Below are 144,179 nucleotides of genomic sequence, written 5' to 3' on the forward strand. Positions count from 1 at the left end.
CTCCTGTATCATGTCCGCAGCCTCTGTCCCCCTCATGTGTCATGTTCGCAGCCTTTGTCCCTCTCCTGTGTCATGTCCGCAGCCTCTGTCTCCCTCCTGTGTCATGTCCGCAGCCTCTATCCACCTCCTGTATCATGTCTGCAGCCTCTGACCATCTCCTGTCTTTTATCATGTCTGCAGTCTCTAAGGGGATCCTAGAAATGAGTCAAGAGTGGGAGCGCCGGGATGGGGGATATAGGAAGAAACAGATGTGTGGACTGGTCCACTTTATACTCCTACATACATGAATAGAGCTATAACAGGTCTTTTTTATATTCCTATACATGTAAACAACCATAACAGGTCCTCTTTATACTCCTATATACATGTATAGAGCCATGACAGGTCCACTTTAGTTATCATGATATAAAATAATGGATGTAGGGGCATTTTGGTGGGCGTGATTTTTTTTGGGGGGGGGCAGCATTTCATTCTTGGTACCAGGCAGCACAATGTCTTGGGCCGGCACTGCTGAAAGTCCAAAGAAACACTGACAGATCTGCTGGAACAGGCCCCAATAGGGAAATTAACCGATTCCTTGAGGGAGTAAGCCTGAACAACCTAGAAATAGCAGAAAAGGAAGCAAGATTGTCCCTTCAAGGGATGGGGAAAAAAGGTAATTTTTTTCAAAGGTAGGAGGAAGATAATCTGGCTAGTTAGTCCCTAATCCAAAATATTCTCAGCGAGGTGAAAGGAGGAGACTACCTTGGAGAGGAAGGAGGGCCTTGTTCCAATGCAAAAAAAAAGGCTTATTATCAGAAAGAGCTGCCAACTTGGAGACATGCCTGCTATAATGGCCACCTTACTTGTGAGATCTCCCAATGGGATAGCCAAAATAAGTTCAAGGACAAAATCTTGAAGAACCAGAAGTGGCAGATTCACATCCCAGTGAGACATAGGAAGTCAGAGTGGTGGCTTAACATGAGCAACTTCTTGTATAAAGGTCTTGAGGAGTGCAAAGTCAAAGGTTTCTAGAATATATTAGATAAGGCAGAAACCTGTCTCTTTAGGCCTTGTACTCACGAGCAGACATGTCCGATGAAACCGGTCCGCGGACCGTTTTTATCGGACATGTCTGCCCGGGGACTTCTGTTCGATGGCTGTACACACCATCGAACAGAGGTCCGCGCGTAAACAATACGCGGGGCGTGTCCGCAGTGTCGCTGCGTCGATGACGTGGTGTCGTGGGCAGCCTGCCTTTAAAATGCTTCCACGCATGCGTCGAAGTCATTCGACGCATGCGAGGGATGGCGGGCGGCCGGACATGTACGGTAGGTCTGTACAGACGACCGTACATGTCGGGGGGACAGGTTTCCAGCGGACTGTTTTAAAGCAAGTCCAGGAAACAGTTGTCCGCTGGAAACCTGTCCGATCCGCCAGAAAATGGTCCGCTCGGGCCTACACACGGCCAAACATGTCTGCTGAAACTGGTCTGCGGACCAGTTTCAGCAGACATGTTTGGTCGTGAGTACGGGGCCTTAGAGTACTTTAGAAACAAAACCAGGTGCTGGTCCAACCCAGACTAGAAGAAGAGCAAGATGTGAGGAATAGAACATTCCTGGGGCCTCCAGCAAACATAGGACCTACAGGTGTGATGGTAGATCCTAGGAGAGGTAGATTTTCTCAACTAAAGCAATTTGGGAAAAAGTCAGCAATGCCGCTTTCATAGAGGCGTATCTAGTGAAAATGACGCCTATGGCAAGCACTGAAACTGTGCCCCTTTGAAAACATTTAAAACCCATCTTTCAGATACTGTGTACAGGACATGGTTAGAGGCTGTGCACATGGTAGTTTCCTCCACTGTCCCCCTTCATATTACCATACCTTTCCACATCAGTCAGTGTCCGCCTTCTGTTCTGTGACTGTGTCCCGTTCACCTCTCCAGTCAGGCACTGTGCAAATCAGTGTACTATCCTCCTCTGGCTTCACCCCCCCAGTAATGTCCTCCTGTGGCCTGTGCCTCCTACAGATAGTATGGCTGAAATCGCAATTGCATTCGGACTAAATTCAAACAGGACTCTTTTTTTGGTCCGCACCAGAATCAGGATTGCATGAGTGTTCACACATATGTGATCCGATTCATGTCCGAACTAACAGTTCGCAGTGTGATATGCGAGCTGAAATTAGGGTGTCATTAACATTGTATTGACACTCCCCAGCAGTTCGTATATGGCAGTGTGAACTGCCATGCGAGTCGGGCGCAGGGTTCCCGCATCGCACCAATGTGAATCCAGCCAGTAAGTGAAAGTGGTGATCTGTAAATGCAGGGCTACACGAGGCTGAAAAAAAACCTGGGGAGGGGAACAGTCAACTGATCCTGACACTATATGTTTGTCCCAGTCAGCGATGTATGTCAACTTCTGGCTGAATAGAACCTGTGTGAACATCCAGGGATTGGCGAGCAAGTTCACCTGTCAGATCCAAGCTGTGATGTCGGGTATGGGCGGAACTGCTACCCAGACCCACCCCTCTGTCAAACAACCAGTGTAATCAAAGAGCCGGCCAGAGCTGTCAGTTTTTTTTCATTCAGCCTGCTGGTTGAATGAGGAAAAATGAATAGTGTGTACCCAATTTGATTTTCAGTTAAATGTCAGCTTTAATGTCTCCCCACACCAGGGATAGGGCCTTGGCAAAGCATTCACCAGATACTTTGATCTGAATGGACGATGACAGGTTCTCTTTACTGCCAGACACCCCTAGGTGCTTGATCCTCTCAGATCACCTGTAGAAGGCCCTGGAGCCCACACACTGGACAGATCCAATCTTCAGAGAGACAGAATATCTGTAATGAGAGATCCCACCAATACATACAGAGAGCTGAGGAAGCCAACCAGCCTAACACATCATCCCCCCACCCCCACCAGCACAGCATGTAGTACTGTTTGACGACAGTTTGAAACCAAAAGCCTGAGATGTTTCGGATTCAGACTGGTGGCAAATGTCTCCAGGTTCCCATGCCCCTCTCCTCGTTGTGAAGAGGGCTTCTGGGTATGCTTGGATAGTTTTATCATCCAAGGCTTGATACAAAAGCAAACACCTGCATTTGACTTGGAGAAGGAAGCCTGGGTGGAACAAAAAGACCTATTTTAAGCAAGATGTAGCAGCAGGCTTAGGCTCTTTTGTGGGCTAAAAGTAACTGCCAAAACAAATTTATCAAGGAAGAACAGTGCCATTGTAGAGAGTGCACTTCATCAGGGCATGAACATAAGATAACAGTGCCAAAGGCACGAATTACAATTGTTCCAGCAAAGTTCTGGGTCCTCAGGGACAGAATCATGTTCACCATTAATTTATCCAGCCAAATTAGCAACAGTCTGACGAACAGACAGAGCCACAATGACTGGTTGCAAGGCAGGACCAATGAGAATAAAAGGTAGTCTTTGATAGGGTTTCCATCAACAGAATCCTCAACAAGAACAGGGAGATGGTTATTGAGAACAGAAATGACAAGATACACCACTGGGACCGACCCTTTTTTTTCATAAATGTTATTTTCCAGACGATATCACTCAGCAAAGCATTTTAGTGGAATTAATACATTTTCAGGATCTGGGCAATCTTATTCAAAACACAGTTAATTTGAGAGTGCAACACAGGAGCTGGTTTAAAGGATCACTAAAGGAAAACATTTTTTTTGCTGAAATGACTGTTTACAGGGTATAGAGACATAATAGTTAACTGATTCCTTTTAAAAACGATTAAAAATCAATCATATAATGTGCCTCTAGATGCAAAAACGAAACTGAAACTAGTTTAATCTTTGCATGTTATTTCATGCCTCTGTGCTGGACAGTGCCATAGAGAGTCATGGCTAGGAAAATGAAACTAAAATCTCCCATGACTTTTTTCATAAGGAGCCAGACAACCAGGAAGTGTCCAGAACAGAGCAGTATTACAGCAACATCAGAGCAAAAATGAGCAATGAGGACATGAAACCAGTAAGGTAAAGGAAGCTATTTAGCTAAAAAAAAAAAAATTCCTTTAGTGATCCTTTAAGCTTAGGCGCTTCCAATGCTGCTAAGCAAGGCTAATATCAACAGCATCAATAAGTACACAGTAGAAAGCACATGGTGTGAGGCCTTCGCTTTCTTCATAAAATGCAAAAGGTAAACATTCCGCTACAGCAGGGGTCTCCAAACATTCGAAACAAAGGGCCAGTTTATTGTCCTTCAGACTCTTGAAGGGCCGGACTTTGGCAAGCAGGAGGTGAAAATTTTCCTTGCATCAGTGGGACTTAACATATGGTAATAGGTAGAGAAATAGTGCCCCATCGTTTGTATTAAAGGGAGGAACAGTGCCCCATTAGTGGTGTCGGTGGGAGAAATGGTGCTCCACTGTCAGTGTCAGAATAGTGTCTTGTATCAGTGGGAGGGATACTGCCCCAAGGGCCGGATAAAGGCAACAAAGGGCCGCATCCGGCCCTCGGGCTGCAGTTTAGAGACCGCTGCGCTACAGGATCCTATACTGTGTCCACCTCTCCTTCCTCAATTTATTTCAATGAAGGGGTTAAGGCTCATACTACACAATTAAAAAATTGTATATGAATTATCAGAGTTTAAATGATTTCTAGCCTACTCCTATTAATCTGAATGATCTTGGCAGGGCACAGGAAACATACCATATCATCACTATTTGCATTGTTGCGTAGTTTTTAGAATTTGAAAGTAAACCAAAAAGGAATGAGTAGAGGAGAAGCTGTAAAGCATATAGGGGAATCCAGGAAGTTGTCGAAAGAGCTGGGCAACAGACCAGCAGCAATCATTAAATTAAAAAATTTCAATTAAGCTTATACTGGATTGTCATAGATAACTATTATTTATATTTGTAATACAATGCAGATGTTACAAAATTAAAGTGTATGCTGTGGCTATAGATCTAGTTTAAAGCCACATTTTGGGCTAAAATATACACAGGACAGTTTCAGGTAAGTGAAAAAAGGCATTTAGCTATTTTTTACAAAATGATCAGTTATAGAAAGGGTAAGAAAAGTGACAAACAATATCCCTTTTATCTAAAAGTAATCCATATACATCCACTACTTAATAGACATATAACATATTTTACATGAAATAGTTAGTGTTTTTCTGCCCTGTTGGAATGTCCTTTATAAGCTCCCCGAACTCCTCCTTCCATTCACTTGCTTTTGTTTGGAATGAGCAGTGCACATTAGTTGCAGTCATGTGCAATGCTCTATGCACACTACAAATCACATACCCCATAGTCACACGGTGATCTTGGGAGCAAGTAAGAGGGTGGCTAAAATAAATAAAATTTAAAGGGGCCGAGTGCTTTGAGGGGGGGGGGGGACACACACACACACACACACACGTAAACTGCCCTGGTTTGTTTGTACCTATAGGCAAGCCTATAAAAAGGCTTACCTATCGGTACTGTAAATATCTCCTAAACTTTCACCATTTAGGAGATATTTACTGAATACTGCGCTGATTAAGTCATCGGCGCATGTGCGTTGAACGACCACCCGTACCGTTTCTTCAGGGCCTAACGCTGTGACCAGCAGCTTTCGCATGCATTGGGTGGGCTTGATGTCATCGCTGCTCGAGCCAATCACAGCACCTGAGCCCCCAAATCCAGAAGAAACACAGAGGAAGAGATCAGCTGTCTCAGCAGTGTGCGGGCGCTGCTGCACCAGCTTTGTTCTAAGGTAAGTATTTCATAATGAGCTAGTACAGTGTTTCTCAACTCCAGTCTCAAGGCGCCCCAAGAGGTCATGTTTTCAGGATTTCCCTCAGATGAAACGTCTGTGGTAATTACTAAGGCAAATCACCTGTGCAAATTCATGGAAAGCCTGAAAACATGACCTGTTGGGGTGCCTTAAGGACTGGAGTTGAGAAACACTGAGCTAGTATGTGATGCACTAGCTCATTATGCCTTTGTCTTGCAGACTTTTTTTGGGGGGGGGGGGGGGGGCGAGACGATGACCTTGTACACAAAAACAAAAATGTATGTCACCCCCCCCCCTCCCCACAAATAGAGAATTATTTTCTTTTGGTGGTATTTGATCACCTCTGGGGTTTTTATTTTTTGTGCCATGAACAAATTAAGAACACCAACTTAAAAAAAAAAAAAAAAAAAAAATACCCCCCCGCCCCCCCAAAAAAAAAAAAAATCAAACCAAAAAACATTAGTTTAGGTCAATATGTATTTTATATATATATATATATATATATATATATATATATATATATATATATATATATATATATATAAATATAAAAAAAAAAACCACACAATAACAGCTTACCTGTAATATCCTTTTCTTGGAGTGCACAACAGGACACAGAGCCTCTATTTGTTACATAGTGGGCTGTATGGTCACCAGAGATGATTGGACACTGGCACAACCAATGAAGACAAGTTGCCCTCCATATAACCCCTCCCCTAAGGGAAGTACCTCAGTGTTTTTTCACCAGTGTCTAAGGTGTTGGACGCTATTAGGATGTGCTAAAGGAAGCTCCGCCAAAGAAACCCTTGGGGGGTAAAAGAGCAATTTTGTAGCAAAGCAGTAAGGTTCCCATAGAAGGGGGGAAGCTCTGTGTCCCATGGTGTACTCCAAGAAAAGGATTTTTACAGGTAAGCTGTTATTAAAAATCCTATTTTCTTTATCGTACACCACGGGACACAGAGCATCTATTCATTACATAGTAAGACGTCCCAGAGCAATGCTCAATGAAGGTTGGGAGACACAGATCCAAGCAGGCCGCTAACAGACAAGAAGCCCTATACTGCTGCCTGCAGCACACTACGCCCAAAGTCAGAATACTCATGTCCTCTTACATCTATTTGATAGAATTTGGTAAATGTATGGACTGAAGACCAAATTGCATCTTTGCAGATCTGAGCCATCGAAGCCTGGTGATGCACTGCCCATGAAGCACTTATTGCCCTGGTAGAGTGCGCCTTAACAGAAAAAGGAGGAATCTTGTTCCTTAAACCATAAGCTTGAATAATTACTTGTCGAATCCACCTAGAAATGGATTTTGATGCCGCTTGGCCCTTCCTGGGACCATCTGGCACAATAAACAAAACATCTGTTTTACGTATCAGGGCAGTTGCCTGCAGATAAACTTTTATTGCTCTCACTATATCTAGAGAGTGCAATAACTTTTCCTCCCGCTGACCGCGGCTCAGGAAAAAGGGAAGGCAAAACAATTTAAATGAAAAGCCGATACCACCTTTGGAAGAAAGGTAAGATGGTGACGTAGTACAATTTTGTCCTTGTGACAAGCTAAATAAGGCTCTTTATAAGAAAGAGCTGCTAACTCTGATACTCTTCTAGCAGAAGAGATAGCAATCAAAAAGGCCAATTTCCTGCTCAAAAGAATCAAAGAAATATGGTGGATAGGTTCAAAAGGTTGCTTTTGCAAGACTGACAATACTAAGTTCAAATCCCAGGGACATAAGGGAGACTTTACTGGCAGATTTATCCGCAGTACTTCCTGAATGAATGCCCAGGCTAGGGAATGAGATGCCAGCGGTCTCTGAAAAAAAGACTGATAGAGCCGATATTTGACCCTTGATTGTACTCAGGGCTAATTTCATATCCACTCCTAATTGGCAAAAGGCGAGAAAAAACTTAAGGTAATACTTTTGAGGATTCCACCCTCTGAATTCACACCAGGAAACATACGCCTTACAGACTCTGTAGTAGATAAGCCTGGAGGCTGGCTTTCTAGCGTTAATGAGTGTAGTAAGAACTGGACCCCTAGAGGCCTAGTTTCTTCAAGATGTATGTCTCAGTAGCCAGACCGTCAAATTTAGCTTCTGTAAGGAAGGGTGGAACACTGGACCCTGTGACAGCAGGTCGTGACGTAGTGGAAGCACCCAAGGTCTTCCTACCGCCATCTTTATGATCTTGACGTACCAGGGCCTCCTGGGCCAATTTGGGGACACTAGGAGTACTGGTATTCCCTCCTTGATCTTGCACAGCAATCTCTGTAAGAGAGGGATCGGGGGAAATGCATAGATCAGTGAAAACTGATTCCAAGTATTTATCAGAGCATCCGTTCCGTAGGCCAACGGATCGCTCTCCCTGGACACAAAGTTGTCCAACTTCCTGTTGATCCTGGAAGCTAGCAGGTCTACATCCACAGCTCTGGCATATTGCCTGGAAGACATCGGGGTGAAGAGACCACTCTCCTGGTGACAGCTGCTGGCGACTTAGATAGTGTGCACTTGCCAGTTAGGCCATCACCGCTATGCCATGGGCCTCAGTTTTGCCAACAGAGGGGCCAGAACCTTTGTAAATACACTGGGTGTGGTTATCAAACCGAAGGGCAGAGCCACAAACTGGAAGTGCGATGTTCTACCGCAAACCTTAGGAACTTCTGGCGAGCAGGAAGGATAGGCACATGTAAATATGCGTCTTTGATGTCTATAGATGCCAAGAATTCTCCGCCTTGTAGGGTGGCGATCATGGATCGAATCGTTTCCATTCGGAAATGGCCAATGTTCAGGAACGGATTCAGAGATCTTAGATCCAGGATGGGTCTGACATCTCCATTTGGTTTTGAAACCGCAAAGAGGTTTGAGTAAAAACCTAAACCTTGCTCTTTAAAGGGCACTTCCATGATTACCCCTTGAGACATTAAGTGATCCAATCCTTTGAAGAAGGATTTTCTTTTTAATGGATCTTTGGAGAGCCTTGAACTTCGGAATCGGCAAGGTGGGATCTCTCGAAATTCCAGCTTGTAACCTAGGGATACTGCGGAAACTACCCACTTGTCCGGGATCTCTGTCTGTCATGCCGCTGAAAACTGCCACTCGGCCGAGCGGGGGCGCCTATTCATAAAGAGGCTTTGGGGTTTTGCTTGCCTTTTGAACCCCACGGCTTCTTCTTCATCTGGGCCTGGTTTTCTTTAGCCTTTGTGGCTGGCTGAAAAGGCCGTCGCCACTGGCTGGAGGCAGATCTCCCAGGAGACGGGGAGAGAGAACGTTTAAAACAAGGACGCTTGTTTTTCTTCTTTTCTGGCAAAAGAGTGGTCTTACCGCTCAATATCTTTGAATATACTTTTCCAAATCATCCCCGAAGAGGCGTTCGCCATGAAAGGGGAAACCGGCCAAGCGCTTTTTGCATGGGGCTTCTGCTGACCAATGCTTTAGCCAAAGAATTCTGCCATATGCACCAGCTGGAGCGTAAGGTGAGATGCCTGTTGAATTGAATCTCTAATGGCATCCACTGTGAAACATAGGGCCCTAGGCATATTCTCCCACAATTTGACCTGCTCCAAAAACAGGCAGATCTTTCAGCCCCTGCTTCACCTGATCCTTTAAGACCTAACACATACCAACTGCCACCACAGCAGGTTGTGTTATTGCGCCAGCCAGGAGAAAAGAAGACCATAGTAAAGATTCCATCTTCTTCTCAGAAGGATCTTTAAATACTTGGGCATTGTCCATCGGACAAGTTAAGCTTTTATTTACACAAGAGATAGCTGCATCCACAGAAGGCAGACTCCACTTCTTTGTAAACTTCTCCTCCATAAAATAAAGAACTTCAAACTTTCTAGGAGGAGAAAAACACTTCTCTGGATGTTTCCAGTTTGGGTAAATCATATTCTCCAGTAAAGGATGGATCGGAAAGGCACAAGCAGCCTGTGGGGATTTTAATGAACCAAGGCAGGAGACAGGTGATCCAGTTAATTCTGAAGAGGGCAATTTGAATGTAGAACATACAGCTTCAACATAACATTGCACCTGCAACTTCAGAACCTGGGAAGCTGGAAAATGTTCTTCTGTTATCCCTGATTGGATTGGATTAAAAATTCTTATAGAGCCCCGAATGCGAGTTGTAAAACTCACGTCTAAGCGCTTACCAGCAAGCTGGGGGTATCCAGTTCCCAGGAGCAATGAGAAGAGGCTAGGACATCTAAAGTAAAAGAGGGGAACAAGCAAGAAGTAAACAGAAATATAAAAAGAAGGGAGGGGAGGGGGCAGGATACAAGGAGCCTATCTCTACTCCCTGACCATGGACTACAGCCTAGGATTAAGGCAGCGTCCTGCTGGATGACCAAGTGTCTATCCGTAGGCTTGTGAAAAAAGCAGTGTTTTCAAGCCTTTACGGAAGGCCATCAAGGAGGAGGATGCTCAGAGCTGATTCCAAAGAGAATTCCCCAGTGTTTGGAACCGGCAGCCACCCTTTGAAGCTAAGCGACTAGGTTGAATAATCGCCAACAGCGTGTCAGTTGAACGAAGCTCTCTGGGTGGACCTCCAAGTCTGAAAGGAGCTCTAAAACAGGCGATCCACTTTGCTTTTTGCCCTTTTGTGAGGACTTTGTAATTAACACAGCAATTCTCCCTTCTAAGTTGTTCGGGGCTGTTGCCAGAGAGTCCTCCATGACATAGAAAGACCACAGGCAAAACTGGCAACTAGTCATTTTCTCTGTACTTGCTAATATTTGAAACATCCTCTACAGTTGAGGTCAGCTTTAAATCAAGAATATCCTTCATCACACCCTTGATAGAGATCAGATCACATTTTTTACACCATGAAGAAACTCAGATTTCTATGACTTTACAATGTTTTCCTCACTATATTTGACCATAGTTTGATGGTTTCCTACTAGAATGTTTATAAAGACCATTTTGGATTCTTTGCTAGCACATGATGTTTAAATACTCCTTATAATAAGAACATGGAAATAAATTTCATTCAAGGGGATAAATTGAACAAAAAAATGTTTTACACACAAGCTGATACTCTGATGTAAAATATCTTGACAGCCTTTGTAATTACGCTTGGACATTGTGCACTGCTTTATAGTATCAAGTCAGCAATTATTCTATTTCCAATTGTCTTATAAAAACAAAATATCATGAAAAACCACACGTTTTAGTAATGTTTTAATTATGCACTTTAATTTTTAGTGGAATAAACTATTGTTTTGCTTAAAGAACATCTTCACATTTGATGCAAACATGAAAGATCAGTTGATCAGTTACAAAAGTCAGTGGCACAGCAGCAACCTTTCATCATTAGAGGGCACAAGAACAAATTGCTCTGCAAGATGTTTTTGACCCGATGTGAAGAAAATAAACAACTCAAAATAAAACAAACAAGATTGTGTAGCTTCTGTAAAGCTCCTAACTGCATTGCAGTTAAGAAGGAAAAAAACAAAAAAAAAAAAAAAAAACAAAAAAAAAAAAAAAACACAACAAAATATGCTGTGCCACAAAAAAAAGGCAAGCTGAACACAAGTTAGAGCACATTGCATGACAATATCTTTTGCTGCAATTCTTTTCAGATACTTTTAAGCATCAGTTTAAAATACTCAACTAATGCCATAAACTAAACACGGCTTATAAATATTCTAGTCTCCTATAAACTAATACAGATCAGATTTTTTATTACTGTGTACAGATGTATGGTTACACTTTTGTTTTCTTACATATATGTTACAAGGAAAACAAGCAACTGGAATCGCCATTGAAATTTTATCTGGTCCCTGCTGCATTGTGAATAGATGGAGGGCTGTCATGGTCAGACAGAAAGGAAGTGGCTGCTACAGTTTCAGGAAGCACAGATGTGAGGACATGACGGCACACAGGACATGTTCCGGACTGGAAAGAAGAAAGGAAAATATACAATTTCAGTATAAAGGAACACTTTTTTTTTTGCATTATTTTTGCATTTGACTGTATTGCTTTATTTCAACACCATGCAGTACACTTCTATTGAAGTTCTCCTTGCTTTTTTTAATGCTGTATTAAAAGCCAAGTTCACCTTTAAAATAAATGAATGCACAGATATGTGAAAAAAAATAAAATAAAAGAATTGTGGGTGTAATGTCAGGTCCTGCAGACACTGGATGATTTACTGAAGGCAAATGTAAAGAACACCCAATCCAATGTAAAGGGGGGGGGGGGGGGGTTGGGTTAAAAAGAAAAATCTTTGTGGAAAAGAAGTGTAACTGCACAGTCTATTTAGTAAACCAACCCCATTGCCTCCAATTACCACCCTTGCAGGCCACTGGCAACTGGAATTCATCTGTCACGGTGGCAGAAGAATCTTGTAGTTTAAACCACTTGCCCACCGCGCCATAGACATTTTACTGCTACAGCGCGGTGGAGTTATTCTGGGAGGACGTCCTCCCAGAATCCTTCACTCGCGCGCCCCCTGGGGCGCGCTCCTGGAATCATCCGTGAGCGCCGGGTCTAGAAAACCCGGCGCATCACGGATCGCGGTAAATTGCCGCCGATAGCGGCCGTTTACCACGTGATCGCTCTGTCAAATGACGGAGCGATCACTTGTAAACAAACCGGCGTCATTTAATGACGCGGGTTCCTCCCTCCCCTCTCTGTACCGTTCGGTACAGTGTGAGAGGAGGCGGGGGGGAGCGGGTGTCAGCAGCAGCACTGAGGGCTGGATCTGTGACAATTGCAGTCACAGATCCAGCCATCCAGCTCAGCTATCCCTGCGCGATACTCTGCAATACCCCCCCCCCCCATACTCTGCAATACCCATTTTTTTAAAGCGCCCCTGTCCCCGTGTGCTCGCATGCAGAAGCGAACGCATACGCAAGTCCCGCCCACATATGAAAACGGTGTTCAAGCTACACATGTGAGGTATCTCTGCGAATGTTAGAGCGAGAGCAATCATTTTGGCCCTAGACCTCCTAACTAAAAACATGTAACCAATAAAAGTAATTAAAGCGTCGCCTATGGGGATTTTTAAGTAGCGAAGTTTGGCGCCATTCCATGAGTGTGCGCAATTTTGAAGTGTGACATGTTAGGTATCTATTTACTCAGCGTAACTTCATCTTCTTTTATAGCGCAAAAAATAAAAAACCCAGAGGTGATCAAATACCACCAAAAGAAAACTCTATTTGTGTGAAAAAAAAAAAAAAGACAAAAATTTCAAATGGGTACAATGTTGTATGACTGAGTAATTGTCATTCAAATTGTGAGAGCACCGAAAGCTGAAAATTGGTCTGGTGAGGAAGGGGGTTTAAGTGTCCAGTGGTCAAGAGGTTAAGTCACAGATTCCTGTAAATAAAGTGGCTGGGAAGGCGGAGTGCCACACATTTTAAAATGTGACAGCTGCTATGCTGTCACAGGAAAGGGGGTGTTAGGAGGGGGGAACCTATCCTTAAGATTTTTTTCACCAGTGTCACAATACAGACTCCAGGTTGGATATGAGAGCACATTCCTCTGCACAGTATATTTTGGTGGGTAAACAGTAACATAATGTGAACCACATAGCACTTTAAATTTCAATGCTCTTTAGGAAGGAGTGTCCTGCTTTTTCTTGTATACAGTATTAAATGAGTATACGGTATACATACATTTTTAAAGCTACAAGCTGGAATTGGAAGACGGGAAAAAAAAAAAAAAAAAAAACACTGGATTATCTTGATTCACAAACATCAAAAAGGTGGGATTTATAAAAAGGTCACATCCTAGCTGAACGAATACAGTAAGAAGAGGTACCGTATTTGTCGCTCCATAAGACGCACTTCCCCCATCCAAAGAATGGGGGGAAATGTGCATGCGTCTTATGGAGCGAATGCTGACCAGGAGAGCCGCTGAAAGGGGATCGTTTCAGCGGCAGAACAATGCCCTATGCACCACATTGCCCCAGCTAAATCCTGTTTCTCCCCTGCCTTCAGCTGCTACAGGTAGAGAAACAAAAAGGGTATTGTTGTTTAACCCCCACAGGATCGGCATCGATATGCAAATCGTGCGGGCATTGTTATGTTCATGAGGTCGACCACCTCGATTCATATGCAAATTACGGTCACACCTCTGCATGCCGCTCACCTAGAAGGTGAGAGAGAGAGAGAGAGAGAGAGAGAGAGAGAGAGAGAGAGAGAGAGAGAGAGAGAGAGAGAGAGAGAGAGAGAGAGAGAGAGAGAGAGAGAGAGAGAGAGAGAGAGAGAGAGAGAGAGAGAGAGAGAGAGAGAGAGAGAGAGAGAGAGAGAGAGAGAGAGAGAGAGAGAGAGAGAGAGAGAGAGAGAGAGAGAGGACATAAACCATGAAAAAACTGTTTTGGGCACCAAGCTGTAATATTCCTCTGGAGGAAACATGGACATCGTTTACAGATATGACAACACCTTTATTCATTTAAAAAGACACTTACTTTTTGTAGCCAAAGTGCAACACAAGACTTATGGAAGATGTGGTGACAAGGAAGTTCTGTTAATATTTCCTCTTTTATATACTCACTACAGCATATGGCACAGCATTGCTCTTGACCTGCAACTATATATAAAAAAAAAAGTTAGGGCAAGGCATGTCCATGACAGGACTGTAATACAAATTCCCCCTCTCCAAAACAGAGTGGAAAGGTTTTTTGTAGTATACAGAGATCATTTGGAACAATGGAACTGGCAAAAGTGCAGCACTGGAAGAAGATTTCTGGGAAGATAAAACGAATATTTTATATATTTACAAACGCTTTAACAGCTCAAAAGAGGGAGCAAATAAAACATTTAGGCTGGGTTCACACATATGCAGCCGTGGGTTTGTGTCTGGTGCATGTGTGTTCACGGGTTGAAACCAGATTTGAATTTTTGCCTGAATTTGCACCTGAATCAGACCCAAAATAGCGCAGGACCCTTTTTGAATGTGGACCAATAGGGTAGGTCTAAGAATTCAGCTACAAAAACAGGTCATGCAGCATATGGCTTGCCTAATGCAAAGAAACCATTTTAAACTCAATAGCTTACTTATGTGGTCATCTGTAAGAATGATCTGAGGAAGACAGTCAATGTTTTCTTTGGTAGCTGGAGGGTGAGCCTGTTCCACATCTACAGCCAATGATTCCAAGTGAGCCAAAGCAGTCTGTTTAAAAGTAAAAGATTTACAAATCAATTAAAACAAAATACCACTTGATTAGATCACAGTCTACATCCAGTGCATAGGATGAATAGTTCCCTGATTAACCACTTCCCACAGACTTTATATGCGCCCTCATTGAAGTTAGTTCTGTAATTATACATGAATAGTTAGTCATACATGTATTTGTGCTGGGAGCACGCTGCATAGAGACTGGGATCTCACAGAGAGCACCAGGTCTCAATCTAACCATTGGGAACTGGGAAGTCTGGTTCCTGATCACCTGGTAGTGTGTGTTTTTCCCTCTTGAATGAAAAATGTAAACAAACAAAAAAAAAAAAAAGTATACCTAGTAAAATGGAAGAGAAAAAAAAAAAAAAAAAAAAAAAAAAAAAAAAAGGGGGCATTCAATTTTGTTTTTCCTTGTGGTAATAGCAAGAAACACAACTACATTTTTAAAAAAAGTGTTTATTTTTTTACCATTATTGGCTGCTGTGATTTACTAATAAACATTCCTCTTGAATGACACACACACTTTTTATATATACCAAGCTACTGAAATATTTATACAACATTTTCAGAACCACATCAGTATATCTATGCATATTCCATAAAGTTTGTAAGTACTTGATTACAATAAAAAACAAAAAAGTAAACAAAAAACAACACTACCTCCATTGCCTGTGCAAGACGCTCTTCAAGAGCCATATATGTAAGAAGGTGAGGATCCATGAAGGACATGGCTTGTGCTACACCAATACCTTCACCAAAGTCATCCAGCAATCTGTTTAAGAGGGCGAAAAAAAAAAAAAATATTTCATATCTTGGAGTACAGTACAGGAAGACCCTGAATTCTAGGCTTGTACCTTCAGGTGATTGGACACTGGCAAGCTTTTTAAACAGCTATAACCCTACCCCACTCTGAGTTCTCAGGTTTTTTTTTAGCAAAAAGGTATGAACAGAGGACCATACAAAGCTGGGCTACAAAGACCTGGTGCCGGAATGCCAAGGATACTCCCACTGATCTGGTGGAGTGGGAACATAAAAAATGGCAGAGGAGATTTATCCTTCAGAATGTAAAGCTCCAGCAAGACATTCTGTCCATTGAATGATGGTAGACCTGGAGGCAGGATGTCCCTTGCGAGGTCCTAAGGATAGAAAAATAGAGAATCTGTCTTTCAGATCAAAGCTGTTGCTTTGGAGGTAGATTCTGATGGCTTTGACTACATCCAGCCAATGCAAAGCCATTTACATTAAGTGCTTTGGAGCAGTGCATAAGGATGGTAGGACCAAGTCTTCACTAAAGAAGACGACCGACATCAGTGTGGGAAGAAAGGAGGGTCTTGGGTTTAAGTTTATCTTGTCAAGAATGGCTCCTTTACAAGAGATGCTAGACCAGTGTTCTTTAGTATGACACTGAAATTGCAGCAAGAGCTGGCTGCATAATTGGGACTTTAAGTGTAAAGAGCCTTTTACAGCCAAAACCCAGGTTTTTTTCACTTTAAAAATAAATAGTTGTTTGGACCAAGCAATTAATTTTGCAAACAGATGTGTCTGCTGTGAGTTCTGTATGAACTGCATGTAGCATCAGCCACTTACAGTATACAGTAAAGTTGAGCTGAGTGCGATAAGCCATTTCACAGAAAGCCCAGTATTTTCTGAATGAGTATAAAGCTTTCTCTGATTTGCTGAGGTAGAGATTGCGACATCATTCACCCACCCCCACCTCAGCCAGAGAAAGCATTTTACTCGTTCAGAAAACACAAAGCTTTCTGTGATTACTTACGCTGTATAAAAATTGTGTCATCAGCTAAATGCAGTATAAAGCCCTGTATTCCATGAGCAGTACAGGGGCTTTCCAGAAGCAGAAAGCCCCTGTACTGCTCATGGAATACAGCATTTCGTTGACGATTCATACAATTTATACAGGACTGATAATATGCACATTGGTTAGTGAAGGTAATGGTTAATTTGGACCAGCTTGGGGTTGTAAAGGTACGATTTTTTTCCCTAAATAGCTTCCTTTACCTTAGTGCAGTCCTCCTTCACTTACCTCATCCTTCCATTTTGCTTTTAAATGTTCTTATTTCTTCGGAGAAATCCTCACTTCCTGTTCTTCTGTCTGTAGCTCCACAGAGTAATGCAAGGCTTTCTCCCTGGTGTGGAGTGTCATGCTCGCCCCCTCCCTTGGACTACAGGGGAGAGTCAGGACACCCACTAACACAGCTCATTTCTCTATCTGCAACGTAGAGAGAGCCCTGACTCTCCTGTAGTCCAAGGGAGGGGGTGAGCACGAAACTCCACATCAGGGAGAAAGCCTTGCATTACTGTGTGCAGTTACAGACAGAAGAACAGGAAGTGAGGATTTCTCAGAAGAAAGGACATTTAAAAGCAAAATCGAAGGATGAGGTTAGTGAAGGAGGACTGCACTAAAAGGTAAAAGGAAGCTATTTAGGGGGAAAAAAAAAAAAAAAAAAAAAAAAGTGTACCTTTAACTATTTTAAAGTGATAGAAAGCAAGAGTTAGAAAGTTTGAGATGCCCAATAGTTGATATTTGGATTTGTAAAGATAGTTCTCTAAATGTATCTGCCATTAGGACCCACAGAACATTTGTTCTGTGTAGTTTTTAGTCCAATATACTTCCACCCTTTCCTGTAGCCCATTCTATAATCTCATGTATGTGCGATGGGTTCTTTGCAAAGCCTGTATGCTGTGCCCGATTGCCTCTACAGTATGCTGTCCTAAGTCGATGTTTACACCCCCTCTGAGGTTTATGGTCAAATGGTGTGCTGCAGGGAACGGCTATTACATACACAGCATATTTCGATGGACCGATTGCACAAAGAGCGTGCCGTGAATCGCAGGAGAGATGCGCATGCACCGGAGATGTTAATACAAAGAACGGGACAGGTTACAAGGCAACACAGCAAGTAAGGTGACATCTAAAATACAGCAATGAGTAGTGTTTTTTATAATTTATTTGTGTAAAATTTAAGGAGGGGAGTTTAGTACCACTTTAATGAATATAGAGCTACATTTATGGGTCTTTTAAAGCTGCCTAGAGGTCAGATGTATAAAAAGGTCATGTATAAAGAGACTGAAAATACCAAAACATTCATGTTTGAAGTCCAGAGGATCTGGGTATACCATTTTCAGTCCCCACTGACAAATAGACAGTATTAGGTGTACCTCAAATTGTGCATGCTTGTTGGTATGGTACACATTGCATGCATGTACTAAACAGGAACAATCCTGCTTTGACTGAAAAGACCTACTCAACAGGACACACAGCGTTTTCCTTCTGTATGCCAGTTGTGCAGGTTTCGGCAGTCGCTAATAATCGATAGCCGACATTATAAAGCTAGTTTGTGGATATAAACCATATTAAGCACTCTGTGGAATGGATACAATATAAATTTTAGGATTTAAATGCTGATCCAATTTTTATAGTTTGAGGCATTGCTGCTGTTGTGGATTAGTCCACTGCAATGGCATCTATACATTTATTGATTGATGAGGTTCTTTGATTTATGACTGTGGAAAACAGAAAGGGGTTGAATATAGCCATGTGGACAAATTTAAGATGTAATAGATAAAGACTGACAAACAGAAGGATCTTAGATTAACCCATATCTGCCGACACTGAGAAATACGGTATAGGCTGGCAGCTTTTCATCCATCAATGTGATCAAACACTGTTACGTGCTTTTGAATGTGCAATATTTATACCAAGTGAATTGAACTATATTGGATACCGGTTTCGGCATTGGATTACACAAAAAAAAAAGGATTTTTGTACTCACCGTAAAATCCATTTCTCTGAGTTCATAGACGGACACAGCCTTCATTGACCTTAGGGACGTCCCCAAGCAGTGTCAAAAAATTCGAGGGGTGGGAAAAATAACACAGCAAAAACAGGTTACACCCCAAACAAAAACCGGAGTTACTCAACGGAGGAACTCCAACCTTAAACAGCCGCCTGTAACACCCTGCGGCCGAAGGAGGCATCAGAAGATGCACTCACATCCACCTTATAAAACTTTGAAAAAGTGTGGACCGACGACCAGGTCGCAGCCTTACACACCTGTAACACAGAGGCTTGGTTTCGGAAAGCCCAAGAGGCCCAGATCGCCCTGGTCGAATGCGCCGTGACCCGTCGGAAACCACCTAGGAACTGTGGCCGACGAGACTGCCAGGCCCTCTTGTAGGGCCAGCCACCGACACGAACAGTGAGCCCGACTTCTGGAACGGAACCGTAACATATAAGTACACTCGTAGGGCCCGAACCACATCCAGAGGATGCAAAGTGGCCTCCTCTTGGCATTTCGGCTGAGGACATAAGGATGGAAGAACAATGTCCACATCCAAGTGAAAAGCCGAAACGACCTTAGGGAGAAAAAACGTCTGCGGCCGCAGCACCACCTCATCCTTACAGATGACCAAGCAGGGAGCCTTGCAAGACAAGGCCGCCAGAACAGACAGACACCCGTCTGATTGAGGTAATTGCTACCAGAAATAAAATCACCTTTTGTGACAATAAACAAAAAACCTCCCGAATGTCCTCAAAGGGAGCATCCCGAAGCACTGAAAGGACTAAAGTCAAGTCCCATGGGGGTAATAGAGGGCGCACCGGAGGGGCCACCTGCCAGACCCCCTGACCCAACGTACGCACCCAGGAGTGCGATGCCAAGGGTCGCTGCAAGTAAAAACAGCCAGAGCAGAAATCTGGCTCCTAACCGTACGTAAGGCGAGAGCCTGAACCACTCCCCTGCTGCAAAGACAGCAGAATCCTGTACACAACGCATGTACGAGAGTGCCAGTTCCATCTCCCCACACAGAGAAGTAGGCCTTCCATGTATGAGGAAAAAACCCACGTGAGGTAGACTTCCGTGCAGGCAGCACGGTAGAGACCACCGAGCCCAATAGGCCTCGGTCCTTAAGCCCCTGGCTCTCAACAGCCACGCCGCTAAGGCCGGTGGCTGTGAAACAGGGTGGAAGATCGGACCCTGTAACAGAAAATCAATTCCCAGGGGAAGACGCTAGGGGGCGTCTGCCACCAGACGCACCTGGTCCGTGTACCAGAAGCGACGCGGGCAATCAGGACCGATAGAATCCCAACAGCTTCCACTCTGCGCAGCAGGCGAGGAAGAAGCTTCCGAGGAGGGAAGGTGTAAAGTAGGCGACAGTGACCCCGAGGAGCCACCAACGCGCCTAACGCGTCCACCCACAGGTCCTTAAACCTGGCCACGAACCGTGGCACCTACCGATAAAGACGGGACGCTAGAAGGTCCACGTCCGGAGTGCCCCACTTTCGGCACAGACCCCAAAACACCTGCGGGTGGAGAGACCTCTCCTTGGCCCAGTGCAGTGCGACTTAGGTAGTCGGCTAGCCAATTCCGTATTCCCGGAATGTACCCGGCCGATAGAGCCGGACCGGACCCTTCGGCTCACCGAAAAGATGTGCAACAGAACTCCGTGTGCCTCCCTGATGATCAACCTACGCCACGGACGTGGTGTTATCGGACAGGATCCTGACCGGTTGGCCCTGTAGATCCAGGGACCACCTGGCAAGGCAAAGCTTGATTGCTCAGAGCTCCAGAACGTTGATCAGTAGGCAGGACTCCACCTGAGTCCAGTGCCCCTGGGCTGACTGGGTGCCCCAAGCGCCCCTCCCCAACCGGAGAGGCTGGCATCCGTCGTGACCAATGTCCAGTGGCCTGCAGAAAAATGACTTTCCGGCCCGAAGCACCGGAAACACCAGCCACCACACCAGGGGAGACATGATCAGATGACTCAATTGTATCTGGTAATCCAGAGATGACGGAAGCTAGTCCCATCGTGACAGCAGTTCCCTCCGTAGTACCCTGGCGTGGAATTGGGCATACGGAACCGCCTCGAAAGGGGCTACCAACTGACCCAGAACCTTCCTGCAGAATCGCAGAGATGACCGCTTCTGGGTCGGCAACTGCTGCACAGCAGATAGCAGAGTCTGAAGTTTTTCCGTTAGGAGAAAAACACTCCCGCCCCGGAGGAATCCAGAACTAGTCCCAGGTATTGCAGTCCCTGAGACGGAATCAACCCTGATTACAGGACAATCCAGAAACCAGCCGAACACTCGGAGAGACTGACACGTGATAGACACGGCTCCACCAATGCAGAGCTCGAAGAAGCTCGTAGGAGAAGGTCGTCCAGACATCCCATGATAACAAACCCCCGCTGTCACAGCCGGGCCAGTATCAGGACGAGCACCTTGGCGAAAACCCGCCGAATGGGAAGGACACCAATTGAAAATGGTCCCCCCCGACCGCAAAGCACAGAATCTCCGGTGGTTTGAGGATATGCAGGTACACGTTCATGACATCCAAGGATGCCAGAAAATCCCCCTGATAGAGTGCCGCTATTACCAAGCGAATCGACACCACCTAAAAGTTTGCACCTTGACAAAACAAACGAGGGACTTGAGGCCCAGGATTGACCGGGCCCCATCCTCCGCGGGGACACAAACAGAATGGAGTAAAAACCCCGAGACCGTTCCAATGAGGGAACTGGCACAATCACTCCCCTGACCAGAAGATCCTGGACAGCCCCTGACAGAGTCAACCGGCGAACCGGAGGAGGTCAGAAGCCGGAGGGAAAAAACCTGTTTGCCAGACAAGAGAGAAACTCAATCTTGTACTCCAAGGAAAACACTTCGCAATGCGAAGCCAGTCTCCCACCCGAGACACGGGCGGGAGCAGACCTTCAGGCGGAAGCAGGTATGTCCGCAGACTTGTTAGGCATGCGGTATCAGGTGCGCTGCTACCCCGCAGCAGGGATTCAAGCACCATGTAGACCTACCCCCACCGCACAGGGCGAGCAAAAAAACGCTTGGAGGTAGGCAAGGAGGGTCCTTGCACTTCCATAGTGTCAGGGCTGAGTCACCCACCCTGCAAGGCAGGACAAAAAAAAAAAACCCCACTGGTCACCTCCTTGCTGCTATTGCAGAGCATGGGGGCCCCTGGTATTCACCACCCCACCCAGCTGCAGAGGGAGCTGAAAAAACCTGAGGTGTGCTCTGATGTGCTGGCTGTGATGTGTGTCACCTCAAGGAAGATTCACAGCGTTTCACAGCACTAAAACTGTTACAGCACTAAAACTGGTAGAAGAGACCAGAGGCCTAAAAAACTGTTACAGCACTAAAACTGTACAAGATACCAGAGGCTGTGCTGTGTCTGTCAGCGTTACCAAGGAGATTTCCAAGATGGCCGCTGTCTGAGGTAAAAATTACCTCATAGAACACAGCAGCACTGGCTGTGCTTTGTCACCTCAGGGAAGAATCACAGCGTTACCAAGGAGATTTCCAAGATGGCCGCCGTCTGAGGTAAAAATCAACTCATAGAACACAGCAGCTCCCCCCAGAGTAACAACACAGTCCCCCAACAACACACGGGCCCCGGTGGTAATAAAGAAAACCCAGGAGGCCCCCCTTCACAGCCACTACCCAGTCAGGGGAAGGAGGGAGAGGAAGGGGAGAGAGGAAAGCAGGGCGGACCCTCAGTCGACCTCCCCAGGGAAAACACCAGCCAGACCACTTACCTGAGTAAGGGGCCACTACTTACCCGTCCTGCGACTACCCGGCTGGAGGTATCCTAGACAGAACCAACGTCCGTAAACGGCATGGCTGTCGGCCAGACACGCTGTGACACAGCCATAGAGACCGGTCATATGTGTGCCCTAGAACCGAAGTTCCCCGGCCGCCCCTGGAGCAACAGGGCCTGTCGTGGACGTCCCAAAGCTGAGCTGAGGGCCGGCACACGCTCGAGGGCCGAACATGGGGGGACTACAAGGGTCGAGGACCCAGCCTGTCACCCAGTCGGCTGTTGATAGAAGAATCGCAGGATTCAAAAATGCAGGAACAAAATAATAAAAAAGCGAGAAAAATCGCAAGAAAAAAAACTCCAGAGCCCAGGAACTCCACAGAGAGCCTGACCTCCTGTCGTTAGGCAGAAAACAAACTGAGGCTGCTAGAGCAGGGTGTGGGTTATGCCTGGGGGAGCCACGCCCCCTGGGATGAGCGGCATGAAGGAAAGGTTTTTAACACCTTAAGTGCTGTAGAATTCTGCCTAAATCTCCTGGTAGGAAGAAGCATAACCCTAAGGTCAATGAAGGCTGTGTCCGTCTATGAACGAAAGAGAAAGCTTGGTTATTCTGCGACTGTCTAAAGATGCCATACTAATTTAAAAACGTACATAATGTCTCTAAGGGTGCTGTATTAGGTTAGCACAGTATAAAGTTACATCTGACTTCTAGTACATGGAAGTGATGATACATATAGTATGGACTTTCGAGCACAGGTGGTATAATTTATACACATCTCTGCATACTGTGCGAGCTACGTTTACAGCGGCACGGTAGCCCATTAAAATTAATGGGCTGCCATGCCTGTGTTTCTGCAAAAAATAGTTAAGTAGCCCCTGAGAAATCGCATGGTCTTTTTGCACTGCGATTTTACTTTCATGGGGCTGCCATTCAGAATAAAGCAGTGTGTTTTTTGCACTGCAGGTATCGCTGTGGTTTCCGCACCCACGGAGGTATGAACATTGTTATTGTTGATTGGGGATACATGTTAGTTTTCAGGGAATGCACTTCAATTTACACTTTGTGTGGCCTGAAAACCAAAACTGTTCTTTCTTAAATCTTAGCTGTGAGGGGAGCAGCAGAACAACAGCTGAAATATTTCTGCGGGGGGCTCAGGAAAGTACACAAGAGCCAATTAGGAATATGCCTATAGATATACCAAACTTCTTGCCTCCGCTATCTGTGACTTGTACATCAGTGTGATTGATATAAAACTACATGAAGGTTACGTTAGACAGACCCAGAAGCCTATAATGAATATAACGATAACCATAACAAACAACATTATTAATAATAGGTAGGGAAATGGTAAAGCTTTACCTCCATTCAACTTCCAAATCTTCACTCATACTTGAATCATCTTCTAAATTATTATTGCCATCTAAAATAAAAAATCCTGGTGGAAAATAATTGTTTCCAATTTCATTTTCTTCATCTGTGCTGCTCTCTATGTCCTCGTGATAGTGTAACCAAGGAATTTCACCATCTTCTAAAGACGTTTGTTCCCTATGGCAGGAAAAAAATAAAAATAAATCTATATTGCAGGATGACAAACATTGTAATATAACTGGATGTAGCCATATGACACTACTGTATTTATAAAATGCAAAGTAAACAGATCAACACAAATATATAGACAGACACTCCAGTCTTAGGCCTCATTTACACTTGTGCTTAAAGCCCTCAATTGATTTCTGCAGTTGGAAGCACAGATGGCTGTGAAAAGCTGTGACTGGGAAGCCTGTACACAGCTATGACTGGCAACTGTCTGCTATGTACCCACACATCCAGCGGTTACCTGTGGTTAGAAACTGAACAGTCCTAAATATCTGTGTCCAGGACCGATCGTCTGTCCATACCTGTAGGTGACAGCCGAATTACAGATACATGTGAACAGCTGCAGATCCTGTCAGACTAGAATTGCTTGATAACAGCATCCGGACGGAAACTATTCACAACCAGCTATTCCAGCGGCAGGAATTTTCTGCCAGCAAAAAGTGTAAATCTTTTTTTTTTTCTTTAAAATACTAGAAATATGTATGGTAATAGACCATAAATATTTTAATATGATTATAAGCTTAAAAATACTGTATATTGTGAAAAGTGGCTTAACTTTTTAGGATCCAGATATTCAGTTAAAGAAGAACTATTGCTTTTTTTACCTACGGTATATTACTTTTTTATAACCCCTGTCGGATTGTTTGCTGTTATTTGTGTCCAATTGCTGAGATTTCACTTCACTTCCTGTCTCAGAACCAAAACAGGAAGTGAGAGGAGAACACTGCAAATTAAAAAAAAATGGAATTCTTAGGGGCCCCCAGGTCACCAGAAGTAATTGTCCCTATTGGAAGATTTCCCCTCTATTACTTTTCTGGGGACAACCCAACATTTTAGATTTTCTTTTACCTTCACTTTCACCGATCATGGTAAACAGGACTAATATAAAGAGGATGAATCTCCTGAACAGGGACAAGCATTCTAATCCTCCACTATCCAAAACAAAAACAAGTTTTGCTTTTAGTTAGAATTTAAGAGTACTTTTTTTGTGGACTGTTTTTTTTTTTTACAAAAACACACACGCGGGAAGCATTTGGAATGCATCCCAAAATGCATCAAAGCGGAAAGCGTTAACGCGCATGCAGAAACGCTTCAAGAATGGATCAGTTTTTTTTTTTTGTGGTGGTAACCATCTGTGTCGATTTGATAAAGGGGGGGGGATCCCATTTTCTATCAGTTGTAAAATTTATAAAAAGGTTCTGCTGCTCTAGACAATGAATCTGAGTCTAATGGTAAACAAGACCTGTACATATACCCAAGTTTGTCTGTTCCCTATAGTTTTACCCTTCTATTTAAAAAAAAAAAAAAAAAAAAGGTAAAACTATAGGGAACAGACAAACTTGGGTATATGTACAGGTCTTGTTTACCATTAGACTCAGATTCATTGTCTAGAGCAGCAGAACCTTTTTTAGAAATTTTACAACTGATAGAAAATGGGATTTCCCCCCCCCCCCTCCTTTTATCAAATCGCCTCAGAGAGATGGTTACCACCACAAAAAAAAAAAAAAAACCCCCGATACATTTTTGAAGCGTTTCTGCATGCGCGTTAACGCTTTCCGCTTTGATGCATTTTGGGATGCATTCCAAATGCTTCCCCCGTTTTTTTTTTACTGTACTGGGGTCTGCTACATTGGATGCGTTTCTGATGCATTCCAGTACAGGAAAAATATAGCATATTCATATTTTTTCTGGAACTGACTGCACCATTGTGAAGTTTGCCACTGAAAACCAAATAAACTACTTTCCATTCCTTTGATCCAAAAAAAAAAAAAAAACACACCAAGCTGCATGTTGCGCGATTTGGCCCTCAAGCGGAAATAAAATTTAGCATAATTAATATCTTTTCATACAGCTGAAGTCTTCCAGGACCTTATTAAAGTCCAAATCCAGACAAAAGCTAGTTTTAATTTTGTTAGATCACAAAAAAAAACACTTTTGTTGTGGCTATGCTTTGTGGGAAGTGGAGGCACAAGGCTGGAAGGAGAAAATGCCATGCCTTCCCTTAAGGTGAAATCCTGTATTACATGGACTATGAAGGAATAGCTCTAAAGAGGTTTGCAAAAAATAAATCCCTATAGATCATCCTCAATACATTAACAGGAAGTCCTCCATTCTGTAAAATTGTGCTTACTTTTTAAGAGCTGCCCCCCCCCCCCCCCCCCCCGCCTAGATGGCAGAATGTGCCGACTGTAGGATGTGCAGCACCAGCACCTTATGAAGTACTCCGCTTTGTTCCCTTACCCACAACACATAAGCAATCCAGTCTCTAGCACAGGCTTAAAATGTTTTGTGAAGTGAAAGGTATGTATGCAACCAATTTGTACAAAATGATGATGATGATATTAGTTTGTGCAGCGCTTCACAAAATGAGGGCAGACAATTACAATACAGAAGGAATCAGAGGGCAATGCTTGCTAGAGCTTACCGTACATAAATTCATGTCCCCATCTATATTGTGTCCTGGTGGTATGTATCATGGTTTCATTATTTTCACTTGTGAAATGTCAATAGACAATTAATGAAGAAAATATATAGCGGTGCCTGGAATGTAGTTGCCCTTCTCGTACTCATTCTGTTTTTTGTTGTGTGAACTGGTGCCCAAAACTGAATTGCATATATTCAAGATGAAATGTTATCAAGACTTTGTATAAAAGGGCAAAATGGCATCCCTTGAGTATTTGTTTTCAGCAGTAAGCGAAAAAGAGCCCCCTTTTTTATTTGATGTAAAAAATTTGTACGAAAGCAAGCTTGATCCTTCGATAAGTGGGGAAGAGGGCGCTAGTGAGAAAATACCTGAGATTGGGACAACCTCAATCCGAGGGTCCCAATGGTATGAGTGGGAAAGTGATAAACAATATATTTTTAATATTTTTTAACACTCTGGTGACCATAGGAATCATAAATATAATGTATCTCCAATAAATCATGTACATTATAAATCATACAGCAGCTATAATAGCAAAGCCGCTATCGCAATCAGTGAAAATGCAAGAAACACTATTCAATAGTGCGTCTCATATGTGACAACTCAATTAAGTGGAATGACACAACTAAACAGAAAAAACAGTCCATAGGTGATTGTTTCCATAAGTGAATTCAATTCAGCAGAATGTGGATCATGCAAAAAGTCTTGAGTGTTACTGCAGCCACCACCATACACTAGGATTACACCCGAAGTGCTCTTGTCAGGAGATAGGCTTACCAGATGCGGTAGACTCCTTTCGTGAAAAATGGGTCAATTAGGCTGAACAGGTATCGGTGCCTGCACACTATTCGACCATTCAGACTGCAGATCTTATAGCCAGTAATACCCAGGAAATCCATCCAAAAAATATCAAAACAGGAAAGAGCTAAGTGCATTAACTTTTATTAAAAAAACACAAATAAAAAACGCTGATTGGCCCCTTACTTGGAGGGTGCCAGCCCGGCACTAGGACTACATGCGTCTAATCAGGACCCCGGCTGATTCTCGTGGGTCACTGCGTATGGAAGGCGCGTTGGTTTGTTGCACAGCGTGTCAGCGCAGGTTCAGCTGGTGTGTGAAGATGTCAGACTAGCCTCCGACAATTGTTTCGTGGTTTACCACGTCATCAGGGGGTCGTCCCCTCCAAGTAAGGGGCCAATCAGCGTTTTTTATATGTGTTTTTTTTTATAAAAGTTAATGCACTTAGCTCTTTCCTGTTTTGATATTTTTTGGATGGATTTCCTGGGTATTACTGGCTATAAGATCTGCAGTCTGAACGGTTGAATAGTGTGCAGGCACCGATACCTGTTCAGCCTAATTGACCCATTTTTCACGAAAGGGGTCTACCGCATCTGGTAAGCCTATCTCCTGACAAGAGCACTTCGGGTGTAATCCTAGTGTATGGTGGTGGCTGCAGTAACACTCAAGACTTTTTGCATGATCCACATTCTGCTGAATTGAATTCACTTATGGAAACAATCACCTATGGACTGTTTTTTCTGTTTAGTTGTGTCATTCCACTTAATTGAGTTGTCACATATGAGACGCACTATTGAATAGTGTTTCTTGCATTTTCACTGATTGCGATAGCGGCTTTGCTATTATAGCTGCTGTATGATTTATATTGTACATGATTTATTGGAGATACATTATACTTATGATTCCTATGGTCACCAGAGTGTTTAACAATATATTTTTAATATTTTTTTATCACTTTCCCACTCATACCATTGGGACCCTCGGATTGAGGTTGTCCCAATCTCAGGTATTTTCTCACTAGTGCCCTCTTCCCCACTTATCGATTCTATTGCAAAATATATTTTTATATGTTTTGTTACAGAGGAGCAGCTTGCTATTTAAGTAATAATTATTTTATCATTTGTGATTTAATTTTTTATATACTTATTTAAGTTTGGCGCGGAAACACACCCTATTCACAAGCTTGATCCTTAACTCATTTGTGGAGCCGAGTGATGAACAATGAACTGCATGTGATTTACTGTTCTTGAGGAAATACCTGCCTACGATTTTTGCCCATTAAAAAAAATAAGTCAAAAGTCTGTCACAGTATAGTTTAAAGTGGAAAGTGAAGATTTAGAAGATTTATTACTTATCAGGCTATTTTGAAACTAAGAAATAAATCTGTAAATTAGCCCTGAAATGTTCACAGAGCTTTGCTGATTGCAATTTCGAGACACTGCAGTGCAGAATCACATCAATGCAATAAGAGTGCATCTACTACAGGAACATTCAGGAATAAAAACACTCAAAGATTATTTACTCGTTTGAATACAAATATCCTTTCCGTAGTGCTACCAAGAAATCAGTCAAACCCACCTAGATAACAGTCAAGTTATTAACTTTCTTTACAACAATAATAAAAAGATAAAACATAATCAGTCACATTACTCATACCAGGAAATTTCAATGCACCTCAGCAAATCTCAGTAAAAAGCACATTTCCAAATGTTTCCCTTTTTAAAAACAAACAAACAAAAAAACAGTAATTTTAATAGATTATACTCCCATTTCCTCCTGATTTTTTATTTTTATGTTTCCTAGTTCAGGAGGGGGGGGGGGGGGTGGGAAAGCCACATGACCCCACTCAGATATAAAAGACATTGGCCCAGATTCTCAAAGAAGATACAACGGCGTATCTCCAGATACGCCGTCGTATCTCTGAGTCTGAGCCATCTTATCTTGGCGCCTGATTCAAAGAATCAGATACGCCAGAATTTGTATAAGATACGACCAGCGTAAGTCTCCTACGCCGTCGTATATTTACTGCATATTTACGCTGGCCGCTAGGGGCGTGTACGCCGATTTACGCCTAGAAATATGTAAATCAGCTAGATACGCCAATACACGAACGTACGCCCGGCCGACGCAGTACAGATACGCCGTTTACGTTAGGCTTTTCCCGGCGTAAAATTACCCCTGCTATATGAGGCGTAGATGAGGCGTAGCAATGTTAAGTATGGTCGTTGGAACAGTGTCAAATTTTTCACGTTTTACGTTGTTTGCGTAAGTCGGTCACGAATAGGGCTGTGCGTCATTTACGTTCACGTCAAAAGCATTGGCTTTTTGCGGGTTAATTTGGAGCATGCGCACTGGGATACTTTCACGGACGGCGCATGCGCCGTTCGTAAAAAGCGTCATTTACGTGGGGTCACATTACATTTACATAACACACGCCCACATTTGAATTAGGCAGGCTTACGTCGGCCTATTTATGCTACGCCGCCGCCACTTTGGTTTGAGAATACAGCACTTGCCTGACAAAGTTGCGGAGGCGTAACGTAAATAGGATACGTTACGCCCGCACAAAGATGCACGCTTCTACGTGAATCCGGGCCATTCTGTTTAAAAGGTCTGGCCATCTCACCAACCCTCCAAATAAATCTCATACACCCAGCTGCTAGATATACCCAGAAATGTATGAGGTCACACGCACGCACGTTGACTTCTCTGCCACTGTATAAAATGAACATTTGACCCTGCAGAGTTTAGCAACAGAAAACTTTGCACTTCCTCTTTTCTTCCAGAAATCTCAGTGTTTCTTCTCATCAGGACAAAATATCCCCTAGTTAGATGCTGGGATGCTAGGAGGTATACTCGGCTTCACTTCATTTGCCTGCCTCAATCCTTTTTCTCCTCTAAAGCAGGCTCACAATGGTAAATTCAATTACACATCTCGATCTCTTCGTGATCAGAAAACTACCCACAAAGAGGAAGTGCCTGGGGTGGCACATTCAGCCAAGAATGAAGTACTGGGGGGGGGGGGGGGGTCTGAAAATGCTGGTGCACCCGGACACATGTAATCACATTTACAAGAAACAATTAACTGCAGGAACCATTTCGACTTCTTAAAGTGCAGATGACTGGCATTTAGCTGCTGTCAGATACAAACATCTGTGTGAATGTAGCCCAAGAAGCAGGCTTGTATGGGTATGTATTTATGCTGGTGAAGGCACAAGTCTACTTTCACGTCTGTTGGGGTGCATTTGCAAGAGCACAGCAGCGCCTTCATTTGAATAGGCTGTACCTGATGAACACACAGCCGCACAGAACCTAAACTTATGCAGTGTTTTACGATGCATGGAGTGCCACCCTGTATGTCTGCAATAAAGTGTTGTGTTTTTAGTTTAATTACAAAAATGTAAAAATAGTGAATCAAACATGGGAAACAAACACACACACACACACACACACAAATTGAGTCCGCACAAAAAGATTAGCCTGTAGTGAGGGGAGTCCTAAAAAAGGTTGCAGCTGCGTGAAAGGATGGATGAGAGATGCTGCAGGCGCAGGGTACAGATCTCTGTGCCGCCAACTGTTATATAGGAGAATGCTCTGACAGTCCAGCTAGCATTTAGTGCCTCGGCTTCCCTGTTCCAGATGCCGATGGATGGCAATGTCCACCTAAAATCCAGGGTCACATGACACATTTCGAGGAACCATCCTCTTCCTCAGCAGGCCTCAATGGGTTACCCACTTTGTTTAAATAGCCCCCCAAACAACCCAGCAAAACGCCCATCCGAGGCACTAAATGCTAGCCTGGCTGTCAGAGCATTCACCTATTGAACAGTCGGCCTATTTTGCAGCAGCTCACATCCATCCACAACCATTTTAGGGCTGTGCCCTCCCTATAGGCCAGCGATTGCGAACCTCTGGCACACAGAGCCCTCTGTTGGCAAGCCAGCTGGGAAGCCGCCACCACTGTCTACGCTCTCCAATCCTCCCTCCACCTTCACAGCAAAGCCGCGGGGAGTGAGAAGTGCAGCAGTGCTGTGACAAGAGGGGAAGTGAGCACAGGTTGTCAGTGTATTTCCCCCACGTGCCCACCTCCTTCTGTCAACAGGGACAGAGTGGCGTTGAAGGCTCTATAGCTGAAACGTGTCAGAATTTACCCTGTACCTACGTAGCAAATAAAAGCACTTTTAAGAGCAGGTCGAGTCGCCAGCAATTTGGATTATTGCTACACCAGAGTTGTTGCGCTTTCCTCCCCCCTCCTCAAGCCAGTGAATAGCTGAATTACACAGCAATTGTTGGGGTATTCCAGTGGATCAACAGGGTAGCAGGGAATGAAAAGTTCCATACCATTTCTGCTTCATATTTTTTGTATGCACTGAACGGGCAAAGGGCAGGTTTTATATTGGCATAAAAAAAAAAAAGGGAAATTACAATCAGATTATTAAATATCTGCATAAATAGCAGTAAAAGGGTAAAAAACACTTACTCAACCTGGAAGCAAAAGTCAGAATTCTCCTCTTCTAAGCTGCTGCTATTACTCTGTACGTCATGCTCTTCTTTTCCAGGCAAAGTCTCCCAGCTTTCATCACTAGAGGAATGATCTTTATCAGCAGAGAAATAGGAGGGTAAACAGGTAGACCATTCCCCATCACTGCACTCAGAGCTGCAAAAGGCATTACAAAAAAAAAAAAAAAAAAAGTTACAAACCCAAAAGAAGCACTCTGGAACCTCATCACAGTATGTTTTGTGAATGCAGAACTTCGGGATCTGCAGATAAATCCCCCATTAGTACACCCCCTATACAAAACACTAAACAGTTATTACATTTGTGAAATTCCTTACCATTGACATCATATCCTCTCGCTCTCTTTACACTACAAACTACACTTCCCATCATGCTTTCAGAATTGCAGCGAATGTGGGAGAGTACACTAGGCCTGTACATGTAAAATGAACAAGCCCACTTCAACATAAATCACACCCCTCATTCTGCAGCCAGCCACACTCCTCAGTAACACAGCAGGATAGGTAGGTTGCGGCCTAATAAATGCGAAGCAGGTTTGTGCTCTCCCCCTCCAGCAACAGGAGATAAACATATTGCCCTTATTTTCTTTATGCAATCATTTCCGAATTGTAGATACATGCCCATAATTATTACACACTGTACTCCACTATAATTTAGTATTAGAAATATTCCTCCTCCTGCTGTAGCTTTGAGATCTTTCCAACAGCAATCAGTGCTTGTGCAGTGTATATGAGCACTTCCCTAGACGCAAGACAGAAAGAAAGAGCCAGGAAATGCCGCTTTACATCCGCATGTGGCACAAGTAAATGTCAGCATGAGACAAAAAAAAAAAAAACGCTAACTAGGGATTGACAAATTAAAGTTTTCAGGGCCCATACAATACCGATCTTTTGGCGGTCTTTCAGGCCAATTGTCGATATCGGGTGCAGATATTCTGTACATTTCAAATCTTACTTTTTGATATGTAACCTCTGAAGGTATAAAATAGAAAAACATTTAAGGGGGCGTACCATCATCCAGAATCTAGATAAATAGAATTTGGCTCTGAGGTCCCCGAACCAAAGAGCCAAAAGGGGGGGGGGGGGGGGGTTTTGGGCCATTATTGGACTATTACGGTACTGGTAACATAGGTATACAGTGTACAAGGAAACAGGCAAGTAATAAAAAAAACATTTTTATTGGGTACAGTATCAATAAAGACACAAGAATACACGGTTAAAAAATAAAACAAACAATATACGACCAACATGGCACAAGTATAGTGGTCCCCACAGGGGGGAGAAGCATAATGGGTTTGAAAGTCATATCGGGCCTCTTAACTAGTTTCGCGGCTACGGCCGCTTCATCAGAAGAGCGTCTAAAAGCCTCCCTCACCAAGCCAGCGGGGAGGACGGTAACCACCACATAGGGTCCCGAGTGGCGGACAGGGGGTACGTGTATGGGCGAATGGACCTTCTTGAATGCAAAAACGTGTAGTGCGAGTAGGGGGCCCCAGGAAACGAGAGCCCAAATTGGGATATCTCGGGCCACAGATAACCTCCACGAGGGGGACCAGGGTAGTGGACCCCCGAAGGGGGGGGGGACCACATAGGGTCCCGTGGTGGCGGCAGGGTGGTGACACCATCCAGTGGCACTGTGAGCCATGTAAGGCCACAGGAAACCCGGGGTCCGGCGTCCATTTGGCTCACAGTGCCACTGGATGGTGTCACCACCCTGACGCCACCACGGGACCCTATGTGGTCCCCCCCCCCCCTTCGGGGGTCCACTACCCTGGTCCCCCTCGTGGAGGTTGTCTGTGGCCCGAGATATCCCAATTTGGGCTCTCGTTTCCTGGGGCCCCCTACTCGCACTACACGTTTTTGCATTCAAGAAGGTCCATTCGCCCATACACGTACCCCCTGTCCGCCACTCGGGACCCTATGTGGTGGTTACCGTCCTCACCGCTGGCTTGGTGAGGGAGGCTTTTAGACGCTCTTCTGATGAAACGGCCGTAGCCGCGAAACTAGTTAAGAGGCCCGATATGACTTTCAAACCCATTATGCTTCTCCCCCCCTGTGGGGACCACTATACTGGTGCCATGTTGGTCGTATATTGTTTGTTTTATTTTTTAACCGTGTATTCTTCTTGTGTCTTTATTGATACTGTACCCAATAAAAATGTTTTTTTATTACTTACCTGTTTCCTTGTACACTGTATACCTATGTTACCAGTACCGTAATAGTCCAATAATGGCCCAAACCCCCCCCCCCTTTTGGCTCTTTGGTTCGGTGACCTCAGAGCCAAATTCTATAAATCTTACTTTTTAAAATTCATTTATTTTTTAAAAAGGGACAGTGAAAAAATAAATCACTTATTGCTGTCGCAAGGAACGTAAACATCCCTTGCGACAGTAATAGGCAGTGACAGATACTCTTTATGGAGGGATCGAGGGAGGGATCGAGGGTCTATAAGACCCCAAGCTCCTCCTCTGCAAAACATCAAGATCTGCGTTTTTGAATACTTTCTATTTTTTTAAAAACTAGTGCCTTCAACCACTTATCCCCGGACCTTTAGGCAGCTAAATGCCCAGGCCAGGTTTTGCGATTCGGCACTGCGTCGCTTTAACAGACAATTGCGCAGTCGTGCGACGTGGCTCCCAAACAAAATTGACGTCCTTTTTTCCCCACAAATAGAGCTTTCTTTTGGTGGTATTTGATCACCCCTGCGGTTTTTATTTTTTGCGCTATAAACAAAAATAGAGCGACAATTTAAAAAAAAAAAAAAAATATATATATATTTTTTACTTTTTGCTATAATAAAATATCCCCCAAAAACATATATAAAAATGTTTTTTTTCCCTCAGTTTAGGCCGATACGTATTCTTCTACTGTACCTATTTTTGGTAAAAAAATATTGCAATAGGCGTTTATCGATTGGTTTGCGCAAATGCATAGCGTTTACAAAATAGGGGATAGTTTTATTGCATTTTTAAAAAAATTTTTTACTACTAATGGCGGCGATCACCGATTTTTTTCTGGCGGACACTTGACAATTTTGACACATTTTTGGGACCATTGTCATTTTCACAGCAAAAAATGCATTTAAATTGCATTGTTTATTGCGAAAATGACAGTTGCAGTTTGGGAGTTAACCACAGGGGGCGCTGTAGGAGTTAGTGTTCACTTAGTGTGTGTTTACAACTGTAGGGGGGTGTGGCTGTAGGACCGACGTCATCGATTGAGTCTCCCTTATATAAGGGATCACTCGATCGATACGCCGCCACAGTGAAGCACGGGGAAGCCGTGTTTACATACGGCTCTCCCCGTTCTTCAGCTCCGGGGAGCGATCGCGACGGAGCGGCTATAAACGAATAGCCGCGCCGTCGTCCCGGATCGCTCCCCGCGGGAATCCGACCGCCACATGTAGCGGGGGGGGGGTCTCGATTGGACCCCCCACCCGCTAGAAGGCAAGGACGTACATGTACGCCCATTTGCCTGTACGTGCCATTCTGTGGACGTACATTTACATGCGGTGGTCGGGAAGTGGTTAAGATGCCAGTAGCCTGGAAGTGAGGTCATGACATCGCTTCCAGGTTACTAGATGAGACGAACAAAAAACGTCGGCTTTGTTTGGGTCTTTGGCCAGCCGGTGGACATGCTGGCTGGTGGCTCGGGTCTCCTGGTGGGACGGGAGGGCCCAGGCGAGCGGCAGGATGAGGGTGGTTGGGGAGAAAAAAGGGGGCTAGGAATGTCACTTCCCGCTGCTGGCAATAGCAGCTGAGTGGCTGCATCGGTTATTACAAGCTAGTCGACCCTCCTCTCTAAAGAAGGGTACAATCCCTTGAAGCAAAAATCTGTAATACTGGTATGTTTTGTGACTTGATACGTTGTGATACTAAAACAAAAAACAAACAAATAAAAAGCGACAACATACTAATCAAGAACACAATAATGGTGGTACCAGTCAATGTATGGAAATCTCAATTAACTTCAATATTACCACAATACCGGTCTCTGTGATATGCAACGTCACATATAATACATAAACTGAAAATAAGACATTAAAAAAAAAAAAAAAAAAATAACTGAAAACTTTGCAGAGCTGGTGGAAACCCCTCCTACAGATATTTAGCAGTGGACAGGGTCAGTAAAGGAGTGGACCATGTCCACTGCTTTTCGGTGCCTACAAGTGTAGCCTTATCAGTGCAGGCGAGGGCTGACAGGCAGCAGAGGGAGGGATGCCGCAGGTGCCATCTCCATGAGCGGTACAGACCAGGGGTCTGCGAGACCCCTCCGCCCACTACAGCAAGCAGGGCGGAAGTACAAGTCCCTGCTTGCTGTAGATAGAAGTACAAATGGGAAGTGCCAAGACCAGTGGCTGGGAGTAGAGGAGGAATAGCAGCCACCGGTCTTACAAACAGAAAATCATAGGGAAGTAACTGTTTTACTTCAAAATCATCAGGCTATTACAGAGGAACTACAGAACTCAGAAGAAGATGAATGGCATAGTCAGTGAAGGTAGGAGATCAGCAACAAGGACATGGTGAAAAAGTTTTTGCCTACAACAAGTTTGAAAAATAGGCCTGGTATTAAAGTGGTTACAATTTACTGTGTGGGGAGGAAACAAGAACAGACTGTGCCTATGAAAGACAGATTAGGGAGGGATAAAAGAAAAAGCACGAGAGGCGACAGGGCATACTCTGCTAACAGCAAGTCACAAAATAGTTAAACATACAAAGATAGTTAGCACCTTATCTCATCTCCCTGATATTCCCTCTTTTCTCCCTCTGTATTTGCAGCCTGTGAAATTCAGCACTGTAAGCTACTGCAGTCTCTCTCTAGCTGAGCCAAGACTACAATCAAGGCTGCACATGGACACATTTTAATTGTAGAAAGTGACAAGGAGTTGTTCCATCTTTTGCAGCAGAGCGTGCAGTTATACTTATTTTTTGAAAGGTCCCCCCCTCACAGATCCAGGGAGACCTCAGTTGTGTCGCTTACTTGGCTTCACACAGCTGCTTGTCAGAATAATTTTCCACTGGGCCTGTGTATGTACTCTGCAGTCTTCTTTTAAGCCTATGGGGACTTTGTATTGAGTGAAATACAATTTCTCCATATGGAGATTTGAGTTTACAGGCACAGGTTAAGTGGGGAAGATTCTGACAAGCAGTTGTGTGGCAATGAAGAGGTTGCACAACTCCTGCTTGACTAGGGACAGGCAGGTATAAGAATATGGTGGCTGGGGGGGGTGGGAGAGAAACTTTTTTTTTTTTTTAAATATACAATATTATTGTTCTTATTGTATTGCAATCTCTAATGTGGGTTTCTTGGATACAGTCTGTCCCATTAATCTCGACTGAAACCTTAGACATTTCAATTGAGCAAGAGCCAATACAGCACTAGGTTGTTTGTTTCTATTTTTTTTTTTCTTTGTGAACGTGCTACAGCTGTATGTTCCTAATGTTGAAAGCAGCCAAATCGCCGGCTGGCACTGACCCCTGCATGGGTCTACTCCAACGCTGTGACAGGTTACTGTTTGTTTTGTATGTCAGACATTTTTTTTTTAAATATATATAAATATATATATATATATATACATATATATACATATATATATATATATATATATATATATATATATATACACACACACACACATACACACATATACATATACACACACACACTATTATTTTTATTAAACACGCACACACACACATATATACTTTGTTTGGATGTGCAACCCAAAACAAGGGATGTGAATCATAACCCCCGCCACCCTAGAGGGAACAAAAATATTCTCCACTGGCTTTCTTGGAAGCAAAAATACTTCACATTCCTTTGGCATCTAATGGCTCCCTATATGCTCCTACGCCCCAAATGGCATGGGGCCTAAAACTATACTATCAAGGAAAAGATTACACTGCCCAGCAATACTGGCATAATTAAAGAGGAGGCTGTTGGGGCATCAAGTGTATTCCAGCACCCCATTGCATCATGTCCTGGATCCTGTGGAACAGTCTACAGTCCACAGACATGATTCCAAGTTGGGCCTTAGTGGGTGGAAAAAGGAAGATGCTATGGGCCACATACAACCCACAGCTCAAAAGATGCACAGCCTTGGAGCAGACAAATTTGAAGCGAACACTTGGCTTTGCTCCTGTGGGAATATAGAGCAGACATACACACAATATATATATATATATATATATATTTATTTGGAATAGGAGTAAGGGAGGGTTATAACTCGTGTAAACAATTTTTTTTCATCTTTGTCGAGTTAGGGCGATTTACCATCACTTCCTGTCCCGTAGCCAAACTGTAAATAAAATCACTGCAAATTAAGAGACTCTTGGGGACTCCCAGATTTAGTGTTCCCATTTAAATGCATTTCCCCTCCATTACTTTTCTGGGGACAACCCAAAAATATGTGATTTACTTTCAATGATAATGGTAACATGACAAATGTCCCAAACAGGGCTACAGACAGCATAAAAAACTGATAGGTATTCAAACCAATCTCCTATCTATCCCAAAAATAATTTTGGTCTTTAGCTATACTGAATCTGCAGCCGTTAATGAGAAAACCACAGGTGCACTTTAATGTAAGATTTTTGAGAAATGACAAAGAATAGGAATCCTACCTGTCTTCCTCTTTCACAGAGTCCATCATCTTCAAGCCATAGACTTCAAAATCATCCCAAAATGTGTCATCCACCAATGGTTTACTGTCTGTTGGAGTTAAAGTATCCCTGCTAGCTCCCTTGATTTTCTTTTGGGCGCCCTCAGCACACACAGAGCCAGGCTCCTTTGCGCTGTTAAAGTTTTCAGCTTTGCTAGATTTTTGTACATTGGCATGCAATTCCCGCTTTTCTCTTCTAGAGCTCCTGGCTTCCTTTCCATTCTCATCGGTTATTAGAGGGTCCTTTCCAGAAACTGTAGGGTAGGTTTTTCTAATTTTAGGTCGGACAACTGGCTCGTTTGTTGGGTCAGTTTTAGCACCTCCTGTATTGTTTTCATTACAAATTCCAAGGCTATATTTCCCAATTAAGTCTGTTTTACTTTTGTTTTGCTGGGATTCATAAAGTTCTACACTTCCAACACCCGTAGCTTCATCCTCTGATACAGAGCTAGCAGAAAAACTCCATGGTGTTGTGTATAGGTCCAGGGTCGAATGTTGGGATAATGAGGTGATACGCCCCTGAGATAAACTGTCCTGTACACATGTGCGATTTATGGTGGAGAAGTCTGAAAGCTTTTCTTTGGGAGAATCCTTTTGGAGTTCACATATTGCATTGCTGATGCGACTGTCGGGTTTCCATCTGCCTCAGTTTTTAAAGAAACATCTTCATAAAGACTAACATTTTCTTCTCCATCACTGCTGTCTGGCTCAAAAGAGTCTATAGTAACAAAACAGACATCGTTTTGATGAGCGTGATGTGGGTGCTCCACTGGAGCATGCATTAAAGTTTTAGAGCTTTCCTCGCAGTCACTGTTATTTAATTTCTGCCAGCCCCTAGCATGTTCTGACATTGACAAGGGGGGCAAAGCATGTTCCTCAGAGTGAGTAAACAGAGACAAACCAGCATTAGTATTCAGTGTTTTGCTCTCTTCTTGCAAATCAGACAAAGCGCTACACATGCTGGAAAGTGATGAATCATGGCTTTCGCTGGAAGCTAAAAAAAAAACAAGAAAAAAGGTATTTATACATGGGAAAACCTGCTAAACACAGTTAACGGCAAAACAAAAAAAGGTTCCAAATATTAAATATTTCATTGTTTCAAATTAATTTATAACAGAAGGCCATCATAATATTTAGATATTCTTTTGGGCAAATCTGTGCCAAATCTAAAAACATTCCAAAACAAAGCAGAAGTTAAAGCAGATCTTGCCCCAATAATGCAAGACCTGCTTATTTACTTTTTTCCTACAGTTAAAGTGTTACTAAACCTAGGACCCTGCACTACCTATATCTGGTCTCCCACAGTACACAGAACATGGAAATGCAATATTTTTAGTGAATATAAGCTGCTAAATACCGTATTTATCGGCGTATAACACGCACATGCATATAACACGCACCCTAACTTTAAGAGGGAAGTTTCAGGAAAAAAACTTTCCACAGCCCCCTGCGTATAACACGCAGGCACAGTTTACCTTCTATATTTCAGGGTATAAAAAGTGAGTGTTATACGCAAATACATACAGTACCTTTTTACATCAGCAGTTAGAGCATTCTTGTATCAGTGTCTGCTTAATGCTTGTAGGAGTTTTCATTTCCCCTGACCTTCTGTCTGGATAGTGAGGATTGACCCTGAGCTAAACACATACACTCTCCCAAAAAAACAAGTGCAGCCTGACCCCTAATGCTCTGTTCTACCAGTAGATGGGTTGGAGTCAGTTAAAGAAGAGGCTCAGAGAGACAGGATCACACAGCCTTTAGACAGAATGCAGATGATTAACCCCTTAGTTCCAGAGTATAAAAAGCATGCTTTACTGCATATACAAACTTTGTTTCAGTTACAAAAATTTGCAAATAATTGTTCATAGATTTAGGCTAAAATGTATTCTGCTAATATTCTTTGGTGAAAACCACCCAAATCAGTGTATAAACAAGTTTACTACTCTGGGGAAGTGATCAGTGTTTTTAAACACATGACAATTGCTTATAGCAGGCATTTTACTGAACAAAAACTGATTAATTCAGGTTTGTTTTGTTGCGATTAGCCAGAGCTAACCACATGGTACCGATGGGTTGCGATTGGCCCTGTCTGTACCATGTGATCACATTGACCAATCACAGCTAGCAACAATTATACACAATGGATGGCATGAAAGGAAGCCATCCATTGTTTACAACTGTCATGTGATCAGTCACATGGTACCAGCAGAGAGCCAGTAAACCAGGGATCTCCAAACTATGGCACTCCAGTTCAGAAACTACAATTCCCATCATGCCCTTTCAGGTCTGTGAATGTCAGAGTTTAACAATGCCTCATTGGACGTGTAGCTCCACAACAACTAGGAGGGCCGTAGTTTGGAGATCCCTGCGTTACACTGATCAATCATTGGCTGTGTCCGGTGGATGTAGCCGGTACCAATTGTGCTGCTGCGCTTACTGAGAGGACGTCATACGACATTCAGTCAGGAGGAGGAAGGGCCAGCGAGGGAAGCAAGATCTGAGGGAATGCAGAGTAGCCCAAATACTTTAAATACAGTGCATCCAGATAGTATTTACAGCGCTTCACTTTTTCCACATTGTTATGTTACAGCCTTATTCCAAGATGGATTAAATTCACTATTTTCCCCCAAATTCTACAAACAATACCACAGAATTACAATGATAGAGACACACACACACAGATTTTTTTAGCCCACAGCCACCCTATTCTTATACCTACCATATATCACATGTACATGATTATTCAAAGCCTTTGCTCATTACTTGTTGAAGCATCTTTGGCATCAATTACAGACTCAAGTCTTTTTGAGTATGATGCTACAAGCTTGGCACACCTATTTTTAGGCAATTTATCCCATTCTTCTTTGCAGGACCTCTCAGGCTCCATCAGGTGGGATGAGGAGTGTCGGTGAACAGCCATTTTCAGATCTCTCCAGAGATGTTCAATCTCAAGGACATTCACATAATTGTCCCGTAGCCACTCCTTTGTTATCTGGGCTGTGTGCTTAGGGTCGTTGTCCTGTTGGAAGATGAACCATCGCCACGGAGCTCTCTGGAGAAGGTTTTCATCAAGGTCTCTGTACATTGCTGCATTTATCTTTCCCTCAATCCTGATTAGTCTCCAAGAAACCATCGGTTTCTTGGTCACCTCCAAGGCCCTTCTTCCCCATCGCTAAGTTTGGTCAGGCGGCATGCTCTTGGAAGAATCATGGTAGTTCCAAACTTCTTCCATTTACGAATGATGGAGGTCACTGGGCTCATTGGGCACAGAAATGTGTACCCTTCCCCCAGAGCTGTGCCTCGATAAAATCCATTTTCATTTTTATTTTAATCAATTTGCAGAGATTTCAAAACAAAAAACTTTTCACGTTGTCATTTTGGGGTATTGTTGGTAAAATATTTAAAAAGACAAATGAATTTAATCCATTTTGGAATAAGACCAACATAACAAAATGTGGAAAAAGGAAGCGCAGCGTATACTTTCCAAATGCATTGTATATTAACTTTTTGATTTAGTTTTTTTTTTTTTTTTTTATTCTTTGCTGCAGTTTGGTATGAGCAAGCACGGTTATTAAACAGCAGACCTTGTTTGTGCAAGGTCCGGTTTAATCACTGGCATCCTTCAATGTGCCCTTTCTACAAGTTTCAAAGTTTAGGGTGCCTCAGGATATACAAAAAACCCATAGTAATCAATAGTGCAAACTTAAAAGCTGAACTCCAGAAATTCAGCCACTTTATAAAATGTACCAGACTACTATGGGTTAAGTCCAATGGGGTCCTTTATATCACACTTTAATTTACATTACAGGGCAGACATTGGTTCACTTCCAGCGTTCCAATGCTGGACCTTCTGGTGTTCCTTCCAGCAAATGCAGCTGCTCTGCCTTCCTTTTCCCTCCTCATGTCCAGTCACAGAGTGCTTGTATTTTATATGAACCCATACACAAAATACAAAGTCTTCTGTGAATGGAGAGAGGAGGGGCAGACAGAGCCACTGCTATGTGAGAAAGCAGCAATTTTCCTGTCAAAGTGCTTGGAGTATAGTGTTAGCTGTACTCCTGGTGCTCTGCAAAACTGTCTGCTGTAAAAAAAAACAAAAAAAAAAACACAGATCAGTCCAAGAGGTGGCATGCGCCTCAATGGACTTAACCCATAGTAAGCCAGAATATTTTAGAAAGTGGTTGAGTTTCTGGAGTTCAGCTTTAACTCAAGCTGAAGCCCACTGCTCTAGTTCCACCATTGCAAGCTAGTAGGTGGAGGTGTAAGGGGGTCCCAGCTTGACTTTTTCCAATTTTAGAATCAACATAACAGTATACTCAGTGGCCTAGATTCAGGTAGGGCTGCGCACTCTTACGAAGGCGCAGTGTAGCGTTTTAACGCTACGCCTCCGTAAATTACCTGCGCTACGCTTCATTCATGAAGGAGTAGCTCCGTAATTTGCGTGAACGCTCCGTAAAAATGGCCGGCGTAAGCGCGCGTAATTTAAATGATCCCGTAGGGGGCGTGGATCATTTAATTTAGGCACGTTCCCGCGCCGAACGTAGTGCGCATGCTCTGTCGGGAAACTTTCCCGATGTGCATTGCGGCAAATGATGTCGCAAGGACGTCATTTGCTTTAACGTGAACGTAAATGGCGTCCAGCGCCATTCACTTACGCAAACAACGTAATTTTCAAACATCGCGACGCGGGAACGACGGGTATACTTAGCATTGGCTGCCCCTGCTAATAGCAGGAGCATTTGTGAAGTGTATTGCGCTAACTTATATAAACATTTTACCACAACTGATCCTGTGAACTTGTTACTCAAAAAACAAAAAGTATGTACATGTGTCTATGATTATTAATTAATGTGCAAACAATCAACAAATAATGTGCAATGAATACCGGTACAGTGCCCTGTGCCAAACTAAAACATATGAATTCCTCAATCCATCAAAAAAAAATGTGAAATAAATCCAAAAAGATCCACAGCTTGAATGTGCCCCAGGATAGCAAGAAAAAAAAAAATATATATATATATGTGCTAAGAAAGTCCTTAATAGATTATTTCTTGCAGTGATGCCCAGCTATGTTTCCACCTTCACCGCAAATAGTGCCTACACAGTCACCGAATAAAATGGCCACTCACCGGATAGACCCAGAAGTCTGCCTTTGGTTCATATGGATAACCACTCCCTCTCTCAGGTTTATCAGCAATCACTCCCAATGCTTTGGCTGTAGTCTCGTTCTATATCCACTCATGTAACATAAAAGACTATCATGGTGTAGTATATCAAAGAATTTATTATAATTAAAACATATAGTTATTCCACTCACGTGTAAAAGTGCCTGAGAGCCGGCACTGAGCTAATCCAGCCATAAATAGGAGTATTGGTGTACGAGTGTGTCCTGGTCCGCACGTGTGATGCCTCACTTTGTCGCCTGCGTTCCCAGCCTCGTTATACTCAGACTGGACTTGACGAACTGGTAATGGTCCCGCAGCCTCTATGCATTTCGCAACTTAATGCGCCAGGAAGCTTTATTTTTTTTTTTTTTCTTGCTATGCTGGGGCACATTCAAGCTGTGGATCTTTTTGGATTTATTTCACATTTTTTTGATGGATTGAGGAATTCATATGTTATAGTTTGGCACAGGGCACTGTATTGGTATTTATTGCACATTATTTGTTGATTGTGTGCACATTAATCATCATAGACACATGTACATAATTTTTGTTTTTTGACTAACAAGTTCACAGGATCACTTGTGGTAAAATGTTTATATAAGTTAGCGCAATACACTTCACAAATACACAAATCTAAATCCAACCTTTTGAGGTTGCACTTTTTATTGCAGCAAGACTTAATTAGAATATTGATATTATCTTGGCGCCGGTAACACACATTTTTTTTTTCTAATAGCAGGAGCAGCCTTACGCGGAACCCGACGAACGCAAACAACGTAAAATGCGAACGCCGGGCGCGCGTAGGGTTGTGAATCGGCGCGAGTATGCAATTTGCATACTCTACGCTGACCACTACGGGAACGCCACCTAGCGGCCATCGTAAGAATGCAGCCTACGATACGACGGCATAAGAGCCTTATGCCAGTCATATCTTAGGCTGCAGTCGGCGTAACAAGCTTTCTGAATACAGAAAAGTCGTTACGCCGGCGCAACTAAGCAATTACGCTGCGTATCTATGGTTACGCAGACGCAATTGCTTTCTGAATCCACCCCAGTGTTTTGGGGTCGCCACAGTCTTGTTTAGCAAAGGTACACCAACAGCCCACTGACAACTGATGCGCACATATTAACCACTTCCAGACCTGCGCACGACGATGTACGTCCATTTTTTAAAGATTGATATCTCGGTAACGGCAGCAGCTGCTGCCACAACCGAGGTATCAATCTTTAGTGTGCGCGGTCTGGTAAACGATAACGGCAGTCTCCGCGGCGGATTCGCCATTATCGGTGGCGGGAGAGGGCCCCCCCCCTCCCGCCGCTCTCCCGCACCCTCCGCCGCTTACCAGAGCCGTCGGTAGCGGCGGAGTCGATCGGGACCGTTCGGCAGCTGAGCGGGGACGAGACTGAAGGAAAAATCTCCTTCGCCCGTCCCCATAGCTCTGCTGGGCGGAAGTGACGTCAAAACGTCAGTCCCGCCCAGCCTCTTAAAGAGACAATTTTTTTTTTTTGTCATTTGAAAAAAAATGACATTTCCAAATTTTTTTTTTGCATTTAAGCCCAAATATGAGATCTGAGGTCTTTTTGACCCCAGATCTCATATTTAAGAGGACCTGTCATGCTTTTTTCTATTACAAGGGATGTTTACATTCCTTATAATAGGAATAAAAGTGATCAATTTTTATTTTTATTTTTTTTTCAGTGTAAAAAGTAATAAAATAACTAAAAATAAATAAGAAAACAAAAAAAAAATTTTTTAAAGCGCCCCGTCCCGACGAGCTCGTGCGCAGAAGCGAACGCATACGCGAGTAGCCCCTGCATATGAAAACGGTGTTCAAATCACACAAGTGAGGTATCGCCGCGATCGTTAGAGCGAGAGCAATAATTCTAGCCCTAGAGCTCTGTAGCTCAAAAAATGCAACCTCTAGAATTTTTTAAACATCGCCTATCGAGATTTTTAAGGGTAAAAGTTTGACGCCATGCCACGAGCGGGCGCAATTTTTAAGCGTGATGTTGGGTATCATTTTACTCGGCGTAACATTATCTTTCACAATATATAAAAAAATTGGGCCAAATTTATTGTTGTCTTATTTTTTAATTCAAAAAAGTGATTTTTTTTCCAAAAAAAGTGCGCTTGTAAGACCGCTGCGCAAATACGGTGTGACAAAAAAAGTATTGCAATGACCACTATTTTATTCTCTAGGGTGTTAGAAAAAAAAATATATAATGTTTGGGGGTTTTAAGTAATTTTCTAGCAGAAAAAACTGTTTTAGTCTTGCAAACACCAAATCTGAAAAACACCCAAGGTCTGGAAGTGGTTAACACACACACACACACACGGAGCAGCATTCAATTTCAGCAGGCTGTTAATGAGCATCTGGGCAACTAAAAAATTACCCAACCATCTCCCCCCTCCAACACCATCAACATGCTTTGTTTCACACGTATAGGGTGTTGATGGGTCAAGAGAGTCGCTTACTGCTTAAATGACTGGAAGACCATTAAAACGAACACCCACATAAATAAATAGGTGCCCAACATGCATTATAACGTGCATGCATAGATCTGAAACTGGCCTAAGTGTTGCACCTTTAGACACTAGGGGCCAGATCCACGAAGCGCAGCGCTTCTATCCGTCCGGCGTAGTGTATCTCCGATACACTACGCCGCCGTAACTTCGTTTTTTTTTGTATCCTCAAAGAATTTGCGCCGTAAGTAACGGCGGCGTAGTGTAACTTTGGCGGCGTAAGGGCGCGCAATTCAAATGGATGTGATGGGGGTTGCGTTTTATGTAAATACGTCTTGACCCAACGTAAATGACGTTTTTTTTTTAAGTGCGCATGCGCCGTCCGTGGGGGTATCCCAGTGCGCATGCGCAAAATTAATCCGCAACAAGCCAATGCTTACAACGTGAACGTCATTCTACGCAAAGCTCTATTCGCGAACGAGTTACGCAAACAACGTAAAATTTTCAAATTTCGACGCGGGAACGACGGCCATACTCAACATAGGATACGCCTCATATAGCAGGAGTAACTATACACCGAAAAAAGCCTTACGGAAACGACGTAAAAAAATGCGCCGGCCAAACGTACGTTTGTGGATTCGCGTATCTAGCTAATTTGCATACTCAACGTGGAAATCGACGGAAACACCACCTAGCGGCCAGCGTAAAAATGCACCTTAGATCCGACGGCGTACTAAGACGTACGCCAGTCGGATCTAGCACAGCTTCAGGCGTATCTTGTTTTGTGGATACAAAACAAAGATACGCCGGAGCAAAATAGAAGTTACGCGGCGTATCAATAGATACGCCAGCGTAACTTTGAGGATCTGGCCCTAGGGGCATGACGAGATGTGTTTCACCATACCTGAAATGCCACGGTTACCCATCCTGGACCTAGGTTTTCGAGGAACTTAAAGGGTCACTAAAAAGGATTTTTTTTCCTGAAATGACTGTTTACAGGGTATAGAGACATAATAGTTAACTGATTCCTTTTAAAATGATTAAAAATAGATCAAAAACAATCATATACAATCATATAATGTACCTACAGTTTAGTTTTGTTTTTGCTGTTGTTTCCTGCTTCTCTGATGTACAGAGACAAAGAGCCAATAGACGGCAGTGATGCTTTGTAAAACAAAACTGGATTGGTGCTGACACACAGTAATCACACCTCCTTGATTAGTCACCACAGTGAGAAATCTCCCAGTACTGTGGTGATCAGGAACCAAAAATATCGCAATAAGGTTTGCGCAAAATTTATAGCGTTTACAAAATAGGGAATAGTTTTATTGCATTTTTATTAATAATTTTTTTTTTTTTTTTTACTACTAATGGCGGTGATCAGGGATTTTTTTCGTGACTGCGACATTATGGTGGACACATCGGACAATTTTGACACATTTTTGGGACCATTGTAATTTTCACAGCAAAAAGTGCTATAAAAATTACTGTGAAAAGGACAATTGCAGTTTAGGAGTTAACAACTAGGGGGCACTGTAGGGGTTAAGTGTGACCTCATATGTGTTTCTAACTGTAGGGGGGTGGGGCTGGACGTGCAACGTCATTGATCGTCTTTCCCTATATCAGGGAACAGACGATCAATGACACTGCCAGTGAAGAACAGGGAAGGAGTGTTTACACATACACACCTCTCCCCGTTCTTCAGCTCCGGTGACCGATCGCAAGACACCGGCGGCGATCAGGTGCGTGGGCGCGGTCACGGAGCTTAGGACCCACGGCTGGGCTTAAAGAGACACGTACAGGTACGTGATTGTACCCAGCCGTGCCATTCTGCCGACGTATATCGGCGTGAAGGGGTCCTTAAGTGGTTAAAGTCATTAGAAAAATAACACACACACACACACACACACACACACACACACACACACACACACGCGAAACTCCAAAAATTTGAATATCGTGCAAAAGTTCATTTCACTAATGCAACTTAAATGGCTGACTCCAGCCTCAGTCCACTCATTGTGAAAGTCCCTTGATGGCCTTTTCCCAACAATCCTCTCCAGGCTGCGGTCATCCCTGCTGCTTGTGCACTTTTCCCTTTCACATAACTTTCTATTAGTGTGCTTTGATACAGCACTTTGGGAACATCCAACTTCTTTTCCAATTAACTTTCCCCCCTTATGGATGGTGTCAATGATGGATTTCTGCACAACTGTCAGGTCAGCAGTCTTTCCCATGATTGTGATTCCTACTGAACCAAACTGACAGACCATTTAAAGGCTCACAAACCCTTTGCAGGTGTTATGGCTTAATTAGCTGATTAGAGTGGGACACTTTGAGCCTAGAATATTGCACCTTTTTACTATATTCTAATTTTCTGAGATTGTGGATTTGGTTTTCATGAGCTGCAAGACCTTAATCACCACAATTATGACAAATCGTGGCTTGAACTATCTTGCTTTGCATGTAATGAGTCTATTATATTAGTTTCACCTTTTAAGTTGCATTAGTGAAATAAATGAACTTTTGCAATATAGTAACATTTTTCGAGTTTTACCTGTACAATATAAGAAGCTACAAAGATTTCTGCAATGTACATTGATCACCCAGAGAAGAATATTTCTCCCCCCACCCCCCTCTCAACAAAAGCTGAGAAAATGCACCAGTTTAAAAGAAGAAAATAAGATAATTTTGAAATCTAAAGCAGCCTCAAAGTTTTTTGAAATTGGGGTTGTATTATCTCAGCCAAGTCTTCTAAACAAGTATTTAGTCAGTCATTCATAGCAATAGTCACAATAGATCATGATTAAACAAAAAAAAAAAAAAAAATACTTTAGAATCTATCAAATGATAATTAGATGCCAGTACAGATTTTTTGGAAGCAGCGTACAAGAAATGAATTCAATTAATGCTTATAAGCCTTCTCCCTGAAGAGAACTAACACAGTTTGCTTGATCTCAACGAGCTGGAAGGTGTTCCGTTATCGACAACTATTGTGAAAACGTATCTAAAATCTCAACCAGAGATGCTTGTCCCCCACAGGTTTCCAATTTAAGGGTTTATGTGGTACTTCTGCTTGTTCAAGTAAAATTTATCATACTTTTTCCACACTGTGTTACAGCCCATGAAGGCCCTTGTCCCACTGAAAATCACCACAATGCTTTGATTTATTGCTTAACCACTTAACCCCGGACCGTATTGCTGGTCAAAGACCAGAGTACTGCGTCGCTTTAACTGACAATTGCGCAGTCGTGCGACATGGCTCCCAAACAAAATTGGCGTCTTTTTTCCCACAAATAGAGCTTTCTTTTGGTGGTATTTGATCACCTCTGCGGTTTTTAGTTTTTGTGCTATAAACAAAGAGCGAAAATTTTGAAAAAAAAAAAAATAATATTTTTTATTTTGCTGTAATAAATATCCCCCAAAAATACATAAAAAAAAAAAAAAAAAAAAAATATCGCAACAAGCGTATATTGATTTGTAGGGGGTATTTTTTTATGGCATTTTTAAGAATATTTTTTTTTTTACTAGTAATGGCGGCGATCAGCGATTTATTTCGGTACTGCGACATTATGGCGGACACTTCAGACACTTTTGACACATTTTTGGGACCATTGGCATTTTTATAGCGATTAGTGCTATAAAAATGCATTGGATTACTATAAAAATGCCACTGGCAGTGAAGGGGTTAACACTAGGGGGCGGGGAAGGGGTTAAGCATGTCCCTGGGTGTGTTCTAACTGTGAGGGGGGGGTGGCCTCACTAGGGGAAATCACTGATCTTCTGTTCATACATTGTATGAACAGGGGATCAGCATTTCCCCCCTGACAGGACCGGGAGCTGTGCGTTTACACACACAGCTTCCAGTCCCCGCTCTGTAACAAACGATCGCGTGTGCCCAGCGGCGATCGCGCCAGCGGGAGTCGGGGGTGAGCAGGGGGCACGCGCCTAGTTCCCTGCGAGAGAGCCGACGTAGAGCTATGGGCTCTCGTGCAGGAGAATGACCGCAGCAGGTCAGCAAGTAGTTAACCACTTAAGCCCCGGACCAAAATGCAGCTAAAGGCCCAGGCCAGGTTTTGCGATTCGGCACTGCGTCGCTTTAACAGACAATTGCGCGGTCGTGCGACGTGGCTCCCAAACAAAATTGACGTCCTTTTTTTCCCCACAAATAGAGCTTTCTTTTGGTGGCATTTGATCGCCTCTGCGTTTTTTTTTTTTCCTATAATAAATATCCCCCAAAAATATATAAAACATTTTTTCCTCAGTTTAGGCCGATACGTATTCTATTTTTTTTTTTTGTTTTTACCAAAATCGCAATAAGCGTTTATCGGTTGGTTTGCGCAAAATGTATAGTGTTTACAAAATAGGGGATAGTTTTATTGCATTTTTATTATATATATATTTTTTTTTTTTTACTACTAATGGCGGCGATCAGCGATTTTTTTCGTGACTGACATTATCGCGGACACTTCGCACAATTTTGACACATTTTTGGGACCATTGTCATTTTCACAGCAAAAAATGAATTTAAATTGCATTCTTTATTGTGGAAATGACAGGGGTTAGGTTTCACCTAGTGTGTGTTTACAACTGTAGGGGGGTGTGGCTGTAGAAGTGATGTCATCGATTGTGTCTTCCTATAAAGGGGATGACACGATCGATGCAGCCGCCAAAGTGAAGCACGGGGAAGCCGTGTTTACATGCGGCTATCCCCGTTCTTCAGTTCCGGGGACCCCGGCGGCGATCGGGTCCGTGGGTCCCACGGTCCCGGAGCGTCGGACCGGGCCTCGGGCGCGCGCCCCCGACCCATGGCTGGGTAGATGTACAGGACGTGCAGGTACGTCCGTCTGCCCAGTCGTGGCATTCTGTGGACGTATATATACAGTGGGCGGTCCTTAAGTGGTTAAATTGTAAACCAAAGTAAATATTTTACTTCAATGCATACAATTTATTTATTTTTACACAATGGACACTGACAATAATGCACAAAATGTCAATAGGAGTTAACAAAAGCCATATGAAATCATACTTTGTAAATGTTGGCCTTTTCTAAAAGCGGTACACACACACACTTTATGTATGCGTGACAAAAAAATAAAAACATTTTTTACACGCATATATACAGTGGGGAAAATAATAATTTGATCCCCTACAGGTTTTGTTTGCCCACTTACAAAGAAATGGATGGGTGTATAATTTTTATCATAGGTGTGAATGATAGAGACGGGATATTAACCAAAAATTCAGAAAAAAAACACAATACAAATGTTATAAAAATTGAGTTGCAATTCATCAAGTAAAATAAGTATTAGATCCTGAAGCAAAGCATGACTTTGTGCTTGCCAACAAGGGTTTCTCCACCAAGTATAGAGGCAAGACGTTTCTTGAAGTTGGCCACCAAGTTTGCACACATCCTAGGAGGGATTTTGGTCCACTTTTCTTTACAGATCTTCTCTAAATCTAGGGCTGCAACTAACGATTATTTTCATAATCGATTAGTTGGCAGATTATTGTTTCGATTAATCGGATAATAGCCTTAAAAAAAAATTATTAGCATTTTTTTTGGGCCAATTTGTTGGGCAGATTACAAAACACAAATTGCCGCAAAAACACATTACATGCTTTTCTGCAGCTTCTCCATTGAAGTATATTGAACAAAAAAAACTAAATAGCACCGTTTTGCGTCAAAAAGTCCTTCCCTTTCCAAATACACAGCAGCTGAAAAAAAATCATGTATGTGAACGTGTCCCATAGGAAACGCACCAAACAACAGAGGTGTGAACCCAGGCCTGAGATGTTTCGTAACATAATGGGGTTTGACAAAAACAAAAATAAGTACAAAAAGAGCAAATAATCGCTACTGTAAGGGGTTCATTTTTTTAATGTGGGACAGTGAAAGTAATATTTACAGTAGCGATTTGCTTTTTTGTACTATAAAGGGCTAATTTTAGTTTTTTTAACCCCATTATGTGACTGGCCGATTAATCGATTATGAAAATTGTAATCGATTAATTTCATAATCGATAAGTTGTTTCGGCCTTAAGGTTTCTTGGCAACTCGAAGTTTGAGCTCCCTCCATAAATTTGTTATAGGATTAAAGCGATTGTATTGCAAAGGTTTTTTTTTGTTTTTTTTAAACAAACATGTTATACTTGCCTCCTCTATGCAAGGGTTTTGCACAAAGCATCCCCGATCCTTCACGTCTGGGGTCACCCAGCAGCGCTCCCGAGTCCTCCGCCGCATTGAGTGCCCCCACGGAGAGCTGCATTGCATGGTGGCACTTGTGCTCCCGAGTCATGCTCAGGACAGCAGTGGGTGCAAATAGCTCTTGCTGCTATCAATCTATCCAATGAGGACCTGAGACAGCAGGTGGAGCTGCTGGGCTCAGTCTCATCGCTGGAAAGATTGGATTCGGGTAAGTAAAGGGGGGTCTCTGGGAGGCAGCTGCACCACAGAACACATTAAGGTGAAAAACCAAGACTTTACAATGCCTTTAAGGTCTAGAAATTGGCTAGGCCACACCATGACCTTAATATGCTTCTCCTTGAGACACTCCTTTGTTGCCTTGGTGGTATGTTTTGGGTCATTGTCATGCTGGAAGACCCATCTTCAGAGTTCTGGCTGAGGAAAGAAGGTTCTCTTCCAATATTTTACAATACATGGCCCCATCCATTGGACCCCCAATACGGCAAAGTTTGCCTGTACCTTTAGCACAGAAACAGCCCCAAGGCATAAGGCTTCCACTTACATGCTTGACTGTAGGGATGGTGTTCTTAGAGTCATAGTCAGCATTTTTCTTTCCTCCTCCGTTAATGCCAAAGAGCTCAATTATGGTCTCATCTGACCACAGCACTTTCTCCCAATCATTTAGATGTTCATTGGCAAACTTCAGACGGGCCTGTACATTTGCCTTCTTGAGGAGGGGGACCTTGCGGGCACTGGAGGATGGCAGAGTTTTGTGTTACTAATGGTTTGTTTGGAGACTGTGGTCCCAACTGCCTTGAGATCCTTCACAAGCTCCTCCCGTGTAGTTCTGGGCTGATCCCTTACTTTTCCCCATGATCATCCTTGCCTCACAGGCAAAATCTTGCAGGGAGCTGCAGAACGAGGGCGATGGATGGTTATTTTGTATTTGTTACATTTGCGGATAGCTGCTCCAACAGTTGTCACCTCCTCACCAAGCTTCTTGCTGATTGTCTTGTAGCCCATTCCAGCCTTGTGCAGGTCTAGTCTTGTCCCTGACATACATTGACAGTTCCTTGATCTTGCCCATAATGGCGAGGTTTGAATGGAAGAAACACTGTTCTACAGAATCCATTTTATACACACACACACACACACACCTCGAGTTGTCATTAGGAGCACCTTCTTAAATTGAAGAGACTAATCTGTGTAGCACATAGTGTAGCCAGAATTATTGTTGGTTGGTAGGGGGATGAAATACTCACTGAACTACAACTCAATTTATAACATTTGTATCAGGTGTTTTTTTTTTTCTGGATTTTAGGTTGATATTCTGTCTCCATTTAAAATACACCTATAATAAAAAATTATATCCAACCTCCCTATCTCCCCCCCCCCCCCCCCCCCACACACACACACAGTTCAACCAATTAAAAAACCTCCATATGCACTCTCCTATACCCACAAGGTATAATACAAAAGAAGGAAAAAATAAAAAATAAGACCACGATCCAATTTTCTCCAGCAAGGGGGAAATTCATTTCTGATCCCCCTCAAGGGGCAAAATCGGATATTCCCTGGATAAAACTTTACCCATAAATATTAGTATTCAGTCATATCATGTACATTTAGGAAAAAAAATCCAGGCTTTTTTAAAACAATCTACTGAGCTGGACAGAACCAGCTCTTGAGGGAGTCTATTCCACATTTGCACATCTTACTGAAGAAGCCTTTCCATATTAGGGGATTAAATCTATTTTCCTTGTGATATAAAGAGTGCCCCCTTGTCCCCTGATGACCTTAAACTAAAGGAACACTAAAGGTTTGTTTTTTTATTAGATCAATTGATTGCTGTAAGCTAGAGCATTTAAATATCACTTACCTCATGTTTCCTTTTGACCTCCAAAATACAGTAATCCAGGTTTGAAAATGCCATTTCCTGTCTCTCCTCTTCTTGCTTTCCACCAGCATCTGGGGGATGGGGGAATGCAGAATGTGCTCACCCCCTCCCTATGACTACAGACCTGCGTGAAGATGCTCTCTTATATCTGACAGGCATGGAGGCTAAGCCTAATGGGAACTGTAGGCCCCATTAGGCCATGATGTAGCAAGAATGAATGCGCACCGCAAACCAGGAAGTCAGTGAGAATAATGATTCAGGAGTGACGGAGGTGAATAAAACAGCGCAATTGATTGCTGAAAGCTAGAGCATTTAAATATCACTTACCTAATTTTTCCTTTTGACCTCCAAAATACAGTAATCCAGGTTTGAAAATGCCATTTCCTGTCACTCCTCTTCTTGCTTTCCACCAGCATCTGAGCTGTTTTGCATGGTGGAAAGCAGAATGTGCTCACCCCCTCCCTATGACTACAGCCCTGCGTGAAGATGCTCTCTTATCCCTCACAGGCATGGAGGCTAAGCCTAATGGGAACTGTAGTTCCCATTAGGCCGTGATGTAGCAAGAATGAATGTGCATCGCAAACCAGGAAGTCAGTGAGAATAATGATTCAGGAGTGACGGAGGTGAATAAAACAGCTCGATTTCAACAGGTATCAAACTAGTTATAATGCAAAACATTACTTTTTACCTTATTAGCTCCTGTCGGACTTTAATTTAAGAGGAAAATATTTTTGTCTTTACAACCCCTTTAAGATGAATAACTAAATACTGTGTTCACTACATGGACCACTTATTTATACATGTTGATCATATCCCCCTTAATCTCCTCTCCTTTTACCGCTACAATATTTCCCCAGTTTTAAATAAAAATGCCTTCAAAGAAGTCAAGTGACATTACCTAAAATACACACTTTTCTCTTTTGATATGTAGACATAACAAGAAATTACATAGGACATGAGCATGCAAAGTGATGCTCATTTTCACTAGTCTTCATATCTGAAAACGTTACGTTAGATCTACCGGTAACGGTATTTCTACGAGCCTTCCAGCACGGCACACCAGAGAGATGAGGGCTCCTCCCACAGGAAACACAATCAATTGACAAGTTTGTTATAAGTTCCCACCCACCCCCTTGCTCCTCAGTATTTATTAAAGTAATCTTGAACTGGTTCACAAGGGGCACCCCCATCGGTACTTACCATTTAGCATATAGCTTACCTTTTCCTTTTTTCACATAGGGTGGGTAGTAGGCCTGCCGTCCTGGAAGGCTCGTAGAAATACCGTTACCGGTAGATCTAACGTAAGTTTTCTCCTAACGCCTTCCAGGACGGCACACCAGAGAGGATATTAAAGAACCTCAGGCCTACCTCAGGGTGGGACCACAGCTTGGAGGACCTACCGACCGAAAGCCAGGTCTTGCTGTGACAACAATTCTACACGGTAGTGTTTCAAGAAGGTGTGATGACTTGACCAGGTAGCCGCACTACGGATCTGGTCCCAGGAGGCACCTGCTCTCTCAGCCCAGGATGTCGCCAGAGATCTGGTTGAATGAGCTTTGATATTAAGTGGAGCTGGTTCTCCTGCACACTGATAAGCCTCTGAGATAGCTTCTCTAATCCATTTTGAGACTGATGGCTTTGAGGCCTGCAGTCCCTTCCTGACTCCAGCATAGAGAATTAGGAGATGGTTAGATTTCCTAAAACTTTTGGTTCTCTCTAAATATATAAGAAGACATCTTCTTACATCCAAACAATGAAACTTAAATTCCTTCTCGTTCTTTGGTTCTGAACAAAAGGACGGCAATATCATTTCTTGCGTCCTGTTGGGTAAGGATGCTACTTTAGGTAGGTATAGGGGATCTGCCCTAAGAGTGACCCTGTCTGGTTGTACCCTAAGGAAAGGCTCTTTCATGGACAGAGCTTGCAGATCTCCCACCCTCCTAGCTGTAGTAATAGCCAACAGAAAGGCTAATTTTAAAGTAAGGAACCTAAGAGAAACTTTCTCTAAAGGTTCAAAAGGGGGCATAGATAATGACTCTAATACCCTAGTAAGGTCCCATGGCGGACAGATATTTCTAAGGACGGGGGACATCCTTTCCCTAGCTAGTAAGAACCTCTTAACTAGGTCGTCCTTAGCTAATCTTTTGTCCAGGTACACGGAGAGGGCTGCTACCTGTACTCGCAGGGTGCTAACCTTAAGCCCGGCGTCTGCTCCATCCTGGAGAAAATCCAGGATAACCGGAACCGACTGGGAAGACACTAGTCTTTTTCTACTCCAGGTCTGGAAGGTTTTCCATACTTTTAAGTAGATTTTTCTGGTGATCGGCTTTCTACTTGTAAGGAGAGTATTTATCACCTTTTCTGAACAACCTTTTTGTTTCAGGATCTGGCGCTCACTAACCAGGCTGTTGGTTGAAAAAATTCTGGTCTCGGATGAAACACTGGACCCTGCCTGAGGAGATCTGCTCTGGCTGGCAGTTTCAGAGGTTCTGCTACTGACATGAATCTCAGATTCGCAAACCACGTCCTCCTTGGCCACCATGGGGCAATAAGGAGGACCTGACCGGGGGACCTGCTGATTTTCTGGAGTACCCGCGGAATTAGCGCCAGGGGTGGGAAGGCGTATGCCAGTCTGAAGTGCCAGTTCTGGGACAACGCGTCCAGGCCCTCGGAATCCCGTTCTACGGAGGTTGAGAAGTACCTGTTCACTTTCCTGTTCTTCCGGTTTGCGAACAGGTCTATGTCTGGTTCGCCAAACTGAAGAACTAGGGCCTGAAAGACCTCGGGATTCAGTTCCCATTCTCCCTGTCTTATTTGTTGGCGACTGAGGAAGTCCGCTTCTATGTTGTCTGTCCCCTTTATATGTATGGCTGAGATGGAGGTGACCTTTTTCTCTGCCCAACCCAGAATTTCCATGGTTAGTTCCAATAAGGGGCCGGATCTGGTACCGCCTTGGTGGTTCAGGTAGGCTACTACTGTAGTGTTGTCTGAGCTCACCTGGACCTCCCTGTCCTTGACATCTTGTTGGAAGGCCTTCAGGGCTTCTCCCACTGCTCTGAGTTCCCTGAAGTTGGAAGATTGACGAGCTAGAAGGTAGCTCCATCTTCCCTGGGCTTTTTTCCCCCCCAAGTGGGCACCCCACCCCCATGTGCTGGCATCCGTAGTTAATTTTACCGGATCCCATTGGGCCCAAGGTCGACCTTCCCTTAGGTTTTGGTGACTGGTCCAGGGATTCAGGGATTCCTTCTTTTTGTCCCAGGAGGACAGAAAGAAAAAAATGGAGTGTCCTGGCATGCAACTGGGACCAGACTACCGCTGGTATGGATGCCGACATTAACCCTAGGACTCTCATAACTGACCTCCTGGGAAGTCTGGGGAATTTCACCAGATTCTCTGCTGCTGACGCCAATTTTTTTTTTCCCTTTGATGTGACGTCCCCTTCCCAAGCCTTAACCCAGATAGCCCGCCTGGCCGAGTTGATCAAGGCCGCTGTCTTGGCTGAAGCTTTAGCAGTCTCCAGAGCGGCATCTGCTAAGTACGCGACAGCTTTCCCTATCAAAGATAGAGACCCCAAGATTTCCTCTGACTCCGTAAACTGGGCGAGGTGTTCCGCCAGTTTCTCTACCCAGAGGTCTGCATTCCTGGCTACACAGGTCGCAGCTAAGGCTGGGGCCATAGAAGCTGTGTTAGCCTCCCAGGCTTTTCTTAGGAGTGATTCAGCCCTACGATCCATTAGGTCCTTAATACTGCCAGCATCTTCAAATGAAAGGTCCGACTGTTTTGTGACCTGAGACAGGGCCGCATCCAGTTTTGGGAGTTTGAAGAAGACTTCCCCAACTGACTGGGGGAACGGGTACTTCCGTTTCCAGGTTTTCTGAGTGGTCAGTCTCCTTTCTGGATTTTTCCACTCTTGTAAGATTATTTCTTTTAGTGATTGGTGAAGAGGAAATACTCTATCCTGTGTTTCACTGAGCCCCCTATACACCTTATCATGTGCAGAGGTCGTTCTGGGAACCTCTGGAATCTCTTCAGTGGCATAGATTGCCTGAAGGAGACTGTCCACATCCTCTGCTGAGAAGAGAAACCTTTTCAATTTTCCTTCCTCCTGAGACATGACTGAGTCTCTATCTTCCTCACCCTCTGAGCTGTGTCTAGTGACCTGGCTCATAACCTCACTTTCCTCTTCTTCCTGATCATGAAAAAAGATTTGGGAGGGTAGGAAAGGGGTACTGGGTCCTGCAAGGAGACTTCCTTGGGAGGGCAGACCCTCTCTAGGGACCGGTTCCTCCGTATTAGGGGCTGTGGCTGCCTGTGTAGCCGTCTCCCTGAAAGCTCTAACCGTAGCCAACATTTCGGACTGCATTGATAAGAGAAAAGTTATCATGGCAGCCGCCTCTTTCCCAGCCAGCTGGTTAATACACTTGTGGCAGAAGGGTTTGGTGTGGGATTTTGGGAGCTTATCTTTACAGTTTCCGCACTTTTTAGAGGAACTGTAACTAGCTGAGGCTGAGGATTGAGCAGAGGCCCCCTGGGTTTCACCGGGAGATTCTGTTAGAGAGGAAACATAATAAACAGTAATGTTATTCCCTCCCGCTCGGGGCTGCAGGCTGTACTGGGGAGAAAAGAGAGAGAGAACGAGGAAGGCAGCCGATACCAGCTGCATCCTGAAGTTCAGGAGCTCTCACTCTCCTCTTTCCTCCCTTTCCAGGGGGGACAGTACTCACCGGCCCCCGATCTGGATTTGGTTGCCGCAGCGCTTGTCTTCCCGTCCTCTTCCATCATGAGGAGGTTGACTGGGTCCTTGGCTTGCCGGTACCTGCAGTAGGGTTTATCCGCCGCCGACCCCGCCGCTCCACGCTGCTCTCCACGCCGAAGCGTCACTTCCGGGTTGCCGTGTAGGAAACGCCCACTCTCCGGTGACGCGCTTCCTGTTCCTCTCAGAGCGAGGCCTGAAGCGTAATGCTCCTTTGCAAACCCCCCCGGGAAGGAGAGATCAGCAGCGTGGCGGCTTTTTTGCAGAGGGACGATGGCTTTTTCACCACAGCTCAGAGCGCCCATGCATATCTTTGTGGCGACCTGTGAGCGACCGAAGCCAACAGGTTAGTTCAGCTCTCCCCGGCCTCCCTAAACCTGCCTCAACAGGGGTACCCTTCGACCTCACCGTCTCCAGGTAATAGAAAAAAAAAACGTGTCGCTGTGTTCAGGAAGAAACACAATCAATACTGAGGAGCAAGGGGGTGGGTGGGAACTTATAACAAACTTGTCAATTGATTGGGTTTCCTGTGGGAGGAGCCCTCATCTCTCTGGTGTGCCGTCCTGGAAGGCGTTAGGAGAAAAACAAGCCCAGTAAAACAGTTAAGGAAAATTTATTTTTACACTTTCAAATAAAAGGAACTCTTCTACCATGATAATAATGTTTGTTAGCTTAGGTTCTCCTTTCTGACCCAAATGAACTCCTCTTTGACCCCATCCATGCAGTCACTTGGCTCCTGGGGTAACAGATGTACTGCAAGCCCTCTAGCGCCCCCCCCCCCCCCAGAAGCCGACAAGGACACTTATTGCACACCTTGCCATTACTTCCACAGGAGGTACTTTTCCACATGTAACGAAAATTGAAAATATATATATTTTTTTAATTGGCAAAGGCAGCCCTTGTTGCTGTACCCATATTCACTGTTGCAATAAATGTTACATTCATAAGAAGAACAACATGTCACATACTTAAATTGTTTTCCTTCTGCACACTGTCCAATTCCAGGCCTTCACCTTCACTCTTCTGCCGAGCTGAAGATCTGTTAGGACTCTCTAGAGAGGGTCGGAAACTAATATATGCATGTCTTCTTCCATATCTCCGTCCCGTGAGCGTCTGATATCCCCCAGAAGGTTTAGGCCAGGCAGTCTTACCAGCTTCCTGACCCATTCCTGCAATAAAACAATCATAATAATTAAATTGCATTTCCAAACAAGTAAAAGCAACATTCAGCTAGCCAACAAGGATATTCAGTTAAACAGCAGATGTGTTATAGTCTACTTCACTCAATTTACCTTAATCCAAGCAAGTAGTAAGCACCTCAAGCCATAGTGTGCCAGCCAATTTCCACTCAAGAAATTCAAGCAGGCGAGTGAAAATTTGAGGGGCCGTTTACAGGAAGTGGTCTAGTGGTAGAATAACTGTGGGACTGATGTGTGCATTCGCCTTTGCGGACAAACACAGGGGGGGGGATGGAGGCACTTTAAATGTTTTCTTCATCATTTCGTTTTTTATCACTTTTATTGTCGTCATAAGAGAGTGTAAACATTCTTGTGACAGGTACTCGTTATGGAGAGAACCTGGGGTCTATAAAGACCCCAAATCCCTCCTCTGCCCTTAAAAGCATTCACAACTCCCAAGGTCGATTTTTTTTTTTTAATGTCGCAGTTGTACGTGGTGTCAGGTCATCGCTTCTGGGTTACCATAGCGGAGAGCCAACCAGAGCACTGTTCTGGCTCTCCCACTAGCCAGCAGACACGCCCGTTGGTGTCGCTCGGGTTTCCAGAGAACACAGGGCCTGAGACTACCACGGTGCAGGTCCCCTTCAGCTGCCGACCGACAGGTTTTAAAAATGGTACCAGGGGTGATGCCTGCAGCTGCAGACATCATCCGATATAAACACTTGAAGTTCAGTAATGTAGGGGTATGTCAATGGGTCAGCACGTGGTTCAAGTAATTTTACCAATATTAAATCAAATAACACATTAAAATTGAAATGGAAAACTAAATATAGCAGCAGAAAAAAATTATACAATAAAAGCGGAAGTTTAGCTAAATATAAAAACACAAAAATAAGCACAAGGGACATAACTTAAAATAAGTATGTGTCCCTTGTGTCGATCATCCTCCCCCTCCGGTACGGCGGGTGTTAATACAGCTAAGGGGGGCCAAACATGGAGAAACCTAGGGATGTCATATGTAGAGTACACAAATATGCAATAAAGGAAACCATTATGAAGATGGCTCGTAGTAATCCCGAAATTTCCTTTGAGGGTACGAATCTATCATTGTATCTAGATCTAACCCGTAGGACCATGTACCAACGTAGAGTGGTCCGGCCTTTGTTGGAAGCTCTGCGTTCTAAGGGGGTTAACTACCGCTGGGGGTTTCCATTCAGTTTGACGGCCTCTAGTAATGGTAAACAGCAAGTCTACGCACTAAAGACGATTTGCTGTTTTTTGTTGATACACTGGACCTCCCCTCAGTAGACTTTATAGACTGGAGGACATATAAAACAGGGACTCTCCTACAGCGGCTGGAACAGTGGCAGCAAGTCCCCCGTAGGGGACAAGAGAAAAAGTACTAAGGGAGATATGTATATCAAGAGGTGCAATTGATTAAAGATTAAGTGAAAGGGAATATGGAAATTGTAGTTAGCAGATCTAAAGAGCTGGAGAATATAGGGAAATAGCGTCTGGGGGGGGGGGGGGGGAATTAGAGTGGGGTAGCCAGGGATAATTGTGTGGGGTGTGTGCGAATCTCTCTACCAGTTAGGTGGGATGCTCCGAGGGGGGAGGATTAAATGGAGTTTCTCTGAGGTGAGGGGGTGGGGGCGCGCTATAGAGCTCAAATGGTATTTTTTAATTTTTTCTCTTTTAAAGTGGGGACAGAGTAGACATACCCCACTGTAGCGAGGGGCGAGGCAGAGGAGGAGAGGTGAATTATATAGAAAAAAATTCTCTTCTTTCTATATCTATTTTTTTTTGGGGGGGGGGGGGGGTATAATAGATAGTTTTTTTTTTATATGACAATCTTAGATTTTCCCTGCAATGTTAAACTGTTTCTAGCAAGTAAATGATGGAACATAAGAATGTATAATGTTGTAAGGAATATTGTTAATAACAATAAAAAAATTTGATTATAAAAAAAAAAAAAAAAACAGCTAAGGGGCCATCAGGAGTTCTCAGAGAGCTTGACAATGACTGCCCTTTCCTGCCATTCACAGAAGCTGCAATACAGGTTCTATGAATGGCACAGGATCTGAGCTAAGGGGGTAGAGCTAGCACTCATCTGCCTGTCCCCCATTAGAGGTCCTGTGTCATTCATAGAAGCTGTAGTACAGATCTTGAGAGCTCCTGACAGGCCCTAATTTCCCCAAATAAGTCAAATAGACAAGGTGTTAACTCCTCCTGACTTTCTAATCTGCCTGAAAACCATCAAAGCTCCCAAATGACCTGCACGATTAATAATTTAAAAAATTGTTAATCGCAATTAAACTCCCCTTACGATCTTAAAGCGGGAGTTCACCCGAAAAAAAAAAAAAAAAAAAATGTTAACAGTAGATTGGGCCCAATTACAGGAAGCAGAATCGGGTGTTTTGATTAAAATCAATGCAGTACTTACCTTTTTTGAGATAGATGTTCTCCCGCCGCTTCCGGGGATGGTCTTCGGGACTGGGCATTCCTATTTGATTGACAGCCTTCAGACGGTCGCATACAGCGCGTCACGAGTTGCCGAACGTCGGTGCGGCACTATACGGCGCCTGCGCACCGACGTTCGGCTACTTTCGGAAACTGGTGACGCGCTGTATGCAATGGTCGGAAGGCTGTCAATCAAATAGGAACGCCCAGTCCCGCAGCCCATACCCGGAAGCCGCGGGAGAACCTCTATTTCAAAAAAGGTATGTACTGCATTGATTTTAATCAAAACACCCGATTCTGCTTCCCGTAATTAGGCCCAATCTACTGTAAAAAAATAAATTTTTTGGGTGAACCTCCACTTTAATACAGCATTTTCCCCGATTCATGTTAAACAAGTTCACAGCCAAGCAGAGTGGTCAAAAGAGGGAAAATAAATAAAAACACTCAAATGTTTATCAACATCGATAAAGAGAGGCAATGCACCTCTGGGTTCTTTTAGATCAAAGGAATGAACTTGTGTCTGTAAATGCAGTCAGTCAATTTAACCACTTAAAGCGGGGGTTCACCCAAAAAAAAAAACATTTTTAAATTGCATCTAGCAGATCTAGGACAATACATTTCGGCAGTTTTTTTTTTCCCCTCGGTACATACGGTACCTTTATATCCTGATGTTGTCCAGGGCTTCCGGGTTCGATGACTGCGTGACTGGGCGTTCCTATCCTTCCTTTCGATGATTGACGTCTTGTGAAACAGGTGACCCGTCGCACAACGCGCGTCACCAGACGTTGGGAAAGAGCCGAGCTGCGAGTCGGCACTATACGGCGCCTGCGCAGTCAGCTCTACACGGCGGGCGCAGGCGCCGTATAGTGCCGACTCTTAGCTCGGGTATTTCCGGAAATCTGGTGACGCACATTGTGCAACAGGTCACCTGTTTCACAAGACGTCAATCATCGAACGGAAGGATAGGAACGCCCAGTCCTGCAGTCATCGGAACCCTGAGGCTGGGATAGAAACGCCCAGTCCCGGAGTCGTCAGAACGCGGAAGCCCCGGACAAAATCCGGATATAAAAAGGTAAGTACAGAGCAAAAAAAAAAAAAAAAAAAAAACTGCTAAAATGAAGTGTCCTTACTATTGTACTTTTAAAGTAAAAAAATCGTTTTTAGGGTGAACCTCCACTTTAAAAACTAAGGCTTAATGTACACGAGACGTGAATGATGGAACTTGAAAGCTAGTAACTGGAAAAGTCAGGTGTGCCACGTTTACATGCCGCGTTTGGAAACGTTTTTTGTATTGCAAATGGTCAGATGTAATCTCCATTAAATACACCTATAAAACGTGTTTACAAGCATTTGGCGCTTCAAATGCCTCTTAACATCTGTCCAGAACACTTTTTTTTTTGCTTTTCAAAAAAAAAAAAAAAAAAATGCTTCTAATCTCAACTGCCTATAAACGACCCTGTGTACATGTACTGATAAGATAATAGAGGAGAGTTCAGGGGCAGCTGAAAAAAATATATATATTAAAGCCAAACTGCTCCTAAATACTTTTTTTTTTTTATTTGCTTTTTAAATATACTTCAATGAATAAATAAAAACTAAACAGTAAAGTTAGCCCAACTTTGTATGTATAATGTGAAAGATGTTACGCAGAGAATCATGAGCTTTACTCTAAGCAAAAAGAATCGCGATTTTCATTTTACCCAGAATCATGCAGCTCTAGGACACAGACAGTCGACTTTGGCATACTGGAGCCCTAGGGGCTGGAAAGAAGAAGGAAAAAAATAAAATAAAACACCCAACTACCCCCATAAAAAGACACCCTTACCAATTCTGGAGCGCCTTAGTGTAAATGGTTACCTACCTGAGAGGCTCCACTGGTCTCATGCTATTGTTACTGCCAAGGAACCTTGAAGCAGGACCATTAGGTGGGAAAGCAATTTGCCACTGCTCACTGACCAGAGTACCCTCAGGGAACCATGTTTGAAAACCATTGCTCCGTTCCATGACTGAAGACAGGAGGTCAAATTCTAAGCTAGAGTACAAATAGTTCTGTGTGCTATAGAAATCAGTTTTCTTCAACTGACACTGAATTTGGCTTCTAGAGGCCATAGATCATTTCACTTTTGTTGGTTTCATTAAGCAGCCCCATAGTACTTTAAATGTGCTGTGATGAGAACATGTAACTACTATACTGTATGCAAATCAGAAAGCAATGGTGACTATATAATCATTTAGTCTAGAAAAAGCCGCTTCTGTCTGCACATTCCAGTGATGAAGCAAACGAGACAGGCCGCTATAATATGCCGGGGTATTTTGTAGATCTGTGAACAAAACATTCTTGCTAGAAGGCCAGATCATGAAGGATAGGCAAAATGTGAAAACCTAGTTTAACCATCGGTTGTCAGCTAAAGAAGGAAGGCAAATATTGTGTTGAAATTTATTCAACCAAATATAAAAAAGGTTTTAAGATACTGTTTAAGAAAAAAAAAAAAAGCTGCAAATATAATAGAAAGGGATATTACCCCAAATACAAAAATGTAAACAACGGTGTTGCGACACACACACACACACACACACACACACACACACACACACGTCTCCCCGCATCGATGTAGTCCCAAGGGAGTGGGCGAGCTCGCTGACTAACCCCCCAGCCAGAACGGCTCGGATGATGGGGGAAAGCTTACTGAGAATCAACAGGAAGTGAGAAATTCAGACAAAGAAAACAAAGAAAAAATACATTTAGAAGGGAAATCGAAGGAAAGGGTTAGTGAACCAACATTGCACTAGCTTGAAAGGAACTCATTTAGAAAAAAAAAAAAAAAAAAAAAAAAAAAACACACACACACAACAACTTTACAACCCCTTTAATACACAACTAAAAACCATGTAAGTGTACCACTTTACTTAATGCTAAATTTCTTAACACCCAGTCACTGGCTCTGCCAGAATAGTGATACCGCACTGACAGATCACATGTTCAATGGAACCCCCAAATACTTATTACCAAGTAGGTTTTTAGCATCTCGCCGACTGTTGTGCTGACCTACCAGCTTCAAGAATTTCTATGTCTCGGACATAAAAAAAAAAAAAAAAAAAAAAAAAAAGAAAAGGCAGCAACAGGTGCTCATCTGCAGGCGTGTTCTGGGCCAGGGATTCAATGGGTTGAAGGAAACTCGCTCGATTGCTCCATCAACAAGTCATGCAAGGCTCCTTTTACACAAGCGGACCGGTCAGTTTTTTTACATCCACTACCAATGCAAAAAACGGATGAAAAACTGACCAATTGTCTGTTTACATCCATTTTTCATCCGATCCGTATAAAAAATTAAAATAGAGCTTTGATCAGTTAAATTTTTTTTATAAAAAACAGTTGATTGATGCGGATATAAATGGATGATTATCCATTCACATCCGTTTTTCCATAGAGATGCATTGATGTCCATTTTTCATCTGTCAACGGATGGAGGAAAAAAAAACAGACAAACTGACAGCATGTGTGAAAGGGGCCCAAGGGTTCTTTCACACTGAGCACCCGTACAGGTTCGTCTGTCAGTTTTTTCTGCGGACCTGTACGGGCACTCCGTGCTCCTCTATGGAGCCGCGGATGTCAGCGGTGACATGCCTGCTGACATCCGACCCGCCAAAGTGTGACGAGGGGAAAAAAAAAAAAAACTACTTTTCCTTCCGTCTGGCGGATCGGATGAACACAGACATACGGTCCGTGTTCATCCGATCCCCCCATAGGGGGGAGTGGAGAAAAGACAGGGCGGTCCCTGCACAGTGTGCGGGGACCGCCCTGTCATCCGCCGGCTCAGCGGGGATCAACGGGGCAGATCATTACTGATCCGCCCAGTGTGAAAGAGGCCTAACAGTCAAGCTATAGCTTTAGCAGTGAAACCAAAAAGACAGGCTGGTTTTACTAAATTTGATCAAAAGAGCGTCTTCAGAACAACCAGCCTGCCCATAGACTGAACACAATTCAGGGGGGGGCGGGGGGATCCTCCTGAACCCGATAGATCTTGATCAGTGGCACAGATCTGTTGGACCAAATGAGGAATTTTAAACATTTAACTTTTTTAAAAATATTAAAAAAACGGAAGTCCGGCAAAAATGCAGACCTGACTAAAACGGGAGAACAGGGACGCACTGGGCCCCCTGCTGGGAGCCGCGGCTAGAGTGAACCCGGTCTAAAAGGTAAATTGTTTTGTTGCTCCTCATACCTGGTTAGATAGAAGCCAGGAGACAAAGTTAAAATTCCTATACAATAAATGCCCTTAGCAGACTTTAAAACATGTTCCAAAAACCAGAATGCAGAGCAGGTTTCTCTAGCTAAATTCATTACATACAACATACAACCACCACACACTCCTCTCAGAAGCAGAGATCATGGCAGCACCACTCTCATCCTGTACACTTTGAATAAAGGGCACCATGGTTATTAAAATAAAATACAACTACAGCAGGGAGAGATTTAGGCGCGAGGCTTCAGGCGGCCACATCGCAGAACAGGTGAGTGTGTGTTTATTAAATTCAGCAGCCACACTTTGTAGCTGATTTTTAATAAACTAAAATTACTGGAACTCCGCTTTAAACTCAGAGGGGGAATTTAGGAAAGTCCAAACACCACTTTTCAGGCAGTAAAATGGCCTTTGCCAGAAACAAAAAATCCCTGCTACTGGTTTTGGTAGATTTGCCAATACTTGTGGCTGATTTACAAAGTGGTGCTATTAATGCACCAGATTTCAAAATAAATTACCTCCAGTTTGTAGAGGACATAACTGGGAAGTAATTAAGGTCAACTGTAGGTTGGCATACAGAGACAGGCCAAGCGCCCATTTCTGTACGCTTCCACCCCCACTTGTCACAGCTAACTATTAGTGCCCACTGCTTGCTATAATTCACAATGGGAGTGGGAAATCATTGAGAACTAGTGTCTCAGCTTCCTCATCAGGCTCTGTGCTGTCTCTGTGACAACTGCAGCAGCGGGAGAGGAAACAGCTGCACTGAGGAAGTGGAGTCTGTATGATCTCCGCACATAGCATATGCCGCAAGTTCACTTAATTTACAACAGGTACATGAAACCTGTTGTCCACACCAGTATTAAAGGGGTTGTAAATGTTTTTTTTTTTTTTTAAATAACAAACATGTCATACATACCTCCCCTGTGCAAGGGTTTTGCACAGAGTGGTCTCAATCCTCTTCTGGGGACCCTCAGCGGTGCTCCTGGCTCCCCTCTTCTTGAACGCCCCCACGGAGAGCTGCATTCCATGGAGGCACTCGTGCGGGCATGCTCCCGAGTCTTGCTGCTGCGATCATTGACAGACAGAGGGACTTGGCCCCTCCCACGAGTCACTGGATTTGATTGACAGCAGCGGGAGCCAATGGCTTGCTTACTGGGCACTTAAACCCTCTTCCTGCCCAGGCCAATTTGCAGTGCGGTCACTGAAAAAGTTTCTATTTAAGATACATTAATAATTTAGTTTATTCAGCATGAAATGGAGCTTAGTTATATAGTACAGGGTTTGACCCAATTTGCTTGGAATCTAGGAGCCAGCTAAAAAAGTTAGGAGCCAGAAAACGCACCCCGTCCCGCCAAGCTCACCCACAGAGCGAGTGCTGTATGAAAGAGGAATGAATAAACCACACAAGGCTGCCATTGCCAACCTTGTTCTGAAAAGGTAATGAATTCTCTGCAGAACATTCAGTAGAAGAAATCAGTAATGGCAGCATCCATGCCAACTGGCTGCAGTTTTTCCCCCCTTTTTAACATTTAAAAAAAAGGGGGGGGGGGGGAGAACATAAGCAATATCACTGTCTCAAAAAAAAAAAAAAAAAAAAACTATTTTGGGTGCCATGCAATGATTACCGTACTCAATAAAAGTATCAGTAACCTAGCTGCCACCCCACAGCAGTATAGAAACGTTCCCTGCCACAGTATGCATGAGCACTGGAAGACACTTCCCAATTTTATATTTTAAACAAAGAAAATGGGGCAATACATTTACTAGGTGTATGTTGGAGTTTATCTATACAAGTGAGCTGAAGATCTTGCTAGGAATACAAGATTTCTGATCTTTCTGCTGAGAAATCTAGTAGTCTGCTAGGCGTTCTGCCACGCTTCTCAATACAAATAATCTAAACACTGACCATCTCTGCTGGATGTGACTCAACCGATAACATGGAGGAGGCTGCAATAACGATATCTAGTTGGTACCATGCACAGGACCTCATCTTCACATAGCAGAACTGAAAAATTATTGAATAAAAAAAAAAGCGATCACGGCGAGGGAAGGTGGGGGCACACGGAGACACAGGGTCCTGTATCTCCGTGCGCCCCCATCTCCCCCCCCCCATGATCGCGGCGGGCCCTCGCCAGCCAGTAATTGAGGCCGCAGCTTTGCGGCCTTCTGCAGGCCTATCTTCCCCGGGTGCCAGGTCACAATTTCTTACGCAATTGCAACCGGGCGCCTGGATTTTGTCGAGCCCCTGATATAGTATGAGGCTGTATATTCTGCAATATTTACATTTTTCCCATTGTTTTGCAAATCTATCTACACCACAAACGGTATGATTGTTTGAAGAGAAATGCATCTATACCAGGCTCCAAGTGTGAGGAGGAAGGGCAAGCAGTAAAAATGAAAAGGGAAACCTTCCAAGGCGCTTATAAATCTTGTGATCTTTCTGCACATATCTTGAAATGTGAAATTCCCCCTTGAGGAGCAAAATGGCAGCAAGCTGTAAACAAGACCCAGTTTGGGAATATTTTGAAGTTCCTCTACCTATGGGTAAAGCAGGTAATATAATGTTATTGTGTTAACGGCATCTTCTGGGAGACACACAGGTCCCAGAAGACAGCAGGGACCAATCAGATCACAGATTTACGCATGTACAGTAGGGAACCGAGAAGTGAAGCCGAACGGCTTCACTTCCTGATTCCCTTACAGAAAATGGCAGCACCTGAGGGACAGATCGGCTTCAGGTACCGACATTGCGGGCACCCTGGACAGTTAAGTGTCCATATTTTAAAAGTCAGCAGCTGCAGTATTCGTAGATGCTGACTTAAAAAAACTACCAGCAAAAATGAGTTCTTATATTTAAAGAGCACCTGTCACTCCAGATCAATCATGGCAGCGCCTGTTAGCGGGCATCCACTCACCTTGTTGCAACACTGCCACATCACCAGCCGTCCCATTAAAGTGAAGAGGACTGTCAGTGCATCAACAGCGGGACAGAGGAGGAGCCACTGCGGGACAGCAAGGACAGTTTTTAAAAAAAAAATTATGATTCAAAATCGAGTTGATTTAAATCAAATCCACCCTAGACCCAGTTTACTAAGCCCTGGTTCACACTGGGTACGATTTGGAACGATTTGAGATGTGATTTGACATGTCAAATCGCATCTCAAATCGGCGGCAATTGTCGGCAATGGCACTGTCCTAATCAGTGCGACGCCGCATCTGCGATTTCAAAAAGTAGTTCCTGTACTACTTTTTGCGATTTCGGCCCGCGATTTACATTAAATTGCGGCCGAAATCGCGGCAAAATCGCGGCCGCGAAATCGCGGTAAAATCGCGCATTTTACCGCGATTTTGAATTCGCAGCAGTGTGAACCTAGGCTTAAGCTGGAGAGTGTATCATGCGGCGTAGGTCTGCATAGAAACCAATTAGCTTCCAGGTTGTTCGTGTTGTTTTTATCAGTCAAAGCTTATTGCAGCATTTCTCAACTCCAGTTCTCAAGGCGCCCCAACAGGTCATGTTTTCAGACTTTCCATTATTTTGCACAAGGGATTTGATCGGTTTCACTGCCTTAGTAATTAGCACAGCCGTTTCATCCGAGGGAAATCCTGAAAACATGACCTGTTGGGGCGACTGAAGGACTGGTAGTTTAGAATCACTGGCTTATTTGAACAAGCTAAGGTGAGAAGCCGATTGGCTACCATGCACAGCTGCATCAGATTTTGCACCCTTCAGTTTTAGTAAATCGACCCCAAACTGAGGGAAAATCTGCAACAGCATCACAGACAGAAGATGAAGGGGAAAGGCTGGACTCCTGGTCTGTCTGTTGATGCAGATTTTCCTCACACTTCTTTTCTAGTAAAAACATTGCCTCCATGAAAGGAAGTGAAGGGAAGTCTCCCTCACAGGAGGTCTGCATCAGAGACCAGTAAAAACTAGGGATTCCAGGAATTTCCTCAAGGCAAAAAATAAATAAAATAACCCAAAACAATAATAATAATAATAATAATAATAATAATAATAATAATAATAATAATAATAATACACACTTTAATATAACTAAAAAGGCATCACTCATGTTTTTTATTACCGTCTGTGCCCCCAATTGCCCTGACCACGCCACTGGGAAAGAAAAGAAGTTCAAATTGTTTTAGGTGCCAGCTGAACAGAAATAGAAGTAAAATCTAAAGGGGGGGGGGGATTCCTACACATTTCTTCTTTGTATGATTAATCCTCTGCCTCCGCTGTACCTGCGAGGTACGTCATGTCCGCCCACCCATTGGCTCCTAGGGTATGAGTGTCATCAATGCCAGGAGTTAATGGGCATCCACCGCTTGTAAAATCACAATGAGTGCAGCGCGCTTTGTACTATATGCGTATGCAAGAGAGCCGAAGGCGCATGCTGGGTAGCCAGCAGTGCTGTATCCCAGGAAGAGGAATAAGTGGGCTTCAGATGCCCACACCAAAGATGGAGGCAAGCTCGTTGGAGGCTACAAAGCGAGTTCATTTGAAAGATTATGATTTAGAATACCTACATTTAATACACATTCCATTATGACCAGCATTAGGTGAGAAGATCATGGGGGTCATTTAAAAAAAAAAATATACCAACCCACAACTCCGCTTTAACCCATTTGCTGGGAATTTGCGTCATTACTTTGATGTTAAATACCGGGGGTCAAGGCTGCAGTTAGATGCCATAATCCCGGTATTCCCTTTTCCCTCAGGCGGCCAGCTTTCAGGTAAAAGTGGTCCCTCCGGCAGATTCGCTGTGCCCCCCTCCCCAGGCTTATGTTACTGATCGGTGAGGAGCACAGGAACCATCCAGTATCAGGAGGGTTTTCCCATAGAGAGGAGTAATGGCAAGCTGGCCAGCACTCATCTCTATGCCCTTGGAGGACTGGAGCAAGATCATAGTGACACTTCCGGCTCTCGGGCCATGTAAACTTATTTTTTTTCTTAAAGCAAAAGATAAAATACATCAGTTTCACATGAGGTCTCTGCAAGCGAAAGCTTGGTGGTTCTCCCATCAGTTTGTATGCACATATGGTGCAAAAGAACCCAAAGCTTGTAGGAGGAGCTTCATTCTCCTCCGATTATCCTTTAACCACTTACCTACCACTGTATAGTACAATGATGGCGGCAGGCACCCTCCCTCATATGACATCCTTGTATTCCCAGGGTTTTAGTGAGAGCGCACGCGCCACTGGAGGCGTGTGCTCGCCGCATCACAGGGTACTCTGTGCGCTTGCCCGGCGGCCGCCAGGCACTTGCGATTGCTCATCACAGAGCATGGACATGGAGCGGAGAACTGATCGTATGTTCCTTGTACACAAGAACAAAGATCAGTTTCCCCCCTCTCATCAGTCCCCTCCCCCTACAGTTAGAAGCACTCACTAGAGCACACAATTAACCCCTTGATCGCCCCCTAGTGTTAACCCCTTCCCTGACAGTCACATTTATACAGTAATCAATGCATTTTTATAGCACTGATCGCTGTATAATTGTGAATGGTCTCAAAATAGTGTCAAAAGTGTCTGGTACAATGTCACATACGCAAAAAAAAAAAAAAAAAATTGCAGTCGCCGCCAATTGCTAATAATAAAAAAAAAAAAGCCATAAAACGATCCCCTATTTTGTAGACGCTATAACTTTTGCGCAAACCAAATATACGCTTATTGCGTTTTTTTTTTTTACCAAAAATATGCAGAAGAATATGTATCGGCCTAAACTGAGAAAAAAAAGTTTTATTTTGGGTCATTTATTATAGCAAAAAGTACAAAATAGTGTTTTCCAAAATTGCCGCACTTTTTTTTTGTTTATAGCGCAAAAAATGAAAAACGAAGAGGTGATCAAATACCACCAAAAAAAAAAAAGCTCTATTTGTGGTAGGGAAAAAAAAATGATCAAAATGTATTTGGGCACAACGTCGCACGACCGCGCAATTCTCATTCAAAGTGTGACAGTGCTGAAAGCTGAAATTTGGCATGGGCAGGAAGGGGGTGAAAAGGCCCGGTATGGAAGAGGTTAAGGCTGCAGGAACCCCCGACCCTCTGTCTGATCACATGCACCCTCCTAAGAAACATTTTATTTTTTGAAATACACAAACTGGGCATGTGCAGAGTGCCCTCAAGGCTGTCTTATCAGGAGGTGGATTGGGGACAGTGGAAGAAGGGGAGGATCAGAGAAGACAGGAACAGCCTTTTTTTTTTTTTTTTTACACAATGCAAAGGATTAACCCCTTAGGTTCCATAGTGAGTATAACATATACATACAGACTGCTTTTACTGTTGCGGGTTCAGGAACACTGTACACCAGGGATATGCAATTAGCGGACCTCCTGCTATTGCAAAACTACAAGTCCCACAATGCCTCTGGGTGTCATGCTTGTGGCTGTCGTCTTGCTATGCCTGATGGGACTTGTAGTTCTGCAACAGCTGGAGGACCACTAATTGCATATCCCTGCTGTACACACTGATTGCATCTAGTACAGTTACACTAAGCTCATGGCTCAGAGAAGGCACCACTGGCTGTACATCCCCTACCTCACTACCATCCCCCATAAGAGCCCCTCTGCAGCATAATGACTAAGAGCAGCCACAACCCGAGCATTGCCTCCCTGACACTGTGCTACTGGCAGGCGGAGTAGGTGCCACTGGCTGAGGAGTAGGTGCCACTGGCTGAGGAGAGGACAGGCCTCCAGCTGCGGCATGCATGGCCCTCTGCCTGCTTGTTTATGTTGTGTCAGCAGAGTGATGCTGCCTGTGGAGCCCCGCCCCCTCTCCCCGCAGGCCTCAGCACTGTCCCCCTGCCTCCCTCGTCCACACACATTCAGCGAAGACACCAGTCCGCCTCCCCCGCCCCTGTCCTGTCCTGTCAGGCCTCCAGTCCCCGGCTATCCTGTACCTGCCGCTCTGTATTCCGCTACAGCCCGGAGCCTCCGCCACCTCCGAGTCCAGCAGCTCCGTCACCCGCAATGCACGTCACCGTACAGCCTGCGTCATCCCCGCCACCAATCAACTCTCCGAGCATGTCCGGAAATAGCCAATAGGTGAGCGGCAGGAGGCAAGGGGGCGGGCCTGCGTGCAGGTAAAGGGAGGATGCTGGCCAATGGGAGGCGCTGACCTGTGTGCTGGGAGTCAGGTGGTGTCATGTGCTGGTCTCCAGGCAAACACAAGAGAAGAGTTCCTGGTGTAGTCAGGACACAGAGCCATAGACATAGAGGGCGGGCCTTTACCTATTCCACAAGACAGGAAATGCTTCTATTTCCATGGAGGCTGATGGACTGCCATTGTACTTTTCATCATTAAAGGAGTTGTGTGTGTTATTAACCACTTGCCTACTGGGTGCTTTTACCCTCTTCCTGCCCAGGCCAGCTTTTAGCGCTGTCACTGTTTGAATAACAATTGTCATGCTACACTGTACCCAAATTAAGTTTTTACCATTTTTCACACACATAGGCCCGGATTCAGAAAGGACTTACGACGTCGTATCTATACGCTTATTCAGGAAAGCAGATACGCCTGAATTTTGGCAAGATACGACCGACGTAAGTCTCCTACGCCGTCGTATCTTGGGTGCATATTTACGCTGGCCGCTAGGGGCGCTTCCGTTAATTTACGCGTTGAATATTTAAAGCGGTTGTAAACCGCATAAACATTTTTTTTTTTTTCAAACCTGCAAGGCAAAAGGCATAATCAGCTAGTATGCACCGCATACTGGCTGATTATGAAATACTTACCTCGGAACGAGGTGAAGAACACTTACCTGGTCCACGCCGAGCGAGATGGCATCTTGCTCCGGTGTGTCTTCCGGGTATTGCCGCTCCAGCGCTGTGATTGGCTGGAGCGACGATGACGTAACTCCCGCGCATGCGCGTGGGAGATTTAAATTTGTGGATTCCCCCCTGCGCATGCGCCGCTGCAATCAGCGGCGCATTGCGGGGGGAATATCTCCTAAACCGTACAGGTTTAGGAGATATTCTTTATACCTACAGGTAAGCCTTATTATAGGCTTACCTGTAGGTAAAAGTGAAAAATAAGGGTTTACAACCACTTTAAATGAGCTAGATACACTGATTCACGAACGTACTTGCGCCCGTCGCAGTAAGCTACGCCGTTTACGTAAGGCGTACGTCCGGCGTAAGTTTACCCCTCATAAAGCAGGGGTAAGTCATGTTAAGGTATGGACGTCGGAAACGTAGGAACAGTCGTCGTATTTTACGTCGTTTACGTAAGTCGTACGTGAATGGGGCTGGGCGTAGGTTACGTTCACGTCGCATTAATGGACCTGACGTATCTTAGGGAGTAAATTCGACGTGATTATGAGCATGCGCGCGCATGCGCCGTTCGTTCGGCCATGCATTTACATGGGGTCACGCTTCATTATAATACAACACGCCCAACTGCCTTGCTACTTTGAATAACGCAGGCTTACGCCGGCCCGTACATATGGGAGCAAGTGCTTTGTGAATACTTGTTTTGCCTCACAATGTTACGACGGCGTAGCGCATATGAGATGCGCAACGCCTATCTAAAGATGCGCCCACCTCTCTGAATCCCAGCCATAGAGCTTTTCTTTGGTGGTGGTATTTAATCACCACTGGGATTTTTAGTTTTTTGCTGAACAAACGAAAAAAACTGAAGAGTTTGAAAAAAAAACTTGTTCGTAGTTTGTTATAACATTTTGCAAACAGGTAATTTTTCTCCTTCATTGATGTGCACTGATAGGCAGCACTGATGAGGTGGAGATGATAGGTGACACTGATAAGGCGGCACAGATGGGTACTGGTAGGCGGCACTGATAGGTGGCAAAGATGGGCACTGGCAGGCAGCACAGATAGGTGACACTAATGAGGAGGCACTGATAGGTGGCAATGATGGGCACTGGTAGGCAGCAATGATAGGTGACACTGATGAGAAGGCACTAATGCGTACTGATAGATGGCAATGATAGGTGACACTAATGAGAAGGCACTTATAGGTGACACTGATGGGCACTGATATGTGGCAATGATGAGCACTGATGGCTGGCCCTGGTAGGCGGCACTGATGGACACAGATTGGCAGCACTGATGGGCACAGATTTACAGCTGTGGTGGGCACAGATTGGCTGCACTGATGGGCACAGAACGGTGGGCAAAGATTGGCAGCACTGGTGGGACTGCACTGATAATCAGGATACTAATAATCAGTGTCCCTATTATGAGTGTACATGTCCCTTTTAGAGAAGCCGGTTATCGGTTCTTCACCTTTCCGCATGCTGTGAGCATAAAGAAAAGAGTGGCTGTAACGATAACCGGCATCTGTTTACCTTGATTGGACACAGCTGATCATGTGATAAAGAGCCGCTGATTGGCTCTTTACCTCAATCTGTGATCAGTAGTGTCTGATCACAGAGCACACCACCCACGCCCATCGCGATCACAGGAAGCCGTCATATGATGGCATCCCAGAACTAGACGACAGCGCTGTCATTCGGCTATAGCCCGGTCGGCAAGTGGGTAAAGTGGTGCTAAACGTATTTTTTTTCTACCTTATGGCACTCTCTTCATGAAGACAAAAAACTTTACAATATCTACCCCCCCCCCCCCCACCACCAATACAACCCCCATTACAAAGAATGTTGGCACCCTGTGTAAAATCAACATAAAAACAGAATGCCATGATTTCCAAATCTCATTGTCACAGTCTCCCCTCCCTGCTTGCTTTTACCCCCCAGCTTCCTCATAAAGGAAACTCTGATTTTCATCCATTACACTGCAGAATGGCTTAGGAAGTGTTTGGAATCAGAACTGGAGATGCGCTATGTTATGTCTGCAAGACTCCTGTGCAGTGGCGGCTGGTGCTCAAAATTTTTGGGGGGGGCGCAAACGAAAAAAACAAAAAAACAAATGCAGCCTCACTGTACCTATCAATTGTCACCACTGTGCCATGCCATCAAATGCAGTCTCTGTGCCATCAAAACGCAACCACTGTGCCATCAAAACGCAGCCACTGTGCCATGCCATCAAAACGCAGCCACCGTGCCATCAAAACGCAGCCACTGTGCCATGCCATCAAAACACAGCCACTGTGCCATACCATCAAACGCAGCTACTGTGCCATCAATTGTCACCACTATGCCATCAAACACAACCACTGTGCCCCCAATTGTCGCCACTGTGCCCCCAATTGTTGCCACTGTGTCCCCAATTGTCACCACTGTGCCCCCAATTGTCGCCACTGTGCCCCCAATTGTAGCCACTGTGCCCCCAATTGTTGCCACTGTGCCCCCACTTGTAGCCACCGTGCCCAGTACCCCCCCTGGCACTTACCTTTATGGCTTCTACGTCCCTCGATGTCCCTCGTCCCGCCCTCGATGACGCTTCAGCCAATCAGGTTACCTGATTGGCTGAGACGCCTGTCAGTCTTATCCTCGGACGTACGGCCGGTACGTCCCAAGGATGAGCTTCAGGAAGCCGACTACAGCCTCAGGGACGCTGGCCCTGATAGGCACTTCCACACAGCCAGTCAGCTGCCGCTATTTAGCTGACCAGCGCTCAACATCCGGCCAGCTGAATAGTGGGCGGCAGCGGCGAAAATATACAGATTCATACAGTGTATGAATCTGTATATTTTACTGGCTGTGAGCGAGCCAGAGGGGGCGGCGCTCCTGCGTCCCTATGGACGCACCGCCACTGCTCCTGTGTCTCCAACACTGAAGCAGCTAAACAAGCCTCATATATGGTAATATGCCATTGCTTTTTCAGATGTTGGTGATACAAAAGGTAAAAGCTGTAATGCCCCGTACACACGGGCAGAAATTCCGCCAGCAAAAGTCTGATATCAGCATGCTCCATTGGACTTTTGCTGTCAGAATTTCCGCAAACAAAAGATTGAGAGCTGGTGCTCAAAATTTTCCGAAAATCTGATCGTCTGTAGCATTTCCAACGTGCAAAATTCAGACGCATGCTCGGAAACAATTAGACGTATGTTCAGAAGCATTTGAAATTAATTTTCTCGCCTCGTCGTTGTGTTGTACGACCGTGTGTATGCAAGAGAAGCTTGAGCGGAATGCCGTCAGAAAAACCATCCAAGGTTTTTGCGACAGAATTTCCACTTGTGTATACGGGGCATAAGGGGTGAGCTGATGGAGAAAGAAAAGTTTCAATCTTACGCAGAGACAGGATAGGCGTTCCAAGAGAGATGGTTTTCTAAGATAGCAAGAATGTGGAGATAGCTGGGCAGATTGTAGAGACTTCCAGAGCATACAGTAGGGCCCCGTACACACAACCGAACATCCGACGGACCAGTTTCAGCAGACATGTTCGGTCGTGTGTACGGCCGACCGGACAATTGTCCGGCGGATCGGACAGTTTCCAGTGGACAAATGTTTCTTAGCATGCTAAGAAACATGTCCGCTGGAAGCCTGTCCGTCGGACATGTTCGGTCGTCTGTACAGACTCACCGGACATGTCCGATCGGCGGAAAGCCCTTGCATGCGTCAAAGTGATTCGACGCATGAGTGGAAGCATTGACCTTCCAGGGCCGTGTCATCGTCGCGGCGACGGCGCGGCCACGTCACCGTGTATCGTGTCCACGTGGATTTCTGTCCGATGGTGTGTACAACCATCAGCCAGAAATCTGGCAGCGGACGCAGCGGACATGTCCGGTAAAATCAGATCCGCTGGTGTGTACGAGGCCTAGGAGCCATTGATGAGGGGAAAAAATGGCAAACGTTCTTGAGAGAAGCAAAGAAGATAGTGCAGGTATAGTTTGAGATGGGAATGCCAAAGACAGTAGCTAAATGTTTATCGAGGGAAGACTTTCCTTTATTTATATTATCTAATTTGTTAATATTAGATAATATACTTTATTTAACTGAAGAACTGGGGATGGAAATGTGTAAGATTTTGGGAATGAAATAGAAACTAGTAACCCCCCCGATGGATTTGTAGAAATTATCAGGCAAACCAAGTACATGTTCATGCATGAAGATCTGAGCATACACACAGAACAGTCTGAAGACCTGTGCATGGGATTAGGGCCATGCATGCACACATTCGCGTTCGTATTAGCATGCACATTGGAATTGATTTTGGAGCTCAGTGGCCTATTTAAAGCACTTTCAAAGCTCAAGTACATTTCTGAGTAGTTGTCATCTCCTGTGACCCATGGTCAGACCCTACTTGCTTCTGTTTTTCTACCCAGTTTGCCTTCTGACTTGCTTGATATTGATCCCTCCATTACCTGCCCTCTGGTCAGTTACCGGACGCCACATCCTGTTTATTGTTGTGGCACCATCCCCTGCTTGTGTGACACTGAAGACCAGCTTGGCTTCTGTTTATGCTCTTCATCTCCAAACTCTGCATCTCTGCTGCTTAATCGTTGCTGACTCCTGCTCTCCTGACCACGGTTCTGTATTCTGCATCTGCAAGTCCAATGAGGACATCAAGCGCATGTTTCTGCTCTGCAGGCTGCATGATCTAGTACCTCTGTTGGTCAAAACATACCACAGGCATCTGTGCCACTCAGTGTCCTGTCATACCTTGTCATCAACCAGGGGGGGGGGGCAGGACAGGTGGTGTAAGGCCCCTTTCACACCTGCGGACCGTGGGCCGTATTCGGGTAGGAGATACGACGGCGTATCTCCAGATACGCCGTCGTATCTCTGAGTTGCGGCGTCGTATCTATGCGCCTGATTCATAGAATCAGTTACGCATAGATTTCCCTAAGATCCGACTGGCGTAAGTGTCTTAGGCTGCATATTTACGCTGGCCGATAGGTGGCGCTTCCGTCGATTTATGCAAGGAATATGCTAATTAGGTAGAATAATAATTAGGTAGATAAGCCTATTCACAAACGTACGTACGCCCGGCGCTATTTTGTTACGTAGTTTACGTTAGGCTTTTTCGGCGTAAGGTTGCTCCTGCTATTATGAGGCGTATGCAATGTTAAGTATGGACGACGTTCCCGCGTCAAATTTTGAAATTTTTACGTCGTTTGTGTAAGTCGTTCGCGAATAGGGCTGGACGTAATTTACGTTCACGTCGAAAGCAATGACGAATTTCGAGCATGCGCACTGGGATTCTTTCACGAATGGCGCACGAACTTAAAATAAGCGGGGTCAACAATAATTTAAATAAAACACGCCCACATCATCCCCATTTGAATTAGGCGGGCTTACGCCGGCCCACATATGTTACGCTGCCGTAACTTAGGGCGCAAGTTCTTTATGAATACAGAACTTGCGCCCTAATTTACGGCGGCGTAACGTATCGGAGATACGTTACGCCCGCACTAAATTACGCAGGGCTACCTGAATCTAGCCCCGTATGTCCGTATTTCATCCATCTGTTTTCGGATTAAATACGGACATACATCCGCTGACATCCGATCTCATCAGTCCCCGCTATGGTCCGTTTCTGCAGACGGAGGAAAATACAATTTTTCCATCTGTCTGTGGATCGGATCGGATGAACACGGACAGACGGTCCGTGTTCATCCGATCCCCCCCATAGAGGAGAACGGAGATCTGACAGGGCGGTCCCTGCACAGTGTACATCTGCCGGCTCAGCGGGGATCAATGGAGCGATCTCCGCTGAGCAAGCAGATGATAAAGGTACGAATCCTCATGGGATCCATACATGTGAAAGGGCCCTAAGGAAAAGCCCTCTCATCAGCTCGACATCTACCAGGTACATGACAGAGGTGATAAATAGTAGTAATAGTTGTAAACCTCTGATGTGAAAAATGAACAAAGTATATTCCTCTATAGTGTGTATGTGTCTCAATCCAAAGCACTGAGTGGCATTTCTTTCTGCTGTCTAGTTCATCTTCTTTCTGCATGACTCACTGCTGAAAGGTTTTCCTAAATCCAAGAGATGGAAGGAATAGGGGAGGTGCCTCCAGCACACAGTCTGTGATTAACAGACTCAGCTGTGCATGTTTCCCTGTGTGCTGTGTGAATGGGGTGCGTCCCTTCCCTCCACTCAGATCTCAGATTGCACTGAGCTCTCCTCTATGAGCTGTGTAGTGTGTGATATCAGATCCTGGCCCCCTGCCTCTGGAAGCTTAGACACGTTGTGTAAATTCTGGACTTTGAACTGAAGTAGAAAAGGGAGAACTGCAAATAAATAGGTACAACTTATGTAGGAGTATTTTCTTCATCTCCTTGTATTACCCGAGGCTGGTCACTTCACTGGGTATATGTAAGAATTTACGAACACTTTGAAGAACAAACTGGCTATGTTACACCAGAAACAAGTATTGGGAATACTGCCCCTGAAGAATTTGGGGGTTGGGGGGGCACCATTGAACCCCTTAATAAATTACGGGGAGGGCTATGGGAACTCCACAGATGTACAAAGGTAATGGGAATGAAAGGGTTTGCAGAAGAGTTTTTTGTTTTTTGTTTTTAACAGGTCACAGATACAATTCAAATTACAGACCAGGAAAGAGTTAAAGATCTGCTTCCTGGAGAAAAAAATTATATAAACAATGGTGATTTGTCTGATGTATCAAAGGATGATACGAAGATTTCTATCTTTTTGTTTTAGGAATAGAAGTGATGGTCTCTATGGAGATGTTGATATGGCCAATATCAATTTACATCAAGTCATCAACAAATAGCAATAATTGTACTAACCACAAGCATAAAAGAAGTCTATCTAATTCCCTAACATTCTTACAAGAAAAAAGAATGTATAATAATTGTACTGATAATGTGTGGTATAGACACATGACAGATGTAATCAGTTTATTTAGTAATGAAGCATGTTATGTATGTAGTCTTATTCCTCATGCCACAGGCACAGCGCTATTGATGCGGACCAGCGACATTGAAAGCAATAATGTATGCCTTATAAAACATATGTTTTCATGAGATTAGAGGGGAGGTCCAACATTATCAGCAGAGGAAACTAGACATATAGGGCCAAATCCACAGCCAGCAGCGGAAATTACGTTTTTCAAAGCTTATGTCATTTAAGTTACGGCGCCCTAAGTTGGTCTCGTAAGTGCCGTATCCACAGCGCATTTGCGCACAAAATTTCGCTTACGTAACTTAAATTCCGAGGCGTAAGGCGGGGTTATTGCAAGTGGGAAGGAAGTGGGCGTGCTTAATTGTAATGAGCCGTGACCCCATGCAAATGAAGGGCCGGCCGTACTGCGCATGCGCGCACGAATCTGCTTCTCACTGGGCATGTGCAGAACTTTGCTTGGCGCAATCAGTGAGATAGGTAAAAGGCCAAGCATACTTAGTTTGAGGATCGCCCTGTGTGTAAATAGCCCCAGTCAAACACACTTCCCTTGCAAAAGTATTTCCCTGTGTTTCCCTTCCTAGAGCAAGTTGCTTCTGCTCTGAACGTTTGTCAGTGTTTGTTAGTGAGTTGTGTGTGATAGAGAAGTTTTGGAGGAGTATTAGATAGTAGTTGTTGTTTGTTTCTGATAAGTGTATTTTTTGTTTGATTGTTTCTGCTAAGTGTTTTTTTTTTTTCTGCTTGTATTTTGTGTTTGTTTTTTTCTGCTTGTATTTTGTGTTTGTTTTTTCCTGCTTGGTTTTTGTGTTTGTTTTTTTCTGCTTGGATTTTGTGTTTGTTTTTTGTGTGTTTGTTTTTGACTTTGTAGTAGCTGTCTGCTTGTGTGTTTTGATTTTTGTTTCTTTGTTGTGTGTGATTTTTTGTTTGTTTGTCCTGTGAGTTTTCTTGTTGCTGAGTGGTGTCTGTGATGGCACCCAAGCGCAGGAAGCTTAATTTTACCCATGTGGAGAAGCAAATCCTTGCCAGGTCCATCGTCCGATATGGGTGCTATTTACATGGGCCTGATAGCCAGAACACCTCCCCGGCCCAAAGGAAGAAGATCTATCAACAAATTACAGATCAGATAAATGCGGCGGGGGGGGGGGAGACGAGGACCCCCGCTGGCATACAGAAAAAGATCAATGATCTGAGGAGCGTGGTCCGCAATAAGGTGGCCAAGCTCACTGCCCATAGGAGGGGCACTGGAGGAGGGGGACCATGCCCCATCCGGCTGACTGAGGAGGAATGGGCAGTGGCCCTGTGTTTCCAGCCAGAGCAGGTGGTGGGCCTGCGTGGCTTTGACTCTGATGTTCCTGTGGGGCCAGGTAAGTTTTGTTTTTTCTATCTGGTGATTAGCATGTGTGGGTGGGGGAAGGGAAGATGTGCCAAGTGTGTGGATCCTCAAACCTGTGATTGTTTGGTGTCCTCCACAGATGACCAGGAGATTGCTGGCCCATCAGGCCAGGAGGATGCTGGCCCATCAGCCCAGGAGGATGCTGGGCCATCAGGCCAGGCTGCTGCACCACCCCAAGGACAGGAGGCTGCTGAGGAGTCCCCAGGAGAGGGGAGTGGCCAAACCTCCCCTCATGAGGAGGATGAGGGGGAGGAGGATGAGGGGGAGGGGGAGGAGGATGAGGGGGAGGAAGAAGAAAACCTGCAGCTTGGCAGGGAAATCCTTCTGGCCTCTGAGCTAATGACATTTGAGGATACCCTTGAGGCTACCCCAGAGGCTACCCCAGAGGCTGGCAGCAGTCAGGCCACCATCAGGGGTAGCCCCTCCCACTCCTCCCCCAACAGGCTGCAACCCACAAGGGTCACTCTCTCCCCTCCTCCAGAGCCACAAGCCTCAGGGGCAGGCAGGATGGCGACCCAGGAGACCAGGGGGGTGTTTGAGCGTCTGCCGGCCAGTCTGCAGAAGGACAATGCCCAGCAGACCCGCAGTCTGGGTGAGATATAAAAAAGTATCAACAAGATGGAGCACAGCCTGGGTGCAATGAGGGAGTCACTTGGTGATGTGGCCACAAACTCTTTGGGGGTCATCACCTGTTTGTGGGACCTGAAGACCGCCACAACAGGCGTGGCCCAGGAGGTGACTGCCCTGACCCAGGCTGTGCAGGACAATACCCGGGCTGTGCATGACAATACCCGGGCTGGCCAGGCCAATACGGCTGCCATCACTGGCTGTCTGACAAGGATAGCAGTGGCCTTGGAGGGCAGGCCAGCAGGAGGACAGACACCAGGGGAGGCTCCTTCTTCCCCTGCTCACTCACCCCCCCATGAAGATACTTCCTCCCCTGCTCACACCCCCCCCGTGAAGATCCTCCAGTTGGCCGTGCCCGTGGCCGTGCCCGTGCCCGTGCCCTTGGGCAGCCCAGATGGAGCACTCGCCGCAGGAATTAATTAGCAGGGGTACTTTTGATTTTATTTTTTTTTTAATGATTTTGTTTATTATACTGTACTTATGATTTGGTTTATGTGTGTGAATGATGTGTGAATGTGGGGGGGGGTGGCATTCCTGATAAAATAAGGGTGTCACCCTCAGTTTTGGTGGAGAAGGGATCCCCAGGACCAGGGAGAAGTGATCCCAGGTTCCTGAATGGTGTATGAACGCACAGTGACATAATTGGAGCCGTGGCGTGGCGTTACTGCTCCCAAGTACCAAAGGGGGGGGGGGGTACTTGGATCTAATCCAATTCGATGTGCATGTGATGTGTCTGTGCTAGGGACCACAGTGGTGTGCATTCATGCATTCTCATTGTGACATAATTAATCTGCGTTTACTATGAATAAAAAACATTCTCAATGTGACATTATTCATGTGCGTTTACTGTGAAAACAAATATTATCATTGTGACATTATTCATGTGCGTTTAGTGTAAAAAGAAACATTCTCATTGTGACATTATTCATGTGCGTTTACTGTGAAAAGATGCCTTCTGCGAGGCGTCTCCTGGCTGCTGTGCCCTCAGCAGACCGGGTAGAGTGGGTTAGGGGGGATTGCCTGGGTGGGGGGTCAGGTCAGCACGTATGTCAATCTGCAGTCCCCTTCTCATGGCAAAGTTGTGCAGCACGCAACATGCACCGATGATCTGGCACACAAAGTCTGGGGAATACAACAGTGTACCCCCAGACTTATCCAGGCATCTGAAGCTGGACTTCAGCAGCCCAAATGTGCGCTCCACAACTGCCCGGGTGCGAATGTGAGCCGCGTTGTAGCGTTGCTCTCCTGGGGTTTGGGGGTTCCTGAATGGGGTCATCATATGTGGTCCCAGGGCATATCCAGAGTCACCTGTAAGGGAAAAGACAGGGAGATGTTAGTCATGCATGTGCCCCTTGTGATGTCTGCATCATGGGGGGGGGAAATACCTGACACCCATGTCACTCACCAATCAGCCAGCTGTCTCCATACATGTTCTGTTCCAAATCTCGGGAGATTTTGGTCTGCCGGAATATATAGCTGTCATGGCAGGATCCCGGGAATTTTGCACAGACGTGCCAGATGAGGCCATGGGCATCCACGATTACCTGGACATTTATGGAATGCCAGTGCTTCCGATTCCGGAACAGGTGCTCTGTCTCATGGGGGCGCTGTAGTGCCACATGGGTACAATCAATGGTCCGTGGGAATTGGGCAATGTTGTAAAAGTCCGTCATGGTTTGCAATCGCTGGTCCTCCTGGGTGGGTTTTTGAAATTGATTGGCCATGCGTCTCAGTATTGCAGGGACTACTTGATGGACACACCTGCTCATGGAGGATTGTGCCATCCCAGACAGACCTCCACATGTGCGTTGGAAAGACCCAGTGGCAAGAAAATGGAGTGTTGCCATTACTTTGATGAGAGGTGGCAGGGCATGGGATCGTTGGGTTGGGGTGGTGAGATCATCCTGCAGGATTCTGGTTAATTCCAGGATGGCTTCCCGGTTAAAACGGAAGTTGCCATAGACCTCAGAAGCAGGCATGCCAAAGAGATCTCGGCGTGGGCGGTATACCCTCTCCTGTGCCCTCCTCCTCCTCCTCTGTGCCCTCCTCCTTCTTTGTGCCTCTAAAGTAGCGAGTGCCGCTAGGATCATGGATGGCCCGGGCATGTTGGCAGACAGTTTTAAGTCCAGCAAATAAGTGTTCTCAGCTTTTCCTCAATGCTGTTGCTTCAGCAGACCTTTACACAGCATGTGTAAAATTAGGGCTGCTTTTATAACGTGTAAATTTGCGCAGGGAAACTAACAGGTGCGCACAGGGCATAATCTACGGCGCACACACTTAATTATGTGGATCGCCCTATCTCCCTCATTTGCATCTTTGCCTATCAAAAACAGCGGCATGACTATCGTAATTTGCGTCCGAGGATGTGCCGGTGTAATCATTTTAGGTAGGACAGAAAATCCGGATTTTAAAGCGTAACTCGTTTTGAGGATCGGGCGCAAAGATAAGCGCGGAGTAAACTTAGAAATCTCGAGATAAGTCGGTGCATCTGCTTTGTGGATTTGGCCCATAATTCCATCAATTCAATCAAATTTGTTCAGATAATGAAAGAAATGTACATTACATATTCCAAGGAGTGATCCAATGTGTTAAGAGAGGCCTATAATGTTGGCTCAAGGATTAGTTCCACGTGAGGGAAGCTGGAAACAGCATAAATATGGACTGCCATATATTGGTAAGATATGGGGCAATCAGGGGTCAAGTCCTGGGGAAAAAGTGTGGGAACTCCCACCCAAGATCCACTCCCCCACCAAAAAAAAGAAAAATGATACGCTCATATGCATAATTACTAAACCGCATGTTTCGCTTTTTTTTTTTCGATCCACTGTACCTTAGTAATCCTTTATGTTACTGGTCGCTTCCTGTATATGGATTCATCGGGTAGTGTGCGGGTATTCCGTCACTTCCTCGATCCCGCAATGTCTCCTGGGAGCTTTTGTCATTGTTCCCAGGAGACATTGCGGCATAGAGGAAGTGACGGATTAACCGCACACTACCTGATGAATCCATATACAGGAAGCGGCCAGTAACATAAAGGATTACTAAGGTTCACCTGCCCCTGACAGTGACTCGAGCCGGGCATCACCGCTTAGTGAAGGATTGGCTCGGGCGGCTCGGCTGCTCTCGGCTGCTCTAGTCCTGCAGAGGGAACTGCGTTCCTGCTGTGAAAAAAGTGCAGGAACTCCGTTCCCACACGTTCCCGCAGGACTTGAGCCCTGGGGGCAATGTTACAGAATGGAGAAGTAAAAAAGATTTGGGATTGTACATTAATGTGGGAAGGAAAGCATTATAAAGAAGGAATACAACTAGGATCAAATGATGAATGTTCTATACATTTGTACAATTTTTTATCAGGGAGTACTTCTGTGTTCATGGATATTTATGGGCTGTGTGGTAATGTGGTCTATCCCAACCTCCCTTGACAATGGACAGGTGAATACTCTACAGTCCAATTTATCGACCCCTAAGGCCCCTTTCAGACTGGGGCGGGAGCCGCGGTGGCGGTATAACACTGCTAAAAATAGCGACGTTATACCACCAGGATTGCCGCGGGAATCGGCCGCTAGCGGTGCGGTATTAACCCCCGCTAGCGGCCGATAAAGGGTTAATACCGCCCGCAATGCGCCTCTATGGTTTCCCATTGTTTTCAATGGGAAGGAGCGGTATACATGCCGCTCCTCTCACCGCTCCAAAGATGCCGCTGACAGGAGATTTTTTTCTCTCCCGCCAGCGCATCGCCTCAGTGTGAAAGCTCTCGGGCTTTCACATTGAGTAGGCAGTGAAGGAGTTTTTCAGGCGGTATAGCAGCGCTATTTTTAGCGCTGTACCGCCTGAAAAACTCCTCAGTGTGAAAGGGGTCTTACTGATCATTCCTAAAGGCCCATACACACGGTTGGACTTCTTGCCAACAAACTTCAAAATTAGCAAGTTTTCAAAATAGTCCGACCGTGTGTACGCTCCATCAGACAAACTTTTTCAGGTTTCATCGTACAAAAAGTTCGGTCTGCAAACGGACAAACTTTACTTCAACAAGAGTCCGATGGTGCCTAGCTAGTACAAATGTGCATGCTCAGAAGCAAAGACCAGCCGGAAGCGTTCTGTCTGGTAAAACTAGCGTTCGTATTTGAAAGAGCACATTCGTGACGCAGCAAGTTTTGAAATGAAGAAAAGCAGCGCACATTCTCTTCTTTATAATGTGATAATACTAAAAGCTGCTTTACTGGTGATACTGACGGAGTAAAAACAAATGTCTTTACTTTGGATTAGTGTATTTTGGTTATATGAATAAAACATATTCTATATTTTTTTGTGGGTCAAGTTAGCACAACCCTATTGCGCAACATGTCTGCTTGACGAACGGATATTCAGAAACGAGCAAAATTGAACGAAACCGAAAATCGCGAATGCACACTGACGAAACCTCTACTAACTCTCGATTAGCAGAAGGAGCCCAAAGGGTGACGCCGGAGAATTGAACCTTCTCTTTTAAACTCTCGTCAGTACATTGAAACGTCACTACTTTCGTGTTTGTTGCAGAAAAAGTCAGAGCGTGTGTATGCTATGGGTGTGACCGGACAACTCCCTTCGGACAAAAATCCAAGGGAAAGTTTGTTTGATGTCCGATCGTGTGTACGAGGCTTAAGAGTGACTGTGTTCCAGGTAATACATTTTTTAAAGAACCAACTGTTTTGCTGCTTTGTTCCTGATAAATTCAGACTTGCAGAAGCCTTATTTGCAACTGGTTAACCCATGGTATACAAACGTTATAGCAAAGAATTCAAAAGCACATGTATAGTATGCAAATTGGTCATTTATATGTCCCTGTGGGAAGACATGTAGTAGATGACCATGACTACAAAGGGCCAGATCCACAAAAGGGATACGACGGCGTATCTGCTGATACGCCGTCGTATCCCTGTTTCTAACTATGCGGCTGATTCATAGAATCAGTTACGCATAGCTAGTCCTAAGATCCGACAGGTGTAATGGACTTACACTGTCGGATCTTAGGATGCAGTACCGCGGCCGCCGATGGGGGCATTTCTCGTCGTAATCCAGCGTCGGGTATGCAAATTAGCACTTACGGAGATCCACAAAGCTTTTTCCCTTCGTTAAGTCGCCGTAAGTGTTAGTTTGCCGTCGCAAAGATAGGGCTGCTTTTACAAAGTGTAAAGTTAGTACACCATGTAAAAGTATACCCGTCTTTCCCGCGTCGCTGTCAAATTTTAAAAAAAAACATTTTTTTCCCGCCGCATCTCTTTTTTACACGTCGCGATTCACAAAACTCGGCGCAACATAACGTAACGCAAAGCACGTCGGGAAAATAGCGTCGGGAGCATGCGCAGTACGTCCGGCGCGGGAGCGCGCCTAATTTAAATGGGACTCGGCCCATTTGAATTGGCCCGCCTTGCGCCGGACTGATTTAGGATAAACCACCGCAAATTTCCAGGTAAGTGCTTTGTGGATCGGGCACTAACTTGGGCAATTTGCGGTGGTGTACCTTAAATCACAAAAGTTACGTTGCGCCCGCTGGTTGTGGATCTGGCCCAAAGTTCCTAAAATCAAAGTCATCACCCTTGATCGAGTACATAGCCCCAACCGGGGAGGTGACTGGAATTAAACACTACTACAATTGGAACAGAGATGGATTTTCTGCCTATGGGTGACCTTCCCTCCTGTTCTAAATGAATATCTCATACTGCCCTTTCTTAGAAGGTTTTTCCTCAGGGAAAACAAATTTAGGGCCAAATCCTCAAAAGGGATACGACGGCGTAAGTGCTGTTACGCCGTCGTATCCCTGTTCCTAACTATGGAACTGATCCACAGAATCAGTTTTCCATAGTTAGGCAGAAGATCCGGCATGTGTAAGGGACTTACACTGCCGGATCTTAGGAAGCAGTACCGCATCCGCCGCTGGGGGCATTTCGTGTCGAAATGCCGCCTCGGGTATGCAAATTAGCACTTACGGAGATCCACGAAGCTTTTCAGCTTCGTTTTTTCTCCGTAAGTTTTAGTTTGAAAACGCAAAATTAGGGCTGCTTTTACAAAGTGTAAAGTTAGTACACCTTGTAAAAACAGACCTTTCTGTCCAGCGACGCGATTTTTTTTTTAATTTGAATTTTTTTTTCCGCGCCGTATCTTTTTTTTTTCCCGACGCAACTTTATTGACCCGTCGCAATCCACAAAGCTCGGCGAAACGTAATTTCGCACTATGCACGTCGGGAAAATGACGTCACGAGCATGCGCAGTACGGCCGGCGCGGGAGCGTGCCTAATTTAAATGGGAATCGCCCCCATGAAAATAGTAACGCCTTGCGCCGGCGGAATTTAAGTTACACAGCCCAAAATTTCTAGGTAAGTGCTTTGTGGATCGGGCACTTAGGTAGAAATTTTAAGGCAGTGTAACTTAAATGGAAAAAATTAAGTTACGCCGGATCTTTGTGGATTACCCCCTTAGTCTCTACAAAATTCTTAAACATTCATGGTGGTAAGTGCACATACATGCATCGATGTATGTGTGTATGTACGCATAGATATCTCCTTTGATAACCAATACATGTTCATAAGGAAGTTGTATGTATATGTACAGTATATACAATGCAATAGAATGCAACAGATCAATGCTGGTTAGTAAACTTTAAATGCATTTAGATAGGTGCCAAAAATGACATAGACATATTTTGATATACATATACATATAAAATATAGAATATCCTATGATCACACTATTGGCTAAATCAAATTTACCAATGGGATAAAGGCTTAATATAATAATATACTTTTTACATTTATTCTTTAATAATACAATTAGCAAATTGTCCTCCTATATAGAGAGGTATGTAGATACATATAGGTGTTGTTTTATGTTTTTGTGTTTTGATTTCTGTTTTGTTTTTGATGTTGTTTCATTTTATTAAATTTTTCCATTTTTTGTTCTGTTTTTGTCTCCCTTTTCCACATTTTGTTATGTTATAACGCAGGCTTTCCCTGGGGATCTCCTGCCCATATGGTGTAAGTGAGGTTTTCTCATTCTTTCTCCTGACGCGGAAAGGGGGGGTGGAGGGAGGACTTTATGCCCGAAACCTGCCCCTCCCACTGTATCCCTGGCAACTCTAGGGCTTTTTTACGCGCCAGCAACATTCCAGGTGTTCTGCCGAGAAAGGTCCCCCCCGGCGGATATTGCCTGCCCTGTACTGCGCAAGCGCAGCATGTGCGCAGTACGGAGTACAACAGAGCTGCCGAAATCGCCGAAGATGAACAGCTATGAATGAGGTGTACACGCCGCTTGCGCTATGAGCACGACATTGTGCCGCACACTCCCGGCTCTCGAGGGGCGGGTGTATTACTGTTATATTGTGTAAGGGGCCGATGGCGGCGCATGTTTAAACAACTGAAGGGCGGGTTTTGCAATGTTGATGAGCGAGTTTGCAGGACCTATTTAACTAACTAACACAATGAGGCGAATGTGTTATTGAGAAGCGTGTAAGGGGCGGGTGGCTACAGAAGAGGCCGTATTTTAAATTGATGGACAGAGATGCCATCCGCCCCTTACACGATATAACAGTAATACACCTACCCCTTGCAGAGTTGCATGAGCATTGGCAGCATGCGGCAGCGTGTGGCACAATGTCGTGGTCATTGCGAAGGCACTCATTCACAGCTGTTCATCTTCTGTGATTTTCGGCGGCTCCATTGTGCTCCACACTGTGCAAGCACTGCACCTGCACAGTACAGGGCAGGCATTATGCGTTGGGCACCTTTCTCAGCAGGACACTAGCTCCAGACACTGACGTCCCTGCTAATGCGCGCGGCATGCGCTGCGTGTGACGTTAGAATATTAGACGTGTTTCTATGGAGTCAGCACGCAGGCTGAGATCACATGTCAGCCTCTGGCGCTGTCATGGCCGGCAGGGGGGGGGGGCGTGCTTGGGGGAAGACTGGTGGAGAGAATGGGCACAGGTGCACTGGTCTATGCATAGAGTACAGACACAGGTGAGGTGACTTAGACCAATTAGCAAACCACATTTAGCCCTGGTTTACACTGGGTACGATTTGGAACGATTTGAGATGCGATTTGACATGTCAAATCGCATCTCAAATCGGCGGCAATTGTCGGCAATGGCACTGTCCTAATCAGTGCGACGCCGCATCTGCGATTTCAAAAAGTAGTTCCTGTACTACTTTTTGCGATTTCGGGCCGCGATTTACATTAAATTGCGGCCAAAATCGCGGCAAATCGTGGCAAAATCGCGGTAAAATCGCATTTTACCACGATTTTTAATTCGCAACAGTGTGAACCTAGGCTTAAACACCACACTTAGAGCACACTATCATTTCCAAACGGACAACACACTGGAACACTGCAGGAGAGAATTTTGTGGCAAAAACAGCTTCTAGTAAGTAAAATCTTATGCAATTTTGGACAAATGGCTTGCTGATCAGTGGGTCTGAAATAGATGCAGAGGCGTACTAAGCATGGGGCGGAGGGGGCGGGCCGCACCGGGTGCCACACACTGGGGGGGTGTCAGGCCAACGCAACCCCTCCGCGAATGAAGAGGACTACTTAGCGACGTGCGGCATGATGATGGCGCGTCGCACGGTAACAGGGAGGCAGCGCTAGCGCCAGTCTATGGTAAGACACAGCTGAAGCGTGGCTTTTCAGGGGGGGGGGGTGACTCGTGCGAGCCGTACCCATACCCGGGACCGCAATTATCCCTTTCTCTGTGGCAGCGCAGCGCCCGCGGCTCTGATAGATACGGCTGTGACTGTCTGACACTGACAGTCACACCGCCGAGGAGCGTGAAGCTGCAGCCGCCTCCCCCTGTGCTGTGCTGCCTGTGTGTGTAGACAGTGTAACACGCGGCACGCTGATGATCATCTGTCTGACGGCATTATGGGTCTGAAGGCAAGGGGGGTGTGTGCACTATTGTAATGGGGGTGTTCTGTATATGAGGGGGGGTGTGCTGTACATGAGGGGGGGGGGTTCTGTATTGTGGGGGGGGGGTGTTCTGTATTGTAGGAGGTGGAGTTCTGTATTGTAGGGGGGTGGTATCTGTATAGGGGGGTTCTGTATTCTGGGGGGGTTCTGTATTGTGGGGGGGGGGGTGTGTTCTGTATTGTAGGGGGTGGTATCTGTATAGGGGGGTTCTGTATTCTGGGGGGGGGTGTTCTGTATTGTAGGGGGTGGTTCTGTATATGAGGGGGTATTCTGTATTCTGGGGTGGTTCTGTATTGTGGGGGGGGGTGTTCTGTATTGTAGGGGGTGGTTTCTGTATATGAGAGGGGTTCTGTATTCTGGGGGGGGGGTGTTGTGTATTGTAGGGGGTGGTATCTGTATGGGGGGGGTTCTGTATATGAGGGGGGTTCTGTATTCTGGGGGGTTCTGTATTGTGTGGGGGGAGTTCTGTATTGTAGGGGGGTGGTATCTGTATAGGGGGGGTTCTGTATTCTGGGGGGGGTGTTCTGTATTGTAGGCGGGTGGTATCTGTATAGGGGGGGTTCTGTATTGTGGGGGGGGGGGTTCTGTATTGTAGGGGGTGGTTCTGTATATGAGGGGGGATTCTGTATTCTGAGGGGGTTCTGTATTCTGTAAGGGGTCCAGAGGTGCAGGATGCTGTGTAATGTAAAGGGGTCCAGAGGTGCAGGGTGCTGTGTAATGTAAGGGGTCCAGTGATGCAGGGTGCTGTGTAATGTAAAGGGGTCCAGAGGTGCAGGGTGCTGTGTAATGTAAAGGGGTCCAGAGGTGCAGGGTGCTGTGTAATGTAAAGGGGTCCAGAAGTGCTGTGTAATGTAAAGGGGTCCAGAGGTGATGTGTAATGTAAAGGGGTCCAGAGGTGCAGGGTGTTGTGTAATTTAAAGGGGTCCAGTGATGCAGGGTGCTGTGTAATATAAGGGGTCCAGAGGTGCAGGGTGTTGTGTAATGTAAAGGGGTCCAGTGATGCAGGGTGCTGTGTAATGTAAGGGGTCCAGAGATGCAGGGTGCTGTGTAATGTAAAGGGGTCCAGAGGTGCAGGGTGCTGTGTAATGTAAAGGGGTCCAGAAGTGCTGTGTAATGTAAAGGGGTCCAGAGGTGATGTGTAATGTAAAGGGGTCCAGAGGTGCTGTGTAATGTAAAGGGGTCCAGAGATGCAGGGTGCTGTGTAATGTAAAGGGATCCAGAGGTGCAGGGTGGTGTGTAATGTAAAGGGGTCCAGAGGTGCAGGGTGCTGTTTAATGTAAAGAGGTGCAGGGTGCTGTGTAATGTAAGGGGTCCAGAGATGCAGGGTGCTGTGTAATGTAAAGGGGTCCAGAGATACAGGGTGCTGTGTAATGTAAAGGGGTCCAGAGGTGCAGGGTGCTGTGTAATGTAAAGGGGTCCAGAGGTGCAGGGTGCTGTGTAATGTAAAGGGGTCCAGAGGTGCAGGGTGCTGTGTAATGTAAAGGGGTCCAGAGGTGCAGGGTGCTGTGTAATGTAAGGGGTCCAGTGATGCAGGGTGCTGTGTAATGTAAAGGGGTCCAGAGGTGCAGGGTGCTGTGTAATGTAAAGGGGTCCAGAAGTGCTGTGTAATGTAAAGGGGTCCAGAGGTGATGTGTAATGTAAAGGGGTCCAGAGGTGCTGTGTAATGTAAAGGGGTCCAGAGATGCAGGGTGCTGTGTAATGTAAAGGGATCCAGAGGTGCAGGGTGGTGTGTAATGTAAAGGGGTCCAGAGGTGCAGGGTGCTGTTTAATGTAAAGAGATGCAGGGTGCTGTGTAATGTAAGGGGTCCAGAGATGCAGGGTGCTGTGTAATGTAAAGGGGTCCAGAGATACAGGGTGCTGTGTAATGTAAAGGGGTCCAGAGGTGCAGGGTGCTGTGTAATGTAAAGGGGTCCAGAGGTGCAGGGTGCTGTGTAATGTAAGGGGTCTAGTGATGCAGGGTGCTGTGTAATGTAAAGGGGTCCAGAGGTGCAGGGTGCTGTGTAATGTAAAGGGGTCCAGAAGTGCTGTGTAATGTAAAGGGGTCCAGAGGTGATGTGTAATGTAAAGGGGTCCAGAGGTGCAGGGTGTTGTGTAATTTAAAGGGGTCCAGTGATGCAGGGTGCTGTGTAATATAAGGGGTCCAGAGGTGCAGGGTGTTGTGTAATGTAAAGGGGTCCAGTCATGCAGGGTGCTGTGTAATGTAAGGGGTCCAGAGATGCAGGGTGCTGTGTAATGTAAAGGGGTCCAGAGGTGCAGGGTGCTGTGTAATGTAAAGGGGTCCAGAAGTGCTGTGTAATGTAAAGGGGTCCAGAGGTGATGTGTAATGTAAAGGGGTCCAGAGGTGCAGGGTGCTGTGTAATTTAAAGGGGTCCAGTGATGCAGGGTGCTGTGTAATGTAAGGGGTCCAGAGATGCAGGGTGCTGTGTAATGTAAAGGGGTCCAGAAGTGCAGTGTAATGTAAAGGGGTCCAGAGTGCTGTAAAATGTAAAGGGGTCCCGTGGTGCAGTTGTGGAGAGGGGGTACACAGTAGTGACAAAGAGATATTGAAGGATGCAGGGGGCACAGTGGGGTGTTTTTACATTTTACCGGGGGGGGGGGGGGTGCCAGATATTGGATCCGCCCCGGGTGCCAAATGTTCTAGGTACGCCCCTGAATAGATGCCTTAGCATTTTTGGCTAATCCATTATCACTTACTTACAAACATATATACATATATCTTCTCAATGCAGTCTATGGATACAAAAATGGATAGTCACCTCGGTCTCTGTGAGGAACGCACAATCTGACCACCAATCTTACATACAGGACAGATCAGATGCAAAATAGAGAGATATATTTGACATCTACACAAGGCCAAATAAGGTAATTATATCAGCAATATACAAATTCTTATGTGTAATTTATTCCTTGTATCTAATTAATATATAGCAGTGGGTCATACAGTTGTAGGTAAAATTATGTACTCTTTGATGCATTGGTGTACCACACGGGTGCCCAACCTTTTGAATAGCAAGGGCCACTTAAGCAACTTGGTAACCAGTCTTGGGCCACAATGAGCGGAGCGGGCGAATGACAGGTCACGGCTACTCTATGGGCCCTCCGATCTGCCCAGATGGAAGGGGACGAATTCCCTTCTGTTTTTTGGATTGGAGGTAGGTAGGCGTAAATGGACATCTGTCGCTCTGTAGAGGTGAATTGAGGGTCCCATTTGGTCGGGTTGATCGTGTGAAAAGGGCCTAAGACTGCTTTCAACTGACGTGCTGTGGTTTACCCACACCACGGGTGCAGCGTAGTGCACCTGTGTCTATGTGTCTATCCTGTGGGTTAACTGAACTTTGCCATAGACTCCTTCTGTGGCAAAGCTGGCGCTGTAGAGGAAACATCAGTTTATGGGGCTCTGGTCCGCAGCCGCTTTCTTCCTCTACCACCAGCTTAATTCACAACACTGATGCTGTGGTATTGCAGATCGGCAACCTGTGATCTGGGCTTGCCAACCCGCTATTCCAGAGCAGGAGGTTGCGGGCCACATCAGAGGGCTCCGCGGGCCACTGGTTTGCCACCCCTGGTGTACCATATATGTGCAGCTGTCACCTCCCCCGCACGCCTAACAATTAAATGTGACCTCTTGCAGATAGAATTGAATTCCCTGCCCGTCCCTTGGCTGATTGATCCTCATGAGAAAATCCTGGTGTGATGTTTTTATAATTTACACTGGTTAGAAATATTCTGTTTCCATTTAAGGTAGGATTTGATTCAATATCTTGGATTCCTGTATATACTGGTTGATTTCAAATGATCATTATAATTAATACTAATCGTTTATACTTGATACATTGTAAATATTCATATTTCCCCCCTGAAGAAGATCGTATACCAGCCCTCAAAATTTCCACTCGCCTACTAGCATTTGGCGAGTGGATTTAAGCTGGGGGCGAGTGATGACAGGGCTGCATGACCAATCTCCCTCCAATCTGTGCCTACACTTAGAGTCCTGATGAGATTGGCGGACAAAGAGGAAAGGTGCATGCTCGGGAAAAGTAGTCTGGTGAGCCACGCACAGGCAGAGCAGTACACAGGTGCTCTCCTTACAATTCTCATTAAGCCATGGGACCTAACAGTATGACCTCTCTGAGCCTGCCCCCCCTCCCCCGACCAATGTAGCTGGAGAGCAGAAAGTAATGAGTGAGGTGGAGGATTGTGAAAAGCGCTCACTGAAAGTTGCCCTGACATGAGAGCGGCAGCCTTCTAGTTTGTGCAGTTTTCTTCTCCTTGTGCTCTATGTAAGTGTCCAGCAGTTCAGCCTGAGCACTGTGAACAGATTGGTCTCAATGTGTGCTGTGCGCTGTCAGTGTGCGCTGTGCTATGGTGTCAATGGCTGTGCAGTTGTGTGGATCTCAGCGCTGGATTGTACTCCCTCCCGCTCTGCTGCACCTGCTCTTCTCACTGCCAGCCTGAATAAAAGGGGGAAGTGGGGACATGCAAGCGTGGAGCCGCACACACAGGCTCCTGATGATGAGATGAATGGGAGATAGAGAGAGAGGATGGATGGGAGTTGCAGAGGAGACAGCAAGAGAATGGGGAAGAGACCCAGTTCTAGTGCCCTGTCCCTCTGATCTGCCCCCAGTGCCCTGTCCCTCTGGTCTGACCCCAGTGCCCTGTCCCTCTGGTCTGACCCCGTGCCCTGTCCCTCTGGTCTGACCCCAGTGCCCTGTCCCATTTTGTTAAAGTTGTTGTTGGTAATATTTAATTTTGTAACTTAATTCTGCATAAAACATTTAACAGTGTCATTCCATGAGATAATCTACGAGGGCGTGTTTACGGGTGCAATTAGGCGCAGGGCAGTGTATGAATTAGGTGTGGCAACTGGTGGCGAGTAACTCTTGAGGCCTGGCTAGTAGCTCAGGACTTGAAATTTTGAGCCCTGTCGTATACAACATTAAGATTGAAACACATTGGGGTCGCTCTAACGGCAATCCACTGTGGTGAATTTCATATTGTCATTGTCATATTTGGACATCCATTAGGGAAAATATTGTACAACAGAGCTCTTGTTGTCCTTTTATGTGTATGGATCTTTCCCTTCCCATCCCTATGATATTGTTATTTAATACGATATGATGTAAGACAAACCTTTTTTACAAAAAAATAATAAAGTAATATATTTTTAAGAATAAGTAGTTATTTACTTTTCAAGCTGCGTATAGGCCCTGGGGGGGGGGGGGGGGGGGGGATTCTCCTTTTTCTGTAACCCATGGTATTCATACTGGAGCTAACTCAAAGTGCATACAGAATATTAGGTATGAACTATTAAATGTTATCAATATTACAGATGAAGCTTCCAATGCCATCAAGGAGGAACTGCAAGGTCTCACGGCATTGCAGAACAGGCATGCATGGCTATGACCTTACCTGCAAAAGGTGGGGTTTGTGCTTTGGTTGGACAGCGCCTTGAGGCGATTAAGTTTGCATTTGTTTGCGCTATATAAGTTTCTCACTCACTCACTCACTCACTCACTCACTCACATGTTTGTTGTGCTTTTATTCCAACCAATGATGATGAGCACACAGGATCTCTGGTTACAGCTTTGGGACATCTCTATGCCCAGAAGAAACACATAGTTGATGAAGGAAGTATAACTGAAGATTGGCTTTCAGGTTTGTGTACATTGTTGCCAGCACACCAAGCATACACACGCATACCAAGAATATGTATACTTGCTTGATGTTTCCAGGATCCTCATTGCGTCCTTGTGTAAGAGACTTGTAATAATTGTATGCAAATGCATGTCCTTTTCTAGGTTACAGAAGAGCATGGAATATACAGACGTTTTACAGCTGTACAATGACGGGGAGTCATTCTTCAAAATGTGACACAACAATACAAAAAGTTGAGTGTGTCTTGACCCAATAAAAGTACAGTGGAGAGACTGGAACAAACTGTGATCTGGGGGGAAGGAAGAAATTAGTGTATAGAGGCATATAGACCAGTCAAGCCACATGCCTGCCAAGGAATAGGTAAGTCCAAAGAGGATGTATATTACTCAGGGCTTTTTTTTCAGTGAGAACGTGGGGGAACGCAGTTCCAGCACCTCCAGAACTGAATGTATGTAATGGCAAGGGTTGCGGGGTGTGCTGAAGGGTCTATTGATGCTGGCTGCCTGGGAATCTATTGTTGCTGAGGGTAGGTCTTATGTTGCAGGGGGTCAATCGTTGCTGGGAGGGATCTACTGTTGAGGGAAGGGTCTAATGTTGCTGGCTGCAGAAGGGTCTATTGATGCTGGTTGTTGGGAGTCCAATGTTGCAGGGGTGGATCTATTGTCACTGGGTTGTCCATTGTTAGATCTATTTCACTGCTTTTTTGTAATCGTTAACCGATTCCATACAAAATACTTATCGTCACAAAATACTTTTTTCTGTATTCTCTAAAAGGGGTGGTACTGGAAGGTGGGAAAAAGGTGGAACCAAGGAACAGTGTTTGGAGGTGGGTAGGGGGCGGAGTCAATGGGGTGACACAGATAGAAGGAGTTCCTGCACCCATTCTATGAGGAAAAAAAGCCCTGATATTACTGATATGTATAGTTATCACCATAGGCAGTTTAAGGTGGGGTCTGGCAAAGTCACTGTAATTGCTGATGAACATGTATCTCAGCAGTTGGCAAAATTGCAAAGGACTTTGTGACCAATTCACAAACAAACAAAATATTTCCCAGCACACTTACCAGCCAGCCTGCAATATAGCCAAATTGACCCTAACAATTTCCTTTAAAAACAGAGGGTTTTGTTTGTACACAGTCTATCCACTGCTATATGTGCTTCTACTGAGGAGACTCTGAAAATTATAGAGTTAGGATCGCAGTTTACAAAGGAGCCTTGATGTGGGAACTGCCGCTTATGCATCTATTTGCAAATGTGTACAAACAAAACATGCTGTGTTTAGTGGAAATTGTTGGACAGAGTCAATTTGGTTGTTTTGCAGGCTGGTTCATAAGTGTGCTGGGAAATCCTGTGATGTGCTTTGCTCTTTCATGTGCACCTTACTGCAAATGATAATTATAGGTTGGGGTGACTGCCACATTTTTGTACAATTATGACCAAATATTGTCCCACATAAGAGGAAGGCCTATAACTATGACAGTGATGAGGTCAGCAGACAACTCACAATCCAACACCCACAAGCATTTAATTGACAAGCACAGGGGCCTAGTCTGTGAGGGTTAGAGTGGAGCAGACGGCCCTGGTCAGTGTGGGATTGTATTCCTCTGAGGCCTCGTACAGACGACCAGACATGTCCGATGAAAACGGTCCGCGGACCATTTTCATCGGACATGTCCGCTGGGATCATTTGGTCTGATGTGTGTACACACCATCAGACCAAATTCCCCGTGGACAGAATACGCGGCGACGACGATGACGCCGCGACGTGCGCGCACCAGGAAGTTCAATGCTTCCACGCATGCGTTGAATCACTTCGACGCATGCATGGGATTTCAGGCCAGCGGACATGTCCGATGAGTCTTACTGACCATCGGACATGTCCGACGGACAGGCTTCCAGCGGACAAGTTTCTTAGCATGCTAAGAAACTTTTGTCTGCTGGAAACCTGTCCGCTAGGCCGGGAAACTGTCCGGTCGACCCTACACACGACCGAACATGTCCGCGGAAACTGGTCTGACGGTCGTGTGTACAAGGCCTTAGGGGAAATAGCCATGGAGCATGCACATTTGCACGCTTCACCTTTTGCAGGCAAATGGGAAGAACAAAGTCAGGCAACTTAGTATGGAAAGAGATGACAACTTGTGCCATTACCCACTGGTCATAGTTTGGGTTGCTGTGGTAATGGTAACATATTTACTGATGTGATTATTTATTACGTTTAATATTGCATGAAAACATTAAAAATATATATGGCAATAATATTTTGTGTTGCTTTTCATTTCTATAGTAGAGGATTTATCATAGCTTTCTGACTGATATTAACTGCAATGCTCGTAAGCAATAGGGTACAATAATGTCTTGTACACACACGATCAGGCTTTTGCCCGGCAAAATCACATTGGAATTCCATCGGAGTAAAGTAGAATATGTTCTATATCTAAACTCTGACAGAATTCATTGCAATATCCAATGAAAAAACTCAGATGAGGCTACACACAATCGGAATATCCGATGGAAAAAGTCCGTCTGACTTTTTCCATCGGAAATTCCGATCGTGTGTACAAGGCATAACACTAACGTGCAAAAGCAAATGGAAAAATGTTCCTGAGTCATTGGTTTCATTACCAAATGTAATATTTATGCAAATGAAGGCACATAATCCTTATTATGCCTAGTGTTTGTGCATTCACATATGCTTTTAAGAATTCATAATGCTGAATATGTATTTGAGTAAACCTGTTATAAACAATTAACACATAGCCCTGATTCCTATGTTTTTTAGAATATAAACCTCATGCCGCGTATACGGCATTTTTAATGTCATGGAAAAAACTTTTTTTCTCGACGTGATTCTTGTGAAGCCTGGCTTGCATACACACGATCGTGAAAAAAAAAATGCTTTAGCAAAGCGCGGTGACGTACAACATGTACGACGGCACTATAAAGGGGAAGTTCCATTCGGATGGCGCCACCCTTGGGGCTGCTTTTGCTGATTTTGTGTTAGTAATAGTTTGAGAGACGATTCGCGCTTTTCAGTCTTCGTGCTTTTCAGTCTGTTACAGCGTGACGAATATGCTATGCTCCGGTCTCATAACATGCTTCTGAGCATGCACGTTTTTTCCCCGTCAAAGCCTACACACGACCGTTTTTCACAACGTGAAAAATCACGACGTGAAAAACGACGCGAAAAATTAGACCATGTTCTAAATTTTTAATGCCCATTTTTCACGTCGAGAAAAATGCTCTGGAGCCTACATACGATCGTTTTTAATGACCAATTAAAAAAGCTAAATTTTTCACGTCATGAAAAACGGTCCTGTGTACGTGACATCAGACTTTTGTTTTAATTTTATTATTCGTAGATCTGTACTAGGCAGTAAGTGAAGACCGATATACTACAACAGTTTTTTTAAGAAAAGTATTGATTATGCCGTGAATAATACTAAAACCTAATATTATATATAATCAGGGCTTTTTTTCAGGGGGAACTTGGGGGAACTCAGTTCCACCACCTCTGGCTCAGACCCTTTGGTGCCTGCTCACCACAATCACTTGTAAACACAGAATTCTGGTTTCTGTGTTTACAAGTGACAGCTCTGAACTCTGTGTATAACCACCTGAACTCTGCATTCTGTATGTAATGCAATCCTGGTATTTAATGCCCCTTTAAGACCCTTCTACTGTTTGTGAAATCTGACCGGGGTCGTGGTTGAGTTCCTGCACCTATTTTCTGAGAAAAAAAGCTCTGTATATAATTTAAATAAAAGGGGAAAAAACAAGAATAGTACCCCAACCTAAATAGTAACACACATATCCTTAATCAGTAAAAAGTCCTAACCCTTAGGAGCTAATTTATAAGTGCAGTCACCCATAATATCCAATCATAATCTTTTACTGGTTTGTCTTCAGTAAAGTGAATTCTAATGGGCTGCACTTAAGAATTAAGGACTTTGATTAAAAAAGGCCAAGAGTCTCTTTTTCGATTAATATATTCTAGATCCTTTAAATTGTAGAAATGAAGTAGAGAATTTCAACTCATGTCTGCATATACATTCATTTAATATATTATGTAGAGTTGTTGTCTGGCTGTAGTTTTTCCTCATCCATTAAAGGGGTTGTAAAGGTTTGTTTTTTATTTTCTAAATAGGTTCCTGTAAGCTAGTGCATTATTGGTTCACTTACCTTTTCCTTCGATTTCCCTTCTAAATGTTTTTTTTTCTTTGTTTGAATTTCTCACTTCCTGTTTCTCCTCAGTAAGCTTTCCACCATCATCCGAGCGGTGGTTAGTCAGTCAGAACAGCTTACTGAAAACCTTACTAAGGAGGAACAGGAAATGAGAAATTCAGACAAAGAAAAAAAACATTTAGAAGGGAAATTGAAGGAAAAGGTAAGTGAACCAACAATGCACTAGCTTAAAGGAACCTATTTAGAAAAAAAAAAAAAAACACGAATCTTTACAACCCCTTTAAAGCTGAACACCAGGGAAAAATCCAAAGCTATCCTCTGCTCTGCAAGGGTTAAATGCTTATTTTTGTCTTAAAGTGGATGTAAACCCCATTCATGAAATGTGAGCTAGCTACATATATCTGTAGTGTTTTCTCATCTCTCTTCAAAGCCGGAAGTCCCTGGCTTTCTCCTGCTCAGTTCCTCTGTTATCAGCATGATACAGCGCTGCAAGTCTTTGTCTATGTTGAGAGGGGGTGTGTGCCTTTCCTCCAATCAGCTGTCTCCCAGTGTATGGCAGGAATCCACACCCACAGGTGATTCTGGAAGAGAAAATTTGAACAGGACGTGCACCTTTTAAACAATATATAAAGCTGAAGACAGAAGATATACATGTAAAACTTATGTAGGAGGATTTGTTTCATCTCTGTGTATCATCTGAGGCTGTTCACTATACTGGGTATATGTGAGGGTTTACATCCACTTTAATGAGTTAGTACCTGGTTGGTGCTATGCCAGTCAGATGACTAAAAAAAACTATTTCAGAAGAGCAATTCATATTAGATTATAAATATCAAATAACTGTTTTACAGCTTCCAATAAATCTTCATTGAACATCAAATCAAATGTGTATTTTTTTGTTCAATAATATGCTGTAGGCAGGGCCAGAGATGATTGATACTAGCTTTCATTTTGTTCAGATGACATCTGCATCCAAGGCTCTTTTTTACTTTACAGGTATTAGCAATTACATTAGCTATATTTAATACTGTATATAAATTCCCGGTAACGGGATGGGGCGTGGGACTTTTTGAATGCATACAAGGTAATATGGAAAATATCAATTCAAATAGCAATCATATTGGTAGCTTTGAAACCACAGAAATCATACAAAAAAAATTGTGATATTTGTAAAAGTATAAATATTTAATATTACAATCAATTAGAACAAAATATTTTCATATATAAAAACATCATCACAGAAAGAGACTGATAGCATCATGCAAAAATTTATATACGTGTCCCATGCAAATGGTCCTACATGTTTCGCCCATTGGGGCTACTTCAGGGACGCATGAGTGTATAGGATAATCTAGAATGGAGAAAAATTCATGAACAGGCATACATAACTGTATCATAGTGCATGAGCCTTTAAGCGTATTGGAAATGATCATGTAACACATTAAATTTACATTTATGCGCAAAGAATACAAAATAAGACAACATACATACGTTTTTAAAGTATTACACAATTAACATATGCCTTGCATTAGTAAAGAACATATAAGTACCTCCAGAGTGATCACGGAAAATCCGCGGGTAGCAGGATGTGTACGGATCAGCTATAGCAGATGTTAGTATGGAAAATCTATGCGCCACAGCTGGAATGACCAAAAGTGAAACCAGTAAACAAAAATAGTGAATAAAACTAAATAAGCAGCTCCCCAAAATTCAGGTGACTGAAGAGTGCATGGAAAAGGTGAGGGAGCTGCTTTAGTTGATTTTGTGTTAGTAAAAGACGATTCGCGCTTTTCTGTCTGTTACAGCGTGATGAATGTGCTATCTCCAAAACTATCGCTAGTTTTACAAGAACAAGTGCTCCCGTATCCTCATTGCATGGATTTTTAACCGATGGTCGTGCGTACTAACGATCGGTTTTGACCTATCGGTTAGGCGTCCATAGGTTAAATTTTAAAGCAAGTTCTCATTTTTTTGACCGAAGGTTAAATAACCTATGGGGCCTACACACGATCGGTTTGGACTGATGAAAATGGTCCTTCAGACCGTTGTCCTCTGGCGATTCTATCGTGTGTACGAGGCCTTACATCCACCAGCTCCATGATGTCATCATGGAGGAGTGGAAGAGGACTCCAGTGGCAACCTGTGCAGCTCTGGTGAACTCCATGCCCAACAGGGTTAAGGCAGTGCTGGAAAATAATAGTGGCCACACAAAATATTGAAACTTTGGGCCCAATTTGGATATTTTCACTTAGGGGTGTACTCAATTTTGCTGCCAGCGGTTTTGACATTAATGGCTGTGGATTGAGTTATTTTGAGGGGATAGCAAATTTACACTGTTATACAAGCTGCACACTCACTGCTTTACATTGTAGAAAAGTGTCTTCAGTGTTGTCACACGAAAAGATATAATAAAATATTTACAAAAATGCGAGGGGTGTACTCACTCTTCTGAGATACTGTATATTTTTGAGTATTCTTTAGATTCACATCATTCACTAAGTTAGGTGAAAATTCATTTTGCAAAGTGAACATGTGCTATTCATTAGGTTGATACCTTTTTATGCTTGACTTTTTTTTCTTTCCCTCTATCCCTTTTTTTGGAAGGAAAAACACTATGAATATTTCATATTCAAATTCCCTAATGACAAATATGTTATAGTTAATGTATATAGAGTGTTTTGTGAAGAGGGAGATGCTATCGCTATATTCTTTATAGTGTAGGAGTTTTCCTTTTTTTATGGCACTAGCAACTTTATGTGCAGAAATATCTGTGTATTCTTAGCATTAGGGATGAATGAACCTGACCAGAATTTGTTTGTCTGTTTACCAAGGTAGAAAAAAATACAGTTTCAAGTGGATTATGCTGCAATTTTATTAAAAAATGTAAGTTACAGTAGACTACAAAATGTGAAGTTTGTTCATATTATTATAAGACCTGTTTATTTAGACAAATTAGTATATTTATTGCAGGTAACCAAATCTAATTATAAGTCTGACTTCCCATTGGGTATTAAAGTTGAACAGTAATAAAAATGTTCTTGAACTGAATGATTATATTGGGGATTTATCCAGGCCTATAGTTGATATGAGTTCTTAAATGTTTATTTCTGTTTAGAGTGATGTGATTATCTGTTGGCACAGTGTTTATTTTGTTAACCTGATAAAAACGGCATGCTACCAAGGATGCATAGGGGTTAATAGCTATAAATAGTGGACCTACCTCCCTACCTTACAAATTGCAGAACGATATTTACTGTTTGATTTAAAGACAGCCATTTGATCCAAATAAACATTAAGCCTCTATTGAAGTTATCAAATAAGTAGCTAAGGAAGTAATTTTAAGAAAAGAGAAATGGCAGCACTTTCAGCATGTAAAATGAATCCTTTATTGTAAATCTAATAAAAACAAAGACACACGATCCACATACAGCTCCCAAGAAATCAGCGAATTTGTTTCAAACTGATAATTGACCGTTACTCCAGGATTGTGCATTTCCTTATATATCCAAGACTGCAGGTGAGACCAATAATATCACCTCGCAGTCACGCAGCCAAGGGAGTGCACATGATATAAAAATAAATCAATACTACATATGAAAAAGAAACAACGTGAAAATATATAAAGGAAAACAACTACAAAAGAAGAGAGGGGGTGTAAATAAAGAAGTAGCACCTTGCATTAAAAAGATAATAGCATTCCAAATAAAGAAAATAATCCCTATGTCAAAGAAGAAAGACAAGAATACCTTTTTATTTTCTAATAAGATCAAACATAGTATAAAATTACCAACTGATCCATGGAGGAAACGCCTGGCAGAGGATGGGTGCAAAAAAGCCACCCTCTCTCCAGCAGTCCAACACGGAGGCAGCTTGGGAGTACAATCATATTGGACAAAACACATTGGGGCTGATTTACCAAGCCTTTACTCCATGACTCATGGAGTAAAAGCAGGAGTAGCAGCCGTTTTGCCATTTACTAAAGAAATACGCTGCTAGTGCAGTGTATTTCCCTAGTTACTAATGTGCTCCGTGCGCCCAGGAGAGGGTGCATTGTGCACCAGTACAGACCTGGCGCACGGCACATTAAACTGTAAATTGCGGGGGTTTGAGCGGGAGTTTATTAGGGGGGGAGGTGGGGGGATGCAGGGGAAGTGAAGTGACATGTGTTTTGAAGTGTTTGGCGGGCCGAATTGAAAGGGAAAGTGTTTTTTGAAAACAGATCCCCGTACGCTTGCACAGTGCGCCTGAACCTCGGGAGGTTCATTTGCATACTGGGCATGCGCAGAGAGAAAAGTCAGGGATTCCCGTGCGCCTTGTCAGTACGCCGTGAAAATCTTGGTAAATACCAAGCGGCGTACCCGTGAATGCGCTGCGTGACGCGGCGCACGGGAATCTCCGAGCTGTTTTCAGCCCTGAAGGGGAACTCGGCGCCAAATTTCAAACTTGAAATCGGCGCGGGTCCCCCTCCAGGGCTACATTAGGCTCTTAGGCTTGGTCCGGAACGTGAGGGGTTAAGCCTGCGCCGATTCGGCGCGGGGGTCCCCCCCAGATCCAAACCAAGCCCTCATCCCAAGCATGCAGTCTGGCCCGGACAGGAATGGGGGCGGGGACGAGCGAGCGCCCCCCCCCCTCCTGAGCCGTACCAGACCGCATGCCCTCAACATGGGGGAGTGTGTGCTGTGGGGGAGGGGGGCACTGCCCCCCCACCCCACAGCACTCTTGCCCCCATGTCGATAGGGACAAGAGCCTCTTCCCGACAACCCTTGCCATTGGTTGTCGGGGTATGCGGGCGGGGCTAATCGGAATCTGCGAGCTCCCTTTAATAAGGGGGCCCCCAGATGCCGGCCCCCCACCCTATGTGAATGAGTATGGGGTACATCGTACCTCTACCCATTCACATGGGGGAAATGTAAAGTAAAATAAAACACCACACAATAAAATATTTTATTAATCTGCTCCGGAGCCCCCCCTTTCTTCTTTAGCTCTCTTAGAAGGGGGGGTTTCTTCTCTCCCGATCTTCTGCCGGGACCCTGGGCTTCGGTGATTTCTGCCGGGGGAGGGCGCCATCCCTCGGTCCTCTCCGGAGCCTTCCGCCGGATGCCCCCACCCCATTTAAGCTCTTTTTCATTAGGGAGGGGCATCCGGACTTCGGGGTCTTCTGCCGGGGGATGGCGCCTATCCCCCGGTCTTTCCGGTGCCTTCCGCCAGGGTTCCGGTCTTCCTGGTCTTCTGCCGGGGGTGCGCCAACTCCCCGGTCTTTTCTCTGCTCCCTCTTCTGCCTGGCTCCCCCGCGGAGCCAGGGCTTTCTTCCGTCTTCTTTCTTCTCTCTTCCTTCTTCTGCCTGTCTCCTCCGGGAGCACAGGGCTTGTCTGCGCTGTCCTCTCCCTTCTCTTCCATTGGATGTTGACACGACGAGGTTCCGCGCTGACATGCCGTGTCAGCGGCGGGCATGGACTTATATAGGGCAATGCCACCATGTGACCTCAACCCATGTGACATCACATTCCCTGGGCATGATGGGAATGTGATGTCACATGGGTTGAGGTCACATGGTGGCATTGCCCTATATAAGTCCATGCCCACTGCTCAGACGGCATTCCAGCGCCGGACCTCGTCGTGTCAACATCGAATGGAAGAGAAGGGAGAAGACAGCGGAGACAAGCCCTGTGCTCCGCGGAGGAGACAGGCAGAAGCGGAAGGCATCGCAGAAGCCCGGAGAGTGGCGCCCTCCGGCGGAAGACACCGTACAAGCCCGGGACCCTCCCCCAAAGGCAGGAGCCTCCCTGGTGAAGGGGGTCCCGGTGAATTACGTCGCTGAAGACGGGGGTGGGGTGCCAGTGCACCCCCCCCGCAGAAACCGTCGTGGAAGCCCGGGACCCTCCCCCAAAGGCAGGAGCCTCCCTGGTGAAGGGGGTCCCGGTGAATTACGTCGCTGAAGACGGGGGTGGGGTGCCAGTGCACCCCCCCCGCAGAAACCGTCGTGGAAGCCCGGGACCCTCCCCCAAAGGCAGGAGCCTCCCTGGTGAAGGGGGTCCCGGTGAATTACGTCGCTGAAGACGGGGGTGGGGTGCCAGTGCACCCCCCCCCGCAGAAACCGTCGTGGAAGCCCGGGACCCTCCCCCAAAGGCAGGAGCCTCCCTGGTGAAGGGGGTCCCGGTGAATTACGTCGCTGAAGACGGGGGTGGGGTGCCAGTGCACCCCCCCCGCAGAAACCGTCGTGGAAGCCCGGGACCCTCCCCCAAAGGCAGGAGCCTCCCTGGTGAAGGGGGTCCCGGTGAATTACGTCGCTGAAGACGGGGGAGGGGTGCCAGTGCACCCCCCCCGCAGAAACCGTCGTAGTAGCCCGGGACCCTCCCCCAAAGGCAGGAGCCTCACTGGTGAAGGGGGTTCCGGCAGAAGATGGCGAAGCCCGGGGCCTAATGGGGTGGTGGTGGGGGGCCCCGGCAGAAGACCCCCGGCTGACTAATAAATTAATTTATTCATGTGTGGTGTATTATTTTTTTCCATTTTTTTCCCCAGGTGAATGGGTAGGGGTACAATGTACCCCCATACTCATTCACATAGGGTGGGGGGCCGGAATCTGGGGACCCCTTTATTAAAGGGGTCTCTCAGATTCTGATAAGCCCTCCGCCCGCATACCCCGACAACCAACGGCCAGGGTTGTCGGGAAGAGGCTCTTGTCCTTATCGACATGGGGACAAGAGTGCTTTGGGGTGGGGGGGCAGTGCCCCCCTCCCCCACAGCACACACTCCCCCATGTTGAGGGCATGTGGTCTGGTATGGCTCAGGAGGGAGGGGGGCGCTCGCTCGTCCCCACCCCCATTCCTGTCTGACCAGACTGCGTGCCTGGGATAATGGCTTGGTTTGGATCTTGGGGGGGACCCCACGCTATTTTTTTTTGCGCGGGTTTAACCCCTTATGTTCCAGACCAAGCCTAAGAGCCTGGTATGCACCTGGAGGGAACCCACCTTATTTTTTTTTTTGGGGTCTGGAGTTCCCCTTCATGAACAGCGATCTGTCATTTACACATGTCAGTCCCACCCCCCCCTACAGTTAGAACACACCCAGGGAACATATTTAACCCCTCCCTCGCACCTAGTGTTAACCCCTTCCCTGCCAGTGGCATTTTTAGAGTAAGCAATGCATTTTTTACAGCACTGATTGCTAGAAAAATGCCAATGGTTCCAAAAAAGTGTTCGATGTGTCCGCCATAATGTCGCAGTACCGATAAAAATCGCTGATCGCCCCAATAACTAGTTAAAACAAAAAAAAAAATTATTTTGTAGACGCTATAACTTTTGCAAAAACCAAACACTAAACGCTATTCGCGATTTTTTGGAACCAAAAAGATGTAGAATACGTATCGGCCTAAACTGAGGGTTTTTTTAGTTTTTACAATATATATTTTTGGGGATATTTATTATAGCAAAAAGTAAAAATAATTTTTACATATGTGGGCGGGACTTACGCAAGTCCCGCCCACATATATAAACATCGTTCAAACCACACATGTGAGGTATTGACGCGTGCCTTAGAGCGAGAGCAATACTTTTACCACTAGACCTTCTTTGTAACTATAAACTGGTAACCTGGAAAAAAAATAAAAGGTCGCCTATGGGGATATTCACGGAATTCATTTTGGCCCCATTGCAGGAGTGTTTCCAATAGTAAAGCGTGACATGTAAGGTATCTATTTACTCAGTGTAACATCATCTTTCACATTATCCCCAAAAATTGGGCTCACTTTTGTGTTTTGTTAATTTTTAACCACTTGAGCCCGGACCATATTTCTGGTCAATGACCGGGCAAGTTTTTGTGATTCGGCGCGGCGTCGCTTTAACTGACAATTGCGCAGTCGTGCGACGTGGCTCCCAAACAAAATTGGCAACCTTTTTTTTCCCACAAATAGATTATTAAATGTGCGTGTTTACTTCTGTCTTTAACACCTCCCCTTCAGGCTGGAAAGCATCAGATCAGGGGAAACCAAAAAAAAAAAGCTCTCATTCCATTGCAGCTTGGTTCCTACATGTGTGATGAACTGAGCATGCTCAAACACTTAGAAAAAAAATATCCTTTCTTTTTAAAAGGTGAAAAACACTCATTGGATGCTCATAGAGCGTGGTTTGGATTAATTGCAGGTGTGCCCAATTACAAGCTCACCCAAACTAGAGACTGCAATTTGGTCATGTGATTTCAATTGCTTCATTACTAGCACTGTTATAAAAAGCTTGGATCGATCAGTCCTCAGCTGCCCTCAGAAGGGGCAGGATGCTGTTGCTAAACACAAATGTGGTTTGTTGCATGGGTTTTGTTTTATTTTGCCAATGGTTTTGGTTTATTTTTAAATGATGTTCACTTTGATGTATTTGTCTATGTGGCCTTATTTTATGAAAAATGTGTAAAGCTATGGTTAATTAGAATTTTGAAATGTATTTTTGTTTGTTTGTCTTTTTTTGCTTTCCTTGTTTTGTTGACCAATAAAAATTACTTTAAAATTGTTAAGTTTGTCTTTTTTGTTACTTTTTCATGCTACATATGTTGACAGCTGCAGCTGAACTAGGTTTGGGCCTAACAAATTATGTGTGATTTTTGTCTAAGCTTCTTTCCTGGTGTGTAATCATGAAATGTTTGCCATGTTTATTCTCCCTGACTTTAAAGACAAAAACTGGTAAGTATTTTATTTATTCTGCAGTGGTCCTCAGCCCTCAAGTACCCCCGACAGGACATGTTTTGGGGATTTCTCTTATCAAGAATTGCTGTCCAGACTATTTTAAAGCACATGTGCAAGATGAAGGAAAACCTGCAAACATGGCCTGTGGGGGGGGGGGGGGGTTTGCTATTGGTGGACAGGCTTGACGTGCTGATTTACAGCACTGTGCTTAAATCTAGCGCAAGGCAATCCTATTCAAATTGTGGGTGTTAGAGGGAAGCCAAGTGAGTGTTGGAACCCCTGCTTTGTGTTTTTTTATTTTTGTGTTGAGCTTTGTGTCCCTTTTCTTAAAATTGGCTTCACTTCCTGTCACACAGCTGAACAGGAAGTGAGGTTAAAACCCTACCAGTGTCATTTCTTGGGGACACCGGTCAATCTAACTAGTGTCCCCATTAAGCAAATTGCACTCCAGCACTGCTGTGTACACCCCAAATCATGGGTCTTCAAACTACGGCCCTCCAGTTGTTCAGGAACTACAATTCCCATCATGCCTAGTCATGTCTGTGAATGTCAGTGCATTACAAGGCCTCATGGGATGTGTAGTTCTACAACAGCTGGAGGGCCGTAGTTTGAGGATCCCTGCCCCAAATGATTATTTAGTTTGGGGTTTAGTAAAGGCAAAGCCACTCTGCAGTACAAGCATAGTTGCTGAAAATCAGAGAGGAAGCACTGATGGTTTTAACATCCAATCCTGTAGAAGCAAAGTTGTTTTGTTTTCTTCCTTGCTTTGCACTTGTAGGAGTGGATTTGCCTTTAGTAAATGGACCCCAAAGTCCAAGATCCCTAATAATTTGGGGTGTACACAGCAAAATGCTAGAGTGCAATTTACATAATGGGAAACTATTTAGATTGATCTCTGTGTCCACAAGAAAATATATTAGTAAGGTTTTACCCTCACTTCCTGTTTGGCTATGTGACAGGAAGTGAATGAATTAGAAAGGGTGAAGACACCTCACAAATGTTGTCACTATCAGGGGTGCAGACATCCCCAAAAAAATGAGCAGATAATACTTATTTGCAAATTAATAATTTTTTAGTTAACATTGGGTGGGGTGCTCTAACACACACATTCCTACATATTAGCAACGCTCTATCCTGGCCTATTGGCATGGTTATATTTTCTTAGGGCTCTCAATAAAACTCTATGAAATTTGTGCTTAAACTAGAACCAGGGGCGGACTGACAACTCATGGGGCCCCTGGGCAATAGAAGATTATGGGGCCCCTCTGGCTTACAGATGACCACCACGCCAGGAGGTAGTGCAGAGGCGGGCAGCTAAAATCTTGGGATATTCACATTAAAAGCATGTCATTTTCGGACATATCAGGGACAGATCTAAAAAAAACACAGATTTTTACATACTGTCCCTGGTTTTACTGAGCCTGGCAACCCGGATGGGGCCCCCTAGTGGCATGGGGCCCTCGGGCAGTGCCCGAGTGACTCAATGGTCAGTCCGCCCCTGACAAGAACTATAATCAACAAGTTTTATTTTCTTTCATTTTGGATAGAGTGAGGGAGGGTTATAGGCCCTGTCAGTTTATTTTGTATTATCTGTGTCCAATTGGGGAGATTTGCCTTCACTTCCTGCCCCATAGCCAAACAGGAAGTGAGAGAAAAACTATGCAAATTAACCACTTCCCGCCCAGCCTATGGCCGATTTACGTCCGGGAAGTGGTTACACAATCCTGACAGGACGTCCTGCAGGATTTCATGCCGCACGCGCCTGTGGGGGCACGCAGCGCGGCGATCGGTGATGCGGGGTGTCAGTCTGACACCCTGCATCTCCGATCTCGGTAAAGAGTCTCTCACGGAGACGGAGACTCTTTACCACGTGATCAGCCGTGTCCAATCACGGCTGATCACGATGTAAACAGGAAGAGCCATCGATGGCTCTTCCTCACTCGCGTCTTACAGACGCGAGTATAGGAGAGCCGATCGGCGGCTCTCCTGACAGGGGGCGTTCGCGCTGATTGTTTATCAGCGCAGCCCCCCCTCGGATCACCACACTGGACCACCAGGGATGCCTACCCTGGACCACCAGGGTGTGCAAAAACAAAAAAAATATAGAACAAAAAAACAAAAAGCATTAAAAAATAAGAAAAAAGATGCCAATCAGTGCCCACAAATGGGCACTGACTGGGAAAATCAGTGCCACCCCACAGTGCCCATCCATGCACAGTGCCCACCTATCAGTGCCCACCTGTGCCACCCATAAGTATCCATCAGTGCCACCCATAAGTGCCGCCCATAAGTATCCATCAGTGCCACCCATAAGTGCCGCCCATCTGTGCCGCCCATGAGTGCCCATCAGTGCCGCCTATGAGTGCCCATCAGTGCCGCATAGCAGCGCCGCCAATCAATGCCACCTCATCTGTGCCGTCAGTACTACCTCATCGATGTCCATCAGTGCCATCTCATCGGTGCCCATCAGTGCCGCCATATCAGTGCCCGTAATTGAAAGAGAAAAACTTATTTACAAAAAAATTAACCTAAAAAAAGAAAAAGGTTTTTTTGTTTCAAAATTTGCAGTCTTTTTTTAGTTGTTGCGCAAAAAAAAAAACGCAGAGGTGATCAAATAACAACAAAAGAAAGCTCTATTTGTGGGGAAAAAAGGACGCCAATTTTGTTTGGGTACAGTGTTGTATGACCGCGCAATTGCCATTCAAAGTGCGACAGTGTTGAAAGCTGAAAATTGGCTTGGGCGGGAAGGTGCGTAAGTGCCTGGTATGGAAGTGGTTAAGGGAATCCAGTGCCCCCCCAGAACTAGTGTGTGGGTCCCCTGAAAATTACTGGGCGGGGTTATACAAAAACAGGGTGTGACCTTGACAGGAAGGGGTGGGTCATTTTTCTATTAGGAGGTGCAGATATGTAGTCAGGCCTAGGGCAGAACCAAACCTTAATATACTACTGCATATTAGGGCTTATTTAGACCGGAACCGATTTACAGCGTGTTTTTATATTGTGGGAGGAAACCCACGCAGGCACAGGGAGAACATGCAAACTCCATGCAGATGCTGTCACGGGCGGGATTCGAACCAACGACTCTTTTGCTGCTAGGTCAAAGTGCTATACACTACACCACTGTGGTGAACGAACATGATTGCAGCTGAAAGCATGAGATCTTTTTTTTTTTTTTTCAATACCATGCTTTCCAGCCTTATTGACCCCGCCTCTCTCCATAAAGAGGACCTGTCACACACTAGTCCTATTACAAGGGATGTTTACATTCCTTGTAATAGGAAGAAAACTGATCATTTTTTTTTTATTTTTTTATTTCAGTGTAAAACATTATAAAACTAAATAAAAATAAATAAGAAAACCCCCAAAAAAAATTTTAAAGCGCCCCGTCGCGACGAGCTCGCGCACAGAAGCAAACGCATACGCGAGTAGCGCCCGCATATGAAAACAGTATTCAAACCACACAAGTGAGGTATCGCCGCGATCGTTAGAGTGAGAGCAATAATTCTAGCCCTAGACCTACTCTGCAACTCAAAAAATGCAACCTGTAGAATTTTTTAAACGTCGCCTATCGAGATTTTTAAAGGGTAAAAGTTTGACGCCATGCCACGAGCGGGCGCAATTTTTAAGCGTGACATGTTGGGTATCATTTTACTCGGCGTAACATTATCTTTCACAATATAGAAAAAAATTGGGCAAAATGTATTGTTGTCTTATTTTTTAATTCAAAAAAGTGATTTTTATCCAAAAAAAGTGCGCTTGTAAGACCGCTGCGCAAATACGGTGTGACAAAAAGTATTGCAATGACTGCCATTTTATTCCCTAGGATGTCTGCTAAAAAAAAATATATAATGTTTGGGGGTTCTGATTAATTTTCTAGCCAAAAAATTGTGATTTTCACATGAAGGAGAGAAGTGCCAGAATTAACCCGGTGGGCAAGTGGTTAAAGTACTCATGGCTATAAAGAATAGAGTCATTGCTCATTAAAAAAAAAAAAAAAAAAAGGGGGTCCCTCCAAATTAAATTACCAGGCCCTTCAGGTCTGGAATGGATATTAAGGGGAACCTCGCCGTAAAAACTCCCAAAAAAAAAGACGTGCGGTTCCCGGCAAATATCCATTCCAGACCCTTCAGGTCTGGTGTGGATTTTAAGGGGAACTCCACCCCAAATTGAAAAAAAAAATGGCGTGGAGTCCCCCTAAAAATCCACACCAGACCCTTATCCGAGCACGTTGACCTGGCCGGCCGCAGAAAAGAGGGGGGGACAGAGTGCGCCCCCCCCCCTCTCCTGAACCGCACCAGGCCACATGCCCTCAACATGGGGAGGATGTCCCCATGTTGATGGGGACAAGGGTCTCATCCCCACAACCCTTGCCCGGTGGTTGTGGGGGTATGCGGGCGGGAGGTTTATCAGAATCTGGAAGACCCCTTTAACAAAGGGGACCCCCAGATCCTGACCCCCCCCCTGTGTGAAATGGTAATGGGGTACATTGTACCTCTACCATTTCACCCCCAAAAAAATGTCAAAGTGATAAAAATGACAGTAGCCGGTTTTTGACAAATCTTTTAATAAAATCTTCTTTTCTTCTTTCCTTCGGGTTTCTTCCGCTGCTTCTTTCTTCTAGTCCACATCTTGCCCGACGTCTTCTTCTATCTTCTCCGTCCGTCCTTCCGCCTTCTGGTCCCGCATCTTGCCCGTTGTCTTCTCCGTCCGCCTCCTCGTCCGCATCTTGGGTCTTCTGCGGTCTTCTTCTCGGTCCGCCGCCTTCTCGTCCCCTGCGTTTGAATTTGATTTGGCCGCCGTTTTCCCGCTCCTGGGACCCGCCCCCCTCTGACGCCACAAGTAAACTCCTTAGAAGGTCATGTGCGTCAGAGGGGGGCGGGGTCGCAGAGCGTCACACAGCGGGGGAATTCAATTTCAATCGCGCCGCCCGGAGAAGAAGTTCCCGCCGTGTCAGACTCATGTGACCCCGCCCCCCTCTGACGCCACAAGTAAACTCCTTAGAAGGTCATGTGCGTCAGAGGGGGGCGGGGTCACATGAGTGTGACACGGCGGGAACTTCTTCTCCGGGCGGCGCGATTGAAATTGAATTCCCCCGCTGTGTGACGCTCTGCGACCCCGCCCCCCTCTGACGCACATGACCTTCTAAGGAGTTTACTTGTGGCGTCAGAGGGGGGCGGGTCCCAGGAGCGGGAAAACGGCGGCCAAATCAAATTCAAACGCAGGGGACGAGAAGGCGGCGGACCGAGAAGAAGACCGCAGAAGACCCAAGATGCGGACGAGGAGGCGGACGGAGAAGACAACGGGCAAGATGCGGGACCGGAAGGCGGAAGGACGGACGGAGAAGATAGAAGAAGACGTCGGGCAAGATGTGGACTAGAAGAAAGAAGCAGCGGAAGAAACCCGAAGGAAAGAAGAAAAGAAGATTTTATTAAAAGATTTGTCAAAAACCGGCTACTGTCATTTTTATCACTTTGACATTTTTTTGGGGGTGAAATGGTAGAGGTACAATGTACCCCATTACCATTTCACACAGGGGGGGGGTCAGGATCTGGGGGTCCCCTTTGTTAAAGGGGTCTTCCAGATTCTGATAAACCTCCCGCCCGCATACCCCCACAACCACCGGGCAAGGGTTGTGGGGATGAGACCCTTGTCCCCATCAACATGGGGACATCCTCCCCATGTTGAGGGCATGTGGCCTGGTGCGGTTCAGGAGAGGGGGGGGGCCGCACTCTGTCCCCCCCTCTTTTCTGCGGCCGGCCAGGTCAACGTGCTCGGATAAGGGTCTGGTGTGGATTTTTAGGGGGACTCCACGCCATTTTTTTTTTCAATTTGGGGTGGAGTTCCCCTTAAAATCCACACCAGACCTGAAGGGTCTGGAATGGATATTTGCCGGGAACCGCACGTCTTTTTTTTTTTTGGTTTTTACGGCGGGGTTCCCCTTAATATCCATTCCAGACCTGAAGGGCCTGGTAATTTGGGGGAACCCCTACACATTTTTTTGTTTGTTTTATGAATGAATCCCTTTAGAATTGTCAGAGCCGACAATTCATTATAGCCGCGTGTGAATTTTTAAATGACTTTTTTCCTTCAGAATGTCACTTTGTGCAGGGGGAGTTCTAAGTGCGGGAAAAATGCGCTATTTCACATGCTGACATTACACCCCCCCTAGGTACGAAATTTAAAGGAATATTTCACTTTTATTGTTTCACTTTAAGAATTATTAATTTCACTGCTCCCGAAAAAACGGCCGTTTTAAAAAATAAAAAAAGCATTGATACATGTTCCCTGGGGCAGGACTGAGGTCCCCAAACACTTTTTAGGACAAAACTTGCAGATTAGCCTTTAAAATGAACACTTTTGATTTCTCCCATAGACTTCTATAGGGAGTTCGGCGCGGCTTTACATATTAGTTTCAATGCGCCGGCTGCTACGCTGGTTCATGCGCCCAATTAAGCCTCCACCCGGAGTACTAATTAACGCATGAACCAGCGCAGCGCACAGAGCATAGTAAATCAGGCCCATTGTGTGTTTTAAGGATAAGCTCCGGCGTGTTCGCAAAGCCCACGTGCAGAGCCCGCCAGGAAGTCGGCACTGAGCTGCACTAATCACAGGCAGCGAGACATTGTCCCGATGTGCGGCTACAGAGATCGGGAAATGTCTCACTGCCTGTGATTAGCGCAGCGCAGTGCCGACTTCCTGGCGGGCTCTGCACGTGGGCTTTGCGAACAAGCCGAAGCTCATCCTTAGTGTGTGGAATATAATGATGTTCTTAATATACATAGATCAGAAGGTGTGAAATAAAACAGTATCAACATCCATACTCTATGGAAAAATTGTAAAGATGAGCCAATATGTCAAAAGAAGATGATCATGCACACATGCAGGAAAACATGAGAATAAAAAAACTGAAGAATCAAAAAGCTAAATCAGACATGTTCTAAAACACGAGCATAAACTATATTGTAGACCAATTATATTCCCACAGTGTTATGACATATGACCCATATGATCATTCCCCCACCACCACTGCCACTCATCCCATCCCCTCCACCACCGCTGCCACTCATCCCATCCCATCCAATCACCGCTGCCACTCATCCTATCCCACCACAGCTGCCACTTATCAGGGACCGTACTTACCGAGGCCGAGATGCTGAGGGCGGCTCACCTTTGCGACCCAGCGCAGAACGTTCCCTGGAGTTGGGACAGAGGGGGGAGAGCGCAAGGAGGCACCGGTACCGGAAGCGAAGTAGTTGACTTGGTGCGCTGGTAGTAGTTGAGCAGAGGTGGATCACTGGTGACAACTGAGGGTCAGGCAACTACCGTCTGGGAACTCAGAGTTCGTAGGCAGGAACAAGAACTGGAGACAAGTCTGGGAAGCAAGCTGAGGGTCAAGGGCTGGAGAAGGCAGCGAGAGTCCAAAGATACAGGCCAAGGTCAAAGGGCAGGAGACAGCAGAAATCCAGGTACGTAAGCCAAGAGGTCAGGTATTCCGGGTGAGAGTAGAGTCGTCAGGAAGTCCGGGTCAAACAAGGTAATGCGGCAACAGGAAAACATACAGGAGCTGATGACAAACCAGCAACCTGTCAAGTGGGAAGAAGCTGGTTTAAATAGGGCGATCAGGCCTCTGATTGGTTCTGGAGAGGCCGCTTGCGTGCGTGCCCGTGCGCGCGCCCGAGCACACGGCGCGCCGCCGGACCACGCATGCGCACACAGACGTGCGCGGTAGTGCTGTTCTACTGCGCATGTGCACGATTCTGTGCCTGACAGAACTGGTACCCTGACACCACTGATCCCAGCCCCCACCACCGCTGCCACTCATCCCATCCCATCCATTCACCGCTTCCACTCATCCCATCCCACCACAGCTGCCACTGATCCCATCCCCCACCACCACTGCCACTCATCCCATCCCAGCATCACTGCCACTCATTCCAACCTATTCTATCCCACCACAGCTGCCACTGATTCCATCCCCCCACCACCACTGCCACTCATCCCATCCAATTGCCACTCATCTCATCCCACCACAACTTCAACTCATCCCATACCCTCCACCACCGCTGCCACTCCTCCCATCCCATCCAATCACCGCTTCCACTCATCCCATCCCACCACAGCTGCCACTAATCCCATCACCCACCACCACTGTCACTCATCCCATCCCAGCACCGCTGCCACTGATCCCAACCTAATCTTTCCCAACACAGCTTCCACTGATCCCATCCTCACCACCACTGTTGCCACTCATCCCATCCCATCCCATCCAATCACTGCTGCCACTCATCCCATTCCAGCATCGCTGCCACTCATCCCATCCCATTTCACCACAGCTGCCAATGATAACCTCCACTTTCACATTATACAAAAAATTGGGCTAACTTTACTGTTTAGTTTTTTCTTCTAATACATTAAAGTGTCACCAGTGGGGCAGTTTTTCCGTAAATGGAGAATTTGCAGTGAAGATGACAAATTTGAGAGAGAGAAGCATCTTTACTGTACGATACATTCAGACAGCAGGGTTAACCCTGCTGTCTGAAATGTATCGTACAGTAAAGATGCTTCTCTCTCTCAAATTTGTCATCTTCACTGCAGATTCTCCATTTATGGACAAACTGTCCCACTGGTATACCCCAAATTGTGTTTATAGGGTGGCTGGACTAAACCAGAAAAAGGCTGTTTCCAGCCAAAGGCTTTCTGTATAGACGAGTTATGACCCGACTCTCTGATGCTACTAAAAGAACATCCAAGAAGGGGATCTCTGAAAATTCTAAATGACCTGTGAAGGCCAAGTTGCTGGTATTAGAGTATAGAAAAGACACAAATAAACAGGTGATCGTCTATGTACCGACAAAAAAACATGGATTTACGGTCTGAATGGATTGGAATCTCCATAGATGTGGGACTGCTCCACCAACCCATAAACAGGTTGGCGAGTAAGGGTGGAAATTTCATCCCCATTGCGGCCCCACATTCTTGGAGATAAAAGACATCGACAAAAATAAAGAAATTATGAGTAAATAAATACCCCAAAACCTCCAGCACATTTGTCCGCTGTATAAGAGATAGATCAGTGTGGTACTCAACATAGAAGGACACCACCTCCCTATCCAAATGATGTGGGATAATGGAATATAAACTGGAGACATCACAGGTGACCCAGACATAGTCTGGCTGCCAGACTATATCTTTCATAAGGTTATGGAGGTGGTTAGTATCCTTAAGGTAACTTGGCAAGGAACATACTATTGGTTGTAGTTGGCCATCCTACCATTGTCCCAAGCGCTCATTTAAAGAGCCTATACCCATTAATATGGGACTGCCATGTAAAGGGTCCAGGCCTTTTGAACTAGATTATCCAAAGTACTCTTAGATACTCTTGTGTTGTCACTTTAGAGTCTACAGTATGTTTTCTGATATGTCAACTGTCTGATAGCTTCATCCCTATACATACTTGAATCCATTACCTCCACTAAACCCCCTTTGTCCGAATTACGTACCATAATGGAACTGTCATTTTAAAGATCACACAAAGTAGATCTTTCCTGTCCACTTATATTATTCCCTTTGGTACTAGGAGTGGTGAAGTTCATAGCCAGATGGACAAGATCTCATTCCACACATTTCTGGAACTGATCTATCCCGATGGTGCATGATTGGATGGGAAAAAAATTGGATCGATTTCTGAAATCAATCTTCTATAAACCCACACTGATAGTGTCTCCTAATAATATAAGGAAATAATACTTTGAGCTAATTATGGCTCAAATGTTATGTCAGTGTTTAATAATTTTGAGATTTTTAAAGTGAATTATATTGTTTTTTTATCATCACAATAAATGCACAATAACATATGCGCTTTGTTTTTTTGCTTTAAACACATTTTTTCTTGATATGCTGAAATAATATTTTAGTATTTTTGAGATCATAAAAAAGTGTAGTTTAGAATGTCACATTTTATACAACTAGCTTGACAATATGAAAACATCATAAATGGGAATAGCTGCAACACTTTAATTCAGTAAGAGCAATCCATCTTATTGTATATTGGTACATAAAGCTGTAAAATTAGATGGACCCCCTATAGACAGCATGTTACAGATTTCACATTCTCTATACACATATCTTCAATAAATCGTTCTTAGAAGTAGGAATAAAATTGCTTTCGTTTTCCGCTTTTTGTGTACATGTAACACTTTTGGGATTAAGAAGACACAGCTGGATCAGAACAAGTCTGTTCAACGAACTCTTCATTCCAGCCAGAATATACGATATCACAGAAATTGTGTTTATGCTTTAAGTATTATTGCAAAAATACACGAAAAGTCATGTTTCTTTTATCTATCTCAATGCCTTATTCCTGGAAACATTGCCACAGGTTTTCCTAAGAAATCAAAGAATAGATGCAGTCTTGTATCTCTAGAAATGTTGCAATGAATTCATGTGAGTGTGTCATAAAACACTGCTCACGTTGTGCTTGTGACTTTATTAGTAATTGATATTGCTCTTGAAGCTTGGCCAACATCTGGATGTTGTAGTCCATATGTATGAAGCTATGTAATACCGTAGCATGAGGTCCAACACTGAAATAGATCTCGCAGGCTGTTCTTATTTGTTCATTTTCTTCCAATTTGTAAGTCCAGAATTATTTAAGATTAATAATAATCCATCTTGTCATTGTGGAGCACCCAGCTGTTATCACATTATGCACGTTGGCACCAGTCCTTGAATTTCACCATTTTCTCATTTCATGGCTGCAAAGATTTATTCAGTCATGTTGTGCAGAAAATATATATCCATGTTTGGTTGAAATCATCTTCAATTATGCTTAGTAGTAAAAAAAACACAACTTGACAGTAAAATGAAAAAAGTAGCATACAATGAAAACTTATTGCACGTCTAAGAGACAAGGCAGTGTTATATTCTATAAAGGTAAAAGGTTTAATGAGAATTACAAATTATGTTTTTAATCATTAATTGTAAGGTTTTCATTTCACCAAGCATAATTAGCCGGATTCACGTAGATCGGCGCATCTTTGTGCCGGCGTAGCGCATCTCATATGCGCTACGCTGACGTAACTCTGAGAGGCAAGTGCAGTATTCACAAAGCACTCGCTCCCAAACTTGCGCGGGCGTAACGTAAATTGGCCGGCGTAAGCCCGTCTAATTCAAAGTAGGAAGGTAGTGGGCGTGATACATTTAAATGAACCGTGACCCCATGTAAATGAAGGGCCGAACAAACGGCGCATGCGTGCGCATGCTCAGAATCACGTTGCATATACTCCCTAAGATACGATGGCTCAATGCCTACGACGTGAACGTAACCTACGCCCAGCCCCATTCACGTACGACTTACGTAAAATACGACGGCTGTTCCCTGGTCCATACCCTAACATGACTTACCCCTGCTTTAGGTGGAATAACTTTACGCCGGACGTACGCCTTATGTAAACGGCGTAGATTACAGCGACGGGTGCAAGTACGTTCGTGAATCGGCCTATCTCGGTCATTTGCATATTCGACGCGTAAATCAATGTAAGCACCCCTTGCGGCCAGCGTAAATATGCGCCCAAGATACGACGGCGTAGGAGACTTACAGTCTAGAAGGGAGGGTCAAGTGGAACAAAGGGTAGTAGCTGTGGGGGATGATCAGATGGACAAAATGAAAATACAGTTGTTAGGTGTGGGTAGGATAGGCTTCTCTGAAGAGAAGGGTTTTTAGGGATCCTCTAAAAGCTAATAGAGAAGGAGATAGACTGACAGATTGGAGTAAGAAGCTCCATAGGCTTGGAGTGGCTCTGGAAAAGTCCTGGAGTCGAGCATGGGAGCAAGTGATGAGACAGCTAGAGAGCAGGAGGTCTTGAGAAGAATTAAGAGAACAATTAGGTTGGTATTTAGAGACTAGGTCAGTGATGTAGCTGGGGGCAGAGTTGTGGATGGCTTTGTAGGTAGTTGTTAGTATTTTGAATTTAATTTGCTGGGTAAGCGGAAGCCAGTGATGGGATTGACAGAGAGGAGTAGTGGAGACAGTGCAGTTGGTAAGGTGGATGACTCTGGCAGCAGCATTCATGATGGACTGAAGGGGGGATAGAGTATGCAGAGGTAAGCCAATGAGGAGGGAGTTGCATTTATCGAGGCGAGAGATGACCAAGGAGTGAATTAAGAGTTTTGTTGTGTCATTGGTTAGAAAGGGGCGTATTTTAGAGATGTTTGAGGAGGTTGAGACGGCAAGATTTGGACAGTGATTGGACGTGAGGCTTAAAGGAGAGTTCATAGTCCAGGACTACTCCTAGGACCTTGACATGTGGGGATGGACAGATAGTTGTGCCATCAATTTTGACAGAGATCAGGGGAAGAGGCACGTGGGGGAGGAAACATGATAAGTTTGGTTTTGGACAGATTGAGTTTGAGGAAGTGGTGTGACATCCAGACTGATATATCTGATAGTAAATTAGTGATAAGTGAGGAGAATGAAGGAGTGAGTTGAGAGGAAGAGAAATAGATTTGATTGTCGTCAGCTTAGAGATGGTATTGAAAGCCGTGAGAGGCCATCAGCTGACCCAGGGAGGAGGTGTAGATTGAAAATAGGAGAGGTCCAAGAACAGAACCTTGGGGGACGACAACAAAGAAAGGAAGAGGAGAGGAGGAAGTAGAATTGTAAGTAACGCTAAAGGTGCGGTTGGATAAGTAGATAGAGAACCAGCGAACAGTACAGACACGGAGACCAAAGGTGTGGAGTTTTTTTGAGGAGGAGGGGGTGGTCAACCTTATCGAAGGCAGCAGAGAGGTGACTAGCTCCCTGGGTGTTTTGATAGCTCTGTGATTCTCATTACCGTGTATGGACTTCTGCCTGAATTCTTGACCACCCTCTAGCCTGCTGATTTTGTACTTCACTGCCAGCTTGTATATGATCTTTGCTTGCCTGACCACTCTCTGGATTTCGATTGTGTACCGCTTTGTCTGATCTGTTGTCGACTTGACCTGCCTAACTACATTTTCGCCTGAATCCTCAGCACACAAATTCCACTTCAGACACTACCTTCCACAGGTACCTTACAGTGTGGCGGTGATCAGGAACACTGACTGGCACACTCACTGACTTTTTCTTACGATTTTGTGACTAGAGCAGTGCAGTTTCCATAGTCAAAGTATAGTATACCATAGTATAGTACCATATATTTTTTTTAACACTATGATTGCTTAGAACAGTGATGATTACGGTTATAAGCAATAATTTTAATGAATGGGCTCTATACATTTATTGTGTACTATTGTGAAGCTTTGATTAGCCACAGCTATTACATGATCAGTGTTAATTTCGTCGACTAAAACATTTTCATCGACTAAATTAAAACAATTTTAGTCGACTAAAATACGACTAAAACAATTGAGATGACTAAAATACGACTAAAACTAAAATAGCATTTTAGTCAAAAGACTAAAATACGACTAAAACTAGAATGGCACTTTAGTCAAAAGAGTATGACTAAAACTAAATTGAAATGTGACGTCAAAATTAACACTGGTCTGTAGTGCATGTTCATACCTTAATACCATAAATATCAACCTATTCGATTTTTCACTCCAGCAGTATATAATGAGTTTGGAAATTGTAGAGACATGCTTAAATAATGCATTACAGTTTAACTACACCCATTAGATTTTAAATGACTAAAATGTACTGGAGATTAAGTCGACTAAATGCGACTAAAACAAAAACAATTGCAGAACACTTATGCCGGGTATACACAGTGGGCCAGATTCACAGAACAGATACGACGGCGTATCTCCTGATACACCGTCGTATCTGTTGTTCTATCTATGCGGCTGATTCATAGAATCAGTTCCGCATAGATAGCCCTAAGATCCGACAGGTGTAATAGACTTACACCGTCGGATCTTAGGATGCAGTACCTCGGCCGCCGCTGGGTGGAGTTCGCGTCGTATTCCAGCGTCGGGTATGCAAATTAGCAGTTACGGCGATCCACGAAGGTTTTTCCCGTTGTTACGTCGGCACAAGTCTTAGTTTCCCGTCGCAAAATTAGGGGTACTTTAACATAGTGTAAAATTACTCCAGCATGTTAAAGTATGCCCGTTGTTCCCGCGTCGCTTTTGAATTTTTTTTCCCGGCGTAAGTACGTTACGCACGTCGCGATTCACAAACACGTCGCGCCGCGCGTCGGGAAAATTGCGAACGGAGCATGCGCCCCATTTGAATTGGGCGGGCTTGCGCCGGACCTGTTTACGATACACCGCCGCAAGTTTACAGGTAAGTGCTTTGTGGATCGGGCACTAATACTGTAAACTTGCGGCGGTGTAACGTAAACGGGTTACGTTACACGGCCGCAATTCTATGTGAATCTGGCCCAATGTTTTTTTCGGCTTGTAAAGAACAACGTTTTTCAGCCTCTAGAAAAAACTGTTTTTTCCAACTTCATCATTAAAACGACGTTGCCCACACACGATCTTTAAAAAAATGCTCTAGCAAAGCGTGGTCACGTACGACGGCACTATAAAGGGGAAGTTCCATTCGGATGACGCCACCCTTTGGGCTGCTTTTGCTGATTTTGTGTTAGTAAAAGACAATTCGCTCTTTTCTGTCTGTTACAGCGTGATGAATGTGCTTACTCCATTACGAACGCTAGTTTTACCAGAACGAGCGCTCCCATCTCAAAACTTGCTTCTGAGTATGCGTGGGTTTTTCATGTCGTTAAAGCCCACACACGATCATTTTTTACAACCCGAAAAACGACATTGTTCAAAACGTAGTTAAAAAATAGAGCATGTTCGAATTTTCTTTTTTTTAGGTTTTTCAGAACCTGAAAAATTATGTGAAGCCCACACACGATCATTTTAAATGCCATTTTTAAAAAACTTTGTTTTTTACAAGCCGAAAAATGATTGTGTGTACGAAGCATAAGAAGAGCAATCTTAGGATCTATTGGTAAACTAATATGACCAATGTCAAAAGTCATATCAAATATAAAGAACTAATATTGATATAGCTTTGGAAATCTCCAAAGCGTGTGTATCAGCTTACTCACATTGCTCATACACAAGTGACAACTTCTGTGGAGTATAATAAATTCTATGTACTATAAACAATTGAGTAAGCTTTTGAGATAGAGATAAGGAAACAAAGGGAACAACCTCAAGAGTGTCAGGTCACCCGTAGCCAGGTGACGAGTGCACCCCGTTGGGGTCAGGGATGCACCACAGGGTGGTGAACCCTATGGCCGACTACTGCTAGCAGAGACGAAGCGTGAACTTAAGATCACCCAGGGCGCGGAGTCTAAGACCCAGTTTTGTATTCACCAGAGCCTTTGATGGTAAGGATGGTCTTGGCCGCAACTGGGTCCAGGTCGCATCCCCGAGATTCCTCAAGTCACACTCCGCAGGGAGAAAGGGGAAGCAGTCAGCAGGACAAACAGTGGTGATGGGCAAGCCGAGGTCAGGGCAACAGGCAGACAAGGATAACCGTGGGACATGCAAATAGTCAGGGGCACAGGCAGACAAGGAAGTCGGGAACAAGACAAAACGGTACACGGAAGATGAACGAAGCACTCTGCAAACAGGAACTAGCAACTATACTGCAGACAGGAACTAAGCATAGGAACACTGTTGAACAGCACTGCAGACCTGTAGAGCAACGGTTAATATAGGCTTCCTGGGATGGACTAGGGTGGAGCCATACAGGAAGAGGAAGTGATAAAAAGAGAAACCAGAGCAGGGTCAGCCTCTAATGAACACATGGAGATCAGGTAAGCAGACAGACTTGTTGCATATTCATGACAAAGAGCTTCTGTCCACTGCTCCTCATCTAAAAGGTCCTAATCTTGTTTCCAGCTCTCGTCACACCTCAAGCAGACTCTGGCATTATTGGCAGTCATATGAGCAGAATGAGACCCTTCTTTGTCAATACACCTTAAAATTACCCTCACAAGGGAAAAAGTCAGTGCTAGAAAAAAAATAATGACAGCTGGCATTAAAGGTTGATATACTGTATAAACTTCAAATAGAATGCTTCTAAAAAAAATATACACCTAACAAATATGTGTGAATAATTGTTAATAAGTGACAGAATAGCATAAAGGGCCAGATTCACAAAGCACTTACGCCGACAAATCTAAAGATGCGGGGCATAATTGAAAAATGCGCCGCGCCTATCTTTGCGCCTGATCCTCAAAACGAAATACGCCTGAAAACCAGATTTTTTCGTCCTACGTAAAACGATTACACCGGCGCGTCTTGAAGCGCAAAATACGCTAGACACACCATTGATTTTCTATGCTAATATGCAAATGAAGGAGATAGGGCGATCCACAAAAGTACGCTTGTGCGGCGTAGACTACGCCCTGTGCCAATCTGCTAGTTTCACATTGTAAAATTACACCTTATAAAAGGTGCCCTAACTTTACACCAGCCGTGTAAATGTCAGCTAAAGCAACACCGTTAGGGAAGAGCTGAGCACACACTTGCAGAACAACAATCTGTATGCCAACATGCCAGGGGCATCCATGCTCATAGCTATACTAGTGACTTTAGTAACCGAGGGTACCCCCTCTTCTGAGGGAATAGCAGCCAGGAGACGCCTCGCAGAATGCATCTTTGCACAGTAAACACACACATTAATCATGGCACAATGAGAATGCATGCATGCACACCCACTGTGGTCCCTAGCACAGACACATCACATCCTCATCGAATTGGATTAGACCCAAGTAACCCCCATGGGACTAGGGAGCAGCAACGCCACGCCACGGCTCCAATTATGTCACTGTGCATTCATACACCATTCACATGGACCTGGGATCACTTTTCCCTGGTCCTGGGGATCCCTACTCCACCAAAACTGAGGGTGACACCCTTTTTTCATCAGGAATGTCACCCCCACATTCATACATCATTCACACACATAAACCAAATCATAATCACAGTATAATTAAAAAAATAATAAAAATAAAAAAACAAAAGTACAACCAAAATTAATGGCGGCGGCGTGAGCTACGCCTGGGCCGGCCACGGGCACGGCCACGGCCAACCAGGGGAGACTCATGGGGGGGAGCAGGGGAAGGAGGAGCCTCCCCTGGTGACTGTCCTCCTGCTGGCCTGCCCTCCAAGGCCACAGCGATTCTGTTCAGGCCCACAGTGAGGGCAGCCGTATTGGCCTGGACAGCCTGGGTGTTTGCGTGGACAGCCTGGGTCAGGGCACTCACCTCCAGGGCCACGCCTGCTGTTCCCTCCGCAGATTGGCCGGCAGAACCTCGGCCACCCCCTGGTCTTCTGGGTAGCCTTCCTGCCTGCAGCTGAGGCTTGTAGCCTGGGAGGAGGGGAGAGAGAGACCCTTGTGGGGGAGCCCTGTTGGCGGAGGAGTGGGAGGGGCTACCCCTGATGGAGGCCTGACTGCTGCCAGCCACAGGGGTAGCCTCAGGGGGAACCACATCCGTAGTCAATAGGATTTCTCTGGCAAGGTCAATCCGATCATCCCCATCCTCCTCCCCCTCATCCTCCCCCCCCTCAACCTCCTCATGAGGGGAGGTGTGGCCACTCCCCTCCCCTGAGGACTCCTGCCCTTCTTGGGGCTCTTCAGCAGCCTGTTGTCCGGGGGTTGGTGCGGCCTGGCCTGATGGCCCTGCAATCTCCTGGCCATCTGTGGATGACACAAAACATTCACAGGTTGGAGGATCCACACACTTGGCACATATTCCCTTCCCCCACCCACACATGCTACTCACCAGATAGAAAAAAAAAAAAAAAACGTACCTGTCCTCATGCCCTCCTCGGAGTCAAAGCCAGGCAGGCCCACCACTTGTTGTCTGTGGAAGCACCGGGCCACTGCCCACTCCTCCTCAGTCAGCCTGACGGAGCAGGGTGGTCCTCCGCCAGTGCCTGTGGCATGGGCATTTATCTTGGCCATCTTGTCACAGACCAGGCTCCTCAGGTCATTTATCTTCTTGGCTATCCCACTGGGGGTCCTCGTCTCCCCCCCCTCCGCATTGATCTGATCAGTTATCTGCTGAATGATCTCCCTCTTCCTGGCCGGGGTGGTGTTCCGGCTCTCAGGGCCATGTAAATATCGCCCAAATCGGGTGATGGCCCTGGCAAGTATTTGCTTTTTTCGCACCAAAAAATTAAGCTTACGTCTCTTTGGTGCCATCTCACAACACAGCACTCAGCACAAAACACACACACAAAAATCTAACACAACGAACAAACACAAATACACACAGAACAAACACACACAAAAAGACACTGAACAAACACACACAAAAATCAAACCGCAAACACAAGACAGCAATATCAAACAACACAAGCAGACAGCTAATACAAATTCAAAAACAAACACAGAAAAAACAAACAGAAAAAACACTCGGAAAAAAAACACAACTAGTACAACCTCCTACTTCTATAAATCTTTTATCTAACAATACTACACTCACCAACAAACACCAACAGACAACAGAGCAAAAGCAACTTGCTTTAGGAAGGGGAACACAGGGATGTACTTTTGCAATGGAAGTGCGTTTGTGTGGGGCTATTTATACACATGGTGGATCTCACTTAGTCTGCTTGGCCTTTTTCCTATCTCACTGATTGCGCCGGCCCGAGTTCTGAGCATGCCCAGTGAGGTGCAGATTCGTGCGCGCATGCGCAGTACGGCCGGCCCTTCATTTGCATGGGGTCACGGCTCATTTCAATGGCGCACGCCCACTTCCTTCCCACTTGCAATAACCCCGCCTTACGCCTCACTATTTACATTACGCTGGCGCGCATTTGGACGCAAATGCTCTGTGGATACGGCACTTACGTCACAAAATTCAGCCGCCTTAACTTAACTGACATACGTTAGGACAAACTAAATTTGCGCCGCTCTACGTGAATCTGGCCCAAAGTGTCCAGATAGTTTTCAAAAGACAAATAAACGATGATATAAATAAACAATGTAAAAATCCACCAAGTGAACTTGTGATCCACCACTAAAGTTAAAAGACAGTCCTCTGTACAATCCTCACAATTAAAAAAAATAACAATAAAATAATTTTTGTGTAAAAGCAATGGAATCTCATTCCCAATGGTGTCTAAGGCCCCATACACACGATAGAATCCATCCGCAGATAAATCCCACCAAATGGGTTTCTGCGGATAGATCCTATGGTGTGTACACGCCAGCGGATCTGTTTCCGCGGAGAAATCTCCTCTGGGATGGATTCCAGCAGATCGGATATTTGCTGACATGCACAACAAATCCATCTGCTGGAATCCATTCCAACGGATGGATCCGCTCGTCTGTACAGACTTACCGGATCCATCCGTCCAAAGGGATTCCCCGCACGTGTCGTAATGATTTGACGCATGCGTGGAATTCCTTATATGACAGCGTCGCGCCCGTCGCCGCGTCATAATAGCGGCGACGGCGCGACACGTCATCGCCAGAGGATTTCAGCGCGGATTTCAATGCGATGGTGTGTACACGCCATCGCATAGAAATCTTCTGAAATCCTCGAGAGGATTTATCCGCGGATACGGTCCGCTGGACCGTATCTGCGGATAAATCCTCTCGTGTGTATGGGGCCTTAGGATGGGAAATTCAAATGACGGGCCTGAATATTTATCATAGCTGAAGGAGCCTCTGAGTTAGAAGATATACTTTTGAAACATGTCAGCCAATAGGGGCCTGTGATCTGGAGATGGTTGGTTCCAGGACTGTCTAGCCACGGGATAGTGGCCTGCATAAGCTTATTTCTATCTACGTGCTTATGAGTAGTTTTAATCTTTTTTATATAAGATAAATCTATTTGGGATAATGCATTGGGTTGGTGCGATCTCTTTTTCTTTTATTTCTAGTGAATATTTATCATGCCCTGGCCAATTCCCCAGAAGGTGATTAAGGAGGTGGTAACTAGCCTGAAGCCTGGTACGTTTTCCACACAGCATATATGTGAACCCAAGGGAAAAGGGAATGGGGAAAGAGATCCCCAAAAGAGGTCCGTACCTCAAAGAGGGATGGGAACAGACTGCAGAATACTCCTTAAATAAACTTTATTCCAAAAATATACAGAATACAAAAAACAGGATGTTTTGCAATAGGTTATTTCAATGACTAAAAAAGACAATGTTTTCCATTTAAAAACGCACACTCGTGATCACAATTATGCTCATCCATATACAGTTCACAGTGACTATATCACAAGTGTCATAAGGCATTCATGGGGTCTGAAGGGGTCCTGGGAAACCAGTGGGGCACTAGCAGACAAAATTGCAAATTGCTGAGCAAAAGTTTACCAGAATGATATTTTCTGCAGTAGTGTAATGACTCCTGAACAGGAGCCCTAAAGATACCAGGTTTGCTGTAGCTCGAAGTGAGCACATAAATATGAATGCATGTAAAACATTGGGAATATAGGGCCAGATTCACGTAGCCCGGGCGCAGCGTAACGTAACCGATTTAGGTTACACCGCCGCAAATTTTCTGTCTAAGTGCCCGATCCACAAAGCACTTACCTGGAAATTTGCAGCGGTGTATCGTAAATCCGTCCGGCGCAAGGCGGGCCAATTCAAATGGGGCGGGTACCATTTAAATTAGGCGCGCTCCCGCGCCGGACGTACTGCGCATGCTCCCGACGCAAATTTCCCGACGTGCTTTGCGCGAAATTACGACGCGCCGACGTTTTGCGAATCGCGACGTGAAAAAAAGACTTGCGCCGGGAAAAATAAAAAATAAAAAAAAAATTCAAAAGCGACGCGGGAAAGACGGGTATACTTTTACATGGTGGAGTAATTTTCCACTTTGTAAAAGGTGCCCTATCTTTGCGACGGCAAACTAACACTCGCGGCGATGTAACGACGGGAAAAAGCTTTGTGGATCGCCGTAACTCCTAATTTGCATACCCGACGCTGGTTTACGACGCGAACTCCCCCCAGCGGCGGCCGCGGTACTGCATCCTAAGAAAACTATTACACCTGTCGGATCTTAGGGATATCTATGCGTAACTGATTCTATGAATCAGTCGCAAAGATAGAAACAGGGATACGACGGCGTATCAGGAGAAACGCCGTCGTATCCCTTTTGTGAATCTGGCCCATACTGTATAGTACATAATAAATTGCACAACCAAACTAAAATAAAAGTCAACACTAATAGCAGACAGAAAATAATCTATTATGAACACAAATTTCTGACATACAAAACAAATGCAGGAGAAACAGAAGAAAAAATATGCAGACGACAAACTGCATACTAAATTTATTAGGATAAAAGAGTAAATAAGCCATGTCAATGTCCATATACCCCATAGATTTATTTTATTCAGCATGTGGGCTGAACAGAAGAAAACCAGCACACTCCTCCACAAAAGATACAGGTGTTGTTAAGCTGGTTTCCATCTGGCGCCTTCAATTTTTTAATCAAAGGATGTCGGGCGGAGCGGTGCCAACAGGGCCATCCTCTGTTTTCTAGGTTCAGGACAGCTTTAGGAAAGGAAAAATTATAAAAATTTAAGCGCTAAGTGCTAAGAAGTCCAGATACAACTTTATTCCAATAAAAGTCCTCTGGACAATCCAAAAAGTAGCCAACATGTTTTGAGGTCCAAGAGTGCCCCCTTCATCTGGTGTAGAAAAACATACGGACTACTGCATATCAATACAATGTCTATACAATATCCCCTCCTCTGAGTCATATTTAAAACCAAATACCCAATAACCAATGGTATTGAACCTATAAAAATATAAGTGTTACTAAACCACTGCAGTAAAATCAGTCTGTATATGCAGTAAAGCGTGTTATACTCTGTGGAACCTAAGGGGTTAATCCTTTGCATTGTGTAAAAAAGCTGTTTAAAGTAGATGTAAACCCACTCTCATACTTTCTCAACTACTGCCATAGTGGTTATCTATAAGGATATACATGCCTTACCTGTCAAATGTTTTCCCTCTGTCTGTTCTAAGAACTGAAAAACTGCAGATTCTGTGGGTGGATCTGTTGTCTGGAGCTCTGTGGGTGGAGTTGTGATGTCAGTAGACTCCCCGCCCACTTTTACACTCCCCTTGTCAACATGCATTTTTTCCTATGTATTTATTACACTGAATTCTGCTATGATCACTAACATCCAGTCAAAATCCAGAAAAGTAACCACATGACTTCAGAAAAGGAGGGGGGGGGTGGGAATTAAAAAATAATGCATGTCTCCAGGCTAGTGCATGATATATGTAAAGCAAGGGGGCGGAACAGACTAAGGTTTTTCTCTGTAAGTCCGCTTTATTTCACTGAACAATAAAAGAGGATTGCTCAGAGCTGGATTAACTCTGTGTGGCAAGACTGGGCACACATGATAGGAAATATTATACTGTACATTGTGACATAAAAAAAAATTAGGTGTACATCCACTTTAATCCTGTCTTCGCCTCCTTCCACTGTCCCCAATCCATCTCCTGATAACACAGAGTCTATGAAGTCAGGCTACACATGCTCAGTATGGTGTGTATTGCTAGAGAGTTTTTTTTTCTTGGGAGGATGCATGTGATCAGCACAGGGCCAATCAGCACCATCCAGACAGAGGGTCAGGGGGCTTGCAGTCTCATAAGACAGTCAGAGTAGATTGAAAACTCCTCCTAAAATCTTTAACCAGACACTGATAGATGTCACAAGACTGTCATATACTGCTGATGAGAAAAGGTATTTAGCAGTTTATATTTACTAAAGCAATTACATTTCCATGTTCTGTGTGCTGTGGGAGACCAAAAATTGAGTGCACACCAAACAGGCATATAGTGTTAAGAACCTGGTAGCCCACGTTTATTAAATGAGGAAAAACAAAACAAAAAGTCCATTCAGGAATCCCACGCAGGGGTTTAAACGTTATTCAGAGACAACTGAAAATAACAGCCCACCTGGCTACTCTTTTACGGCACTGCTGCTACAGGTACTGGTTTCTCAAACCATCAGCTCCTCCAGACCCACAGTCCTGGATGCACATGGCTCCGAAGCCCTTCAACGCATACAGCATCTCTGCTCACACAGAGACACTAGCAGCCACTGCTCCACCTTCCTTTCCACTCTGCTCTCACCAGTCCCTCATTATATTGGTTGTGTGCACCTGGGCACACAACCTGCTGGCTATTCATAATACCTGGACACAGGGTTGGAGATCCTTTCCCACCCAAGTCTCTGCAGGATCTCCAAACTACACAGCCCCATTCGAACTTAGCTTTGAAACAAAGAAAACTGTTTTGGCAGCTTTCTCCGGGTTTTGCTATGCTGTGTAGTTCTGCAGTATGCTGACATGCGAACTCGGTGTCGGTTTTTGCTCCCTTTCCATAATGACAGGGACTCTCACTATTACATAAGCTTATAATATTTCCTCCCTCATTGTAAGGAAAGGACGGAGTGCCAGTAGAAGAAATGGCCATAGAAGAAGTACTGGCAATCTTGCCAGTAGAAGAAATGGGAGCCATAGGCTCATCATGTGACAGGAAGATCCTTCCTGATGCCTATTTAAAGAGAGCTCTGACCATCAGGCAGTGCTGACTGGTCTTCAGCTTGTACCCTGATACCCTGAACCTTGCTGTTACCTTGCTGATCTCCCGTTGCTGAACCCGGCTTGCCCTGACCCTGTTCCTGAACTCTGTTATTCCCTGACTACAGGTTTCTGATCCTGGCTACTCACCTGACGCTTCTACCGCCTACTGCTTGGTACCTCGCTGTCCGCCTTCCACTTGACCCGGCTTTCTGTATGACCCTGCATCTGCTTCCTGTGCTGAGCCCTGGCAACCCCCCAGTGTCTGCGACTTGCTCCTGCGACTTCATGCGACTTCCTGCTACAAGTCTTCCAGGAACTACACCTCATCTGATATCCAGTGTCACTGCTCCCGCGGAGTGCCTCCTACTCATCCTGGCTCGCACCTCCCGCTACTGCTGTCGGAGTCTTCATCTGCAGGCACTCATGTTCCTCCTGTCCCTCTGTGTCCTCTGTTTCATCTCCAGCGGTGCCAGGGCGGGAGATACAAGAGAGGCCGACCTCGTCATCTCAGTCTCCCATCAGGTACGTGACACTCATGTTCCTTTTCCCCTGACTTTTGTCAGGAGCAATGGCACAACCATCAACCCATCCATGCCAGAGTGCTAGGTATTATCCTGGACTCTCCTTTAAGCCCCATATCCAATCACTTTCCAAGGCTTGTCAACTCAACCCCCGCAACATCTCTAAAATATGCCCTTTCTTAACCAATAAAACCACAAAGCTCCTGATTTACTCCCTAGTCATTTCTCGCCTCTACTACTGCAACTCCCTCCTCATTGGCTTAGCTTTAAATAGGCTATCCCCCCTTTAGTCCGTCATGAATGCTGCTGCAAGACTCATCCACCTTACAAACTGCTTAGCGTCTGCTACCCCTCTCTGCCAATCCCTCCATTTGCATCCACTTACCACTGAATTAAATTCAGAATGCTAACAATAACTTACAAAGCCATCCACAACTCTGCCCCAGCTACATCACTAACCCATTCTCAAAATACCAACCAAATCATCCTTTCCGTTCCTCCCAAGACCTCTTGCTCTCTAGTTCTCTTGTCACCACCTCCCATTCTCGCCTCTGGGACTTTTCCCAAGACTCTCCCATTCTTTGGAATTTCCTAACCCAATCTGACTATCTCCAACTCTATCCACTTTTAGGCGATCCCTGAAAACTTTTCTCTTCAGAGAAGCCTATCCTGCCCTCACCTAACAACTGTTCTTTTATTTTCTTCATCTGCCCACCCCCCACAGTTATTACCTTTTGTATTACTTGACCCTCCCTATTAGATTGTAAGCTCTAATGAGCAAGGCCCTCTGACTCCTCCTGTATTGAATTGTATTGTAACTGTACTGTCTGCCCTCATGTTGTAAAGCACTGCGCAAACTGTTGACGCTATATAAATCCTGTATTATAATATTATTATTGTCAGGTAACATTTAATAGATAATTAATAATCTTACGCAAATATGAGAACATGAATAATAAACCATAACGTTTCAGTTCATCAAATAGGCAAAAAAAAAAAAAACAACAATAAAAATAAAATAATAGACAAGTGGGTGACTAAAGCGCTAGCCAACAGTGAAAATTAAAAGTGACCAGTGAAAAACAAAATGCTGCTCAAATCTAAAATGTGCTAACAACAAATAAAGGTCTGAATAAAGAATGATGAGCGCAAACTGAAAATCTAAAAGTGAATATAAAGACAGTCCATAGGGGACTGATAACAATCAATAAAGATATGCAGTGAATTCAAAATTAGTGAAATAACCCAAAACTGATAATAAATCCAAAAATAAAAGTCCAAATATATAAATCAAAGTTTGGATAAATCAATCTAGTGTGCCAGTGATAAACAAAACTTCTGCACTTCGGGCATCAATGTGGACAATCTTGATAACTCTTTGCTTAGCCTGGGCTCGCAGTGCGCTTACCTCCAGACACTAGGTCATGCGTGTCAACGAAATCCTCCCAAAACTGGAACAGAATCCAAACAGTGGGTAACACGTGTTGCACGGAATCTTCCCAGTGCTGAGATAGAATCGAGGGGCGTTCTCTGTATCCAATACCAGTATAGGTCCAGGCGCAGCGAAGTCGACTCCACAGGATAGCCACAAGGTGTATCAGGAGCAAATGTAGAAATAAAAAGCTCTCATGGTGAAGTATGCAAGCACTTTAAAATTTAATAAAGGTAAAAATGTGCTTACATTGAAAAAACGAATAAAACGCCAAACAGCGGCACTTCCGGTGGACGGTCAGGGTGTCACGTCACTTCCGGTCACATCTAACCTTATGCATTACGTCACGACACGTGACTTCATCGGAGGTTCTTCACCTCCGATGAAGTCACGTGTCGTGACGTAATGCATAAGGTTAGATGTGACCGGAAGTGACGTGACACCCTGACCGTCCACCGGAAGTGCCGCTGTTTGGCGTTTTATTCGTTTTTTCAATGTAAGCACATTTTTACCTTTATTAAATTTTAAAGTGCTTGCATACTTCACCATGAGAGCTTTTTATTTCTACATTTGCTCAGGATACACCTTGTGGCTATCCTGTGGAGTCGACTTCGCTGCGCCTGGACCTATACTGGTATTGGATACAGAGAACGCCCCTCGATTCTATCTCAGCACTGGGAAGATTCCGTGCAACACGTGTTACCCACTGTTTGGATTCTGTTCCAGTTTTGGGAGGATTTCGTTGACACGCATGACCTAGTGTCTGGAGGTAAGCGCACTGCGAGCCCAGGCTAAGCAAAGAGTTATCAAGATTGTCCACATTGATGCCCGAAGTGCAGAAGTTTTGTTTATCACTGGCACACTAGATTGATTTATCCAAACTTTGATTTATATATTTGGACTTTTATTTTTGGATTTATTATCAGTTTTGGGTTATTTCACTAATTTTGAATTCACTGCATATCTTTATTGATTGTTATCAGTCCCCTATGGACTGTCTTTATATTCACTTTTAGATTTTCAGTTTGCGCTCATCATTCTTTATTCAAAAATAAAATAATATTACATTCTGATTAAAATATGGACCTAATGAGAATAAATATTTAAGAATGAGTAAAATATACCCAAAAACAGATATGCGTTTAACTTGAGCCATACACTATGCAATCTGATTATACAATTGCTAAACAACCCCCCAAGCAGGGAAAGGCATTGAAAAGGCTGGAACGAATGATAAGATAGGAAGGCCAGGGCAAAAGCATTGTTTACTGAAAAAAAGGTTGCGGTGTCTAGCTGAGAAAAAGGCAGATGTATAAATACAACCTCTCAACAACCAGTCCAAGTGATCCATAAGATAATATTCACACTAGTGCGTGGCCAGTGGATACATGCTATGGTGCCGGAACGCATACTGTCATAAAGAGAAAAGATTATAGTACAACGGATTCAATTATTGCTTCTTTAGGCAACTAGCCATTTGTGTCAGAAAAAATACAGGTTTTCAGGAACTTATTTTGCTACAATTATAGCCCTGTTATTTTTGCACTAGACATACTTGCTAGAACTGTAAGTGATTCCTTATTCTTGTGCTCCCATTTCGATCTCTGCTTCCCTCTTATTATACATAGAAAGTCTGAAGGGAAATGTTAATATTTTCCTATCTGTTCACGCTGTAAAGTGCCATGTGGGAATGCCATTACAAGCATTTTAGACACACATCCCATTAATCACAGTGATAGGAAGACAATGGCTGAGACAGCTTAGCAATGTTTATTATTCAATGGACTGAACACTTATTTCCTTGTACTGTCTTTATTAACTGTCTTATAACAGGAAAGCACGTTTTGATGTTTAACTTTATCTATATCCTGGCAAAAATAGAAACGTGCCTTTATATACAACTGCACAGTGCAGACTATTGTTTATGTTACTATGCTAACCTGGCCTCATTTTTCTTGGCATAAATATTAATTTGTTGCTGCTACAGTTAACTTGTTTGGAGTAGATTTAAATCGGCCTCATTTAGATTTATACATTGTATTTAAAAAACAGAAAGCACTCTTCCTGTCATTCTTTCTGGCTTAAAGGATGAGTTCACTTTTTTATTTTTCTAAATTCAAACTCCCCTATTGTACCAGTATACCATCAGTGTACTACTTTTGCAGAAATAAAAAATCTTTCTATTTTCCTTCACACCCCTTACCTCACTGTCCAGCTGGCTGTTTAAAAAAAAACGTCTCCATTACTTCCTGGATGGACCTTAAGAAGTGACACAGAAAGGGGTTTACCAGCTGACCTCATTAGCGCATCCTGCATCATCTACCCTCCTACTCCACTACCACCCCTTATCAGGTGCATATTTTTCCTATGCAATCAATGATTATCCTTCTCACTAAATATACAGCCATAGATAATTAATTTGGCAGAGTGTGCAGGAGCTGAGTGATCAGATAACAGCTTTAATGGATAGAGATGTAGTATTGAAAAACAGGAGAAGTATGTCCTGGGTTCTGTAAAGCTCACCATAAATTATACAATCTTATTGTACAAACTTCTTTAGATCTACCATCAACTATGCAGTACAGGGGCCTGCCTGATTGGATACAGAGTGATTGGATAGGTGGTGTGTCTTCCTTTTATGTCATGTTGGTAAATCTAAAGGAGATTGTACAGAGATTGTACAATAAGTTTGTATAGTGTATGGCCACTTTTATACACCTAAAATTAACCCCGTGACACCGACCTTACACAAATAAGCAGCCTCACTAGACTGGACTTTTTTTCCGCGGGGCTGCATATTTGCATACCTCACTTTGCACTGGGAGTGTGCTCCCTGAGAGCTCCGGGCCCCGTACTAACAGTCGCAACCCGGAACACCCGATTTCGGGTGACCTAATCAATTTGAGAGCCTCTGATTGGCTACCACAGTGATCAGTCACTGTGAAGCCTACACCCATGTTTTCTTTCTCTGTGAATGGAGGAGAGTGATACATTTTATGTCTCTTTCCTTGCAGAGAGAAAAAAAAGTGTGTGCAAAAAAATAAAATAAAATAAAAATAATAATAGTAATACAATTTAATTCAAGGTTTTTCTTTTTTTTTGGGAACATTTATTGGTAAATGTTTGCATGCAAATATGAAAAAAATCAGTACAGATATCTAATGCAAACATAGAAAATAATAAGGAGGTCGTATACAAATTTTGGAAGAGAGTTCCATATCCTTAAAGCGGGAGTTCACCCATTTAAAAAAAAAAAAAAAATCTCCCCTTAGCTTCCTGCTCGTTCGGTCTAGGGGAATCGGCTATTTATATTAAAATATGAGCTGTACTTACCCGTTTTCGAGCTGCATCTTCTTCCGTCGCTTCTGGGTATGGGTCTTCGGGAGCGGGCGTTCCTTCTTGATTGACATTCTTCCGAGAGGCTTCCGACGGTCGCATCCATCGCGTCACTCGTAGCCGAATGAAGCCGAACGTCGGTGCGCCTCTATACTGCGCCTGCGCACCGACGTTCGGCTTCTTTCGGAAAATCGTGACGCGATGGATGCGACCGTCGGAAGCCTCTCGGAAACCTGTCAATCAAGAAGGAACGCCCATTCCCGAAGCCCATACCCGGAAGCGACGGAGAGGATGCGTCTCGTAAACGGGTAAGTACTGCACATATTTTAAAATAAATAGCCGATTCCCCTAGTAATAACGAGCAGGAATCTAAGGGGGAAAAGTGCCCTCTAAGGGTGAACCCCCGCTTTAACGCCCTGACAGTGAAAAACCCCCTACATAAATGGAACTTCCGCTTTAAGTACTCCTGACCCCCTGACATGCCACATTTGACATTTCATTTTTTGGGGGGGGGGAGCGGGTACCTAGCTTTCACAGGTACATAGCTCTCACATTGTGCATGCGCAGTGCGTGCCCGGCTGTGAAGCCACAGCCAGATGCCCACACTTGCAATGCTGGCACCGCAGAGAGGAGGGGGAGAGATGCGAGACTTTGGGTGGCTGCATCGCTGGACCATGGGACATGTGAGTGTCTGTTTATTAAAAGTCAGCAGCTACACTTTTTGTAGCTGCTGACTTTTAAATGGGTGGAACTCTGCTTTCAGGTTAAATCGCTTCTCTTCCAGTCTCATCGTGTGGCCCTGTGTCCTCTTACACTCCCTGGGATATTTGTATATCGCTATCATATCTCCTCTTAAGCGTCTCGTCTCCAGGGAGAATACATTTTGCACTTGTAGTCGTTCCTCAAAATTGAGGTCCTCCAGTCCCCTTTTTAATTTAGTTGCCCTTCTCTAGACTCAATCACGCTCTAGAACATCCTTTTTGAGGATTGGTGACCAGAACTGGACATAATACTCCAGATGCGGCCAAACCAGAGTTTTATAAAGTAGCAGAATAATCGTTTTATCTCTGGAGTAAATTCCCTTTTTAATGCATGCTAATATTCTGCTGTCTTTTTCAGCCGCAGCTTGACACTGCATGCTATTGTTCAGCCTGTCTTCTACTATGACCCCTAGATCCTTCTCCATCCTGGAAGACCTTAGGGGTTCTTTCCCTAAAGAGTAACTTGCGTTTATATTTTAACCCCCCCCCAAGTGCATTACCTTACATTTACCAATGTTAAACTTAATTTGCAATGCAGTAGCCCACTCTATTAATTTATTCAGGTCCTCTTGTAAAGTTTCTATCTCCTGCTGTGTTGTTATAGCCCTGCATATTTTTTTGTTGTCAGCAAACACTGAGATCAAGCTATTTATTAGACATGTGCACACTGAAATATTTTGTTTCAGAAATTTTGTTTTCGTCCGAAAAATAAATTAATTTTGTTACTCCCAAAATTTGTTTTTATTTATTTTGTTTCGTTAAATGCATTCATCCGGAAATTTAAATTAATTAAAGTCGAATCTGTCATTGAAGAAAGAAAAGTGCAGCGCTAAGCATTATCCGAAATGAACCAGACAATGTGTAGTGAATAATCAAAAGCACATGTTCCATGTAAGGAATCCTGTGTTAATTAACATCAAACCAAACTATTCAAAGAATAGTGTGGGGTGGTGATGTATATAAATTAAATGTAATACTGGAGGGGATCTCAATGTAGGTAAAACAAAATATATAGATAGGTCACACACACAAGGATGATAGTGTGAATATAGCACGTTACCAAATGTGTCCAAAGACCTAAAAAAAACATATCACCATATTGTGACAAAAAGAAAATCACAAGTGATAATACGTAATATAAGTCCAACAAGTGATATGTAATGAATAATAAATGTGCATGTGCAATAACACCTAGAGTCCAATAATGAAAGAAGGGGAGATTCCTTGAGGAAGGACTGGATTGCAAAAACCATATGAGGTAGGTATTTCTCAGATACAGGAATCAGATAACTTGTACAGCCAATGCAGGTCTCATCAACGATCCACAGTGATATCCAAATAGTGAATATAAGGTAGGGTACTCTTACCAACTGGCGTGGACACACTCGTCAGCGACGGTGTGTCAATCAGACATTCACGAACTCCAGGGCAGTAATGAGATCAATAGAAGCGCCTTTTGATGTGCAGACCTTCGATCGTTAGGAGCCGGATAGATCCAATGGTAAAAAATCTTGTGGAAGAGACTCGTAGATGGAAGCAAGAGGCAGACAGGCTCGTCATAAGATCATGTAAGGGAAAACACAATTGCATAAAGCGGCCCAAATCTGGGAGCCAGGGCCTAAACAATGGCCGCCAGAATCACATGGGATTCTGGCGGCCATTGTTTAGGCCCTGGCTCCCAGATTTGGGCCGCTTTATGCAATTGTGTTTTCCCTTACATGATCTTATGACGGGCCTGTCTGCCTCTTGCTTCCATCTACGAGTCTCTTCCACAAGATTTTTTACCATTGGATCTATCTGGCTCCTGACGATCGAAGGTCCATTGATCTCATTACTGCCCTGGAGTTCGTGAATGTCTGATTGACACACCGTCGCTGACGAGTGTGTCCACGCCAGTTGGTAAGAGTACCCTACCTTATATTCACTATTTGGATATCACTGTGGATCGTTGATGAGACCTGCATTAGCTGTACAAGTTATCTGATTCCTGTATCTGAGAAATACCTACCTCATATGGTTTTTGCAATCCAGTCCTTCCTCAAGGAATCTCCCCTTCTTTCATTATTGGACTCTAGGAGTTATTGCACATGCACATTTATTATTCATTACATATCACTTGTTGGACTTATATTACTTATTATCACTTGTGATTTTCTTTTTGTCACAATATGGTTATATGTTTTTTTTAGGTCTTTGGACACATTTGGTAACGTGCTATATTCACACTATCATCCTTGTGTGTGTGACCTATCTATATATTTTGTTTTACCTACATTGAGATCCCCTCCAGTGGTCTCCTGCGGTATTACATTTAATTTATATACATCACCACCCCACACTATTCTTTGAATAGTTTGGTTTGATGTTAATTAACACAGGATTCCTTACATGGAACATGTGCTTTTGATTATTCACTACACATTGTCTGGTTCATTTCGGATAATGCTTAGCGCTGCACTTTTCTTTCTTTACATTTTTGTATACAACACTGTCCGTTGTTGGTGCGGGCTGCTATATATATTTTTTCACGTCTTTCAGGTTTAGCGCAATTTTTTATTTTTTCATTTTTTTAATCTGTCATTGAAGGCTTATGGTGTCTGTCGAATGTTCTAAGAAAATTCGACAGAGCAGCTAAACTGTACGACGCCACAATCATACATTTTCGGTCGAATGTTCCGCCTACAAGCTATAGAAGAATTATAATGTTGTATGACACTAGTAATAATTATATTTATAAATTATTATTACTAATCAACCAACATTCAAATTCTTCTATAGCATATGGGCCTAACATTCATCCGCAAATGTACGATTGTGGCGTCGTACAGTTTAGCTGCTTGTCGAATCTTCTTAGAACTTTTGACAGACACCATAAGCCTTCAATGACAGATGTCTACTATTTATCCCATCCTCTATATCATTTATAAATAAATTAAAGAGAATTGGTCCCAGGACAGAGACTTGGGGTACCCCACTAACCACTCTAGACCATTCTGAGTATACATTATGTATCACAACCCTTTGAACACGCCCCCGTAGGCAGTTTTCTATCCAGGTACATACCCTATGGCCTATTCCTACAGACCCCAGCTTTTAGATTAAGCATTTGTGGGGGACTGTATCAAATGCTTTTGCAAAATCCAGATACACCACATTCACCGGCCTACATTTGTCCAGATGACAGCTCACTTCCTCGTAGAATGTTAAGAGGTTGGTTTGGCAAGAGCGACCTTTCATAAACCCGTCATGATTACTGCTAATGTTACTGCTTTCATCAGCAAATTCTTGGATATGGTCCCTTATCATCCCCTCAAATAGTTTACAAAATAACGACGTTAGACTGACAGGCCTAAAGTTCCCAGGAATTTATCTCTGCCCTTTTTTGAATATTGGTACCATGTGGGCTTTTCGCCAATCAGCTGGTACCAATCCTGTCAGTATGCTGTCCACTAAGATTAGGAATAGCGGTCTGGCTATAACCTGAATGAGTTATTAAAGGACTCTCGGTGTAAGCCATCTGGTCCTGGTGATTTTTTATTATGTTAAGCTTCTCTAATACTTTCCGGACTCTGGCCTCTGTTAGCCACAAGGGTAGATCCTGTGGCGTGTTGCTAACAATACTGTCATGGTCGGTATACCCCTCCTTTTCCCA

General features: G+C 44.6%; 1 protein-coding gene across 1 annotated transcript; it reads right to left on the reverse strand.

The window, feature by feature from the left end:
- Positions 1-10,895: 10,895 nt before the first annotated feature.
- On the reverse strand, positions 10,896-73,800 carry PJA2 (praja ring finger ubiquitin ligase 2). The gene is given in 10 exon segments (XM_040343219.1): positions 10,896-11,619; positions 14,138-14,259; positions 14,727-14,841; positions 15,508-15,619; positions 23,773-23,958; positions 31,713-31,889; positions 38,374-39,032; positions 39,035-39,405; positions 59,845-60,045; positions 73,660-73,800. Coding segments are annotated over 9 exon segments (2,067 nt in total). The 5' UTR covers positions 60,044-60,045; positions 73,660-73,800; the 3' UTR covers positions 10,896-11,493.
- Positions 73,801-144,179: the final 70,379 nt, after the last annotated feature.

The sequence above is a fragment of the Rana temporaria genome, chromosome 1 (assembly GCF_905171775.1).
Source record: "Rana temporaria chromosome 1, aRanTem1.1, whole genome shotgun sequence".
Classification (NCBI taxonomy): Eukaryota; Metazoa; Chordata; class Amphibia; order Anura; family Ranidae; genus Rana; species Rana temporaria.